General features: G+C 43.2%; 1 protein-coding gene across 1 annotated transcript; it reads left to right on the top strand.

Annotated features, from left to right (window-relative positions):
• The first annotated feature begins 58,073 nt into the window (after window positions 1–58,073).
• Window positions 58,074–60,181, top strand: LOC140721078 (probable G-protein coupled receptor 139). The gene is made up of 2 exons (XM_073035948.1): window positions 58,074–58,143; window positions 59,274–60,181. The coding sequence occupies exons 1-2, from the start codon at window positions 58,074–58,076 to the stop codon at window positions 60,179–60,181; spliced, it is 978 nt and encodes a 325-aa protein (XP_072892049.1).
• The last annotated feature ends 83,998 nt before the right edge of the window (window positions 60,182–144,179 follow it).

Below are 144,179 nucleotides of genomic sequence, written 5' to 3'. Positions count from 1 at the left end.
AACTGTTTCTACTGACAGAAGAAGGGGCGAAGGCGGGTCCTGGCACCATAAAACCAATGTTTCAGATAGATGGAGCTCGTCAGCCTGAGAAGGCTGTCCATCTAAGAGAGGGAAAACTCTGAGTTCAAACCTCCACTGCCTTGCGGCCATACCCACTCAAGCGTTTGATTTTCTGTTCAAACGCGTTCGTGTTTCCACACCTGGCAGTGATGCAGCCAGTCAATCTGCTCTCTACCACAGATCGATAGAAGTTAGTCATAGTTTTGGATGTCATGCCAAACCATTGCAAGCTCCTAGGGAAGTAGTGGGGCTTCGTGCTTACTTCGTAATTTTATTTACGTGCTGGGCCCAGGATGGGTCTTCTGAAATGACAGCACTGAGGATGTTAAAGCTGCGGACCCGCTCCACCTTTAAATCTCCGATGAACACTGGCTCGTGAACCTTCGGTTTTCTCCTCCTAAATTCGTTGAACTTGCTGAGTAACTGCTGTGGTTAATGACTGAAGATGTCCATGTCCATTTACTCAATGCAATCCCGAATTTGTTGCTCCGTCTCTGCCGTCCAGCTGACTGTTGCCAACCACTTCACTCTCTGTACCTAGGCGGAAGAAACACAGCCATGTAGACGGATTGATAAAGTAGTTGGGAATTGTGCAGCAGGCACCCTACATGGTGGGAGAAGTGATCGTGTTCTTTTTTTAATCTCAAGTAGTATGTTGATCATAGCTAGGCAGAGACTTTTTAAAAATAACCTGACTGAAGTCATCCGGAACGAAGTGACAGACTAGAGTGCGCCTTTTTATTCTTATTGATTACACCAGTTATTTCATCCACAGTTAGCAAGATGTCCGCCTGAGGTGAGATGTGGAACGCAGTCAGGATGATGTTGCAAAACTCCCACGGAAGGTAGAATGATTGGGAAATCACTGCCTAATGTTCCAGATTAGGGAGCAGAAATAGTTGAAGATATCCGCGTAGAAGCATCGAGAAGGGCAAGGAAGTTAAGGGCTGTATAAAAGCCAAAGAAAGGGCATATAAGTGTCACAGCTACGGGTTCGGCAGCTCAGTAGATACGGAAATTGCGCTTGTGAATATGCATGTGAGAGCTAATTATTATTTCATTGTGATAGTATTTAACTCCATTCATTCCGTCGTAGTATTTGTCGAGACCTAGACACAGCAACGCTTCGCTGCCTGCTTACTGTCGAGTCAGCTGACTCTGAAGACTAGCTGTATTCGCTTTTATTCTTAGTTGCTCTTTTCAGCCGCAGTGTAGGCTTCGTTTTCCATTTGAGAGGTTTAGTTAACGGCCCTGTTTGGCCTAACATTTATTGTTTTCTTTTCCCTTAAACATTGCTCGCATTAAAGTCTGTGAAATATCGACCGCATCACTGTCTCTCACTCCGCACTTGGGCCATGTCCACAACACCTGACAGCAAGTCTCGACCACACGAAGATGGACCCAGCAGAGAGAGGGCAGCTGACGTTGGCCATGAGATTCATTGGCCATAGTGATTCGTCGAGGCAACAACGTTCCGTTGGAATTCCTATATATAAAGTTTGAACAGTGACGTTTTGAAACTGATGGCTTGAGGAGACGGTGCCTTCTATTCCGAGAGTCCCAAGTCTACGTACCGAGCTTCTCTAGTCTACACTGAGTTTCTCCGGTATCCATTCCAAGCTTTTCAAGTCACAAGTACCCAGGTTCCCAGCTTTGTGTTCCTGCGACTCAGATCTGCATAACAAATGAACGCTTCAAGCAAGGTTATCAATTGATTCAACAAATCGTTGTTCATGTCAATAGTCTAACTTCTGGAAGAGCCCTACTTCAAAAGCTGATCGCTGGCTTGCGTGTACAAATACACAAGTACAGTAACAAGAGTATTTTTGCCTCTTGATGACAGTCATTGTACAGACTGGGAAAATTGAACTTTCATGTAGCAAATTAAACGGATCTACAGAAAACCAGCTAGCTTAGCGATAAAAGAAACCTGTCTATGCGGTCTTAATCTGTAAAATTGAAAGTATATTCGAATTGGCTCTAAAAAATTGTGAAAGATAAAAACACTGAACAAGATTTGTAAAGGTTCCTTCTCTAGGTTTTAAGTTTTATGGTTTCAAGGTTTCCCATGGACTGTTCTCTATGTTTCCAGGGTTTTATTTTTCCAATTGTTTGTAAGGCTTGTTCAACATGTTTTGGGGTTTTCAATGGCCACCCTATCTCGAGGACTCCGCCCGAGATTTCTTAATCTCAGTCTGTTGGAGTTCTCAGGTCTCTAAGTTTCTCTGGATACCTGAGTCTCCCTGACTCTCGAGTTCTCCATGCATCCCCCTCAAGTTCCCTAGGTCTCTCGAATCATCCCTGGATCTCGAGTTTTCAGGTCTTCCTGGCCATCATGTGCCAACTAAATGGAGGGGAGTCCTCCAGAGCATCAGTGATAGCTGGGCTCTGAGGTTTTTAGTGCACCTGAATTGGTTAATTGTTGTTTAATCGTTTAAGAGTTCCTTGTGTTCTTGAGAGATTCGCTCTATGCAATGCAGATTCCTGATGCTTTCTGTTTAAGTTTATATTGAAAGGCTTAGGAATTCAGTATAATTTTTATTGTTGAAGCAGATGACCGATTAACTCCAATCAGAGCGTCCTCATTTTGAGAATGATTCGTCTCACAGTGTCACTTGGTCGAACTACCTCTGTATAAACCATGTCAGTCTTTGGGTCTGATATTGGCAGTGTACACCATGGCACCTATCTACCAGCATCATTTAAGGACATCTTGGACAAGTCCTTCATCTGGGATTTCTAGTGGACACAGGGCCCGTGGCGCCTCAGGGTCTGCACCTAGAGAGCGGGTCTTTTCCCTTTAAAACTGTTCGCATTAAAGTCTGTGAACTATCGGCTCGTGTCAGTGTCTCTTACTCCGCACTTGGGCCCTGTCCGGAGCACCTGGCAATAAGTTAGCAAAAGTAGTGGGAAGTTGGATGATGGTAAGCTTTTAAAATCCAACAAAAGGCAATTAAAAATCTATAAGAAGGGAGAAGATGAAATAGAAAAACATAGAAACATAGAAAACCTACAGCTCAATACATGCCCTTCAGCCCACAATGCAGAATATGTACTTAGAAATTACTTAATGTTACACATAGCACTCTTTTTTTCCAAGCTCCTTGTACGTATCTAGGAGTCTCTTAAAAGACCCTTTCGTATCCACCTCCACCACCGTCGTTAGCAACCCATTCCGCGCTCTCACCATTCTCTGCGTAAAAAAAAACACTTACCCCTGACATCTCCCCTGTACCTACTTCCAAGCAGCTTAAAACTGTACCCTCTCGTGTTAGCCATTTCAGTCCTGGGAAAAAAGCTTCTGACTATCCAGACGATAGTCTCTCATCAATTTATACACCTCTATCATCCTCCGCCGCTCCAAGGAGAAAGGGCCGAGTTTTCTCAACCTATCGTCGTAAGGCATGCTCTCTAATCCAGAAAACATCCTTGTAGATCTGCTCTGCAACCTTTCTATAGTTTCCACATCCTTTCTGTAGTGAGGTGACCAGAAATGAGCACAGTATTCCAAGTGGGGTCTGATAAGGGTCCTATATAGCTGTAACATTACCTCTCGGCTCTTAAACTAAATCCCACAGTTGATGGAGGCCAATGCACCATATGCCTTCTTAACTACGGAGTCAACCTGCGCAGCAGCTTTGATGTCCAATGGACTCGGACCCCAAGATCCCTCTGATCCTCAATACTGCCAAGAGTCCTACCATTAATATTATACTCTACCATCATATTTGACCCACTAAAATGAACAACCTCATACCTATCTGAGTTGAACTCCATTTGCCACTACTCAGCCCAGTTCTGCATCCTATCAATGTCCCGCTGTAAACTCTGATAACCTTCCATACTATCCACAACATCCCAACCTTTGTGTCATCATCCAATTTACTAACCCATCCCTCCAGCAGGTCCATCCAGGTCATTTATAAAAATCGCGAAGAGAACGGGTCCTAGAACAGATCCCTGAAGCACACCACTCGTCACCGACTCCATACAGATTATGGCCCGTCTATAACCAGTCTTTGCCTTCTGTAAAAAAGCCAATCCTGGTTCCACAAAGCAAGCACCCCTAGATTCCATGCCTCCTTACTTTCTCAGTAAGCCTTACATGGGTAACTTATCAAATGCCTTCCTGAAATCCATATACACTACATCTACTGCACTACCGATATCAATGTGTTTAGTCAGATCCTCAATAAATCCAGTCAGGCTCGTAAGGCACAAACTGTCTTGACAAAGCCATGCTGTGTATTTCTAATCATATTATGCCTCACCAAATGTTCATAAATCCTGCCTCTCAGGATCTTTTCCATGAACTTACCAAGCACTGAAGTAAGACTCAATGGTACGTATTTTCCTGGGCTATCTCTACTCTCTTTCCTGAATCAGGGAAGAACATCTGCAACCCTCCAATCCTCCGGAACCCCTCCCGTCCCCATTGATAATACGAAGATAATTACTAGAGGCTCAACAATCTCTTCCTCCCCTCCCGCAATAGCCTGGGATACATCTCATCTGGTCCCGGAGACTTACCCAACTTACCCAACAAGCTTTCCAAAAATCTCCAGCACATTCTCTTTCTTAATGTCTGCTTGCTCAAGGTCTTCAATCGGCTGTAAGTCATCCCTGCAATCACCAAGATCCTATTCCGTAGTGAATACTGACGTAAAGTATTCATTAAGTTCCTCGGGTCCGTACACACTTTTCAAGGGTCGCACTTGATTGGTTCTGTTCTCTCACATCTTATCCTCTTGCTCTTCACATCCTTGCAGAATGCTTTGGGATTTTCCTTAACCCAGCTCGCCAACACCTTCCCAGGCCCCTTCTGGCTGTCTAATTTCATTATTAAGCTCCTTCCTGCTACCCTTATAATCTTCTAGATCTCTATCATTTTGAACCTTTCATAAGTTTTTCTTTTCTTATTGACGAGATTTTCAACAGCCTTTGTACACCTTTGTACCCTACCATTCTTTCCCAGTCTCATTGGAACGTACCTATGTAGAACGCCACGCAAAAATCCCCTGAAAATTTGCCACATTTCTGCCGTACATTTCCCTGAGAACATTGGTTTCCAATTTAAGCCTCCATTTCCCTGCCTGATAGCCTCATAATTCCCCTTACTCCAGTTAAACGCTTTTCTAACTTGTCTGTTCCTATCTCTCTCCAATGCTATTGTAAAGGAGATAGAATTATGATCGCTATCTCCAAAATGCTCTCCCTCTGAGAGATCTGACACCTGACCAGGATCATTTCCCAATACCAGATCAAGTACAGCCTCTCCCCATGTTGGCTTCTCTGCATATTGTGTCAGGAAACCTTCCTGAGCACAGCTATCAAACCGCAATCTATCTAAACCTTTGGCTCTAGGGAGATGCCAGTCAATATTTCGGAAATTAAAATCTCCCACCACGACAAACCTGTTATTATTGCACCTTTCCAGAATCTGTCTCCTTATCTGCTCATCGATGTCCCTGTTACTATTGCGTGGTCTATCAAAGAAAATAACCAGTTCAGTTATTGACTCCTTCCCGTTTCTATCTTCCACCCACAGAGACTCAGTCGACAATTCCTCCATGACTTTCTCCTTTTCTGCAGCCGTGACTATATCTCTGATCAGCAATGCCAAGCCCCCACTTCTTCTGACTCACTGCCTGTCCTTTCTGTAACATCTATAGCCTGGCACTCAAAGTAACCGGTCCTGAATCTGAACCATCCAAGTCTCTGGAATGGCCACAACATCGTAGCTCCATGTACTAATCAGCAGCCTAAGCTAATCTGCTTTGTTTATGATGCCTCTTGCATTAAAATAGACACATCTCAAACCATCTATCTGAGCGCATCCCTTCTCTATCACCTGCTTTTCCTCTCTCTCGCACTGCTTCCAAGCTTTATCTATTTGTGTGCCAACAACCCCTTCTTCCGTCCCTTCAGTAGGGTTCCCACCTCCCCAGCAATTCTAGTTTAAACTCTCCCAATAAGCATCCCTACCGGTATATTGGTCCTCCTCGGATTCAAATGCAACCTGTCCTTTTTGTACTGGTCAGACCTGCCTCAAAAGAGGTCCCAATGATCCAGAAATATGAATCCCTACCATCAGCTCCAATCCCTCAGCCACACATTTATCCTCCACCTCACTCTATTCCTATACTCACTGTCGCGTGGCACAGGCAAAAATCTCTAGATTTCTATCTTTGAGGTCTTGCTTCTCAACTTACTTCTGAACTCCATGTAGTATGTTTTCAGGACCTCTTCCATTTTCCTACGCATGTCGTTGGTACCAATCTGTACCACGACGTCTGGCTGTTCGCCTTCCCACTTCAGGATATCGTGAACAGGATCAGAAACATCCTGGACCCTGGCACCTGGGAGGCGGAATACCATCCGCTTTTCTTTTCTGCGTCCAGAGAATCGCCTGTCTGACCTCCTAACTATAGAGTCCCCTATTACTGCTGCCTTCTTCCTTTCCCTACCCTCTTGAGCCACAGGGCCAGACTCTGCCCCAGAGGCTCTGCCATTGTTGCTTCCTCCAGGTAGGTTCCCCCCCCCCCGCCCCCCCAACGGTACAAAACAAGAATACTTATTGTTAATGGAGACAGCCACAGTAATACTCTCCAGCATCTGCTTCTTGCTATTCCGTCTCCTGACTGTCTCCTACTTAACAGTCTCCGGAGGCCCCAGTGTTACTATTTGCCTATGGCTCCTCTCTATAACCTCCTCAGTTTCCCGGTCCAGACGAAGGTCATTGAGCTGCAGCTCCAGTTTTTTAACCCGGATCCTAAGGAGCTGCAACTCGACGCACCTGGCGCAAATGTGGCCTTCCAGAAAGCTGGGAGTCTCCCCTATTTCCCACATCTGACATGCAGTACAGAACACCGGTCTCACAGGCATACTTCCTGTTTCTATTCTGCACAGATAACCTATCTGGTCTTGACCGGTTATCACCTGTTGAACCAAAGCCCTCCCACTCTGTCTCCATCTATTCTGTTGCGCACTCCTCCTTTGCCCAATCTGTAAAGCTGTCTCCATTTAAACTTCGGGCCGGTCCAACGCACTGACTTCCACGCGCTTGTGCATTCGTCCCTCGATCAAAATATCAGAGCAAACTAGCCAACAGTATAAGGCAGGATACTAAATTTTTTTCCAGTTATGTGAAGAGTAAAAGGCAGGTGAGATACATACAGGGCCACTGGAAAATGATGCTGGTGAGGTAGCATTGGGAAGCAAACAAATGGCAGCTGAACTTAAATCATACTTTGCATCAGTCTTCATTGTGGAAGACACTAGCAGTGTGCCAGAGTTCTGTGACTGTCAGGTAGGAAGAGTGACTACCGTTGCTATTACAAAGGAAAACCTGGTAGGCAAACTCAAAGGTCTTAAGTCATCTGGACCAGATGGAGTACATCCCAGTGTATTGAGAGAGGTTGCATGAGAGATAGCGAATGCTTTGGTCATGGACTTCCAAGAATCACTTGATTCTGCCATGGTCCCGGAGGAATAGAAGGTTTCAAGTGTCACTCCACTTTTTAAGAAGGGAGGAAGGCAAAAGAAAGGAAATTATAGGCCAGTTATCCTAACCCCAGTGGCTGGGAAAGTGTTAGTGTCTATTATTAACGATGAGGTTTCGGGGTAATGATAAAATAATGACAAAGTAAGTCCCGAAGTCAACATGTTTTCTGTGAAAGGAAATCTTCACCAGACAAATCTGTTAGAGGTCTTTGAGGAAGAAACAAGCAGGATAGAAAATGGAGACGCTGCAGATGTCATTTACTTGGATTTTCTGAAGGCATTTGATAAGGTGCCGCACATGAGGTGGCTTAACAAGATAAAATCCTATTGTGCTACAGGAAAGCTATTGACTTAGATAGCGGAATGGCTGACTAGTAGGAGGAATCGAGTGGGAACAAAGGGGGTCATTTCTGGTTGGCTGTCAGTGACTAGTGGCGTTCCTCAAGGGTCAGTATTGGGACCGCTATTTTTCACTTTTTTTGTCAATGATTTGGATAATCGAATTGATGGCTTTGTGGCAAAGTTTCAAGATGATACGACGATAGGTGGAGGTGTAGTTAGTGCTGATGAAGCAATGAGTTTGCAGCAGGACTTGGACAAATTGGAAGAATGGGCAAAAGAGTGGCAGATAGAATACAGTACTGGGAAATGCACGATGATGCATTTTGGCAAAAGGATCAAGAGTGCAATCTATTATCTAAATGGGGCGAAGCTTCAATATCAGAGTTGCAGAGAGACACATCGTGCAAGACTCCCGAAAGGGTAAATCACTGGTTGAGCCCGTGGTAAAGAAGGCTAATGCAATGTTGGCATTAATTTCAAGGGGTAAAGATAATAAAAACAAGGAGATAATGCTGAGACTTTAGACACACTAGTCAGGGCGCACTTGGAATATTGTCAACAGTTTTGGACCCCGTATCTCAGAAAGGCTGTGTTGTCATTGGAAAAACTCCAGAGAAGGTTCACGAGGATGATTTTGGGAATGGGGTTAACATATGGGGAGCGTTTGGTAGTTTTGGGCCTGTTCTCACTGGAATTTTGTAGAATGTAGCGGAATCCCATTGAAACCTACCGAATGTTAAAAGAACTAGATAGGGCGGGTGGAAAGGAATTTTGCTATGGTGGGGGTATACAGAACTAGAGAATCCAGCCTGAAGGTCGAGCTTTTGGACAAGAGGTAAGGAGGAATATTTTTAGCCAGATATTAGTGAATGTGTGGAATATTTTACTACAGACTGCGTTAGAGGCCAGTTCCTTTGGTATATTGAAGGCAGAAGGGGAGATGTCGCATTTTATAGGAAGCAGATCGCAGTCATTCATGGTGATTGAATGCAGGAATGGACTTTTCGAGTTAAAAAAAGTCTGAAGACTACCGTTCAAAGAGTTTGGCACACCCCGCTCTAAGATCAGAGAAGGGTGTCGCCTCTTGAAGCGAATAACATTCTCATGGTCCGGTCCATGATATCCACTTTCCGGTTCATGGACTGGTCCAAGTTCCTTATTCCAGGGTTTCCGGTTTTCCTCAGTTTCTGTTGAATCTGCTGATTCTCGTTTGTGCTGGCTTCATAAAGAGCTTCAGGATTCTGGCGGCTGGATTGATCCTGTCCGAAACCCCTGTCTTTATCACTTCCCTTCACCTTCCTGCCTGGAGCCTTGCCTCGCCTCGCCTCGCCTCGCCTCTGCCTGGAGCCTGGTCTCGCCTCGCCTTGCCTCTGCCTGGAGACTTGCCTCTACCTAGAGCCTTGCCTCGCCTTGCCCTGTTTGGAACTGTCTGTCTGTGTCCACGCCTTCGCTTGGTAGGTCCGGCCGTTTTGCCGCTACCTAGCCTTGGGAACTGTCTCGTCATGTTCAGCGTTCTGTGTTATGAGACCCGGCCCTACGTCCTGTACCCAAGGAGGGGTCCTGGCTCGGTGTTCCACGTTCCTGTTTCTCCCTTGACCAAGGCTCTGGGTTCTCGTCATGTCCATGTGCCTCGCCCAGCACAGGAGTACCTTGCCCAGCCCGGTGCTGGGATTCCCTCGTCCTGTGCTGAGGTTCCCTTGTCCCGTCCAGGAGTCTCATGTCCAGCCCCGTGCCTCTCCTCATCCTGCAGCCACGTCTTGTCCTCGCCGGATTCTCGAGTCCGAGCCCGAGTCAAGACCCAGGTTCTGCGTCCTTGTTCAGTCTCTTGCTCGGAGTCGAAGCCCAGGCTCCTAGTCCTCAGTTCCATGTCCTGGTTCCCTAATCTTGTCAAGTCCTAGCCCAGGCCCGGCATCCTTGTCTTGTCTAGGGCCTGTGTCATATCCAGTGTCTTTTGTTCCCCACTTTCCTTGCTTCCTTTTCACTCCTAGTCCAGTTCGTGGTAGTTCAGTGTCTGTGTCTTGATTTTGAGTCCACTCCCAGCGCTCCCTTATGAGAAACATATAGCAGGGTGCAGTTCATTTACTGCGGCGCAACATTTAACAATATCACCTCCTTAAAAATAATCACTAAGACCTAGGCCTTGACATCCCTGTGTATTCTCTCTTGCAGACCCTGGATTGGCAACAACATTTCCTCCCCAATCACCACCAACACAGGGCGCAGCGCGTCTGTGTGCTTACCCCCTGCTCTCATCGCTTTACACTTATGACCGTGTGGCGAAGTACAGTTCCAACACCATATCTGTTTGCTTTAAGCAGTATTGTTGCTGGTAGAATCAAAGATTTGGTAGAATCGGCATATAGTGGAGAGATAGAACATCTGGTTGAGTCATGTAACAATAACAATCACTCACTCATCGTCTGCAAAGCCAAAGAACTGATCATTGAATAGAGGTGGAAGAAATGGGGAATCCCTGTGACGGTGCTCATTAAGGAGTCGGAGGTGAAGAGTGTCAGTAATGTTAAAGGCTTTGACGTTGTCATATTAGAGCATCTGTCCAGGGACCAGCACATAATAACCATTTCACAGAAAGCACGGACAGCAGAGCCTTTACTCTCATACATATTTTTTCAGATTTGGCATGGAATATTTGACAGACTTCTAGATGCACAGTGGAGACTATTCCAACCAAGTTGCATCATGGACTGATATGGAAATACGAGTGCCTCAAAACGGAAAAGCTTACAGAAACTGATGGATTTAGCCCAATGAATCACATTAAACAGCTATTCGACCCACTAAGCAAAGAGTGTTGCTACTAGCACGCAGTATCCATCATTAAGTATTTCCCGGCATCCAGATCAATATATCTTCTCGCTGCTACAATCAGGAACGAGCGACAGGAGACTTAGATCTCATGCCACCAGGTTCAGAAATAGTTATTACCCTTTAGCCATCTGACTTCTCAACCAACATGGTCTTCCTCACTCACCACAACACTGGAGTGTTCGTTGATCGCAGTCCATGGACTCACTTTCAAGCTATCTACAACTCATGTTGTCAGGATTATTCAGTCACTATTTACTTGTTTCTGTTTGTATTTGCACAATTTGTCAGTATTTCCTTGTGTGTTTAATGTTTCATTGATTCTCCTGTATTTGTTCGTTCCATTGTGACTTTCTGCAAGAAAATGTATCTCAGGGCAGTTCATGGTGACCATAAATTTAATTAAATTTGAACTATGAAAAATAACGGCTGTGTTATATTTGGCCACCAGCTTCGGCTGACCTCTGTGCTAGATACATGGTACAATGAGAAACCGAGTTAGACTTTTAATCCCGTTCTTCAGCTTCTGCCGGAATTTACTTTGAATCATTGCGTAGATAGATGCATCGGCATCCGTACTGACGCGTATGAGCAACACCCCCACCGAACTCTGTACAACAGAGGTGCTTGTGAGATCCTTGCTCTCATAATTAATTGCGACTCGAGCACAGAGATAAGTCAGCGTTGCCGTCGTTCATAGGAGTATGGAAGTTCCGCAAACGGTGAAAAGGAACACCATCGATTTGGGCCGACTCTCCGAATCGCTGTCCTTGCCATCCTGTCCCTTCACTCTCCGCTGGACACATTCCTGGCTGTCAGCCCGTTCAGGACAAGAATTGTAGCGAAGGGGAGTAAGGACAGACATTACCTGCTGCATATCCAGGTGAAAGCCACCCATCAGTTGGAGGTGAACTATATGGCTTTGGGCGACACTGCTAGCTCACGTTAACTATGGTGTAGCAAGGTTCGTACATGAAGTGAAAGGGGATGCCCGTTAAGCAGCTCTGTGCACAAAAGAGCACCACCACCATGCTGATTGTCCAGTCCGTGCAATATCTGTGCCTCAGTTTCGGACAGCAAATACTGATAACACGATCTAAGGTGAAGGAAAGTGTTAACCAGACGGAATAGTCCCGGAGCCACAAGTGTGTATATGAAGGGCACACTGCACTGACGGAGAAGAAGAAATTAGTTTTGTAGTAAATTTAGATTTCTCGGAGCAACAGGTGAACAATAAACACGAGCAGGTCGGAGATCGCCATCTTCATCACTCAACACGTGCTTCCACTGGACAGACCGCACTTTCTCCGTTAAAGGATCACTGCTGTCGCCACGTTTGCTGAAAGAAATACAAAATACACAGCACAATGACCACTTAAGCAGCCGCTAACTGTTGCAGAGTGGATAAGGCTACCTTTCCAATGACAGCATCATTGGAAACTAATAACTGCAAACAACCTGTCGAATTATTTTTTAAAAGAAAAAATCAGCATGCATCAGGACGCATCGGTGAAAAAAGACTTAAGGGTTAGGATTAGTAAATTCGCGCCGGAAGCATGACACGACTTGCAGACTGCTATCCTGCACGCCTGCACGGTGACATAGTGTGTGTGTGTGTGTGTGTGTGTGTGTGTGTGTGTGTGTGTGTGTGTGTGTGTGTGTGTGTGTGTGTGTGTGTGTGTGTGTGTGTGTGTGTGTGAGAGAGAGAGAGAGAGAGAGAGAGAGAGAGAGGGAGAGAGAGAGGGAGAGAGAGAGAGAGAGAGAGAGAGAGAGAGAGAGAGAGAGAGAGAGAGAGAGAGAGAGAGAGAGAGAGAGAGAGAGAGAGAGAGCGTGAAAATGACTTTACTCTGAGAATATAGAACAACTGACAACATTGAGACAGATCAGCAAACATTGGAAGATTCGGCAAGAGATCCCAGACGTGGCCAGAATCGGATAGTAGATCTTCTTCACGTAACAAATTGGAACCCGCCCCATTCTGAAAATATCAGAGTATTGGGTGTAAACCCTGGAGTTGAACACGCATTACGGATCAGACACTCAATAATACTCGCACCAATCCTCCAGTGGTTTTGGAAGTGGCAGAGTAATGAAATTAGTCATAGATCTTTAGCAAACACACACTCATCGCTCTTAAGTACTGAATACAAGGAACATGTGTATTTGAGTGTGTGCGTGTATGTGGGAGGGGTAGTGTTATTACTGATCGTTTCTTGATTCAAGACACAACGAGATCTGCTTTTTCGTGCAGCAAGATAGGCTTCATTCAGGTGACGGTGGCCTTTGTTAATGTTGGAGGATTTTAACACTGGGAACTGCGAAATATAAGCCCTTTTAAAATAATATTACCTTCGGAAGCGGGAATGCGATACATCACATTTGTTCACTCACATCATAGTTCTAAGGTGAATGATCGAGATTTAAACTCAAGGGAAAGAAAGCCAATGTCAGCTGAGTAATTCCATGCCAGTCCTGGATATCACTTCACAGTCTGAAGACAACGGAAATATCACCAACTATTGCCATTAAAACTTTATTATTAGATCACTACATTTGTGTCCAATAAACGTTAATGCATATACTTTAAAGAAGGGAAACTATTGGACAATTACAAAGAAAAATAAATAACGAATGCATGGAAATACTTTGTGGGACATTTCCTTTATGGGGACTGGAACCATCAATCATTAACTCTGATTACGTTCTTCCTGTGGTAGAAGATATAGATGGCACCAGTGGGTTTGGCGGAACTGAGAGACTTGTTCCAGTTCATCAGCGGAACAGTTTATATATCTAGTACTTATGCCTGTTTCTCCCCCTTTCAAGGTAGCTGGGCTGTTGGCGGAATCCATGATCTACAGCTGCGTTCAAACTGCATTCTTCACGGGCGGTGGGTTCTCGCTCTTGGGTAATTACCGAGCGTCCTGCAATCCCGGATCTCCAGGAGCAGGTTGGAAGTCGTACGCCTTCGGGGTGCGCTCTGTGGAAGACCCGATACCTCGCTGATGTCGCTGACTGAAGCGTCGCAGAAGATTGAAGCCTCGAGGCAGCTGGTGCAGCTGTCCGAGACCATTTTACTCAGTAGGTCCAGATCTCACCGTCGGCCACGATAGTCTTCATTGCTCATCGCTACAGCCCCAATCTTGGAGTCATCCGCAACTTTGCTGATCCAGATATTCCTATTATCATGCAGATCGTTGATATAAATAACAAACAACATTGGACCCAGCGGCCGATCCCTGCGGCACCCAACTAGTCACAGGCCTCTAGTTAGAGAGGCAATAATCTACTATCACTCTTTGGCTTCTCCAGCAAAGCCAATGTCTAATTTATTTTACTTTCCCTTCTTGAGTACCGAGCAAATGCAACTTCTTGACGAACCTCCCAAGTGGGTTCTTGTCAAAAGCCTAGCAGACATCATCAACTGCCTTGCCTAAATTAACTTTCCTGGCAAGGTCCTCAAAACAAAAAAAACCTCCATAGGTTTGGTTAGACACGACCTATCACGTACAATGTGATGCTGACTATCTTCAATCAGTCCATCCCTATCTAAATCCTGATATATCCGGTGTCTTAGAATTCCTTCCAATAACTTTCCCAGGCTCACCTGCCTATAATTTCCTTGTTTATTTTTAGGAATAACATTGGCTATCCTCTAATTCTTCGCCACCTCACCCATGATAATGATTATTGAATTTTCTTTGCTACGGCCCTGGAAATATCTGCACCTGCCTTCCGCGGGGTCCAAGGGAACACCTTGTCAGGACCAAGGGATGTATCCACCCTAATATACCTCGAGACAGAAAACATTTCCTCCTCTGTAATCCATATGCTGTTCATGAAGTTGATGCCGGGTTGTCTTCCTCTTATAGACTCTCTGCCCCTCTCCCGAGTATCCCTTGGAACTCTCCTTTACCTAATGCCTTGTTTTAGCCCTCCTAAATTATTTCTAAAGTGTTCTCTTGGATTTCATACAACTCATAAGCACCTCATTTGTTCCTACATGCCCATTACTGCAGTATGTCTCATTTACTTTTTCCTTAACCAGGCCTAGTTATCTCTTGAAAACGAAGTTTCTCCAAACTGGTTATTTTTTTCTTTTATTCTGACAGAGACATACAAGCTTTGTGCTCTAAAGATTAATTTAATTGAACGCCTCACACTTACCACGTAGAAATTTGCTGGAAAACTGCCTGTCCCAATCCACACTTGCCAGATCCTTTCTGATACTATTAAAACAGGCCTCCCTCCAATATAAAATCTCAACTTGCGGAGCAAACCCATATTTATACGAAGATACTTTGGAATTAAAGTCATTGCGAAGACAAAAACTACCTGCTCTCTCTTGCCCGGTTTCCTTCCCCAATACAAGATCAAGTATCACACTCTCTCTCCTTGGGACTTCTATTAACTGATTAAGAAAACTTTACTGAATAGATCTGAGCAACTCTAACCCATCTAGTCCTTTTACAGCATGCTAGCCCAGTCAAAATGTGGAAAGTTATAATCATGTACTATATTAACCCTATGTTCCTTGCAACAGTCTGCGATATCTGTACAAATTTCCTCCTCTAAATCCATCGGGCAGTTGAGAGGTCTGTCATATAGCCCCGTTACCGCGGTCATGACTTTTAGGACCGGCTCAACGATCTGCTCCCAAAGTATGCTGAATCAATTTATTTTCGTGTATTTAGATGACATTCTGCCATATTCTCACTCTCTAGAGTAAACCGGTCCAGCACTTCCAGTGGGTTTTCAGACGGTTCCTCGAGAATAACCTTTAAGCTAAGCTAGGGAAGCAAGTTTCCCAAAGAGCAACTGCCATTTTGGGCTCTACCAATATCCAGTCCAGTGCTCAAATGGACCCATGTAGAGGGCAAACCCTCTCGGATTGGCCCCAACATCAACGGTCAAACAAGTGCGGCACTTCATTCTGTTTGCGAACTTTTATCGTCACCACCAGAAACTTCGGTTCCACGCAGCCCCCCATAAATGCACTCACCAAGAATATCTTTGCAGAGCCCTTTTGGACAAGTGAAGCAGACTAATCTTTCGCAGAACTAAAGCGAAGTTATACGTAGTTCAGGTATCGGATTGTAGATCGATTGAAGCCTTCGAGCCTGGGTATACCAAACTCAGAGAGAGAGGCGCATGTCTGGTGCGGAGTTGCTGCACTGAGATGCTGTTTTGCTAGTGAGTGGCGAGCAGATGGTCGACCATTTCCTGCTGCTTCTGAATTGTATACTCGTGCATCTGAACGACTTTTTTTTCAGGTGAGTATATACTGCTGAATGAACTGATGGCTTACTCAAATTCTCAGGCAATGTAAGGAGGCAGAGCAGCGGAGATAATTCAGCAGTGATAGATATTTTTAACTGAAGAACAAAATAACAAGCCACGAGGGACCACAAACCAAGAGATCAAAGAAACTAAATGCTGCACAGGAACTGTGGATGAATAGGGAGACTGGATAAAAACTGGGGTTAAGTAGCTGCAGATGATGTGGTTGAATCGAGAGCCAGTTGAACACGATTAACTGGGTGGAGATTGCAAGGTACTTGCATATGTAGGCTGGAAGACGTCAGCGGGAGGAAGCCTGAAACAAGGATCTCACATCTTTTTTCTCTTTCTAAAGCTCATCTGAAGACGGCAACTGAGAAGAGTTTGGCTTTGCTGTGAATTTCTGTCATTTCCGAAGATCACGTTGAGTCACACACAAATGGACACAGCCGTTCGACCAATTTGTTATTTCGAGTAGTATATTATTCAAGTAGTCTGGTGAGTTTCAGCGTGTGGGAAACTCGTACATTCGGCATACATTAGAAAAAAATCTCAACACAGTGCATGATACTTAACATACCAGTCCATTTCCGAGCCGACTTTCGATGTAACACTAACTCATTCATGGAACAAATCCTTCTGCTCCTGATCTTCTTAAAATATTTGTGTATCTAGCTCCGCTCACCTCTCCCTTCTCGGCCCTCCTGTAATTTTTCAAAATCTAACTGAGTATACAGAATACCCCGGACGGAGATATATCCATTGACCAGACAACCCCAGTAGGCGGACCGCGGGCCAGGTTGGGACCGCGAGAACCAAATGTCTGGACAGCGCCGACCCATTGGCACTTACGTGAACGCACTTCTCATAACAGGCAAATAAAGTGCGCGCTGCTCTAATTTGTTTCAACCTCATCCCACACTGTACACTTGACCTACGCCCCCGTAGAGACCCCGACCTTCGCTGGCTGAGTAAATGCCATGTGTTGGAGAGGGTGTGCGACCTGCACGATGAGCTTGTGTCATTTCTATCCAGCCTGCAGAGCCAAAAAGCCCAAAGATTTATGAGGTTTTTAAGTGACAACAAGGTGATGGCACATGTCCTTTTTTTGTGTGACATCATATCTCATCTAAATCAACTTAATTTGCAATTACAAGGCAGCAACCACACTGTTGCGGACATGTACGAGGCGATTGAAGCTTTCCGGTCAAAGCTGAACCTTTTGGAGAGACATTCACGGGAGAAAGCTGCACTTACCACGTCTGCGGGAGCAGTGCGAGACGAACGAAATGTGGGAGGATCCAGTGATGAGTGATTTCGTGACGAGCCTGGCAGAAAACTTCCGGGAACGATCTGAAAGCTCCCCTAAGCTCTCAGGTGACATCCTCCTCTTTCTGATACAGCCGTTCTCTGTTTCCGCTGACGGTGAGGGGATTGCAGAGGCCTAAAGGCTGGTGCCTTCCATAGATGAGGCAACTCTTCAGATGGAGGTCTTGGAAATGGGAACATCTGATTTGCTCAAAGCACAACACAAGGACATTGGGGTGAGTGACTTTTGGATCAACGTGGTTCCCCAAGCTCAATTCAAAACACGAGAGCTATAGCAATGCTCCTACTCACACTGTTCCGCTCCACGTACATATGTGAGTCATCGTTTTCTTCAATGAACTCTATCAAGAACCAGGACAGAAACAGACTCTGCAATGCACATCTTGGCCAGAGCCTCAGGATTGCCACAAAGAAAAACAGGCCTGTCATCAGAAGGATTACCTCATCCCGTCTCTGCCACTTCTCTCACTGATTGGTCAATGAATCATTATTTTGTCCATTTATCAATCTTATTGTGGTATAATAATATTACAACAATACTGATAATTTAATTTATAGCTACACTTCTTACTTCAAATGCTGCATAGCTTAATTAAAAAGAACAAATAGATTAAACGAGAGAACAGAAACAGTGGAAACGGCAGTACTACTAAAACACTTCGTGTGGAAGAGAAGTGTTCTTTGTGTGGAACTGGCGAAGAGTACCATGGTGTGTGTGTGTGTGTGTGTGTGTGTGTGTGTGTGTGTGTGTGTGTGTGTGTGTGTGTGTGTGTGTGTGTGTGTGTGTGTGTGTGTGTGTGTGTGTGTGTGTGTGTGTGTGTGTGTGTGTGTGTGTGTGTGTGTGTATTTTAAGTCCCAGATGAGGAGTTCTCAATGTTACAGCTGACAGTTTTAAAAGCTAGAGTCATAACTAAATGGTTGGTTTTGGACTTACTTTGTTTCAAGAGTGCATTTTTTCTTGCATGAACCACAGCACAAGCTTTGAGAATCCCAGAGCTAAATTATTACTACTACTACTACTACTACTACTACTACTACTACTATTACTACTACTACTACTACTACTACTACTACTACTACTACTACTACTACTACTACTATTACTACTACTACTACTACTACTACTACTACTACTACTACTACTACTACTACTACTACTAATAATAATGGTAATCGCAGCAACAACAACTTCTGCCCATAAAACAACTTACTGCCGTAATGAAAAAAAAAACCTGGACGTTTTGGCCCTTGGCTTGCCATGCTTGATATAATTTGGCCCTTGTGGAAAACTAATTGGGGCACCCTGCCATAGACCTTGACATTGTACAATGGCGTGTGCTTTCGTTTTAACACCCCTCCTCTTTTCAGAAAATACACCAGAAAAACGAAGGGAAGCTTGGAGAGGCATGTCTGTGGTATGTACTGTACATTGATGAAGGTAATAGATAGTGTGGATATACTTTCTCATTGGTTAATACAACTACAGGACACATACTAGGATTAGAGTTATCAGATCTACTTAGGATTTAACGGTGAGGTTTTGCATCCAGAGATTGCTACATAGGTACAGCTCCAGAATACGGTGGAAGCAGTTGTTAACAGCTTTTAAGAAGGGTCCATACTTGATCTTAAACAAACTCCACAAATAACGTAAGTTATCTTAAATGCCTGCCATTGGTAATATTCGTACAATCACCATATAGCACGTTTCCATACTCTATGACCATCATGTTTAACAATTTACTCTACCCATCCAATCTATGTATAATCCCACCCTACCACAAACGACTCCTTTTTAACAGCTCCAGTATTCATCTGGGTGCTCTCTAGCACCCAGATACTTTCGTTCAACTACTAGTTAGGACTAACTGGTCCTTCATAAAGCTCTCTGCCATGAAGATACCATATAGTGCTCACAAGAGCCATCCACTGTTCATGTAGTACACGAACTCCCCAATTCCAGTCCGAACTAACAGACAATTTTGACAAAACGCAGATGGTCAGGCAGCGCCGCTGGAGATGAAAATGTATTTTATTTCGAAAAAGCTTCTCTGAACAGGTAAGAAAATGAGTTAGATGCAAGTTGCAGAGAGGAAAGAAGTGGCTACGATAATCAGAGTCTCTAACAGATGGCACTGTGCTCGGCAATGTGATTGCTTACGAGCTATCTGGTTGTTAGATTCATCGGGTAGCTGAAGACTGGGTTAAAATGCCTGTGTAAAAAAAATGTGAGTCATACGTATTTTTACGACCTAAACGCAAAAAGGGAGTGTTGGAAATGCCCAACAATTCAATCATTTTCTGCAGAGACAGAAAAAGGCAGCTCTAAATACAGACAGATTAACCTGCAGAAACATTTCGCAGAACACTTCCAAACGGAGTGATAAATTAAGTTATATGAAATGAAGGGGAAATTATGGGAGGCACAGCAGACATCACTGTCCAGCATTTTAAACTGTACAGGTATGTTCTGTTAAGTTGTCCTTAATCTATATTTGCTTTACTTTGTCTAGAGGAGACCACAGTGAAAATAACCACTGCAGTGATGCAGATTGGAAAAGACACACGTGAGTAGTTGATTCATCTGAGGACTGTCTGGGTCCCTGCTGGTGAGATCGTTCAGCTATGTGTTCTATTTTGCCTGCTATATGGCAAAATGCGAAGGAAAGAAAATTATATTTGGAGGCGATGACTGCATTGCAAAGAAGATGTTGGATACGATTATTACAAATGATGTCTCAAGGAACTTGAAGGCACATATTAAATAGGCTGTAGTCTTCTAAACAGAAAAGCTAGCCTGAGAAAAAAAGAATACTTTGAAGAAATCACAAACAGTGTAAACAAAGGAGAATCGTTGATATTGCGTTCTTGGATTTTCAGAAGGCCCTTGAGGAGGAGCCGCTAATATGGCTGTGTAACAAGATACGGCCCGTGGTATTACAGGAAATATTCCAGCATGAAAACGCAGTGACTGATTGGCAGGAGGCAAAGCGTGGGAATAAAGCGTGCCTTTTCTGGTTGACTGCCGGTGACTGGTGGTGTTCCACAAGGTTCTGTGTCAGGGACGATTATTTTTCAGTTATATGACAATTAATTTGCTGATAGTATTGATGGCTGTATTGCAAGGTCTGCAGACGATATGAAGACAGGTGGAGGGGCAAATAGATAGGCGGAAGTTGAGAGGCTATAGAAGTACTTAGACAGCTTAAGAGAATGGGAAAGGAAATGTCAGATGGAATGCAGTCTCCGGATTTGTATGGTCATGCACTCTGGTAGAAGAAATGAAAGTGCATACTATTTTCTAAACGGGTACAAACTAAAAAAAAAAGAAAAAAAAACGGAGGCGCTAAAGGACTTGGGAATCCTCGTGCAGGAGGTTACTTTGAAGCCTCTGTCTGTGGTGAGGTAAGTATATCGAAGTTTGAATTCATTTCAAGAGGACTTGAATTGAAAAGCAAGGATGGTATGGTGAGTCTTTATAAAGCACTGGAGTGGCCTCATTTGGAGTACTGGGCTACTTATCTTGGAAGGGATATACTAAAACTGAAGGGATTTCAAAGGAGGTTCAGGAGAAAGGTTTCTAGGATTGAACGGATGGGAGAGTCTGGCACCAGAGGGGACAGCCTCAGAATCGAGGGGCGTTCTTTTGGAACGGAGATGTCGAGGAATTTCTTCAGCCAGAGAATGGTAAATCTCCTCACTCAGCTGAGGATGTCATCTTCATGTATAGTTAAGGCAGAGGCAGATCAATTCCTGATTGGTCAGGGCATGATGGGATATTGGAAGAAGGAAAGAGATTGTGGCCAAGAGGAAAATTGGATCAGCCATAATGAAATAGCGAAGTGGACTCGATGGGCCAAGCTGCCTAATTTTGCTCCCACATCTTATATTGTATGGTCTTATAGATATTGCGAACAAAAGGGCCGATCACGAAATCACAAAGAAATAAGTTTCTTTGAAAAGTCGATAGTGAAGGAACAGGGAGTTGTGTCTAGTGGTCCGGTGCAAATAGCAGATTTTATGAAGTACAATCCATTGGATATGTAGGCCGAAGTTGGCATCCTAGGGTTCCCTTATCTTGATATGAATGGGGTTGGAAAGGAATCGTGTAAGAAACATGGTTAACATCTTGTCGACTATGATAAAAAGGACGTCATGTACCAGGGTGATTCAGGAGACGTTTTGCTGTGCCTGTGGTTCATGCGCAATGTCGTTGGTGAGCAACTAATGTCCAACGACAAGCCATCAAGTGTCTGATTTAACGGTAGTTTATTAATAATGAGTTACTGATTTCCATTCTGTGTTTATTGTTAAAGTTTGTAGCACTGCAGTAACTTGAAGCCCGGAAATGTAAATACATTAAAGTAAAGGCTGTGGTACATTTATAATTTAGACAATTTATGGGTTAACACATAATTATCTGCAGGATTTTTCACAGTTTGATTAACATAGATTTCAAAATTATATTAGCAAAATTTCAAAATCATATCAACATAATTTTAAAATCATATGCATTGTCGATGGTCAGCAACCAATGCTTAAGGACAAGCCATCAGTTGTCTGATTTAACGGAACTTTATTAATAATATGAGTTACCGATTCCCATTCTGTGTTTTTTGTTAGTTTGTAACACTGCAGTAACTTAAAGCCCGAAAAAGTAAATACGTTAAAGTAAAGGTTCTGCTACATTTATAATTTGGACAATTTATGGGTTAACACATAATTATTTACAGGGTATGTCACAATTTAATTGATATAGATTTCAAAATTATATTAGAAACATTCCAAAATTATGTTAACATTATTTTAAAATCATATTAACATTATATTAAGGAAAATCCGAGCTGCATGGCAATAAAGGCAATTTGCGTGAAAACATCTCAGTTAATGCATGGCCGCACTCCCGCGCAGCTGAGAGGGAAAAATGCCTCTTAGTTGACTAATTTCCCAGGAACTAGGGTAGAAATACTGCTTTTTCCCTGATCTTGGGGTGGGTGGGCGGTCTCCGGAGCTCATTTCAGAAACTTCCTCTCATTGCCCTATATCATCTGCCCTGCCGATTGTATTTGAGTAATTGAATTAAATAGTGTATGTCGCTATAGATTCCGTGCAAAAGGGAATCTCAATATCCATCCCACATAAAGATCGAACGTCGACCAGTACAGCAGAATGCCAACACTTCAAAACCCCGCCATGCGGTAGTTTTGAACTACACCAGGTTTCCATCCACTAAGCCTGCCAATTTCCTTTAATTAATGTGCCTAACTAATATTCCTTTATATATATATATATAGATAGATAGATAGATAGATACTTTATTCATCCCCATGGGGAAATTCAACATTTTTCCAATGTCCCATACACTTATTGTATCAAAACTAATTACATACAATACTTAACTCAGTATAGATATGATAAATATGATATGATAAATATGATCTATCTCCTCTACCATCACCGTCCGGCAGTGCGTTCTACAGGCTGAAGAAAATCCAACGGCTGATATCCCCCTAAATGTTCCACCAACCTCCTTAAAGACATGCCCTCTTGTATTAGCTATTGCCGCCATTAGAAAAGTCGCTGGTTGTCTAATCTATGCATCCTATCAGCTTATACATCTCCATTAAGTCGCCTCTTAATTTTTTTCCTCCAAAAAGTAAAGCCATAGCTTGAGCAACTTTCCACAAAAGACATGCTCAGGTAGGGCCTGGTAAAATTCGCCTGAACCCTCTCAAAATCTTCTGCATTATCCCTATAATGAGGCGACCAGAACAGAACAAAACAGTAGAAATGTCTAACAGGATTTTTATGCACCTACATCATGGCTCTTAAACTCAATCCCCTGATTAAAGAAATCCTTCATATGTACTCTATCAAATTTGAGGCACCTATGAGGAATCTATATCTGTAGATTCCAATATCCCTCCGTGCCACAACACTGCTAAGAATCCTGTTATTAACCCTGTATCTTAATTTCAAGCTCTGCCTTCAAAAGTGCTGACTTCGTACTTTTCTAGATTTTCTAGATTTCTAGATTGAACTGCATCTGCACTTTCTCAGCCGGGCTCTGCTTCCTTGCAATGTTCCATTGTAACAATCGAAAATATTCTACATTATCAACAATAACACCAACCTTCGAGATATCTGTAAATTTACTAATTCTGAATTCACGCAGAACACTTTCCTTAAATGCATATCAGTGGCAGGAGATGAAGAAGTTTGGAAGCAGGCGAATTTGGTCCATCAAATTGTGCAGCATGAAAAGCACCAGAACAACTGGTAATGTCCTTACACAGCATTTTGCTTGTCGTGCTAAGTGGCGTGCATTTTTATTGCCACCGAGGCCTAGTGATACCTTTACTTTTATCACCTTTAACTAATACACCAAGAAATAATATTGTCGTGATATTTCAAATACCAGCGATATTATTGTAAACAGAACGAACATTTTAAATGTTTGAGAGATATTTGTCAAAAACACTTATTTGTTTGAACGTGTTGGAACTGTTGCATCTAAAATCACCCCCGAGTCCCGGGTCTCCTTATTTTCAACAGGGCTCTCATTCCCGGCGATCCTTTGCTTCACTGGGCTTGTATTTTTAGCTCTCCCTTTAATTAATATGATAAATTATCGCTCTGCTTTTCCTATGTGTGTCTGTTTTCCTCATCTTCTAAGGTTTTGGGACTTTTCTTCCTGCGCTGCTTGCAGTATCTAATGTAGTCTATTACAATGTCGGGGAACATCTTCCCACCTGATATATCGATGTCTCTGGTACTGACACAAAATTGTAGAATTTCAGAATACTGTACCGGCTTTCTACGGTTCTGTGCAAGTTCCCTGTTCTGCTCTAGTCACTGAGGTGAAAACGTAACCGTTTCCATTCTCCACAGACGACGACATAGAATATATAATAATCCACTTTGGACAACAATCTGTGTGCGGACCAGAATGTTAATTTTCTTTAATCGCATGTACTAGCACATGCGATTAATTCCATTCTCTTCCTATTATGTCAGGTTGTGTAAGTGCTTCATCCATTTGCCCCAATAGCGTATTTAGTCGCCTACCACGACAGGTGTAATAATCTCTGCTTGAACTTCAATTTAGGCATCTGCAGCGTTTCGACTCCCTTAGTGATTTATCCCACGATTCAGGCATTATATATCTCTCTATAGTCCTGACGAAAGGCCTCGGCCCGAAACGTCGACAGCGCTTCTCCCTACAGATGCTGCATGGCCTGCTGTGTTCCACCAGCATTTTGTGTGTGTTGTTTATATATCTGTCTTGTTTTATTTCTTCACTTTCAATACGCCTGCATCTGAGCTTAACAGGACTTTGGCGCTCTCTCTTCGTGGGCACCACACAACTTGTGTCATTCAGTTTCCCTCGATCTCCACATTTTCACAGGAGATTAGATTGTTCTGCCTTCTCTGTAATTGAAAACGTACTATTTCCACTTTCTATTCCAAGTTTAAATCTCATCGTTCCCCAGAATCCCCCTTTGTTGTGTTATATTTCTGGCTTTCCTTCGCTTTTGCTTAAATATGGCAGATTTTCTATATTTTTGTTGCTTTTTTGAGTAAATATAGCCGGGAAATAGGTGTAGCAAGGCGACTAACAGTTCTTTCCCAGCTGAACGGCTGCGAGATGTCATTATGATCACCATAAGTATTGCTTAGTTTACTCCACTGTTCAATGCTAATAATTCCCCTTGACATCGAGACATTTGAGGAAATCATTGCAAAATGTCTTATTTTACTTTATGTTGATACATATGTGATAAAATTATTATATTTCAGTTTTCTCTGTGTTAAAATCCTTGAAATTCAGCCTAGTCGGCCACTATGTCAGTGAAACCACTCCCTTGCTCTGTGAAGCCTATATAACTACACCTCAGATTCAGATACAGCAAGAAAGCCACAGCCTCCGATATTTTTGCCATGAGTATTCCATGGAGAAATAAGTGTAACGATTTCACTTTGCAGAACTAAACATTGTTTGTTAAAGACACCGTGACTAATGTTGTTTCATCATTACGCGAACACACTGGAGGATACGCACAGGAATGAATGGGATCCTAGCCGAGCTGCTTGTTCCACGCCGAACTCCACTCGGACCTACAGTTTGCTGTCAACACTGCGACGTGTTCCAGTGTTAATGAAATTACTTATCCGATTCTGGCGGTATTATGCATTCCCTTAATTTTTGATCCGTTCTAAACATTCATTGCAATTTTAAAGTCTACCTCTTTAGCTCAACAGCAATGTGAATTGCAATCATTAATGCAAGGACATTTAAAATCCATTACAGGAACGTGACCATACTCCTGGGCTCCTTGATCCTGAGACATGAAATCATACAAAAAGGCTGCCTTTCCTCTGACTGTTTCCAGAATGTTTTTTATAGGGAAAAGAAACATGTTAATGTTAGAGGAAGACAAATTTGAATCAAAATTTCACAAGCATATATCCAATTATGAAATCCTGATATAGTCCGTCGAACTGAACCCTACTTTGTTTACAGAACTTGTCCGCAAGTGGGACGGAGGAGCTGAGCGCTTTGCTTTCAATTTAAACATTATTTTTCGAAATACCTCTGTGTGTTGTCTTCATCACTGCCAACAGAATATCCAGCCCTAATATCGTCTTCGTCCTTCTGTTTAAATATTAATTTCGCTGCATCTTTCTGTTTCCTCCAGTGAACGTGCTGACGGCTGCGATACTCTACCGCGGAAAGTGTCCCCTGTCCAGAGGATTAACGTGTTTCATGGAAGCATTGGCCATCTCAGACATACTCGTATCATATTTCATGTGTTATTGCAAAAAAATCTACATTTACTATCACCCTAACTCCTTTCTGTTCAGCAGCACAGTGTGTCCATCTAATATTTACCTGCGCATTGCTACGTTGGATTATTCCGTCTGGTTAACCTAGCCTTTTACCTTTGACCGCTTTGTCAGCATTTCCTGTCCGAAAGCAAGACTGAGCCCGGTGAGGACGGCCGCCGTGGTTGTGTTTCTGCGCGTGCTGAGCTGCTTTAAATATATTGCTTTTCACTTCATGTGCAAACCACACTACGTTGTGGAAAATGTGAACTACGGGTGTCAACCTATCTCCGTTATTTCACCTTCATTTGGTGGATGGTTTTAGAAACGTAGAAACCTACAGCACAATACAGGCCCTTCCGCCTAGAAAGCTGTGCCGAACATGTCCTTACCTTAGAACTACCTTGGCTTCTATTTTCTAAGCTCCATGAATCTCTCAAAAGACCCTAGCATTCTGCATCCTATCAATGTCCCGCTGTAAACTCTGATAACCTTCCATACTATCCACAACACCTCCAACCTTTGTGTCATCAGCAAATTTACTAACACAATCTTTCGCTTCCTCATAAAGGTCATTTATAAAAATCACGAAGAGTAGGGGTCCCAGAACAGATCCCTAAGGCACACCACTGGTCACCGACCTCCTTGCAGAATATGACCCGTCTATAACCACTTTTTGTCTTCTGTGGGCAAGCCAGTTCTGAATCCACAAAACAATGTCCTCTTGGATCTTATACCTCCTTACTTTATCAGTAAGCCTTGCATGAGGTTCCTTATTAAATACCATGTTGACATCCATATACACTACATCTACGGCTCTACCTTCATCAATGTGTTTAGTTACATCCTCAAAAAAATCAATCAGGCTCGTAAGGCACGACCTGACTTTGGCAAAGCCATGCTGACTATTCCCATTCATAGTCTGCCTCTCGAAATGTTCATAAATCCTTACTCTCAAGATCTTCTCCATTAACTTACCAACCACTGAAGTAAGACTCACTGGACTATAATTTCCTGGGCTATCTCTACCCCATTTCTGGAATAAGGGAACAACATCTGCAACCCTCCAATCCTCTGGAACCTCTCCCGTCCTCATTGATGATGCAAAAATCAGCGCCAGAGGCTCAGCAATCTCCCCCTCGCTTCCCACAGTAGCCTGGGCTACATCCCGTCCGGTCTTGGTGACTTATCCAACTTGATGCTTTCCAAAAGCTCCAACACATCCTCTTCCTTAATATCTACATGTTCAAGTTTTTTCTCCGCTGCAAATCGTCCTTACAATCACCATAATCATTTTCCGTAGTGAATACTGAAGCAAAGTATTTATTAAGTACCTCTACTCTCTCCTTCGGTTCCGTACACACTTTTCCACTGTCGCGCTTGATTGGCCCTATTCCCTCACGTCTCATCCTCTTGCTCTTCACATACTGGTAGAATGCACTGGGGGTTTCCTTGATCCTGTCCGCCAAGGCCTTCTTATGGCCCCTTCTGGTTCTCCTAATTTCATTCTTAAGCTCCTTCCTGCCAGCATTATAATATTTTGGATCTTTATCATTACCTAGTTTTTGAACCTTTCGTAAGCTCTTCTTTTCTTCTTGACTAGATTTACAGCAGCTTTTGTGCACCATAGTTCCTGTACCACACCATCCTTTCCATGTCTCATTGAAACTTGCCTATGCAGAACGCCACGCAAATATCCCCTGAACGTCTGTTTCCAATTTATGCACCAAGTTCCTGACTGATAGCCTCATATTTCGCCATACTCCAATTATACGTTCTCCTAACTTGTCTGTCCCTGTCTATCTCCAATGCTATGGTAAAGGAGATAGACTTGTGATTACTATCTCCAAAATGGATTCCCACTGAGAGACCTGACACCTGACCAGGTTCATTTCCCAATACCAGATCAAGTAGAGCCTCTCCTCTTGAAGGCCCATCTACATATTGTGTCAAGAAACCTTCTTGAACACACCTAACAAACTCCATCCCATCTAAACCCCTCATTGTAGGGAAATGCCAATCAATATTAAGGAAGTTAAAATCTCCCTCCAGAACAACCATGTTATTGTTCTACCTTTGCAGAATCTGTCTCTGTATCTTCTCCACGATGTCCCTGTTACTATTTAGTGGTCTATTAAAAATACCCAGTAGAGTTATTGCCCCCTTCCTATTCCTAACTTCCACCCACAGAGACTCCGTAGACAACCCCTCCCTGTCTTCCTCTTTTTCTGCAGCCGTGACACTATCTCTGATCACCTCTTTCCCCCCCTCCCTGTCCTTTCTGAAACATCTAAAGCCTCACACTTTAAGTAGCCATCCCGCCCCTGCACCATCCAAGTCTCTGTAATGGCCGCAACATCTTAGCTCCAGTTGCCGATCCAAGTGTTTTCTCCTGGATTTGTAGTTCCTCTGACTCCTTAAGGATTTGTAGTACCTCTGTCTCCTTAATTGCATCCGTTCTGATCGTAATCCTGAACGGGCTGACCGTCAGGATCACCGTAGCGTCTGATAGGATCCAACGGCGCTGAAGGGACATGGTGGAAAGAATAGTGAGGTGGAGTCGGCGCAAGTCCATCGTCTTGTTCTTCACTGTGTTCGGAACTTACATACTGATGTGCACAACGGAAACTATGACCTTTATCTGGAGTCAAGTCACAGTTAATTTTTTGGACGAAGATTTCATCAGCTCCTCTTTCATCGCCAATGAGGTTGGGGTCTTAATGATGCTCTTCAGCTCCTGCGCCAACACGTGGATCGATGGAATGACACAAGAAAGTTCAGGCAGGAGGTGAAAAACACGTGTAATAGTTTAACTCCAATTGTTGTTGATCTGATTCCATTGACGCAGCAGCGGACCTGGAGCTGGAGGACGAATAATGTGTTGTCGATCACGTAATTGCTTCACAATTTGGTGCCAGTCTATGCTTTTCGCCCTAGCACAGTCAAAGCATTGAACATGATGCTTCATAGAAACAGAGTTTACACATTTTGGACAGTGCTACATCTTCCTACATAATGTTCAAAATCTTACAGAATTATTTCGTTATCAGTGTTTTATATGTTCCAAAAAAAAAAAAAGAAAAAATGTGCCGGGCTTCTTTATTTTCTCAAACTCATCAATTTTATTACTTCAACCAAATTCACCGATTATAATCACTATACCCCTCTTCAAGATCCCCGCAAATATTTACTCCAATATCCTTCCCACTAATTAGATGTCAAAATAACAATCCTTGCTGGGATCACACATGCGTCCTTTTCTGACTAAATAGATTCATTCTATTGCTATCTCAGGCCGCCCTCTTAGTGCAGCACTATTACCTTGCCTTGCATTTCTTGAACACATTTTTACAAAGTAACGTCTCGATGCAGTTGTTTTCTGTGGTAAGACTGGTTTCAATTGTTGATGTATTATGGTAAACACAGTCTCATAAATTGTGTCCGCAAAAGGGCAGCCTCGTTAATGGTATGGCTTGCATTTCCATACTGCTGTACGACTCTAATTCAGACCTCCCTATGAATTCCATTGCTCAAATAACGCATATTACTAGAACTCTGCTTGTCTTTCAAAGTCTTTATTTCAGCTTTTCTCTTCTTATGTTATATTGCATTATTACACCATAAGCCTATAAAATTTAGGAGCAGGAATAGGCCATTTGGCCCATCGAGTCTGCTTAGTCATTTCACCATTGCTGATTCATTTTTTTTTCTTTCAACCCCAACCTGCTGCCTTCTCCTTGCATCCCTTCACGCCCTGACGAATCAAGAATCTACGAACCTCTGCCTTAAATATACGTAAAGAACTGGCTCCACAGCCGGCTGTGGTACAGAACTCTAGAGATTCGCCACATTCTGGCTGAAGAAATTCCTAAACTTCTCTGTTCTACAAGGACGTCTCCCTGTTCCGATGCTGTGCCCTCTCGTCTGAGACTCTCTCACGATAGGAAACATTAGTTCCACATCCACACTATCAAGGCCTTTCAACATTCGATATATTTCAATGAGGTCATCGTTCATTCTTCTGAATCCTAGTAAATACAGTCCCAGCACCACCAATCGCTTTTCATATGACGAACCATTTTATTGAGGAATCATTTTAGTGAATCTTCTCTGAACCGTCTCCAGTGTCTGCACATCCTTTCTGGGATAAAGAGCGGAAAATGCTCACAATACTTCAAGTGAGACCTCACCAGTGCATTATAAAGCCTGAACTTACATCTTTACTTTCTTACTCTAGTCTTCTTGAATGTATTCCAACATCGCATTTGCCTTCCTCACCCCCAACTCAATCTGTAAATTCACCTTTAGGGAATCTTTAGCAAGCACTCCCAGATTTCTTTGCATTCCAGAGATTTGAATGCTTTCCCCACTTATAAAACAAGCTACCCTTTAATTTTTTTTTTACCAAACTTTATTTTTTTCTAGCACTTTATTCCATCCGCCACTTCTTTGCCCATTCTTCTAAACTGTCGATGTCCTTCTGTAGCCTCTCTACCTCCTCACAGCTACCAGCCCCTCAACCTATCTTCATATCCTCTACAATCTTTGGAACAAAGCCATCAAATCCATAATCAAAATCTTTGACACATAGCGAAAAAATAATCTGTCCCAACGTAGAATTATGTGGAAGACCACTAGCCACGAACAGCGAATCAGAAGAGGACTACGTTATTGCCACTCTTTACCACCGTGCATTCGGCCACTTATTTATGCATGCTAGTATCTTTTCTGTAATGCCATTTCCTTTTATCATGTTAAGCACCTTCAAATGTGGCACCTCGTCAAAGGCCTTCTGCAAATACAAGTACACAATATCTGCCGATTCAGTTTTGTTTATCCTCCTTGTTATTACTTTAAGAATTCCAACAGGTTTGTTCGGCAAAGATTTCCATTGAGAAAAACATGCTGACTACGGCCAATTTTATCATGTGCCTCTAGGTACCCCGAAACCACATCCTTCAACCTTAGCAATCAACTCCAGCATCTTCCAAACAACTGAGTTCAGACGAACAGGTCTATAATTTCCTTTCTTCTGCCTTTCTCCCTACTTGGTGTGTGGAGTGACATTTGCAATTTTGCACTCTTCCAGAACCATTTCAGAATCTAGTGATTCTTGAAAAATTATTACTAATGCCTCCACCATCTTTTCAGCCACCACTTTCAGAACCATGGGATGTGAACCATCTGGTTCAGGTGACTTATCTACCTTCAAACCTTTTAATTCCGAAGAACCTTCTGCCCAGTAATGACAACTTCACAATCCTCTTGCCAGTGATACCCTCATACTTGCACAATTCTGTTAGTATCTTCCACAGTGAACACTAATGCAAAATATGTATTCAGTTCATCCACTATTTCTTTGTCCCTATTACTACCTCTCTAGTATCATTTTCCAGTGGTCCAATATCCACTTTCGCCTCTCTTTTCCACTGAAGAAACTTTTGGTATCGTCTGTAATATTATTGTCTGGCTTACTTTCGTAATCCACCTCTTCTTTCTTAATAACTTTTCTATGTGCCTTTTGTTAATTCGTAAAAGCTTCCCAATCATCAAAAATCCCATGCACCTTTGCAGTATTATATGCCCCTACTTATTAGTTTTTATGCTGGCTTTGACTCTCTTTAGTAACAGTGGTGTAATCTTGCATTTAGAATATTTCTTAATCTTTATAATACTCCAAATAAGTTCCAGAAATTTCAGCCATTGCTGCTCTGCGTTCATTTGCAATCAGATTTGGTCAGCTCCACGTTCATGTCTCTGCAATTCCCTAAACTCCGCTGTGGACCGGATACACCTTCCTCAAATTTCAGGGTGAATTCGATCATATGTTCACTCGACCTGAGGGTTCCTTTAGCATAACCTTTCTAATCTATGCTGGTTTATTTGAACAACACCCAATCCAGAATCACTGATCCCCTGGTGGGCTCAACCAGGAGCTGCTCGAAAAGCCAGCAAAGGTTCAAAGGTCCAATTTAATGTCAGAGAAATGTATACAATATACATCCTGAAATGCTTTTTATTCGCAAGCATTCGTGAAAACAGAGAAATGCCCCAAAGAATGGTCGACAAATATATGTAAGAGCCCCAAAGCCGCTACCACAACCACCCCCCCCCCCACCAGCTCCGCTCTCTACGGCGCGTAGCGGCAGCGAGCTACAATTCGCCCTCCCACCACCTGCAGAAAATGCAAGCAGGCATTCTAGAAATACCCCCTGTTTGTGATCTGCAACCTGAATTTACCTGCGTATTGAAGGTAAATTAAAGGTGTATATGATGAGATGCATTGATCGTGGGGACAGTCTGAAGCATTTTTCCAGGGCTGAAATGACTATCACGAGAGGGCACAGTTTTAAGGTTTTGGAGTTAGGTAAAAGGAGATGTCAGGGGTACGTTTTTTTTTACGCAGAGAATGGTACGTGCGTGGAATTGGCTGCCGGCGATGGTGGTAGAGGCGGAAACGATAGGCTCTTTCAAGAGATTCCTGTACATGGAGATCAAAAAACATAGAGGGCTATGTCTAACCCTACGTAACCTCTAAGGTAAGGACATGTTCGGCACAGCTTTGTGGGCAGAAGGGCCCGTATTTTTCTATGCTTCTATGTTTCTACCTTAGGCTACTTCGGTTAGACCATCTATCTTCAGCATGTGAACCTTACTATAAGCACACTAGAGTAAATTTGCAGAGGCTGTACGGGAACAATCTGAAACAAATCATTCGAGACTATTTTATCTGACTAGCCATATGTGGTGAACTACATATACCTGTCTGGACTGCTCCTGTGGCTCCTCCCACAGACCCCTGCTGACTGCTCATGTGGCTCCTCCCACAGACCCCTGTATAAAGGCGATTGAGGCCTGTGCCCGGCCTCATTCTCCAGGATGTAGTGTTGTTCATTCTTCCAGTCAATGAAAGCCGATATCTCGCTTCTTACATCTCAGAGTGAGTTATTGATGGTGCATCACCATACCTGCTATCTTTGCCTTCCAGCAAACTTATTAAGCAATTCAGTCATACTTTTGTCCACGGAACGTATATATATATCACAAACAGCAGTGGTCCCCAACACTGCGTCTTATGGGGCATCCAATGAGAATAAAGCTCTTCCACCATTAACTGCTATCTTTTATGGAAAAGTAGATCTTGAATAGAATCTGTGAAGTTTTCATTGATCTCATATATGCACGATTCTGAATCTGCCTTGTGTTAGGGACTCCACAAATCGCCACTGACTTGGCCTGATTAATTATTTTCGTCAGCTTTTCAAAGAACTCAAGCGGAGGTTTCTGCTAAGGCTTCCATTACACATTGCCATGCTGGTGATCACTAACAAATATATGATTTCTTTCGCAATGCGAACTGATACTATCTGTTAGCATCTTCTTCAATAGTTTACATACCACTGATGCAAATGGGACAGAAAATATTTTTGTTTGTTATTTCGAACTGCCCGTTGAAATACATCTACAGCCCTTTCCCTTTACTTCTCTCGCCCATTCTGTGCGAGACACCATTATCATGATATCTTAATAATTGCCCATTTTTTTTATCTCGAGGACACCTGTTACGCACCCATGCTGTTTGACTCAAAATTGTAAGTGAAATTCTATCTTATTGTAATCACTTATGCCTCCGGAGTCGTTACCTGTAAATTTTTTTTTTGAACGGTAATTCTATCTCATTGGATATGACTAAATCGACTAAATCCAAAAGAATCAGTCTGTAATAGACTTTCTCAGACATAGAATATAGAACGTAGAATATTACAGCACAGTACAGGACATTCGGCCCACAATGTTGTGCCGACCCTTAAACCCTGCCTCCCATATACTGCAACCCCCCCACCTTAAATTCCTCCATATACCTGTCTAGACACATTTGTTTATTGGTCTGAACATTGGATTACCCAGCATTTTGCTTTCCTGGCCATGGTCACTCTGCAACCACTTCTCCAATAGCTCTTAGGTGAAACTAATTTCTTGTTGCTTGTGCGTCACTGGCTCAGAAGGCAAGTGCGTGGAGGGGGAGGGAGCCTGGTGGTGGAGAAGTAAGAACTACGTGAGGGTTTCAGGTTGTGTATCATTGAGACCTTCTCTGAGTGAAGTATGTCCCATACAAAATGGATAGCTTACTCTTGAACTCTAGAGCGACCAATGCTCATGCCGACATATTTCGTAGAAATATGTTTAAACTTGTTTGGCATGGAGATGAGAAGAAGAATGTTAAATCAGATGAAGGATATACAGTGCACAGGGCAAAATTCAGTCCGTTGAAAGCTGATTAACTTTGGGCACGGAATTAAGCCCATTATAGAGACTTGACTGTCACAAGGGCAGGAATGGCTGCTGGATGTTCCGAGATTTCCATATGTGAATATTGACATGGAAGGAGATAACAGATGTAGGGAAGGGACTTTGCTAATCACGCTCAGTATATCAGAGGGGGAAAGGGAGTGATCGTAAACTGAGTCTGTGTTGGTAGAAGTCAAAAATAGAAAGGGAACAGCCACTGTATTGGCAGTAATCTGTCGACCTCCAATTGTACCGAAGCGATTAAGTATACAAATTCATAATGGTGCATAAATGGCAATGTTGTTGCTATGGGTGGCTGGAACTTCCCTAATTTTGATTGTCACCTCCCTAGTGTGAAAGATTTCGGGTTTAGATGCAGCAATGTTTGTTATATATGTGCAGGAAGGGCTTCTGATACAGCATGCAGACAGGTCAACCAGTGGAAAGGTCATTCTGGATCTAGTACTGCGTAATCAAAACTGATCAGGTGAGAGACCTCTCAGTGTGCGAGCTTTTCGTCGATAGTGACCAGAACGTCCTGACCTTTAACATCGCCATCGATACGGATAACAACAATGAGTGTGCCAGACTATTTAACTGGGGAAGAAATAATGCCAATGGCGTTAGGCAGGAACTTAGGAACGTAAACAAGTTACCTATGTTCTCAGAGAAATGCTAAGTGGAAACTTGGAGGTTGTTTAGGTAGCAGTTGCACGGGATCTTGGATAGATTTCCCCACTGAGGTGTGATGTGAAGGATCCAACAATTACAAGAGATGTGGAACATCGAAACAAGTGGACGAAAGAATCATAATTTTTAAGAAGCAAAGGTTAGACAGGGCTTTAGTAAGTTACAATGTAGCCAAGAAGTATTTTAAGACTGGGCAAGTGGTCCAGAACGATTCATGAAAAGGCCATGGCAAGTAAAATGAAAAAAGGACCAAAAGGTTTATCCACAGATTAAAAAGAAGAGGACGGCTAGACTGAGAACAGGACCTATCAGGGACGGAAGCGCACACATGAGCTTGGAGTGGGAGGAGATTGAGAAGCTTCTTAATAAGTACATTGCTTTAGTGTTCAACGGTGAGATGGACCTTGACGAATGTGAGATAAGTGTAGAACGCGTAGATGTGTTGGAACATTTCGAGGATAAGAAAAGAGTCATGCCGGATATGGCGACACTTACAGTCCTATACACCCATAGAATTGTAGAATACTAAACCACAAACCATGCTCTTTGGTCTATCTAATCCATCCCGAACCGATAATCCGCCTACTCCAAGCGACCATCGTCTTCCATACTCGTCAGCAAACGTTCAGATATGGCCATAGTTGAGAGACAGTAACACCGAAACGGATCAACAGTTCATGGACTTTAAGGAGAACTGTTGCATGAGTTAAAGGAAAAGAAAAACAATAAAATCTAGGCCAACAGGGTCGTAAACGAAACCTCTAAAACTGAAAGTTTAATATCAAGACTGCAGCTGTAAGAAATAACTAAATACTAAACGGATGAGACTCATTTACAAAATCTGGTAAAAACTTAGTCCTCTTTCACCGCACAAGGGCAAGGGTAAACAGGGAGCGTAAACTTTGCTGTGCTTTAGGTCAAGTCTCTTCGAGATTAGAACGAAAAGAAGTGAGTTAAATACCACTATAATAAAAATGTACTTATTGGAACTTGAATACTCTCTAGTGAGCTTTCCTAATATGTTCGGCAGCACGCCTGCGTTGGTTGACTATGCAGAAGAGTCCATAATTATGACATCCACCCATCCATAGACCTATCCAAATGTTCCTTAAATGTGGATATCGAACACACATCCTTGACTTGTTCAGGCAATTCCTTCCACTAACTCACCAACCTCTGAGTGAAGAAGTTCAGCTTCATGTTCCCTTAAACATTTCATCATTTACCTTTAACCCATGGCCTATAGGGTTCATGGCCGGACGGGACATACCCAGGTTTCAAATGGAAGAGAGGGAGGAAATTTCTGCACAATTGATGATAATTTGATGGGAGTAAAATAGGAGTTTTGGAAGATGGCAAATGTTGTTGGGAATTATGGATGAGTGAGCCTTATATCGATGGTGAGCAATATAATGGGGAGGATTTTTTGGACACCATTTATGGACATTTGTAGAACAGTCTTATTGGGTAGTCAACATAGCTATGAGAAAGGGCAGAACATGCCTTGTGACATTTTTTAAGACAACGGAAATACACATTGAAGAAGGTTGAACAGTGGATGTGGTGTGCGAGTTTTGGTAAGGCATTTGAAGTGACTTCCCATAGAAGGCTCATTCAAAATGTCCCAACAAGTCATTTCATGGATCCCTTGAAAGGTGGATTCGTAATTGGCTTGCTCAGAGACGGCAAAGGGAATAATAGAGAAGACCACAAGATAAAGGAGCAGAATTATGCCATTTTGCCTATCGCGTCTCCTCCGCCATTTTATCATGGTTCATTTAATTTTTCCTCTCAGCCCCGCTCTCCTGCATTCCCCCCGTATCCTTTCATATCCCGAACAGTCAAGAACATATCAAACTCTGCCTTAAGCATAACTAAAGACTTGGCCTCCACTGCTGTCTGTGGCAAGGAAATGCGCCCTGGCTAAAGAAATTCCTCCTCATCTCCGTTTTAAAAGGACACTCATCTGTTCTGCGATTATGTCTTCTGGTCATATATTCTCTCCCCACCTGTACTATCAAGGCTTTTCACCATTCGATAGGTTCCAATGAGGTCATCCCTGATTCTTGAGATTGAACACATTTTGCTTGAAAGTCCGTGGCTAGTGGTGTTCCGCAGGGATCTGCTTCGAGACTCCGGATCTTTGTGATTTTTCTGTATAATTAACACAGTTGAACAAGTGGAAGGTAAAGCTAGGAAGTCTTCAGTTTTCGCTGGTGATGGCAGTCTGTGGATAGTGTAGAAGGCTGTGGTAGCTAACAACGTAACATAGACAAAAGCTGAGCTTGGCTAAAATGTCGCATCTGGAATTCTAACTAGGAAAGTGTGAAGTGATCAGGACTGGTAAGTCGATGTTGAAGGCTGAACTCATAGTTAATGACAGAATTCATTGCAGTACAGAGGAATAGTGGGATCTTTGTGTCAGTAGAAATTTCAACTTTGCCGTTGATTGGGAGTTTAATAAGGCGTATTGTGTAAGCCGTATTAATAAGGAGTAGCATGAACAATTGTGATCGCCTCATTGCAGGAAGAATTTGGAAGCTTTAGAGAACGTGTAGTGAAATTTACCAGGATGCCGCCTGGATTAGGGAACATGACTTATGAGGACAGGTTGAGCGAGCAAGACTGGAGCAAAAGAAGACGAGAAGCAACTTGATAGAAGTGTATAACATTAGTAGAGACGTTTGTAGATTGGAAAAGCAGTGCATTTTCGTCAGGGCGACAAGGGATAGTACCGGAGAACATACCTTTAAAGTTTGTTCCGTACATTCTATGGGAGACACAGTAGGTTTCTTTAGATTGACAAAACGTCTTGGGCTAAATGACACGAACTCTATTTTACTATTGTGCTTTAAGTTCTATGTTCTATGACATACTACCCGGCGTTGCTACTTCGTCTCATTCTCGTAAGTTTTACGAATATTCCTCGCTGTCCGTATGCTGTTTGCATTCTGTATCCTTGCTGGTCTTTCTAAGACGAAACCACACACATCGAAAACCAGCAACCGTGGGTATGGATTACTGCTCATTCTGTATTTTTATTAGTGCTCTCCCACCCACCACCGCTGCCTTCTCTCTCAAGCTCTTGCTGTTTGCCTTTCTCTGCCATCTCCATGGCCATCCCTGTTCGTTTTTCGCTTTGACTGTGTCTCTCTTGCCCCCCACCCCGTCTCTGTCTCACAGAATCCCGCCCTCCCCCGTCCATAGAAACTCTGTTTCTCGCTCGCGTGTGGCCGATCTCCCCAGCCTCTCAGGTTTGTGTCTCATTCTATCTGTGTCAGTTGCAAGCCCCCTGCCTCCTTTTGCATCATTTGTCATAGCTTGCCATCCACCGAGATATTTTTCTATTACACAACTCTATTTTATTCCCTCTCTTTGTATCGATAGTCTTCACCGAATACACACAATATGTCTGTCTGCAAAGTTCTCTCTTCTCTCAAGCTTTTGACCTCTCAGTTAAAGAACACCAAAGTGAAATACTATATCCGTTTGCTTTCACCATATATGATACATGGACAGACAAGTATTTTCAACAATAACATTTCATTTCGGAAATCTCACACATGAACTTTTACTTCAGTTTTCAATTGGAGTCTCCGTGCAACAGGTACCCAGGCACAACCATAAAAATGCTGATGACAATGCCATTGCGAAATAAAAACAGATATGCTGGAAATACTCGGTCACGTGGATAAAGATGCACCTTCAGTATTCAGATGGATGACCTTTCAGGAGAAATCCGTTATGTTTCTGGAAAAGCTTCGGAGAAGACTCCGGACAATGTTATTGATGAGCTTCCGATAGTAAATAGTATCTTGTAATCCATGTTGCGACAGGCCATATCCCTATTCTTTCATTCCACGCGACAATGAACGCGTTGTTTTTGTTAAAACCTAGGGTGACCTACAGTAGCTCGACTTCATAAAGGCATCACTTTCCATTCTCCCTATTTACATATACATTTAGCTGTTGTTTTGTGCTTCCGTCAAAAACGTGCTGACGGCTACGATCTTGTAGCGGGGAAACTAAGGTCCTTCCAGAGGAATCACGTGTCACATTATGACGGTGACGATCTCCGACCTATTCAGGATCATCCTTCACGCGTTGACCCGAGAAATCCACAATTAGTATACCTCAAACTCCTTTCGATACCTCAGCAAGTTTTGTCTTTCCGACGAGAATTTCCGGATTGTCCCCCTGGACTGAAGATTTATCTTTCACTTCGACCGGATTGTCAACATTTACTGTACGAAACTGAGACTGAGGCACTGCATGAATAGGACAGCTGCCGTGGTTATTGTGTCTTTCTGCACTCTGAGCTACTTAAAGCACGTGAAGTCGGCGTGCCAGCCCAACACCGCTTATCCCAAATTGATTTTTCTCTTTAGGTGTGTAGCATCTTGCACTCCTTCCTCCCTTTCTTTCTAACTTTGGTCCTAAATGTGTTGACCGTCAGCACCGTCGTAGTAGATGAACTCTGGATCATACGGGAGTCTGAAGGGGTGATAGATAGGACATATAGAGAGGTAGTTACACCCAAGGTGCAGGACACAGGAAACTGGATGACAGTACGAAAGCCGAAAAGGTTAAGGGGTTAAGGAGCCAGTGCCGTGTACCCCTGTGGCCATCCCCATCAACAACAGGTGTACTGTACCACTTTGGATAGGATCAGGAGGGATGACAACTGAGGAAATTCACAATGGTCGGGTCTCTGGCCATGAATCTTCATCTATGACTGAGAAGGGAAGGGTAAAGAAGTGTCACGCTGTGATCATAGGGGATTTGCTAGTTACGGGAACGGACAGGAGGTTTTGTGGGCGAGAGCGAGACTCCTAGGTGGTATGTTGCCTCTGGGCTGCCGGGGTCCTCAAAATGTCGGATCGAGTCCTTAGCTTTCTTATGTGGGAGCTGAACAGACTGAGGTTTACAAACAGAAGCAATGTGTAGTGATAGGGCAACATTGCAGTCAACAGAACGAATTGCAACGTAAACGTCAGGCAAAATAGAACAGGATGATTACAGGACTGAAGGTGTTCTATCTGAATGCATGCAATATACGGAAAAAGGTAGATGAACCTACAGAAAATATACAGGTACTGGAAATCCAAGCAGCACATCAAAACGCTGGAGGATTTCAGCAAGCCAGGCAGCATCTATGGAAAAGAGTACAGTCGACGTTTCGGGACGAGACCCTTCATCAGGGCTAGTGAAGATTCCCGATGAAGGGTCTCGGCCCGACGCGTCGTCGATAGATGGTGCCTGGCCTGTTGAGTTCCTCAATTATTATGTCTGGAGATGTACTTGACACCCAGTTGCAGATTAGCAGGTATGATGCTGTCGGCATTACTGAATCAAGGCGATGAGACAGTGGTCATTCGGCGATCACATTGGAGAGGGTCAATAACGTTATTCAAACAAAGCACGACAGCGCCTTTACTCTCAGAAATTTGCGCAGATTAGGCATGCCATCTAAGACGTTGATAAACTTATACAGATACACAGTAGAGAGCATCCTAACTGGTTTCATCATTCTCTAAAATAGAAACAGCAGTGCCCAAAGCGGAAATGTTTACAGCAATTAGCGATGTAGCAATCACGACCATTGACCAAAGAGACTTGGCACAAGCAGGCAGTGTCCATGATCAAGGACCCCCAGCATCCAGGCCAATCTATCTTCTCGCTGCTACTATCAGAAATATTGCAAAGGAGTCTTTGATATCATTTCACCACGTACAGGAATAGTTATTATTCTTCGCACAGGCGCGTGAACCAGCATGAACATTCTTACCACAACACAATAATTGAACACAACCTATTGACTCACTTTCAAGATCTCTACAACTTACGTTCTCGAGATCATTCATATACTATTTATTTATTGTTACTTGTTTCTTTATGGATTTGCAGAGTTTGTCACTCTCTCTTCGTTTGCAGTTTCTCATTGATTTCAATGTATTTTTTGGATTCATTGTGACTGCAGGCAGGAAAATGTTTCTCAGGGCGTAACATAACATATACGTACTTCGATAATAAATCTACTTTACGTTGAACAAGGATAAATAATGTCTGTTTTCTATTCGTTCTCCAGCTTTAGGTTGACTGCCGTGTCCGAGATATGGATTTAATGAGAACCCGAGTTAGACTTTTAATCCCGTTCTTCAGTTGCTGTCTGAATTTACTTTGGGTCATTGCGTAGATCCATGTGTTGGCGCCTGCGCTGACACGATTGAGCAACAACCCCACCTCATTGGCTACAGCAGAGGGGCTTCTGAGATCCTTGCCCTGAAAATTAACTGTTACTCGAGTACAGAGGTTAGTTACCGATGCCGTCGTCCAGAGTAATATGGAAGTGCCGCAAACGGTGAAGAGTAAAACCATGGACTTGCGCCGACTCTCCGTTTCGCTGTCTTTTCCCTCCTGTCCCTTTAGACGCCGGCGGACCCTGCCGGTTGCAATAACGTGCCTGACCGTTAACCCGTTCAGGAGAAGAATGGCACCGAAGGGGAGTAAGGATAGAGAGATGCTGCACATCCATGTGAAAGCCACCCACCAGCTGGAGGTGAAGTACACGGCTTTGGGCTGACATCCCCAATTCACGTTATCCATGATGTAGCTAGGCTCGTACATGAAGTGAAAGGGAATATACTTTAAGCAACTTAGCACGCACAACAACACAATCACCACAGTGGCCGTCCTCTCCGTGCAATATCTGTGCCTTAGTTTCGGACAACAAATGCTTACAAAACGGTCAAATGTGAACGACACAGTTAGCCAGACGGAATAGTCCAGGCTGAAAAGCCGCATGTGTATATATGAAGGGCACACTGCGCTGCGGGAGAGGAGGGAATTAGGTGTATAATAAATGTAGATTGCTCGAAGTAACACGTGGATAATGAGCACGAACAGGTCGGAGATCGCCATCGCCATCATGTAACGGGTGATTCCTCTGGAAAGACCGCACTTTCCCCTGTACAGAATCACAGCCGTCACCACGTTTGCTGGAAGAAACAGAAAGAAAGTGAACAGCATAATGACAACTTAAGCGACCGCGAAATATGACAGTAAGGAGGGAGGTTACATTTAGGTTGACAGCCTCATTGGGTACAGATTACTGCAGGCATTCTGTCGAACTGTCTTTAAGGAAGGTAACATCATTCATGATCAGGTAGCATTAAAAAGGACTTCAGGGTTAAGATTAGTAAGTTCTGAGCATCTTATGTTGGCGCAATAAGCCTAACCACCCTTGCGGACTGCATTTTGCATGTACTTACGCTGCGTTGGTCGTTGACTCAAACGACTCATGTTACAAACAAATCTAATGAAGCTTATTAAAAGGGCAATGATATTGATCGGCGAGGATAATAACACAGAAGGCTGCATTGTGAGTTATTCGTTGGCAGAGAGAGAGAGTGAGAGCGAGAGAGAGAGAGAGAGAGAGAGAGAGAGAGAGAGAGAGAGAGAGAGAGAGAGAGAGAGAGAGAGAGAGAGAGAGAGAGAGAGAGAGAGAGAGAGAGAGAGAGAGAGAGAGAGAGAGAGAGAGAGAGAGAGAGGTGAAGATAAATAGATATACAGATTTTGAGAGAAAATCATGTAGAAGAGGAGAGACCAAGAGAACCTGGCGCTGTCCTTAAACTCAGGATACAGAGCCCTCCATAACATTGACATAGATCAGCAAAGCATTGAAAGGTGCACCAAAACTTAAACTTACCCGGCATACCAAACGCCGCCAGTATCGGATAGCAAATCTCCTTCACGTATAGAATTGGAGCCCTTCCCATTGTAGAAGAATCGCAGTGTTCGCAGCAAAGCGGGGACAAATGAGCAAGTAGCGTTGCTCAGATTCTCATTAATACTCGCACTAATCCTCCAGTGAATTTGTGGACTGAGAGAAATTATTCACACCTTCTTTAACAAACATATTGTTTTAGTACAAGTGATGAAATTTCACTTAGGACTCGTGCATACCGCATGCACATAGAACGTGAAGCAATGTATTATTAATCACCTGATCCTCGATACAACGTATTTCTAAATCTATGGTGAATGTTCAAAATTCGTAGTCAGGGTGATGGAGTCTGAAGCTAATCTGATGGGTGTTAGGTTGACAATTCTCATGACAGCCGTAGGTCTCTGTCTAAGGTACAAAGTAATACTTTGTCCAGTAGCCATTTAAACTCTGTCATTTAGCTTTGCTTCAGTTACACGCTAATATGTTTGGCTAAACGTAAAAAAAGAAAACAGGAGGGAAGCAAAGAATAGCTGAAAATACTCAGCAGGTCTTTGTCTCAATGGAAAAAGGAACAGTTAACATTTCAAATTGATTATATTTTATCAGAATTAAGAGAGATTAGGGGCTTGATGCCAGTTGTTGTTTTAAGGCCTGAGCTCAGTCAACTGGCAACAAGTTGAGTTGAAACCGAGGGGATATTTGGGCCGAGTGATCCATCTGGTAAAGCAAAGAAGCAGGACGCCGGAAATCAGAGCACATAAAGAAGATGCTGGGCAGATACAGCATCCGAGGAGACAGAAAAGAGTTATCTTTTCAGTGGAACGGTTTTTTTTTAAATTAAGAAAACAACATGTAATAGCGATTAAATAAGACCATTAATTATTGTCACTTAAGGGTGACTGCTGTTCATTAAAATATTGTGTTCCTTCGGGGTCTGTAAGCATTCAAGGAATCAGAATAACTCGAAGTCAACGAGAAAATTTGAAAAAAAAAAATTCTTGAACCCCTCTTATCCCACTTGCTTAGCCAACAACTCACTGCTATGAAAACTGAGTTCTCCATCCATACCACTTGCCTTCTTTTCTGTCTCCCATCAATGCACAAATGGTTTCTCTCCTTTTGTTCGCCAGTTCCATGCATTACAACTCGTTAGATAGACACACCATCAGCTATTAGCTAATCTGTCCAATACTCTTACATCTCGTCTCCTCGGTCTTCCTCCTAAAGAAACGCAATGACCGATATTGTACTCCCCGGTTTAGAAATACAGAAACATAGAAAACAGGTCAATACAGGCCCTTCGGCCCACAAAACCGTGCCGAACATGTACCTACTTTATATTTTACCTAGGGTTACCCATAGCCCTATTGTTTGTTCAGAAGCTTGCGTTATTCTCCATAGAATGGGCCCATCAACACAACCTGTGAACTTATTGACCATTTCTTTCCCTAATACTATTCATCTTGATAGTATTAGGGACAACATCCCAGACGTGCTCTGCTTTATAAAGATAGTTGAGGTATAAATTGTAACAATCACTCCTTTTCAAATTATCCAGCATCACCTTTATACTTGATACATTCAGAGTTTCTACTTAATTACACACAGCAAACTGCAATATAATAGATGGAACTATAAAGACACACCAATGCTGGAATCGCGAACGAGGTTAGCATATACCAGTGGAGTGTCTCAGTGGTTGGAGCTGCATATACGGAGGCAAAGTGGTAGTCGACGCTGAAACGCTGCATCAGGACTGAATGTGGAAGGAAGCTAGTCATTGTACGTGAGCTCAAGGTTTATAATTGATAAGTGGAGCCATGTGAGGGGTGGATGATGGATGGAACCAAGTGACGGCGGGATGAGCCCGTTTCGGATAGCGACGTGGGTGATGGGGATCCGAAACCATACGAGAGAGAATAATGAGTGCACATCATAAGTGGGAAGTGACGAAGGAGAAAACAGAATAAAAAAAGGATAGAAAACCCTTGTGAACTTGTGGGACTGTTGAGAAACACAGGGCAGGTGGCTTTTTGGAAAAGGAATCTCTGCGCTTAATCGCTCACTTTCTGAAAGTCACTGTTAAGATAAGTGTCACATGTATAAGTATATGCATGCATAGGTGTAATATAAACTGTATAATGCCTTGAAAATTTATCCAATCTCCTTTGAACACATAAATGAAAACTCCGATCAGTAATTTTGATAAATTTAACTGTATACAATTAGTTGTGAATAACATGATGCTTTTATTCATTGTAGAACTCCATAACAGGGGGAACTTTAAAGCATGAACAACAAAACAATTCAAAACTTGTAGTGTCAGCAGTTCAAAAGTATGTATCCTCCTTTACTCAGTACTTAGTTGGACCACCCGTCGCAGCTATTACAGCCAGATATCTTCTTGGACAAGTCTCTATTGATTTCGCAAATACGATGGAGCAAGAAATGCCAATTTCCCCTTGGAAAATTGATTATGCTGTGACTAATTTGCTTGGGGTGCGGCGGTGAACAGCAAACCTGATCTCTTTCCAGAGATGTTCGATCGGTTTAAGGTCAGGACTCTGACTGGGCTACTCAAGGACATAAATTTTATTCATATGAAGAGACTCCTTGGTTGCTTTGACAGTGCGCTTTGGGTTGCTGTCCAGGTGAAAGAAGAACCAACTGTCTAGTTCAAGCTTTCTAACAAAGGCTAGCAGGTTTTTATTCAGTACCTCTCTGTATTTTGCAGAATTTATCTTCCCATCAATGCGAGCAAGATTTTCAGTCCTTGCTGCTGAATAGCATTTCCATATCATAGGTGTTTCGAGATGGAGCAGGGAGAGGAGAGTGAGTGAGAGAGAGAGGGTGAGTGAGAGGGAGAGAGAGAGAGTGAGAGAGAGAGAGCGCGAGCGAGAATGAGAGAGAGAAGAGAGAGGGTCAGAGAGTGAAAGATAGAGCAGAGAGAGGAGAGTGAGTAAGTGAGAGAAAGAGAAAGAGAGAGAGAGAAAGCATTTATTCAGGTGATCTTCCAATTTTCTACGTCAACATATTAGGTGAGATGGTAAGTTAGCATATGTTATTGCACTGGAGGAAAGTTACTGAGTTATTACGAAGGGGATGAATAAATTTTCAGCCTCACAGAAAATGAGAAAGCAAAATGAGAAAATAGTTGTGCGGCTGAATACTTTTTCGAGGCACTGTAATTGCAGTAGCAGTAAGGGCAAAAAACAGTAGGTAAGTACCACTCAGAGAAAAACAAAATACATTAAGTGTAAATTATATTGAATGCAAGAAGTTCCGTAGGAAAGGCAGGTAAGTTCAGAACATGGATAAACATTTAGAATTACGGTATTTTACCCTGGCGGAAAGCAGGTAGGGAAAATAAGTGATTATGGAGGGTAAGAATTGGAAGATAGCACCCAAGAAAGCTGTCAGGAAGGCTAAAATAATGCATGACGTTGTCCTAGCAGACTGGGTGTAGGAGAATCGAAGATGATCTACAGATATGTTACGAGCAAAATGGGCTAAATTGGCCGTCTGTAAGTTAAGAATTTTCCAGCTGTGGAACCAAACAAAGTGGGGAAGGTCTTAAATAACTGATTTTGCATCTGTACGTACTCAACAGATGGACACAGAATATAGTGAAGTGCGCAAAAAAGGCAGCAACTTCATGGACCCTATACAGATTACAGAGGACAAGGCGGTGTCTGTTGTCGCACACTGTTAGACTGGAGAAATCCGCAGGGCCTGACAAGGTCCTTTTGGGAGGCAGCTGCAGAGATTTCAGAGGCTAAGGAAAGATATTTAAATCATCTTTAGCGACAAGTGAGGTACCATAAGACCATAAGAGAAAGAAGCAGAAGTCGGCCATTCGGCTCATCGAGTCTGCTCCGCCATTTCATCATGAGCTGATCCAATTTCCTCTTTAGTTCAATCCCCCCGCATTCTTACCATAACCTTTGATGCCCTGACTACTCAGATACCTATCAATCTCTGCCTTAAATACACCCAATGACTTGGCCTCCACTGCTGCCCGTGGTAACAAATACCATAGATTCACCACCCTCTGTCTAAAAAAAAAAATCGCATCTCTGTACTGAATGGGCGCCCTGCAATCCTCAAGTTATGTCCTCTCGTACTAGACTTCCCCACCATGGGAAACAACTTTGCCACATCCACTCTGTCCATGCCTTTCAGCAATCGAAATGTTTCTATGAGGTCCCCCCTCATTCTTCTGAACTCCAAGGACTACAGTCCAAGAGCGGTCAAACGCTCCTCATATGGTAACCCTCTCATTCCCGGAATCATTCTAGTGAATCTTCTCTGAACCCTCTCCAATGTCAACACATTCTTTCTTAAATAAGGAGGTCAAAACTGCACACAGTATTCCAAGTGAGGTCTTACCAGTGCCTTATAGAGCCTCAACATCACATGCCTGCTCCTACACTCTATTCCTCTAGAAATGGATGCCAACATTGCATTCGCCTTCTTCATCACCGACTCAACCTGGAGGTTAACCTTAAGGGTATCCTTCACGAGGACTTCCAAATCCCGTTGCGTCTCAGAACTTTGAATTCTCTCTCCATTTAAATAATAGTCTGCCCGTTTATTTGATGATTGGAGTACCAGATGATTGGAGTATAGCCAATGTTGTTCCATTGTTTAAGAAAGGCTATAAAAATATATCAGTACATTGCAGGCAGGCGAGGCTGGCATCAGAACTGGGAAAATTATTGGATGGTATACCAAGGGTAAGATATATGAGGGTTTGGATAGACATGGACTGATTAAGGGTAGGCGGCATGGCTTCAAGGGTGGCAAGACGTGTCTAACCAATTTTGTAGAATTTTGTTCAGGAAGTTACCGAGAAAGCTGATGAAGGCAAGGTAGTTGATGCTGACTACATGGACTTTTGCAAGGTATTTGGCCAGGCCTCGCATGTGAAGTTGGTCAAAAATGGTCAGTCGATCTGAAATAGTAAATTGTATTGGACGTTGTCTTTCTGGAAGAAGCCAAAGGATGGAGGTAGATGTTTGTCTCTCTGACTGGAAGCCCGTGATTTGTGGAGTGCCGCAGGGATCTGTGCTGGGCCCGTTGCTGTTTGACATCTATATCAATCATCTGGATGATAAAACGGTTAACTGTATCTGCAATTCTGTCGATAACGCGATCATTGGGGTATAGTAGACAGCGAGGAATGCTATCATGGCTTGCAGTGGGATCTGGACAAGCTGGAGAAATAGGCTGAAAGAATGGAAGATGGAATTTACTGTAGACAAGAACGAGGTGTTGATTTTCGAGAGGTCTTACACAGTGAACGGCGGGGCACCGAAGAGCGCCGTCGAATAAAGGGATATGGGAGCTCATTGAAAGTGAAGTGACAGACACAGAGGGTCGGAAGTAAAGCTTTTGGCATATTGACCTTTATAAATCAAAATGTTATGTAGATGAGATAGGATATTAAATTTTAATAGGATTATAACATTTGAGATTAGAGTCCATTCTCACCATAAAGAGTCTTTCAAAGCACTTCATTGTGGTTGATGGAAATGCTACGAGAAGGTAGTTTCTGAAGGACATCGCTATGCTATTATTGGGCATTAGTATAACAGCTATATTTTGAATCAGGTGGAAACTTCAAAGTTCAAATTAAGTATATTAGCAGCACCGGAACCAGAGACACTAGGCAGCAGTACAACAACCGGCGGTCAGGCAGAAGTATCGAAACCAGGGGTAGTCTGTAGCTGCACCACCACTGTGCATTGGACGGCCCGACAGCACAGGCCTCTCGCAGCGGAGCATGGTTTGGAGAATTCGTCGGATGATGAGTTGCTCAGCCACATAGACTCGGAGGATAGTTGAGTAGCCGAGGCTCGGTTTCGTGCTTTGCAGGACGTTCTGGGATCTGGGGCATAAGCAGCGGGAACAAGATATCCACTGATGAAAAATCACACCCACCACCCCTTGCAGTCCTCAGACAAATCCATGTATTCAGTATCCAGATTGGGCGGTACTCGGGTCAGAGTCTGTTCTCCATGTTAGAGGCGGCTTAAACTAAAACCTAGCTGTAGGTATAAAACGCAATAACATTTCGCTTTAGAAATGGAGAGATGTCTCCGGAACAGAGTGATACCGCTGCTGCATGTTGATCGCCAGGGCATGGCTGGAGCTAGAGCTGGACATACCGGAAGCGAACCGTTAGTAGTGCACTGCGGACAGGCACCGGGAAACCCGAATAATTTATTCCGGCAACATTCAAAGTAGCCCAAAAACGCCATAGGTTGCAACAGCTGCAAGTGGTGCTCTGGGGAGCAGTCTACTTTCAACTGAAACCACTGTCAACAGTTTGCAGCACAATATCCTTCCATGCAAGTAAAGACACAGCGAATAGTACATGATCAACGTATAGTGATAGTAAAATCCCGGTGGACATGTTTAACCAAAGCAAACATAAAGTTGGGATAGAGCTGGAACGAAACCAACCTGAATATCCCGACAATACTACGCAAGAGAACAATGAAGATGCAGCACACCAAAGCTTTGACGTGAATACAATTATTTCAACTGCTTCGTAATCGGATGGTAACAACACCAAGACTTTTCCAGAGCTTCCGCAGAATGCTGATGACAAAGCTGAGTTATAGACAAAATTATCCTAATATTTTAACACCACACTAACAGAATATATGGGCATTGACCCAGCCAATAAAGCCCACGTACCAAAGCAAAATATGTCATCAAAAAACTGCAAAAATTGCTAATACTCTCAGCAATATTACATTCACACAACATTTGGGAACATTTGAAATATCTAAAGAAATACACGCCGTGGCATACTGTGCAGCATTAACAGCAGTGCAGTGCAATGACTCCGATATCGAGGGTTTCATCAACAGAAACTGATTAATGAAATGAGAACACCGATCTGGCAGAAGAGATAAAAAAAAAAGAAGTGAAACCTTAAGAGCAGAATTAGCCAGCCTAATCGCGTATAAAAAGGATAACCAGAACAAAAATATTAAGGGAACAGCTCAGAAATATAAGGCCTGTTCAATATAGGACCAGACTAACAATAACACTGTAGACTTTATACAATTCATATAAAACAAAAACATACAACGTCAGACAAAAGAGATACATGAAATGCACCATACGAAGAAAACGGAACTTTTGGTCTAACATCTCGTCAAACTGGGTGACGAACAATGAAGAAGCAAGCTTCATTAGGGCGAAAAAAGAATGTGCACACGCGATTGAAGAAATGCAAATACCGGAAGGTTTAGTGGATATGCTAAAAGAAATTATAAAAATACTTACAACCTAAAAAGTACTGGAAGAGATAACATTTATAATTATTAGCATAAAAAATTACTTGCTTTCATCCATACCTACATATCCATATCAACATTTTTTCCCAACAATCTTGAAAAAGCGTCTGAATTTCTTTAGCAGTTTGAATGGGGCACGACTGCGCAAGCGCGTGAAGGTCGGCCAGTGAGAAGAGCTGGAAGAGTTTAAAAAGATGACAGCTTTACAGAGCGGGCGCGCAGGAACGGGCGTCGGAGTAGTGGGAGACACAGTAGGAAGGCTTTGGCTCAATGAGGCTTCGGCGATAACGGGTCGAGGCGAGGTAGGTCATCTGTTCAGAGTACAGACAGAAAGAATGTGTGTGAAACCGGTTTTCTGTGCTCGGTTTCAGATGTGGGAGATCCTGAAGATTCCCAGTATCCCGGACGGCTACATCTGTGCCAAGTGCGTCGAGCTGCATCTGGTTAGGGACCGCGTTTTGGAAATGGAGATGAAAATTGATGACCTTTGCCTGGTTAGGGAGAGTGAGGAGGTGACAGAGAGGAGCTATAGGCACGTAGTTACTTCGGGGCCTAGGGAGACAGATAATGCGTAACAGTCAGGAGAGGGAAGGGCAAGAGGCAGATGATAAAGATTACCATAGTGGCTGTCCCCTTTACCAATAAATACTCCTGTTTGAGTACTGTTGGGGGAGACGGCCTACCTAGGGAAAGCAACAGCGGTCTCGACTGTGGCTCAGAAGGGAGGGTATGGAAGAGGATGGAAGCAGTGATAAGGGACTCAATAGTTATGTGGTCAGACAGGCGAATGCAGGAAAGAAACACGGATGGTAGTTTGTCTCCCAAGTGCCAGGATCCTGGATATTTCTGATTCGCGTTCACGATATCTTGAAGTGGGAAAGAGAGTGCCCAGAGCTCCTGGTACATATTGGTACTAACGACGTAGCTAGGGAAAGGGAGGAGGTCCTCAAAGCAGACTACAGGAAGTTAGGAAGGAAGTAGAGAAGTAGGACCTGAAAGGTAGTAATCTCGGGTTTAATTCCTGTGCCACGTGCCAGTGAGTACTGGAATAGAATGAGGTGGCGGTTAAATGCATGGATGAGGGATTGGAGCAGCGGGCAAGGATTCACATTTCTCGATCATTGGGACCTCTTCTGGAGCAGGTGTGACCTGTACAAAAAGGACGGGTTGCACTTGAATCTGAGGGGAACCAATATCCTGGCGAGGAGGTTTGCAAGGCTATTGGGGGGAGGGAACCGAACTGAAGTGAAGAGGAAAGGGAGGTGGGCTCACAAATAGAGAAAGCTTGGAGACAGTGCCAAAGGGAGGATTGGCAGGTGATAGAGAAGGGACGCACTTAGACCGATGGTTTGAGTTGTGTCTATTTTAACGCAAGGTGTATTATGAATAAAGTGGATGAGCTTAGAGCGTGGATTAGCACTTGATGTTGCGGCCATTACAGAGAATTGGATGGTGTAGGGGCAGCAATGGCTACTTCAAGTGCCAGGCTTTAGATGTTTCAGAAAGGACAGGGAGGGGTCAACAGAGGTGGGGGCGTGGCAGTGTTGATCAGAGATAGTGTCACGGCTCCAAAAAAGGAGGAAGTCATGGAGCAGTTGTCTACGGAGTCTCTGTGGGTGGAGGTTAGGTATAGGAAGGGGTCAATATCTCTACTGGGTGTTTTCTATATACCACTAAATAGTAACAGTGATATCGAGGAGCAGATAGGAAGACAGATTCTGGAAAGGAGTAATAATAGCAGGGTTGTTGTGGTGCGAGATTTTAATTTCCCAAATATTGATTGGAATTTCCCCAGAGTGAGGGGTTTAGAAGGAGTTGAGTTTGTTAGGTGTGTTCAGGAATTTTTCTTGACACAATGTGTAGATATGCCTACAAGAAGAGAGGCTGTACGTGATCCGGTTTTGGGAAATGAACCTGGTCAGGTATCAGATCTCTCAGTGGGAGAGTATTTTGGAGATAGTGATCACAATTCTATTTCTTTTACCGTAGCATTGGGGAGGGATAGGAACAGACAAGTTAGGGAAACATTTAATTGGACTAAGGGGAATATAATGCTATCAGGCAGGAACTTGGAAGCAAAAATTGGAAACAAATGTTCTCAGGGAAACGAAAGGAGAAAATGTGCCAAGTGTTCAGGGGATATTTGCGTGGGGTTCTGCGTAGATACGTTACAATAAGACAGGGAAAGGATGGTAGTGTATAGGAACCGTGGTGTATAAAGGCTGTTGTAAATCTGTTCAAAAAGAAAAGAAGAGCTTACGAAAGGTTCAAAAAGCTAGGTAATGATAGATATCTAAGAAATTATAAGGCTAGCAGGACTGACCTTAAGAATGAAATTAGAAGCGCCAGAAGGGGCCATGAGAAGGCCTTGGCTGACAGCATTAAGCAAAACCTCAAGGCATTCTACAAATATGTGAAGAGCAAGAGGATAAGATGTGAGAGAATAGGATCAATCAAGTGTGACAGTGGAAACGTGTCTATGGAACCGGAGAGGATGGCAGAGATACTCATTGTATGCTTTGCTTCGGTATTTACCACGGAAAAAGAACATGGCAATTTTAGGGGTGGCTTCCAGCGGACTGAAAGGCTTGAGCATGTAGACATCAAGGAAGAGGTTGTGCTGGAGCTTTTGGAATGCGTCAAGTTGGATAAGTCACTGGGACCAGACGGGATGTACCCTAGGCTGCTCTTGGAAGGGAGGGTGGAAATTGCTGAGTTTCTGGCGATGTTCTTTTCATCATCAATGACAATGGGAGAGGTTCCGAAGGATTGGAGGGTTGTGGAGGTTGTTCCCTTTTTCAAGAAAGGGAGTAGGGATAGCCCAGAAAATTATAGACCCGTGAGTCTTACTTCAGTGGTTGGTAAGCTAATGGAGAAGATCCTGAGAGGCAGGATTTATGAACATTTGGAGAGCCAGAAGATGATTAGAAATAGTCAACATGGCTTTTTCAAAGGCAGTTCGTGCCTTGAGAGCCTCATTGAATTTTTTGAGGATGTGACTAAAGGTAGAGTCGTAGATGTAGTGTATATGGACTTTAGCAAGTCATTTGATAAGGTACCCCATGAAAGGCTTATTGAGAAAGTAATGAGGCAGATGATCCACGGGGACATTTCTTTCTGTATTCAGATCTGGCTTGCTCACAAAAGGCAAGGCGTGGTTGTAGACGGGTCATCTTCTGCATGGAAGTTGGTGCCCAGTGGTGTGCCTCTGCCAGATTCAAGCCAGATAGATGTGAGGTGTTAATTTTGGTAGGCCAAATATGATGGCAGAATATAGTATTAATGGTAAGACTCTTGGTAGTGTGGAGGGTCAGAGGGATCTTGGGGTCCGAGCCCATAGTACACTCAAAACTACTACGCATGTTGACTATGTGGTTAAGAAGGCTTACGATGCATTGGCCTTCATCAATCGTGGGATTGAGTTTAACAGCAGAGAGGTAATGTTGCAGTTATATAGAACCCTACAGCACTTGGAGTACTGTGGTCGATTTTTGTCGCCTCACTACAGGAAGGACGCGGAAAGCATAAAAAAGGTGCAGAGGAGATTTACAAGGAATTGCCTGGTTTGGGGACCATTCCTGAGGAGAAAAGTTGGAGTGTACTTGGGCTTTTCTTCTTGGAGTAACAGGGGATGGGACGTGACCTGATAGAGGTGTACAAGGTAATGAGAGGCATTGATCATGTGGATAGTACAGGCTTTTTTCCAAGGCTGAAATAGCTAGCACGAGAGGGCATATTTTTAAGGTGCTTGGAAGTAGGTACAGAGGAGATGTCAGGCATAAATTTTTACGCAGAGTGGTGAGTGTGTGGAATGGGCTGCCGGTTGCGATGGTGGAGGCGGGAACGATAGGGTCTTTTAAGAGACTCCTGGACGGATATATGGAGCTTAGTAAAATTTGGGCAATGGGTAGGCTTAGGTAGTTCTAATATACGGACATGTTCGGCAGAGCTTTGTGGGTCGAAGGGCCTGCATTGTGCTGTAGGTTTTCTATGTTTCTAAACAGTAACATATATCTTTTCTCTAAAGGGGAAATCACTAAAGATACATCAAAATATCGTCCTAGCACTTGTATACAAACTATATATAAAATTGTGATATCTCGCAACTAACCACCACTCACTTAGATAAACGCAATACACTTAAGCAAGAGCAGAAAGGATGCCATAAGGTTTTCGAGGGATGTAAGAATCAATTGATAATATACTCCCTATTTCAAATGAAACCTGGTGGAAAAACAGAAAACTGTCATGTTGCTATATTGACTATCAAAGCACGTTTGCTTCTGTCATGCACTCAGAAGTTCGTAAAGATATAGACTAAACTTCCCAATATTTGTGATATCTTTGCAATGTCTGAATTATTGGCGTATTGTAGTAACCCTATTACCAACCAAAAAAGAACAACCACTGTTACCAAAATAAACCGAGGCATTTTCCAAAGCGAGACTTCAAGTCCACTATAGTTCTGCTCAGGTTTAAACCCGCTCAATAATTTAATGAGTTGAACGAAAAGTACGTGTCAAATTCGAAACAAAGAAAGGAGCAATACCTTAACACATTTTTTAAAAAGGATGTTTTGAAATTGTATGCTCCTTGTTCAGTTAAGCTGAAGCGATTACTTCAAATAGTAAAACTATTCGACGGATATAAACATAAACTCTGGACTGGGTAAATGCAGAACATTAAATACATAGACAAGAGCAATAGAGACAATAGAATACAAACCACAGCAGCAAGATTCTATACAACCAAAGGATGAATATGGAACATTTAAGTATCTGGGCATTCAACAAGGAAATAAAATAGATAATCGCATGATAGAGGAAAAACCTTTGACAGGATTTACCTACATACGGAACTCAACAGTGATAACATAATAAAGACATTAAACACTATCGCTATATCTATATTACAGTATACCTTTGGCATAATAGCTTGGTCCAAAACTGATCTGGAAAATTTGCAAAGAAAAATAAAAACTGATATGACACATTTCAGAAAACAGTATGTACTTTGTAGAGCGCTTAGATGAGCACTACCTCTGACAGAAGCGTGAAGATGAATACAACACATTAAAAATCCACGCGTCAGTCAGATAAAACTTGAAGGGTATGCTTTCACCAATTAAAGACATGAATCAACTATCTAGGCAAGCGTGTACTGTACACTTCTGATAAAAAGTGTTCAGCACCAAGCTTAAATGACAGTACAACCCAGAAAATGACGATATTATGATCATTGAAGAAAACAATAACATTGGAAGAGCATGATCCTCCATGGAAGACATTTCCACAATCTGAACAGACTAGGAACCGTCGAATGTCTGGCTCAGAGTTAGAGACCTCTTCCCAGAAACAGAAGCGTTCCTTGTAGCAATACAGGACCATGTCGATAACAAGTATCAAAAATGCATTATAAAAGACCAACAAATTCAAGATGATGAATGTAGAAAATGCTGGTAAAAGCAGAAAAAATTCAAGACATTACAGGACCCTGTTTAACATAATCAGATTACTTACACAGCTACAATCTAGTGGCAAACATCATTAATCAAAAGTTCGCATTAAAGTAAAAACTCATAAATGAAATCACACCTTACTATAAATACAAGCCTGATGCAGTTGTGGCGTCAAAATACCACGAATTATATTACGGACGATTCGTTGTTACATATAGGACTATCAAGGCTTAAGAACAGTCTACATATATTAATATAGGATAAACAAGCAAGAGAAGCTGATTTAATAGATGCAGGCATTCCAAACACACATTATTTACAGAAATTTATTTACATAAATCAATAAGTGAAAACCCCCCAGAAATAACCCGAATTAAAAGACCTTGGAACATGAACAAACCATACATTCTCCCGATACTAATATCTACAGCTGGTATCATCCTAAAGGCACTACTCAATAGCATTAAATAATTAGAACTACACAGTAATATCTATGTAAATCGTCAGAAGGACACAATACTAAGCACCACGAGAATAGTCCGAAAGTTCCTACCAATTGAATAAGCGTGCTTGGCTACGCATATACCTCAGGTTTTAACAGCTTGGGCTGAGAAAAAATATTTAATAACAAGACAAAGAAGAAGAGGAGGAAGAAGAATAACTGAGAACTGACAAGGTCTCTGCTACTGACATAAAACTGAAGCATCTAAGAGTACCATCTTTCTCGTGTTCTGTGCAAGTTACCATTTCTGCTGTAGTCACTGAGGTGAAAACGTAACCGTTTCCATTTCCTATGGACGTCGACATAGAATACAGAATAATTCCTTTTGAAAAATAGTATGTGTGCAGACCACAATGTCAATTGTCTTTAATCACATTTACTAGCACACGATCTACAAATTAATTCTCTTCTCGTTATTGTGCTTGCTTGAACACCTCTATGTAAATATTACATACACTTGCCCCGTTAGCGTGTTTAGGCGCCTAACACGCTATTTGTAAAATACATCTGCTTGAAATTCATATTTACGCATCTGCAGTGTTTCAACTCCTTTAGTGATTCTGGCTTTTTACAGTATATCTTCCTCCGTGGATTGTCACCTTGTCGCGGTGGAGAAACTTGTGTGGTCCTGAGATCCCGAGAGCGATGCCGTCTGGAGCTATGTTCCTGGTAGGGTCAGCCATGGCAGTAAGGTCGAGGGTGAGGTCCCTGACAAAGAACAATCCCTGACAAAGAATAATCCAATCAAGGCTTCAACGGTGGAACATGGGTCGAAGTTACTTCGAACTCAACGGCTGTGAAGCTGGATGAAGGCTGCAGCAAATCCATCAGCTCCAATCGTCGTGGTTTCCATACCATTAGAATCAGTTGGTTGATTTGTTAAGTATTATATGCTTCTTGGAGTGCAGCATCAGGTACACGTTAAACAAATACACGCACAGGCGTCTTCAGAACGGAGACCATCATCCTCGACCTCGAGGGATAGCCACGACGATACAGTACGTATATCACTCTTGTTGTTTTTCATCAATCTAAATGCGCCAGCATCTGAGCTGAACAGCCCCTTGGAAATCTTTGGACGCTGGTCCCGCACAACTTGTATCATTCAGTTTTTCTCGATCTCCACAGGAGCTTAGATTGTTCCACTTTCTCTGTAATTGCAAATGCACTATTTCCACTTTCTATTCAGTCGAATGCAGTGTTATCAAGTTGAAATCTCATCGTTCCCAGAGTTGCCGCCTGTTCTGCCGATATTTCTGACTTTTCTTCGCTGTTGCTGAAATATTACAGAGTTTCTAACTCTGAGTTTTTAATGCCCTTTCGAACAAATATACGTGTGGAGCAGGTGTATCAAGGCCACTACACTGGAGTTATTGCCCAGCTGACGGGGAGATGTCACCGAAAGGTGACATGGAATTGATCAATCTCGCGCCCATCATAAGAACTGCTCAGTTCACTCCATTGTGTTCGATGTTAAGAATTCACCTTTAACACTGAAGCACCAAATGAGCAAATCATTGTGAAATGTCACATTCCCTTTTCTACTGCTATAAATTTAATAAAAAGGATGATATTTCAGTTTTCCCTGCGTTAAAATTAATCAAATTAAACCTAGTTGGTCACTATGTCAGTGAAACCACTCCCTGGCATAGTGAAGCTCATATCACTGCAGCTCGGATTCAGATACAATCACGAAATAAAGACATATTTTTGCCGTGAGTATTCCATGGAGAAATAGTTGTAACCACTTCACTTTGCAGAACTAAAAATTGTTTATAAAAACATCGTGACTAATATGATTGCAACACTTCGTGAACCCACTGGAGGATAGGCACGGGTATTAATAAGATCTGGGTTGGGCTGCTTACTGCACTCCGAACTCCACTCCAACCGCCAGTTTATTGTCAACACTGCGGCTTTTCAAGCATGGGGCGTGCTCCAATTCTGTATGTCAACGAAGTCACTTATCCGATTCTGGCGGCGTTTGGTATCCCCGGTAAGTCTTAATTGGACTAATTCCTTTTTGATCGGTTCCAACAGCTCTTTGCGGTGATGGTTTCTTTCTTTCTCGTTTAACAATGTGAATTGCAATTAATAATGCAAGGATATTCAAAATTCATTACAGGAACGTGACCATACAGAAATTGTCGGGCAGGAAACAGACTAGAATGCAATTTACATAGATGCCCGAAGCTTGGATAACTAGAGGTGGTTTGTAACAGCATTGAAAAAGAGGAATGAGTATTGGTAATGGTGAAATGAGCAACGAATATTGAAGTAATTAAATTGGTTCGAGGCTGACGATGCTATATTGGAAGAATGGGGATCTCACATCAGCAGCGCAGGGTGTCTTGATGAAGATAGCAAGAGTTAAAGATGAAAATGGTTGTTTTCAATAACAGAGAGCAAACTACGATGTATCCGGCATATTTGGTGTTGCAGGGGTGGGCAGGGGATGTGCAGGAAGGAGCATTCAACCAAGTGAGACTGAAGAATGCAAGAATGGTAGGGCCAACTGAAGGAGTTTGAGGAAACATTACTTTGATCTGATATGATCACTGGACACTTAAAACATTGCGTGATTGCTTTTAAATTGAGCTAATATGACAAATTCGTCGCTAATCCTCTAATTGTGAGAAATAGAACATATTCGAAACCTCGGGCATGTGGTATATATGTGAGGAAAATTGTTTCAGGACTACGGTCGTTATGAAATCTTTGAAATTCATCATGAGCTTTGTTGAAAATTATTAATCTTGAAACATGAAAGCATTGCACGGATGTTGCCTCACATTATGGGAGTTTCCAGAATTTACCGTTCACGTTTTTGTAGGAAAAATAAATATCCTTGAAGTTACAGGAAGATCAATTTGAATTAAAAGTTGACGAAGTATATTTCAATTATGAAATCCTTATATAATCCGTCGAACTGAGCACGACTCTGTTAATACAACTCATCGGCCAGTGTGATAGAAGGGCTGAGCTCTTGGAATTCCATTTAAACATTATCTGTCTATATGCCTTTGTGGTTTCTCTCCATCACTGCCAACGGACTATGCAGCCTTAATGTTACATTAGTACTTCTGTTTAAATATTAATTTCGCTGTGTCTTTCTGTTTTCACCAGTTAATCTGCTGACGGCTGCGATTTTCTACCGGGGAAAGTGCGGTCTGTCCAGAGGAATGACGCGTTACATGATGGCGATGACGATCTCCGACCTGTTCGTTCTTATATTCCACGTGTTACTGCAAAAGATCTACATTTACTATCACCCTCATTCCTTCCTGACCCTCAGCACAGTGTGTCCATCTAATGTTTACCTGCGAATCGTTACGTTGGATTATTCCGTCTGGTTAACAGTGTCTTTTACCTTTGACCGCTTTGTCAGCATTTCTTGCCCGAAACTGAGACTCAGGTATTGTACGGACAGGACGGCCGCCGTGATTGTTGTGTCCTTGTGCGTGCTGAGCTGCTTAAAATATATTCCTTTTCACTTTATGTACGAACCACACTATGTCGTGGAAAAAGTGAACTACGGATGTCAGCCTATCTTCGATTATTTTACTTTCATTTGGTGGGTGGTTTTCTCCTGGATTTGTAGCACCTCTGTCTCCTTAATTCCATTTGTTCTGATCGTAGTCCTGAACGGGCTGACGATCAGGAACATTATAGCGTCTACTAGGGTCCGACGACGCCTGAAGGGGCATGATGGAAATGACTGTGAGATGGAGAGTCGGCGCAAGTCCATCATCTTGCTCTTCACCGTGTCCGGTACTTACATACTGATGTGGACTACGGAAACTATCACCTTCATCTGCACTCGAGTCACAGTTAATTTCTTGGACGAAAATCTCACAAGCCCCTCTTTTATCGCCAATGAGGTAGGGGTCTTACTGATGCTCTTCAGCTCCTGCGTCAACACGTGGATCTATGGAATGACCCAGAGGAAGTTCAGGCAGGAGGTGAAGAACACGCTTCATTGTTTAACTCTGTCTGTTGTTGATCCGATGCCACTGACGCAGCAGCGGACCTAGAGCCGGAGGACGAATATGACGTTGTCGTTCACATAACTGCTTCACAATTTGGAGCCAGGTTGTGCTTTTCGCCCTTGCAAATCGATGCATTGAACAGGATTCTTCGTAGAAACAGATTTTACACGTTTTGGACAATGCTAGTTCTTCCTATATGATTTTAAAAAACAAAACGTAAAGAATTATTTCGTTATGGGTGTGTTATATGTTCCAACAAATTAAGAGAAATGTGCCAGGCATCTTTATTTTCTCAAACCCGTCTATGTTCTTACTTCAACCACCAAAGGAACAAAAATAATGTCTGACTCTGTATGTAATAACGTCTTATATGTTACCGTTATTGATTTAAGATAATTGCTTGATTGTCCTGTGTTCCGTACCGATAATTATGTTCACTCAACCAGTGCCCTGAATCGTTTTCTTTTACATTAAAGATCATGATCCTGTTCTTTTCTTACTAAGCATTTTGTCTGCAATCATCTATTTCTGTGGTAACGTAATTTTAACTGTCTCGGAGTGTTCAAGTATAGTTTTGCCTGGCCGCAACTGATCTGATCGTGATGAATCTGACATCTGCAATCGGCTAATCGTCGATACATTCGACTGAATTACCCTAATCTGCAATGTGAATATTCCATGTCTCAATTTCTTATTTCTTTATCCCACCTTGCAATAACATCAGCCATTTTTTGACAAAAGTCATTCACCCCTGTTTCTAGGTGCTCCCATCCACATTCCGTCTTCTTGGCCTGTTTCCTAGAAAACAACGTCATAATCTTGCCTTAGACGTTGAACAGAGAAAAGATGATCAAAAAAGTTTTCCTGAACATATTACAGACACTCACCGTCATTTTATCGGATGTTACTGCCGTCATATGGCATGTTTGTGTAATTAATTTCACCGATTATAATCACCATACCACTTTTCAGAAACCCCGCAAATACTTACTCCAATATCCTTCCCACTAACAATCCTTGCTAGGATCACCCATGCATTGTTTTCTGACAATGAGATTAATGCGTTCCATGACCACATCTTTACAAAGTAACTTTTCGAATGCAGTTCTTTTCTGTTTTAATACTGGTTTCATTTGTTATTGCATTACAGTAGAGTCAGTTTGATTAATTGTGTTCGCAAAACCACAGCTTCGTTGATGGTACGAATTGTTTTTTCCATACTGCAATACGACTTTAATTCAACCCTTTGTTTACTTTCTCTTGCTCACTTATGCATGTTACTGGAGCTCTGTTTGTCTTTCAGAATTCGTTTTTCAGTTTTTCTCCTTTTATGTTATGTTACAATATTAAGCCATAAGACCACAAAATGTAGGAGGAGAAATATGTAATTTGGCCCATCGAATCCTCTCTGCCATTTCATCCTTGCTGGTCTATTTTTTCCCCTCTCAACCCTTATTTCCTACCTTCTACCTGTATCCCTTCATGTCCACGAATCAAGAGTCTGTGAACCTCTGCCTTAAATATTTGTAAAGAACTGGCCTCCACAGCCGACTGTAGAAAAGAATTCCAGCGATACCCCACGTTTTGACTGAAGAAATTCCGAATATTCTGTGTTCTACAAGAACACGCTTCTATTCTGAGGCAGTCCCCTCTACTCTTAGACTCTCCCACCATAGGAAACATCTCCGCATTCACGTTATCAGGACCTTTCAAAATACATTATAGGTCACCTCTCATTCTTCTCAATTCTGGTGAATACACACCCAGAACCCACAATTGCTCGTCACGACAAGCCATTTAATCCTGGAATTATTTTCGTGAATCGCCTTTGAACTATTTTCAGTGTCTGCATATCCTTTCTAAGAAAACTACTCACAATACTCCAAGGGAGGCCTCACTAGTTATTTATAAAGTCTGAACAGTACATCCTTACTTTCATATTCTAGTCCTCTGAAATGAATACTGATATCGTATTTGTCTTCGTCACCTGCGACTCAATCTGCAAATTGACCGTTGGAAAATCCTACACAAGCACTCCCAGGATTCTTTGCATTGCAGAGTTTTGAAGTGCATGACCATACACTTCCCGACAGTGTATTCCATATACCACTCTTTGCCCACTCTCCTATTATATCGATGTCCTTCTGTAGACTCTCTACTTCCTCAGAGCCAGCTGCCCCTTCACCCATTATCACATCTTTTGCAAAATTTGTAATAAATTCATCATTTTCACAATCAAAATATTTGACATAAAACATAAAAAGCATCGGTCCCAACCTTGTGGAACACCACCAGCCACCGATAGCAAATCAGAAAAGGACCCCTTCTATTGCCACTCTTTCCACCCTGCCATTGGGCCTCTGCTTTATGCATGCTAGTATTCTTTTCTTGCCTTTTAACATCTTAAGCACCCCATAGGTGGCATTTGCCAAAGGCCTTCTGAGAATCTAAGTACACAATACCTGTCCATTCTTCTTTGTTTATCCAGCTTGTTATTCTTCAAGAACTCCAACAAGTTTGTTGGGCAAAGATTTTCCTTGCGAAAACCAAGCTGACTACGACCAATTTTATCAAGTGCCTGTAGGTACACCAAAACCACATCCTTAACAATCAACTCTAACATTTTCCAAACCACGGAGGTCCAGGAACTGGTCTATAATTTCGTTTCTTCCGTTCTCTCCTTTCCTGGAGTGTGGAGTGACATTTTTAATTTTCCACTATTCCCGGAAAAATTCCAGAATCTAGTGATTCTAATCTCTCCAGAATCTCTTCAGCCACCACTTCCACGATTATAGGATGTACTCTATCAGGGGTCAAATGACTTATCTACCTTCAGACCTTTCAATTTCCGAGGACGCTGCTCCCTCGTGATCGCAATTTCACACCCCTCTTACCGACGACAGTCTCGGAATTCCACCGTTTTGCTAGTGTCTTCCGCTGTGAAGACTGATGCAAAATATGTATTCATTTAATCCGTTATTTCTTTGTCCCCATTGCTACCTCTCTGGTATCATTTTCCATTGGTCCGTTATCCACCCTTGCCTCTCTTTTCTACCGTATGCACCTGAAGAAACGTTTGGTAACCTGTGTAGTATTACTGTCTTGCTTACTTTCGTATTCCATCTTTTGCTTCTTAATAACTTCTTAGGTGCCTTTTGTTGGTTTTCAAATGCTTCCCTATCATCTAAAATCCCATGAACTTTTGCAGTATTATATACCCCTCCCTTTGGCTTTTATGTTGGCTTTGACTTCTCTTTTTAGTAACGGTTATGTCATCTTGCATTTAGAATATTTCTTAATCTTTGCGATGCATATATTTCCTACCTTCCGAATTGCTTCGAGTTATCCCTGCCAGCGTCCATTTGCAATGAATTTTGGTCATCTCCTCTCTCGTGCCTCTGTAACTCCCTTACAGAGAACCTAATACATTCTTCACAACGTTTATGGTGAATACGATAATATGATCATTTGTCCTGACGGTTCTTTTACAATACACTCTCGAATCTTTTTCTGATTTATTGATCAATACCCTATCCAGAATCTTGAATCCCTGGTGGGCTCAACAACTAGCTGCTCTAAAAACCATCGGTAGGCAATCTAGAAATTCCCCTTTTTGGTATCCAACAACAACCTGAATTTACCAGCATATTGAAGGTATTGTCATCAACCTTCGGCTACTTCGGCTTGACCCTCCATCTTCAGTACGTGAACCATATTTTAAGCACACTGGAGTCAATTTGGAGAGGCTGAACAGCAACAATCTGAAACAAATTATACGGCACTATATCATCTCACTATCCATACCTCCAATCTTTGCCTTCCTGCAAAATTACTAATCAACCCAATTACATTTCCGTCCACACAACGTATATCTATTACAAACAACAGAGGTCTGCAATACTGATACTTTCGGAGCACCCGGTCAAAATAACGCTCTCTCACCATCATCTGCTGTCTTCTATGGAAACGCAGACTTTAAGTCGAATCTGTGCAGTTTTCATTGATCTCATAAATGCAAGTTTCTGAATCTGCCTTGTATGAGGGACTTCGCTAATCGCCATATATACAACATCCACTGCTTAGCCTCATAAATTATTTTCGTCAGCATTTCAGAGAAGACTTCGGTTACACATTGTCATGCTGATGATCTCTGAACAAATATGTTTTCTTACTAGATGCATCTTCTTCAATAATTTCCTCACTACTGAGGCAAATCTGGGACAGAAAATATTTTATGCTGGACATTTCGATCTTCCAGTTGAAATATCCGCAAAGGTTCACCTTCAGTCCTTTCCCATTGCTTCTTTCGCCCGTTCTGCACGAGGCACTTTTATCGCCCTATCTGAATAATTGCCCCTTTGTATCTGTTAGGCATCCATGCTGTTCGATTTCAAATTGTATCTGAAATTCTTCGGTATTGTAACCACTAATGCTTCCGGGGACGTTATCCGTAGAATTTTTTAACAGTACATCTACCTCATGCCATATAATTGAAAGCAAATGAATCAGTTTTTAAGTAGCTTATGTAACAGATTTTGTCAGACACATTTGCTTATGGGCATTCTGCTTTCCTGGCCCTTGACACTCTGCAGCCACTTCTATAATAGCTCTTAGGTGAAACGAATTTCTTGTTGCTTGGGCTCAGAAGGGTAGTGGTTAGCGGGATAGGGAGCGGGGTGGTGGAAAAGCGTGGCAGGGCTTCTGATTTGCGTATCATTGAGCCCTCTTCTGGATAACGCGCTTCCTATACAAATGGATAGCGTACTCCTGAACTCTACAGCGACCAGTGCCCTTGCAGGCTAGTTTCCTTGAAACGATAGGGAGGGCTTAAACATGGTTGGCAGGGAGACGGGAGGAAGAGTGCTGAATCAGATGACGTTGAAGTTGGTGCAAAGATAGAGACAATGTGCAGAGTGACTGTGAGGAGGGATAGGCAATGGATAGTGCATAACATTAATTAGTTAGATAGGTTGAAATATGTTTAATGGGAGCGGCATTAAGAACAAGGTTGATGTATAGGAAGGATGTGGAAGCATTGGAAAGGGTACAGGGGAGAATTACCAGGATGCTGCCTGCTTTCGAGAGTATGGATAATGATCAGAGATTAAGGGAGCTAGGGCTTTACTCTTTGGAGAGAAGGAGGATGAGAGGAGACATGATAGAGGTGTACAAGATATTAAGAGGAATAGATGGAGTGGATAGCCAGTGCCTTTTCTCCAGGGCACCACTACTCAGTACAAGAGGACATGACTTTAAGGTAAGGGGAGGGAGGTTCAAGGGGGATATTAGAGGAGGGTTTTTTACTCAGTGGTTGGTGCGTGGAATGCACTGGTTGAGTCAGTGGTGGAGGCAGATACACTAGTGAAGTTTAAGAGACTACTGGACAGGTATATGGAGGAATTAAAGGTTGGGGGTTATATGGGAGGCAGGGTTTGAGGGTCGGCACAACATTGTGGGCCGAAGGGCCTTTAATATGCTGTACTATTCTATGTTCTATGTTCTACATAGAGCATGAATTATTGCTCGAAATTGTGATATTATTTTCATTATCGACTTGCGAAAGCTGTGCATTAGCTGCTTGATATTCCAGAGTTTAGTTGTTTCTTAAGGGATTGATGAGTGGATTGAAAGATGAGGAGTTAGGCCTTGCTAACAAGGGATACAAAAGGAGATGTGGACAATGCGGAAGTCTTGGAGTGGTAATCTACTGAGTTAGAGTGGATAGAAATCCGAAACAGGAAGGCTGTAGTTTATCTACCGGGAGTATTTTATGGGTCTGTCCAGTAGTAACCGGGCAGGAATGGCTGCTAGAGGTTCCGAGAATTATGTATGTGAATACTGACATGGTGGGAAGTAAGAGATTGCTAATTACGCCCATTGTAACAGACGCGGAAACGGAGTGATCATAAACTGAGTCAGTGTTGGTAGACGTCAGAAATAGAAAGGGAGCAGCAACTCCACTGGAAGTATTCTGCCAACCTCTAATGGTACCGAAGCGAATAAGAATACAGATTCGTAAAGGAGGTTAAATAGCACGGTTAATGACTATCGCCTGTTAGCACACACATCTACAGTGATGAAATGCTATAAGAGGTTGGTCATGACTAGACGGAACTCCTGCCTCGGGAAGGACATGAAACTATTGCAATTTGCCTATCATCACAATAGGTCAACGGCAGATGCAATCTCACTGGCTCTTCACACAGTCTTAAACCACCTGGACAGCACAAACACCCACGTCAGAATGCTGTTCATCAACTGTAGCTCAGCATTTAATACCATCATTCCCACAACCCTGTTTGAGAAGTTACGGAACCTGGGCCTGTATACGTCCCTCTGCAATTGGATCCTCGACTTCCTAACTGGAAGACCACTATCTGTGCCGATTGGTGATAACATTGCTTCCTCGCTGACGATCAACATTGGTGTACATCAGCAGTGTGTGCTTAGCCCATTGTTCTACTCTCTCTATATCCATGACTGTGTGGCTAGGCATAGCTCAAATGCCATCTATAAATTTGCTGATGATTCAACCATTGTTGGTAGGATCTCAGCTGGAGACGAGAGGGCCTACTGGAGTGAGAGATGCAACTGGTGGAGTGGTGTCGCGTCAACAACATTGCCCTCAACGTCAATAAGACGAAAGAGCTGATTGTCGACTTCATGAACGGTAAGGCAGAGTAACCCACACCAATTCACATAGAGGGATCCGAAGTGGAGAGAGTGAGCAGTTTCAAGTTCCTGGCTGTCAAGATCTCCGAGGATCTAACCTGGTCCCAACATATCAATGCAGTTATAAAGAAGGCAAGGCAGTGACTATACTTCATTAAGAGTTTGAAGTGATTTGGTATGTTAACAACTACACTCAGAAACGTCTATAGATATACTGTAGATAGCATTCTGACAGGCCGCATCACTGTCTGGTATGGGGGTAGGGGGGCGAGGGGTGGGGGATACTGCAAAGAGGGTGCAGAGGATTGCAAATTTAGTCGGCTCCATCTTGGGTACTAGCCTACAAATTACTCAGGATATCTTCAAGGAGTAGTGTCTCAGAGAGGCAGTGTCAATTATTAAGGACCTCCAGCATCCTGGGCATGCCCTGTTCTCACTGCTACCATCAGGTAGGAGGTACAAAGGCCTGAAGGCACACACTGAGTGATTCAGGAACATCGGTTTCCTAAACGGACATTCAACTACTTCATTTTAAAAAATATATATTATTTCTGTGCACAATTTTTAATCTATTCTATTTAATACTGTAATTAATTAACTTATTTATCTAATAATTAATTAATTAATATTATATTGTTTCTTCTTCTTCTGTATTATATTAAGCTGCTGCTAATTTAACAGATTTTACGACACATGCCGGTGATAATAAACTTAATTCTGATTATTGTCACGGGTGTCTTGAGCTTCCCTAATTTTGATTGTCAGCTCCTTAGTCTAAAATGTTTAGGGTTTAGATGGAACAAAGTTTCTTATATGTGTCCAAGAAGGGCTCCTGTCACAGCATGTGGACAGGTCAACCAGTGGAAATGTCATTCTGGATCGAGTACTGTGTAATGAATCCTAATCAGGTGAGATACTTCTCGGTGAGCGAACATTTCGGCGATAGTGACCACAACGTCCCGTCCTTTAGCATCGCCATGAATAATGATAAAAGCAAAGGGTCTGCCAGAATATTTAACCTGGAGAGAGATGACGGCAATGGCTTAGGGAACGTAAACTGATTGCATATGTTTTCAGGACACTGCAATGCGGAAACTTGGAGGTTCTTTAGGTAGCAGTTTCATGGGATTTTGGATAGGTTTCTCCATTGAAACAGAGATGTGAAGGATCCATGGATAGAAAGAGGTTTGGAACATCTAAGCAAGTGGAAGAAGGAAGCATAATGTTTGCGAAGCAACGGTTAGTCAAGGCTTTAGTGTTATTTACATTGTAACCAGGAAGTATCTTAAGATTGGACAGGAGGTCCAGAACGATTCATGTGAAGGCCTTGTCAAGTAAGACTACAGTTAAATCCAATGATTTTTGCAGGCGAAAACAAGAGGAATACTAGACTGAGGATAGGCCCGATCAGGGAGCGAAGTGCAAACATGTGCATGGGATGGGAGGAGATTGGGAAGATCCTTGATATTTACTTTGCTTCAGTGTTCAACAGTGAGGTGGATCTTGTTGAATGTGATGTCAGCGTAGAACAGGCAGAACAGGAGGAATTCCGGCCCGGGAGGCTATGTCCTTATCCAACAGATTTCCCTCGGCACCGGAGTCCATCATGGCGAATAGAGACAGGGACTGTTGGTGATACTTCACAGTAGTTTGGATCTGCATCCGGGTTTGGGGGACAGAAGGGAATGTCTGCTGGCTCACCAGTGGGAATTAGTGGGAACTTAGACGGAAAGCTTTTAAAAACACCAGGAGGGGACTAAGAAGTCTTTAAGAAGGAAAAGGTGGAAAATAATAGTAAGCTAGCCAATAATACTAAAGAGTATATTAAAAGCTTCTTCAGATACATAAACTGTAAAAGGGAGGCGACAGTGGATATTCGACAGCTGGGAAACGATGTTGGAGAAGTAATAATGGGGGACAAGGAAATGGCGGACGAACATAAAAAGTATTTGCGTCATTCTTCACTGTGGAAGACATTAGCAGTATGATGGAGGTGCCAGGTGTCAGGAGACATGAACTGTGTGAAGCTACCTTAACTAGAGAGAAGGCTCTTGGGAAACTGAAAGACTGAAGGTAGATAAGTCAAGACAAGATGGCGTACATCTCCTAGTTCTGAACTAGGTGGCTGAAGAGATTGCAGAGATATTATTAGTGGTCTTTAACGAATACCTGGATACTGGAATGGGTCCGCAAGACTGGAAAATTACAAACGACATGCCACACTTCAAGAAGGGAGAGAAGTAGAAGGAAGGAAACTATAAGCCAGTTAAGCTGACCTCAGTGGTCGAGAAGATGCTATCGGTTATTAAGAATGAGCTCTCAGGGGACATGGAGGCGCATGATAAAATAGGTCATAGTATGGTTTCCTCACGAGAAAACCTTGCCAGACAGATTTGTTGGAAATCTATAAAGAAATAATAGGCAGTATAGGCATAGGAGAATCAGTTGATAGAAACATAGAAAACCTACAGCACAACACAGGCCCTTCGGCCCACAAGGTTGTGCAGAACATATCCCTACCCTACCTATAGTCCTCTGTTTTTCTAAGCTCCACGTACCTGCACAAAACATATCCGCCTCCACCACTTTTGCCGGCAGCCAATTCCGCGCACTCTCTGCATAAAAAAATCTTAACCGTGACATCTCCTATTTATCTGCTCCCCAGAACCTTAAACCTGTGTCCCCTTGTGGCAACCGTTTCAGCCCTGGGAAAAAGCCTCTGACTATCCACACGATCAACGCTTCTCAACATCTTATAAACCTCTATCAGGTCACCTGCCATCCTCTGTCGCTCCAAGAAGAAAAGGCCGAGTTCCCTCAACCTATCCCCATAAGACATGCTCCCCAATCCACGCAATACCCTTGTAAATCTCCTCTGCACCCTTTCTATGGCTTCCACATCCTTCTTGTAGTGAGGCATCCAAAACTGAACACAATTGAGGTCACACCATTTGGCTCTCAGCTCGTTATTCCAATTCCACGAATTGATGAAGGCCAATACACCGTACGCCTTCTTAAGCATGCAGTCAACCTGCAGAGCTGCTTTGAGAGTCCTATGGACTCGGACCCTAAGATCCCTCTGATCCTCCACACTACCAAAAGTCTTACCATTAATGCTATATTCTGCCATCATATTTGACCTACCAAAATGAACCATTTCACACCCATCTGGGTTGAACTCTATCTGTCACTTCTCAGCCCAGTTTTGCATTCTATCAATGTCCCGCTGTAACCTCTAACAGCCCTCCACAGTATCCACAACTCCACCAACCTTGGTGTGATCAGCAATCTTACTAACCCATCCTTCCACGTCCTTATCCAGGTCATTTATAAAAATCACGAAGAGTAAGGGTCCCAGAACAGATCCGTGAGGCACTCCACTGATGACCGACCTCCATGCAGAATATGACCCGTCTACAACTACTCTTTGCCATCTGTGGCAAGTCAGTTCTGGATCCACAAAGCAATGTCCCCTTGGATCCCATGCACCCTTACTTTCTCAATAAGCTTTGCATGGGGTACCTTAGCAAATGCCTTGCCAAAATCCATATACACTACATCTACCGCTTTTCCTTCATCAATACGTTTAGTCGCATCCTCGAAAAAATGTCGTATGTTTGGAATTATAACCATATAACCATATAACAATCACAGAACGGAAACAGGCCATTCCGGCCCTCCTAGTCCGTGCCGGACTCTTAATCTCACCTAGTCCCACCTACCCGCACTCAGCACATAACCCTCCACTCCTTTCCTGTCCATATACCTATCCAATTTTACCTTAAATGACACAACTGAACTGGCCTCTACTACTTCTACAGGAAGCTCATTCCACACAGCTATCAGTCTCTGAGTAAAGAAATACCCCCTCGTGTTTCCCTTAAACTTTTGCCCCCTAACTCTCAAATCATGTCCTCTTGTTTGAATCTCCCCTACTCTCAATGGAAACAGCCTATTCACGTCAACTCTATCTATCTCTCTCAAAATTTTAAATACCTCGATCAAATCCCCCCTCAACCTTCTACGCTCCAATGAATGGAGACCTAACTTGTTCAACCTTTCTCTGTAACTTAAGTGCTGAAACTCAGGTAACATCCTAGTAAATCGTCTCTGCACTCTCTCTAATTTATTGATATCTTTCCTATAATTCAGTGACCAGAACTGAACACAATATTCCAAATTTGGCCTTACCAATGCCTTGTACAATTTTGACATTACATCCCAACTTCTGTACTCAATGCTCTGATTTATAAAGGCCAGCGTTCCAAAAGACTTCGTCACCACCCTATCTACATGAGACTCCACTTTCAGGGAACTATGCACTGTTATTCCTAGATCTCTCTGTTCTACTGCATTCCTCAATGCCCTACCATTTACCCTGTATGTTCTATTTGGATTATTCCTGCCAAAATGTAGAACCTCACACTTCTCAGCATTAAACTCCATCTGCCAACGTTCAGCCCATTCTTCTAACCGGCATTAATCTCCCTGCAAGCTTTGAAAACCCACCTCATTATCCACAACACCTCCTACCTTAGTATCATCAGCATACTTACTAATCCAATTTACCACCCAATCATCCAGATCATTTATGTATATTACAAACAACATTGGGCCCAATACAGATCCCTGAGGCACCCCGCTAGTCACCGGCCTCCATCCCGATAAACAATTATCCACCACTACTCTCTGGCATCTCCCATCTAGCCACTGTTGAATCCATTTTATTCCTCCAGCATTAATACCTAACGACTGAACCTTCTTAACTAACCTTCCATGTGGAAATTTGTCAAAGGCCTTGCTGAAGTCCATATAGACTACATCCACTGCCTTACCCTAGTCAACATTCCTCGTAACTACTTCAAAAAATTCAATAAGGTTTGCCAAACATGACCTTCCACGCACAAATCCATGCTGGCTACTGCTAATCAGATCCTGTCTATCCAGATAATTATAAATTCTATCTCTAAGAATACTTTCCATTAATTTACCCACCACTGATGTCAAACTGACAGGTCTATAATTGCCAGGCTTACTTCTAGAACCCTTTTTAAACAATGAAACCACATGAGCAATACGCCAATCCTCCGGCACAATCCCCGTTTCTAATGACATCTGAAAGATCTCCGTCAGAGCTCCTGCTATCTCTACACAAACTTCCCTCAAGGTCCTGGGGAATATCCTGTCAGGACCCGGAGATTTATCCACTTTTAAGTTTCTTAAAAGCGCCAGTGCTTCCACCTCTTTAATTGTCATAGGTTCCATAACTTCCTTACTTGTTTCCCACACCTTACACCATTCAATATCCTTCTCCTTAGTGAATACCGAAGAGAAGAAATCGTTCGAAATCTCTCCCATCTCCCTCGGCTCAACACATAGCTGACCACCCTGATTCTCTAAGGGACCAATTTTATCCCTCACTATCCTCTTGCTTTTAATATAACTGTAGAAGCCTTTCGGATTTAATTCCACCTTATTTGCCAAACCAAACTCGTAACTTCTTTTAGCTTTTCTAATCTCTTTCTTAAGATTCCTTTTACATTCTTTATATTCCTTGAGCAATTCCTTTATTCCATGCTGCCTATATCTATTGTAGACATCCCTCTTTTTTCGAACCAAGTTTCTAATATCCCTTGAAAACCATGGCGCTTTCAAACCTTTAACCTTTCCTTTCAACCTAACAGGAACATAAAGATTCTGTACCCTCATAATTTCACCCTTAAATGACCTCCATTTCTCTATTACATCCTTCCCATAAAACAACTTGACCCAATCCACTCTCGCTAAATCCCTGCGCATCTCCTCAAAGTTAGGCTTTCTCCAATCAAAAATCTCAACTCTAGGTCCAGTCCTGTCCTTCTCCATAATTACATTGAAGCTAATGCAAATTATATTATATTGAAGCTAATGCAAATTGCGGAAGGTATTTGGAAAGTTGGCACACAGGAGGCAGATTAACATGCAACGAACACGTGGTAGTACAGGAAGGATTCTAGCATGACAAAGCCGTGGAAAGCTGATTTGCAGAGGACAAAGGGTGGGATTAAAGGGAGCATTTTCTGTTGGCCGCCTTTGACTAGTGGTGTTCCACAGGGGTCTTAGTTGGGACCGATTTATTTTATGTTATATGTCAAAGATTTGGATGATAGTATTCATGGGTGTGTTGAAAGTTTGACGATGATATGAAGACAGGTGAAGGAGCAGTTTGTTTGGAAGGAGTAGAGTGGCTACAGGAGGAGCGAGCGGCATTAGAAGAATGGGCAAAGAAATGATAGACTGAATACAGTATGGTCATGTAATTTGGTATAAGAAATAAAGAGGTTAACTATTTTATAAATGTACACTACATACGAAAAATTGAGGTGCAAATTAAATTCTGAGTCCTCGTGCAGGATTTCCTAAAGGTTAATTTGCAGGTTGAATCTTTGGTGAGGAAGGCAAATGAAATGTTAGCGGTCATTTCAAGAGAAGGAGAATATAAAAGCAACTATGCAATAGTGAAACTATAAAACATTAGTGAGGCCTCAACTCGAGAATTATGAGCAGCTTTTGTCTGCTGATCTTAAAAAGGATACGCTGAAACCGGGGAGGGTTCAAAGGGGTTCACTAAGATGATTCCAAGATTGAATGGCTTATGATATGAAGAATATTTGATGGCTGTAGACCTGTATTCACTAGAATTTTGAATGAGGGTTGCCCTTATAAAAACCTATCAAAGGATTGAAGGTCTGGATAGAATGGATGCAGAGAGTATGTTCTCTATTGTAGGAGAGTCCACAACTAGAGGACGCAGCCTCAGAATAGACGGGAGTCCTTTTAGAACCGAGATGAGGAATTTCTGTAGACAGAGTAGAAAATGCGTTGAATCCTTTGCCACAGGCAGCTGTGAAGGTAAAGTCTGCATGTATCAATAAGACAGAGGTTGATAGAATCTTCATTAATCTGGTTATGCAAGGATATTGGGAGAAGGCAGAAGACGGGGCAGCGAGGAAAATTGGGTCAGCTATGGTGAAATGGCGGAGCAAACTCGATGGGGAAAATAGTTTAATTCTGCTCCTATATCCGTGTGACCTTATGGTCTAACGTTTAAAGCATCCGTGATGGCCGCAGCTGAGATCTGAGAAGGGCATGGCTTGGAGTGGAGAATAGCGTAAAACAGAATGAAGTATATTCACGAGGGTCAGCATTTAATATTATAATCCCTTTAAAGCTAAGCAATAAACTTTAAGACCTAAGAACCGATAGCCCCATTGTCGCTGTATCCACGATTCCCTCACGTGCGGACCATAGGCAGCCCGGATTTGCCGCAACTTTTCCTCCTCAATCACCACCCGTACAGATGCACCATATTGCTATGCGCTTTGCAGCCTGCTCTTCGCGATTCACACTCATGATGGTGAGGCGAAGTATGGTACCAACGCCATAGGTTTTTGCTGACTGCGCCTCTGTTGTTTGCAGAATCATAAGTGGCCACGAGTTGGCATATTGCAGGGAGACGGTTCATTTAGTTGACTGGTAACAAAAACAAGAAGCTGTCATTCGAAGTCTGTAAAATCAAAGAGCTGATTATTGAATACAGGAGGAAGAAACTGCGAATGCATAATACAGTGCTCATTCGGCGATCCGAGTTGGGGAGAGTCAATAACTTTAAATTACAGAGCGTTATCATATCAGAGCTTCTATCCAGGGACCAGTAGGGAGAAGCTATTTCAAAGAAAGCATGGTAGAGCCTTTACTCTCTCTTGTGTAGATTGGGCATGTTATCTTAAACTTCTACAGATGCACAGTGGAAAACATCCTAACTGGTTGCATCATTCTCTAATATGGAAATACCAGTGCCAAAACGGAACGTTTGCAACAATTGCTGGAAGCAGCAATCATGACCATTGACCAAAGAATCTTGTCACAAGCAAGAAGTGTCCATGGTCAAGGACCCCCAGAATCGGGACCCATCATTTTCTTGCTGCTACCATCAGAAAGAGTGCAAATGAGCCTCAGATACCATACCACGAACAGTTACTATCCTTTAGCACATACTCGTTAACTCACCACATTGGAGTGATCACCACATTGGAGCAACCCATGAACTCAATTTCAAAGTCCCTACACCCCATGTTCTGGAGATCATTCACTCTTTATTTATTTATTATCATCATTACTTGTTTCTTCTTGGATTTGCAGAATTTGTCAGTCTTTCGTTATGTTCAATTTCCATTGATTCCATTGTATTTTTAATCCATTGTGACTGCCTGCAGGAAAATGTTTCTCAGGGCAGTTTATGGTGACATACGTACTATGATAATGGATTTATTTGACACTGAGCAACGATAAATAGCGTGTGTTCTATTCGTTCTCCAGCTTTAGGATGACTGCTTTACTCGATTGAGTGGCATAACGAGAACACGTGTTAGACTTTTAATCCCGTTTTTCAGCTCCTGCCTGAACTTACTTTGAGTCATTGCGTAGATACAGGTATTGGCGCCTGCGCTGAAACGCATGAGTAATAACCCCACCTCATTGGCTACAGCAGAGGGGCTTGTGAGATCCTTGCCCTGAAAGTTAATTGTGACTCTAGTACAGATGTTAGTTACCGATGCCGTCGTCCAGAGTAGTATGGACGTGCCGCAAACTGTGAAGAGTAAAACCATTGACTTGCGCCGACTCTCCGTCTCGTTGTCTTTGCCATCCTGTCCCTTTAGGCGCCGGCGGACCCTGCCGGTTGCTATGATGTGCCTGACCGTCAGCCCGTTCAGGAGAAGAATGATAGTGAAGGGGAATAAGGATAGAGAGATGCTGCACATCCAGGTGAAAGCCAGCCACCAGTTAGATGTGAAGTACACTGCTTTTGGCCGACAACCCCAGTTCACGTTATCCGTGGTGTAGCTAGGCTTGTACATGAAGTGAATGGGAATATACTTGAAGGAACTTAGCAAGCACAACAACACAATCACTACGGTGGCCGTCCTTTCCGTGCAATATCTGTGCCTCAGTTTCGGACAGCAAATGCTGACAAAACGGTCAAAGGTAAAGGACACGGTTAGCCAGACGGAATAATCTATGCTGAGGAGCCGCAAGTGTATATATGAAGGGCACACTGCGCTGCGGGAGAGGAAAGAGTTAGGTGTATAGTAAAGGTAGATTGCTCGAAGGAACACGTGGATAATGAGCACGAACAGGTCGGAGATCGCCATCGACATCATGTACCGGGTGATTCCTCTGGAGAGGCCGCACTTCCCCCGGTACAGAATCACAGACGTCACCACGTTCGCTGAAAGAAGAAAGAACATAAACAACTATGACCACTTAAACAGCCGCCAAGATGATATTAAGGAAGGTTGCGTTCAGTTTGACAGCCTCATTGGAGACAATTGTGAGAAATTCATTGCCTAATATAGAGTCACATAGCACAGAAACAGATCCTTTAATCCTCCGAGTCCACGGCGAAGGCTAGGTTCCCACAGACAAATCCAACAACCATCCATTCTCATATCCTAATCAGATTCCCTTTAACCACACCGCTCCTATCTGTTTTCGCACATCTTACCAATCAAGTGAACTCCATGGAGAACTATAATCAGGAAATTAACCCATTGATAGATGGAGACATTCCATCTTTTAGCATGGCTCCTACTTGAAATTAAAATCTCCTAAGCAGAGTGGAAAGCTGAAGGCATTTCTTTTCCCACGGATGGTGCCTAGCGACCAACTTCAGATCTATCGCAGGGCTGTGCTTCTGGCCATTTGCCAGAGGTATTTCCAGATATTTTCCTTATTTATTTGCTTTTAAAGGTTTTGATGTCTCAATTTGTGAGTGTTGCCCTAACAGCTTTGGAATAGAGAATTTAAAAAAAAGTGTAGAGACTCACATACGTGGGTAATGTTGGCCACCCTCACGAATCCGATCAAATAACGGGACACGGTGGACGTCGAGTAGAGCTGCCAAGATTCATGGTCTGGACCATGGTGCCAGACTTCGCGGGCTGGGGAGTGGATGGGGAGCGCGCGTGGTTGTCTTTAAATTGAGAATACAGAGCCCTCCATAATATTGAGACGGAGCAGAGAGGTTGAAAATTGCAGCAAAACTTACCCGGGATGCCAAATGACACCAGTATGGGATAGCAAATCTCCTTCACGTATAGAATTGGAGCCCTTCCCATTCTAGAAGAATTGCAGTGTTCGCAGCAAACGGGGGACACAAAGAACAAGTTGCAAAGCTCATGGAATGACTTATACCTGCGCCAATCCTCTAGTGAGTTTGGGGAGTTAGTGAAATTATTCACAGCCTTTTGAACAAACATATTTGTTTTCGCAGAGGCGATGAAATTTCACTAATGACTCGTGAACATAGAACGGGAAGCAAAGCATCATAAATGACCTGGATCAACATATTTCAAATTGTATGGTTAATGATCAAAACTCGTACTCATGGTGATAGATTATGAGGCCAATCTGGTACGTGTCAGGTTGACCAGTACGCAAAACGCTTAGATCTCAATCCAATGTATAAAGTAATACTCCGCCCAGTAATCATTTCAACTTTCTGATTAGGAATTTAGCTTTGTTTCAGATAATTTGGAAAAGAAAACAAATAATAGCTGTTATGGTACGTCTCCGGCAACAATGAATGTAGAATTGAGACAGGTTTTTATATAAACAAATAAACTTTTGTTTAACAGTGCTCAAAAAAAGTAAACAAACAACTAACTTAACCGGAAGTTAGCTGCTATGCAGCAACTCGAACAGTTCGTAAAGCGATAAATGCGAACACAGTTCTTAAAGTGGTAAACGAGAAAGTCCAAATGTTTTATACAATCAATTAGGAGAGACTTTCCTGAAGTGATGAATTCCTCGACGACGTGATGTTACTGCTGATCCCAGCCGAAATATGCCTTGCCCGAAAGACTCACGATGGAGAAAATAAAACGGCTTAATGGAACTGACCTTTTCCTTGTCGAATAATTACTGCACAATCCTTTCTGCTCTTATAAGGCAGGGGTTATCTCAAATGCAGGTTACTATTTCCTTGGACAAAAATCCAATAAGGTCGATCCTTATAGTAAACCGCCAAACTTTACTCGATCCTTCGGGTTCCTGCACTTCAGTAAAATCTTCACTCTCCAATATTTAGACTTTAAAATTTAACCAAAGACACATCAAACGTAACTGGCAGTCCAGTTTTATAACTGTTGGAACAGGCCATCACATGACCTCACACTGGCGGGAAAATTATATCATGTGACTTCACACTGGCGGGAAATTACATCACCCCACCATCACAAGACTATTACATCATACTCACCAGATACTCAATTACATCATGGTGATAAGACAGTCACAAGATACCCATAGGGTATGTAACACCTCCCTCCAAAATAAAATTGGTCTCTCATCTGCAAAATTTTAACAATTAACTAATTACATAAAAATAAAAATGTATAAAATCTACGACATATACAATATACATAGTAATACCATACAGCACTTTACAAATTAATATACAGTAGGAGTGTTACAGATGTTAAAATACAACTCCATTAAAAATTACATTGTACATTCAACATCTGGATAGACGGTCAGCAATCACATTATCGTTGCCTTTAATATGAGTTATCAAAATATTATACTGCTGTATCATCAGACTTTGTTGCTAAATTGGAGCTTGTATCATTTCCTTAACCATTTACCTTTACCAAGGCCGGGCCTACAACATAACCAAGGTAAGTCACAGTGGAATGACCAAATTCACTTTTAGCTAAATTAATAATTAAGTTAGCTTTTGAAAACCTTTCAAATAGTTTGTCCACCACAGTAATATGAGCTTCCCAAGTATCATTTCCTGTAACTAAATCATCAATATAGGCATCTGTATCTTTTAAACCCACGAATCACAGTGTTAATCATCCACTGCAAAGTACCTGGTGCATTCTTCATTCCAAAAGGAAGAACATTATATTCATATAACGCAGATGAGGTTACAACTGCAGAAATCTCTCTACTTCTGTCCGTCAATGGAACACACCAATGTCCTTTTAACAAATTAATCTTTGATAGAAAATTTGATTTTCCGACTTCATCCACACAATCATCCACTCTAGGGATTGGTTACGCATCTGTTTTTGTTACAGCATTCACCTTCCTGCAGTCGGTACAAAATCGAACGCCACCGTCTGACTTAAGCACCATAACACAAGGTAAATTCCAATTCGAATTAGAAGGTCTAATAATATTTTTCTCTAACAAATATTTAACTTCTTTCTCAGCAAGTTCATATTTTTCCATGTTCATCCAATATGGATGTTGCTTTATGGGTCTGGCATCTCCAACATCTACATCATGTGAAGATACTGTGGTTCTTTTAGGAACGTCTGGAAACAAATCCTTAAATTTAAAAACTAATCGCTTCATTTGCTGCTTCTGCTCTGGCTGTCAATGAGCTAATTTCCCAATATTTTCCAAAATTGTCGGGTTTGGTAATCTGGCAGAACTAATATTGTGTTTAGATTGAGTTTCGGATGAATCATCCATTAAGTTTCTAGTGAGATCAAACTCATTATTATTGACCACAACAGTCATATTAGCAGACTGTTTCTCATAATATGGCTTTATCTTATTTATACGACAAAGCTGGGTGGGCCTTCTTCTTCTACAAACGTTTGTATTTGGCGTTTTTATCACATAATCCACATCATTAACTTTAGACATAATTTCATAAGGACCACGAAATCTAGCTTGTAAAGGATTCGTTTACACTTGGAAAAGAACCAACACCTTATCTCCAGGCTTAATTGACCTTGTTCAAGCGTCTTTATCATACCACATTTTCAACTTCTCCTGAGCCGATTTTAAATTTTCCCTGGCTTTCCTACAAGCTTTATGTAATTTATCCTGAAATTTTAAAAGCATAATCCAGCAAATTAGTGTGTACCTCTTTATTAATCCATTGTTCTTTTAATAAGGCCAAAGGTCCTCCACCTCTATGCTCAAGTGCAAGTTCACGTGGACAAAAACCTAATGATTCTTGTACTGACTCCCGTACTGCAAATAGAAATAAGTGTATAACTTCATCCCAATCATTTTCATTTTCTACACAATAAGTCCTAATTATAGCCTTGAGGGTAGAATGCAACCTCACAAGGCTCCTTGCGATACTGGATGATATGCAGACGAGGTAATCTGTTTAGCTCCCAATTTATAAACTATCTGTTGAAACAATCCAGACATAAAATTATTACCTTGATCCGATTGTATTTCCTTAGGCAACCCAAAATAAGTAAAGAATTTAATAAGAGCCTTTATTTTAGTTTTAGCTGTTATATTTCTAAGTAGTATTGCCACTGGAAACCCAGACGCAGTGCACATGATAGTCAATAAATATTGATGGTCACTTTTAGTTTTTGGCAATGGGCATACACAATCTACAATAATTTTAGAAAACGGTTCACCAAATGCAGGAATAGGTTGCAGTGGGGCCACTGGAGTCTCTTGATTAGGTTTACCCACAATTTGGCAAGTATGACACGTTCTGCAAAATGTCGCCACATCTTTTCACAAACCAGCCCAGTAAATAATGTTTAAAAAACTTGTTTACAGTTTTCTTCACACCTTGATGTTCACCCAAGGGCATACTATGAGCTAAAGTTAAATCTCATTCCAATAAACTTTAGGAATAACTACCTGGTGAACAACCTTCCATTCATCACTTGCGGGAATTGTAGGTGATTTCCACTTCCTCATTAATACTCCTTTCTCAAAATAATATCCTACTGGCACCTTATCAATGTCACTATCCAAAAGAGCTTGTTCCTTTAATTTGATAATCTCAGGGTCTTTACTCTGCTCTGCTATCATCTCCTTCCGAGACAGAGACAAATCTTCATGGTCAGACTTACTCCATGAATCTTGATCAAACAATGAAGGTAAGAAAGTTTCTGACACATCCCCAAAATTAGAAAGCCGAGTTGAACAGTCACGGGTAAACGCCTCATCCTGTACATCACGCTTTTTAGCCATAGCTCGAGTTACAACACAGGAGGAATATGTGTTATAATCCATCCTTGGTTCCTCTGACTTTATTGTCAAATGCACTTCAGGAAAAACTTGTCCATAGGCTAAGTCATTCCTAACAATAGAGAAACATCATTCACAGGCAAGCTGGGCTGTGTTCCTAATTTAACAGGTTCTGTAACTAACCCTGACCTTAAATTTACTGTATGCAAATGCACAGACAGACAGACATACTTTAATGATCCCGAGGGAAATTGGGTTTCGTTACAGTCGCACCAACCAAGAATAGTGTAGAAATATAGCAATATAAAACATAAATAATTAAATAATAATAAGTAAATTATTCCCAGTGGAAATAAGTTCAGGACCAGCCTATTGGCTCAGGGTGTCTGACACTCCGAGGGAGGAGTTGTAAAGTTTGGTGGCCACAGGCAGGAATGACTTCCTATGACACTCAGTGTTGCACTTCGGTGGAATGAGTCTTTGGCTGAACGTACTCCTGTGCCTAACCAGTACATCATGGAGTGGATGGGAGACATTGTCCAAGATGGCATGCAACTTGGACAGCATCCTCTTTTCAGACACCGCCGTCATAGAGTCCAGTTCCATCCCCACAACATCCTTACGAATGAGTTTGTTGATTATGTTGGTGTCTGCTACCCTCAGCCTGCTGCCCCAGCACACAACAGCAAACATGATAGCACTGGCCTCCGCAGACTCATAGAACATCCTCAGCATCGTCTGGCAGATGTTAAAGGACCTCAGTCTCCTCAGGAAGTAGAGACGGCTCTGACCCTTCTTGTAGACAGCCTCAGTGTTCTTTGACCAGTCCAGTTTATTGTCAATACGCATCCCCAGGTATTTGTAAACCTCCACCATGTCCACACTGACCCCTTGGATGGAAACAGGGGTCACTACTGCCTTTGCCCTCCTCAGGTCCACCACCAGCTCCTTAGCCTTTTTCACATTAAGCTGCAGATGATTCTGCTCACACCATGCGACAAAGTTTCCCACCGTATCCCTGTACTCCGCCTTATCTCCCTTGCTGATGTATCCAACTATGGCAGAGTCATCGGAAAACTTCTGAAGATGACAAGGCTCTGTGCAGTAGTTGAAGTCCGAGGTGTAGATGGTGAACAGAAAGGGAGACAGGACAGTCTCCTGTGGAGCCTCAGTGCTGCTGACAACTCTGTCCGACATACAGTGTTGCAAGCGCACGTACTGTGGTCTGCCAGTCAGGTAATCAAGAATCCATGACACCAGGGAAGCATCCACCTGCATCACTGTTAGCTTCTCACCCAGCAGAGCAGGGTGGATGGTGTTGAACACACTGGAGAAGTTAAAAAACATGACCCTCACAGTGCTCGCCGGCTTGTACAGGTGGGCGTAGACACGGTTCAGCAGGTAGACGATGGCATCCTCAACTCCTAGTCGGGGGTGGTAGGCAAACTGGAGGGAGTCTAAATGTGACCTAGCCATAGACCGGAGCTGCTCTAGAGCAAGTCTCTCCAGGGTCTTCATGATGTGGGAGGTCAATGCAACCGGTCTGTAGTCATTGGAGTCACAGTGGAGCGGTGTCTTCGATACACGGGCGAGGCAGGACTTCTTCCACAGCACAGGAACCCTCAGGAGACTCAGGCTCAGGTTGAAGACCTGGTGAAGTACTCCACATAGCTGGGGGGCACAGGCTTTTAGCACCCTGGGGCTGACACCATCCGGGCCTGCAGCCTTGCTTGGAGGAGACGTTTCAGCTGTCTTCTCACCTGTTCAGCTTTGAAGTGCACCGTGGTGGTATCAGGTGGGGGAGCGGTGTAGTCATGAGAGCAGGGTGGGGGGCTGTGAGGAGGGGTAGGAGGGGAGAGTGGAGTATGTGTTGGTTGGGGGCCGACAACAGATGAATCATGTGGGGGGTATACTCCCAACACCTTGTATATAGTTTACCTCACCAGTGTCAGACTTATCACTAAACTATAACACACTGTCTAACATTAGTGATTGGGAAGTTCCAGTATCCCTAAAGATTTTTATTGGCACCGGAGTGGACCCCTGTTGCAAGGATACAAATCCTTCAGTTATCAAATGATCATATCCCCTCTTAACTTGGTCAGACTCTGACAAAGCTTCATTTATATTTATCGAACCCTGTGGATTTACAGGTGTTTCAATATGTTGCACACAAGCATCTGGGACGGCTCCCATCTCCTTTTTCAGTCGAAACAGTTAGCTATTAAGTGGCCAGGTTTCTTACAATAATTACAAATGGAACCAAAGTTTCTTTCTTTCCCATGGTTTCCTTTCTCCTTCCCTTTCTCACTGACTTCTGATTTAATTTCTAGTTTACCTTGACGGTCTGTGCTATTTTTCCTTTTAACAGTTCTACCCTGAGGAAATTTACTCTTATGAATTAAAGCATACTCATCAGCTAATTTAGCAGATTCCTGTAATGTAGCAGTGTCCCTCTCATTTAAGTATGGTCTTACTTCAACAGGGGTGCTCCTTTTAAATTCTTCCATTGAAATCAACTCTTTCAATTTATTATACTCCCCATTCACATTTTATAGAGGAAATCCATCTCTCAAAACACTCAGCTTTATCGTAGGCAAATTCCACATACGTTTGTCCCACAGATTTCTGCAAATTTCTGAATCTTTCTCTATAAGCTTCTGGAACCAGTTCATACGTTTTCAGTATATTTTGCTTCGCAATATTATAATCAAGTGTTTGCTCAGCAATTATGCTGTATAAACTTGTTGTGCCTTGCCTTTATTTACACTCTGCAGCATCACTGGCCATTTGTCTTTTGGCCCCTCTGAAATCAGAGCAACAGTTTCGAAATGTTGAAAATATGTATCCACTTCTGTTTCATTAAATGTAGGAGCTAATATAACTTCTCGACTAGCAACGAACTGTTTCCTAGAACCAGAGGACTGATTCTCGGACCTTAATTTCTCCATCGCGAGCTCAAACACTCACTTTCACTCTACTTCAAATTCTCTCTTTTTATTTTCATCTTCTAACTTACATCGTTCCAAGTCCGCTTTACATTGCTCTAAGTTCATTCCTTCGATTTGTAACTGCATCTCTAGATTACTTATTGGAAACATATCTATAACCACTTCATCAAAATCACCCGACTCTGCATGGTGTGACGCGATTTTTCTCTGACTAAAGGCTTTGTTGTAGCCTTCGAAATACCTTTAAGTTCCAACCTGCTAGCACTCTTTATCGCCTTCGCTAATAACTCTGGGTCTGGCGGTGCCAGAAAGTCGTCAATATTCATTGTTGCCGAATACCACCCACAAACCAATCAAACAAAATAATCGGTAATTACCCTTTTCCAAAACCGACTGATAATTAAACAAGCACTTAAACTCAAAAATGGAACATATCCCACGAGCCCCCAATTTTCACGGTATGTCTCCGGCAATGATGAATATAGAATTGAGACAGGTACATATATAAACAAATAAACATTTATTTAGCACTACTCAAAAAAAGTAAACAAACGACTAAGTTAACTGGAAGTTATCCGCTATACGGCAACTCGAACTGTCTTAAAGTAATAAATGCGAACACAGTTCTTAATGTGGGAAATGCGAAAGTCCAAATGGTTTATACAGTCAATTAGGAGAGGCTTTCCTGAAGTAGCGAATTCCTCAACGACATGACGTTACTGCTGATCCCAGCCGAAATATGCCTTGCCCGAAAGACTCACGGTGAAGGAAATAAAAACGGCTTAAGGGAACTGACCTTTTTCTTGGCAAATAACTACTGCACAACCCTTTCTGCTCTTACAAGGCAGGGTTATATCAAATGCAGGTTACTATTTCTTTGAACGAAGATCCAATAAGGTCGATCCTGTAGTAATCCGCCGAACTTTACTCGATTATTTGCGTTCCCGTACTTCGGTAAAATCATCACTCTCCAATACTTAGAAATTAAAATTAAATCAAAGATACATTAAGCATAACTGGCAGTGATTTTCAAAACCGCCAACACGACGTTTATGTACCTTACAGTAGAAATTAAAACTCCACTTTAAAACGAAACTGCGTCATGAAACCAAATACGCAGCATAACGGAGTAACTGACGACTTCAACGACTTCTCGGCAAAAAACTCTTGCGTCACTGCAGGCTTTCCAGAACAGGCCGTCATATGACCTCACATTGGCGGGAAAATAACAACATGTAACCTCACACTGCCTGGAAATTACATCATTCGACCATCACAAGACCATTACATAATGCTCACCAGATACTAAGTCATATCATGGTCATACGCCAGTCACAAGATACCCACGGGGTATGTAACATAGCTAAAAACTAGTCAGCAGGCCTTTGCTTCCATGGAGAGGTAGAAATAGTATTTCATTTTGATTATATTCTGTCAGAATTATGAGAAATTAAGTAGCTGATGGCAAATAGGTTTGGGCTTGACCTTAGAATGTAGCAACCGGCAACAGATGAATTATCGGGGCCGTGAGATTCATCTCATATCCCACTTGCGTAGCCAAAAACTCACTGGTATGAAGACTGAGTTTTCCAATGTCAAGTAACCCACACCGTCTTTCTTTGTTTCTGTCTCTCATCAATGCACAGATGGTCTCTCCCCCTTTGTTCGCTATTTCCTTGCATTACCCCTCGTTACATAGACTCTATATCAACCATTAGCTCATCCACCCATTACTCTCACATGTAATCACCTCTGTCTCTAGACTCAAGCTCTTGGAGACATTGCAAAAGGGAGGATAGGCAGCTGATGGAGAAGGGACGCACTCAGACCGATGGGTTGAGATGTGTGCATTTTAATGCGAGGAGTATTATGAATAAAGTGGATGGGTTTAGAGCGTGGATCAGCACTTGGAGCTATGATGTTGTGGCCATTACAGAGACCTGGATGGTGCAGGGGCAGGAATGGTTAATTCAAGTGTCAGGCTTTAGATGTTTCAGGAAGAATAGGGACGGAGGCAAAAGAGGTGGGGGCGTGGCAGTGTTGATCAGAGATAGTGTCACAGCTGCAGAAAAGGAGGAAGTCATGGAGGGGCTGTCTATGGAGTCTCTGTGGATGGAAGTTAGGAATAGGAAATGGTTTATAACGCCACTGGGTGTTTTTTAAAAAACACCCAATAGTAACAGGGTCATCGAAGAGCAGATAGGGAGAGAGATTCTGGAAAGCAGTGCTGTGGTATTTTGATTGGAATTTCCCTAGAGTGAGTGTTTTAGATGAGGTGGAGTTTAGATGGGGTAGACTCGTACTCAAATAACCCCTGATCCTCAACATTGCCAAGAGTCTTACCATTCATACTATATTCTGCCATCATAATTGATCTACCAAAATGAACCACTTCATACTTACCTGGGTTGAACTCCGTTTGCCACTTCTCAGCCCAGTTTTGCATCTTATCAATGTCTTCCTGTAAGCTCTGACAGCCCTCCACACTATCCACAACACCTCCAACCTTTGTGTCATCAGCAAACTTGCTAACCCATCCCTCCAATTTCTCATCCATGTTCCTTATAAAAATCAGGAGGAGCACGAGTTCCAGAACAGATCCTTGAGGCACACCACTGGTCACCAACCTCCATGTAGAATTTGACCCGTCTACAACCACACTTTGCCTTCTTTGGGCAAGCCAGTTCTGGATCCACAAAGCAATTTTCCCTTGGATCCCATGCTTCATTACTTTCTCAATAGGTCTGGCATGGGGTACCTTATCAAATGCCTTGCTGAAATCCATATACACTACTTCTAACTGCTCTTCCTTCATCAATGTGTTCAGTCAAATCATCAAAAAATTCAATCAGGTTCGTAAGGCACGACCTGCTCTTGACAAAGCCATGCTGACTGTTCCTAATTATATTATACTTCTCTAAATTTCAATAATTCTGCCTCTCAGGATCTTCTCCAACAACTTACCAACCACTGAAGTAAGACTCAGTGGTGTATAATTTCCTGGTCTATCTCTACTCACTTTCTTGAATAAAGGAACAACATCCGCAACCCTGCAATCCTCCGGAACCTCTCCCGTCCCCATTGGCGATTCAAAGATCATCGTCAGAGGTTCAGTCATTTCCTCTCACGCCTCCAACAGTAGACTGGGGTCCATCACATCCGGTCCCGGCGACTTATCCAACTTGATGCTTTCCAAAAGCACCAGCACATCCTCTTTCTTAATATCTAGATGCTCAAGCTTTACAGTTCGCTGCAAGCCATTACTACAATCATCAAAATCCTTTTCCATGTTGAATACTGAAGTAACTTATTCATTAAGTGCCTTCTGTTATTTCCACAGGCTCCGTTCACACTTTCTCACTGTCACACTTGATAGGTCCTATTCTTCCACATCTTATACACTTGATTTGCACATACTAGTAGAATGCTTTGCGGTTTTCTTTAATCCTGCCCGCTAAGACCTTTTCATGTCCCCTTCTGGCTCTCCTAATTTCCATTTTAAGCTCTTTTCTGTTAGTCTTATAATCTTCTAGTTCTCTAACATTGCCTGGATCTCTGAACTTTTTGTAAGCTTTTCTTTTCTTCTTGACTAGATTTATTCCAGCCTTTGAACACCACGGTTCTCACCATGTAACTCACCATAACTTCTCTGTCTCAGTGGAACGTACTTATGCAGAACTCCACACAGATATCTCCTGAACATTCGCCACATTTCTTCCGTACTTTTCCCTGGGAACATCTGTTCCCAATTTAAGCCTCCAGCTTCCTGCCTGATAGCCTCATAATTCCATTGACTCCAATTAAACGCTTTTCTAACCTGTCTGTTCATATCTCTCTCCAATGCTATTGTAAAGAAGATAGAATTATGATTACTTTCTCCAAAGTGCTCTACCACTGAAAAATCTGAAGCCTGACCAGATTCATTTCCCAATACCAGATGAAGTACAGTCTCTGCTCTTGTAGGCTTATCCACATATTGTGTCAAGAAACCTGCCTGAATACACCGAACAAACTCCATCCCACCCAAACCCCTTGCTCTAGGGAGATACCAATCGATATCTGGGAAATTAAAATCTCCCAATACGACAACCCTGTTATTATGACACTTTTCCAGAATCTGTTTCCCTATCTCCTCCTCGATATCCCTGTTACTATTGGGCGGCCTATAAAAAACACCCAGTGAAGTTATTGACCCCTTCGTGTTCTTAGCTTCCACCCACAGAGATTCCGTAGACAATCCCTCCATGACGTGCACTTTTTCTGCAGCTGAGACACTATCTCTGATCAACAGTGCCACACCCCCACCTCTTTTGCCTCCCTGCTTGTGCTTTCTGAAACTTCTAAGACCCAGCACTTGAAGCAACCATTCCTGTCCCTGGGCGAACTATGCAATGGTCACACATCATATCTCTAAGTACTGAACCACTCTCTAAGCTCATCGGCTTTGTTCACAATACTTTCGTTAAAATAGAAACCTATCAAACCGTCTGTCTCAGCGCGTTCCTACCCTATCACCTGCCTATCGTCCCTCACACACTGCCTCCTTATTCTCTATTTGTTAACCAACAGCCTCTTCCCCAGTCTCTTCAGTTCTGTTCCCATCCCCGAACAATTTTAGTTAAAACGCTCCCCGGTAGCCTTAGTAAAAGTCCCCGCCTGGTTCTTAGTCCCCTTGAGATTCAAGTGGAACCCTTCCTTTTTGTACAGGTCACATCTGCTCCAAAAGAGGTCCCTATGATCCGGAAATCTGAATCCCTGTCCCCTGCTCCAATCCCTCAGCCACGCATTTATCCTCCGCCTCATTCTAATCTTACACTCACTGTTGCGTGGCACAGGCTGTAATCCAGATACTGCTGCTTCTCGACTTCCTTCATAACTCCTTGTAGTCTTTCTTCAGGACCTCTACCCTCTTTCTACCTTTGTCATTGGTACAAATATGTACCACGACCTCTGGCTGTTCTTCCTAGCACTGCAAGATATCTTGGACGCGATCTGAAACATCCCGGACCTTGGTACCTGGGAGGCTAACTACCATCTGAGTTTCTTTCCTACGTCCACAGAATCGTCTGTCTGACCCCCCAACTATAGTGTCCCCTATCACTATTGCCTTCCACTTCCTTTCCCTATGCTTATGAGCCACAGGGCCAGACTCTGTGCCAGGGTCACGGCAACTATTGCTTCCCCCGGGTAGGCTGTCCACCCCCACCCCACCCCCAACAGCACTCAAACAGTGATTGTGATTTGAAATGTGATAGGGAGAAAGTAAAGCCTGGTGCAGCCTTATTTTAGTGGAGTAAAGGGAAATACAATGATATGAGAGAGTAGTTGGCCAAAATAAATTAGAAGGAGCTGCTGACAGGAATGACAGCAGAGCCGGAATGGCGTGTAATCCTGGGAAATATCAGGAGGGTGCAGGGTATGTGTATTCCAAAAATGAAGAAACACTCAAACGTGGCTGACAAGTGAAATCAAAGCTGTTGTAAAAGCAAAAGAAAGGGCATATAACAAAGCAAAAAATAAAAGGAAGATAGAGGATTGGGAAGTTTTTAAAACCCTATAGAGAGCAATTAAAATCATTAGAAGGGAAAGATGAATTACGAAAGCAAACTAACAAATAATATCAAAGGTGATAGTAGAAGTATTTCCAAGTATGTTAAAAATAAAAGAGAATTGAGAGTGGATGTAAGACCGCTAGAAAATGAGGCAGGAGAAATTATAATGGAGGATGAGGAGATGGCTGATGAAATGAATAAGTATTTTGGATCAGTCTTCACTGTGGAAGATACTAGTAATATGCCTGATGCTGTAGTGTGCGAAGGAAGAGAAGTGGGTGCTATTACTGTTACAAGACGGAAGGTTCCCAAAAAGCTGAAAAAACTATGAGGTCACCGGGACCAGATGGACTGTACCTTAGGGTTCTGAAGGAGGCAGCGACAGAGATTGTGGTGGCATTAGAAATGATCTTTCCAAAATGTTTGGTCACTTTAGCATGGTGCCAGAGGACTGGCACCACTACTTGGCCTTATCTCATACAATAACGAGGTGGCCTACAGGGAATAAGTCATCTCTCTGACACAGTGGTGTCAAGAAAACAGTCCTCTCCAGCAATGTCGGATTACTGGAGGAATGGAGGGGCCTAATCCCTGTTGACGTCAATGGATCTAGGATTGAGAGCGTGAACATCACCGACGACCTCACGTGGTTTGTACATACCAGCTGTTTGGGGAAAAAGGCAAAACAGCGTCTCTTTCAAATCAGACAGTTGAGGAAGTTTGGTATGGCCCTCCAAATCGTCAGAAACTTCTAGAGGGGCACAATTGAGTGCAACCTAACTCACTGCAATACTCCTTTTTTTCTCTCTCCTTCTGCCCATCACTCTGCCTATTCTCCATCTCCCTCTGGTGATCCCCTCCCTCTTTCTTTCTCCCAAGGCCTCACATCCCATGATCCTTTCCCTTCTCCAGCTCTGTATCCCTTTTGCCAATCACCTTTCCGGCTCTCACCTTCACCCTACCACCTCTGGCACTACAATGTAGTGTACAATGTGATGAAGCACTACAATGTGTTTCGACGGCGTCTCTCTGACAAGATAAAAGATGAATTAGCGGCCAGGGATGACGCGAACAGCCTAGACTCTTTGGTCTCTCTAGCCACCAGAGTAGATATTCGACTTCGAGAACGTCTGAGAGAAAAGACCGGTTACCCCGCTCCTCGGGTCATCCTACTGCCCACCTTACCATCTTCGGCCAGCCTCTCTTCCCCGTCTGCTCCTAGGGTAGCCCCCACTCCAACTGTTCTGGTGAATCAGACGACACTCCCTTCTGTTCCCCAAACCCGGATGCAGATCCAAGCTACTGTAACCTACAACCAACAGTCCTTGTCCTTGTCTACCTTGATAGAATCCGGAGCTGAGGGGAATCTGTTGGATGAAGACATAGCTGCCAAGGCCTGAATTACTCGGGAGCTGTTGTCTACCCCTCTGGAAGCCTGGGCACTGGACGGAAGACTTCTGGCTCGAGTCACTCACCGTACTCCACCACTGTCTCTGATCCTCTCCGGGAATCATCGGGAGCAGGTACAATTTAACCTAATCTCCTCTCCTCAAGCCCCTATAGTACTTGGATATCCCTGCTTACGCCGCCATAATCCTTGCATTGATTGGTCTACCGGGAGGATAGCCAGCTGGAGCCCGTTTTGCCACGTCACCTATCTGCAATCGGCCCTATCCCCTATGGAGGATACAGCGACCTCGCCTGTCTTTGAAACCCTCGGCTTTGTCAGATTTCCCACAGAATACCACGATCTGGGACAGGTATTCAGGAGGCGGGGTCCAGAGTGGATGGGATGAGTCAAATTACAGTGACCGGGCGCCAGCCATTGTACTCTTGGAACCTGATAGGCAGGAAACAGTGAAGTTAAATTCTTTGAAGAAGCAAGGTAGAGCAAGCCTGTAGCGTGATGAATTGGCAGGGCGTTTGGATGGATATGAGGTTTTGTTGGGCAATACAGATCAGGAAATGCTCGGTGTTTCCTATTAACCAAAATGTTCATTCCACCCAGGCCCGCTTAATAACGAGTAGCTCTCTGTCCCCTACTTCATACCAGAGCCGTGTATGACTGAATTTGATCGGACGGAGGGGTTCAGATAGCAGTGAATGGGACGATAATAAATTTGCGCTCCTGAAAGGCGTTTTCCGTGGCAGATCTGGTTTTCCATGATATAAGTAACGTTCAGGGTGGTGTGTCGATCGGCGGTTATATTGTAGTTTCTGATAAAACGTCACTGGAAGTTGCAGAAGCCAAGGAAGCACTGTCAGAGTTGCAGAGCCAGGAGAACGCTATTAGCAGAGATTGGGAGGTGCTTGCAAATTCAAGCTGGGAGATGCCGGCGGGAGGAACCCTGAAACAAAGATGTTACATCTCTTTCTTCTCTCCAAAACTCTCCTGAAGACGGCAACTGAGAAAATGCTGGTTTTGCTGTGAATTGTTTATTTTCAAAACTTTTATGATGATGATGATGATGATGATGATGATGATGATGATGATGATGATGATGATGATGATGATGATGATGATGATGATTATTATTATTAAAAATACACAGGTACTTCGAAGTAATAACAGATACAATGCCTCAAAAATTATCTTAAAGATTGAAGACTTTTGTGAATAAAAAAACCCCTACTAAGCAAAGAAAAGTGAGAAAAAAAAGAACCCATTGAGGGCACAACCCCGGAGCCATGCGTCATATAGAAAGCTTCTAAAAATAAACATCAAACCGCCAACAAGAAGAAAAAAATATCAGAACTAAATTTACATTTAGATCGTGGAGGAAATCTATCAGTTAACTGAAATAATAGTAACGAGCAAATGAACCCCAGCTCTGCTCAAAATCAAATAAAGGTTCAAAGGTTCGACTTCTAATTTTCTGCAAAATGAAACACAGCATCACTTGAGAGAACCATTGTGACAAAGTAGGAGCAGATATATCCTTCCATTTCAACAAAATGGCCTTCCTAGCAATAAATGTAACAAACGCAATAACACCTAATAAATTGACTGTGCTTTTTGGAATAATTCCTCAAAATATTCATGGTATTTCTCTGTTTGCTGTGAATTGTTGTTAGTTCCGAATTTCAAGGATATAATCACTCGACCATGCAATCTTTTATTGAGAGGCTTTCGGTTGTGTGTTTCAGACAGTATGCAAAACCGACACATCCGGCATGAATTAGAAAATAATTGTTAACATGGTGCATAAAACATAACATACCTGCCCATTTGCGAGGCAACTTTCCGTGTCATACTACCCTATACTCGGATCAAATATGTCTGTTCCTCATCTTGAAAAAAACTATCTGTATATTTAACTCTATTCACTTTCCCCTACTCTAGTAATTCCCAAAACCTTACTGTGTATACAGAATACTACGTACAGGAGTAATATCTGACATTTTCTAAACAACGGAAATACACATTGAAGAAGGCTGAGCAGTGGATCTGCTTTGTGGGTTTTCGTAAGACATTTGAAATGGCTTCCCATAGAAGGCACATTCAAAATGTTCTGAAATATGGGATTCATGGATATTTGGGAACTCGGATTTTTAATTGGTTTGCTAATAAATGGCAAAGGGAATAGTGGAAGTAACGCTTTATAAGGTTTTGCTGCTAATGTAATGGCTCTTTGTAATGATTCACTGCTAATGTAATGGTTTCTCCGTACCAGTAGTGTTTGGGACATGACTAGAGATAACGGGGCTTTGTCATGTGCGTCATATAATGAGAGACAGGTTGTTTCTTTCTTGTGCGCCTTAAAGAGGTTTTTCGAGTTCTTTTGTCACTAAAAGATGACGAGAGTAGACGCAAGTGGAGAAAGTTGGTATACCACAGAACAGAAGAGAGTGGTCTTGGAGCGAAGGTCCAGGAGTCGCCGACGCTCGGAGGAGGTCGAAAGGGAATGAACGGACGGACAACCGTGTGCTCTAACGTGCACATTCGACCGTTACATTAAAATGTATGTTTTTTTTCTTTTTAGTTTCTTTACTAACACAGATTAAGAATTCTAAAGCTCAACCGTTTAATTGCATATGGTGGACTGTCTGACATTTTGCGGTACGGATTTTAATGGGGCAACACATCACACAGCATCCACAGAAACGATATTTCACAGTTTCGATAGGCCGGAGGTTATCTTGCCCGTAGACAAACGCATGCTGACCGAAACTGAAGGTTACACAGATAAGGCAATAAGACCACTAGATATAGGAGCAGAATTAGGCCATTTGGTCCATCGCGTCAGCTCCGCATTTTATCATGGCTGTTCTAATGTTCCCTTCAGCTCCACTCTCCTGCATTCTCCCCTTATCCTTTCGTACCCTGAACAGTGAGGACACTATCAACGTCTGCCTTAAACATACTTAAAGACTTGGCTTCTGTTGCTGCCTGTGGCAGAGAACTCTACAGATTCACTACTCTTTGGCTAAAGAAATTCCTTCCAATTTTCGTTCTAAAGAGACACCCCTCTGTTCTGGTATTGAGTCCTCTGGTATTAGGCTATCTCACCATAACACCCTTCCCACCTCTACTATCAAGGCATTTAACCATTCGCTAGGTTTCAATGAGATCATCCCTCGTTCTTAAGATTGCACAGATTTTACCTGAAAGTTCGTGAGTAGTGGTGTTCCGCAGGGATCTGCTCTGAGACCCCTGATATTTGTGCTTTTTCTGTATAAATGACGCAGATGAAGAACTGGAAGATAAGGCTATTAAGGTGACACGGATTTTGGTAGTGTGTGGCCAGTGCCGAAGGTTGTGGTAGGGAACAAGGCAGACATCAGCAGAGCTGGACTAAAACGTCGGATCTGGAGTTCAATCCAGAAAAGTGTGAAGTCATAGGGGCTGTAAAGTCGAATTGGAAGACAGAACTCATAGTTAATGCCAGAATCCATTGCAGTGCGGAGGAACAGTGGGATCTTTGTGTCCATTGACATTTCAACTTTGCCGTACATGTTGATTTGGTGTTTAATAAAGCGTATTAGATGCTGGTCGAAACCAGGCACGGATTAGTGTGCTCAATTCTGATCGTCTCATTACAGGAAAGATGTGGCGCTTTAGAGAACGTGCAGAAGAAATTTACCAGGATGCCGCCTGGATCAGGAAACATGTCTTATGAGGAAATGTTGAACGAGCAAGGCCGGAGAAAAAGATGAGAGGCGACTTGATAGAAGTGTCTAACATTATGACAGGCGTTGAAAGATTGGAAAGACAGTGCATTTTCGACAGGGCGACATTAGTGAGTACTAGACAACATACCTTTAAGGTGGTCTTAGTGCATTCTAAGGGCGATGTGATGGAGTAGGTCTATTTAAATCGACAAAGGATCGTGGGGAGAATGACCCGAACTCTGTTGTACTATTCTGCTTTATGTTCTGTGTTCTATGACATATTTCCAAGCATTGGTACTTTGTCTTATTATCGTACTGTTTAACGAATATTCCTTTGCTGTCCGTATGCTGTTTGCTTTCTGAAACCTTTCAGGTCTTTCTAAGAGGTCTCCCACATATTCAAAACCAGCAGCCAATGGTATAGATTCCTGCTCATCCTTTCTTTGTTATTATTGTTCCCCACACTACATCGCTTTCTTCTTTCTCTAGCTCTCGCTCTTTTCCTTTCTTTACCTTCATCCGTCCATCTCCCCGGCCATGTCTCTTTATTTTTCATTTTGTCTGTGTCTCCCTTTTCTCTGTCTCTCCCCAAGACCCCGTCCCATATTGTTTCTCACTCGCGCGTGCCCGATCTCCCCAAACTCTCACGTTTGTCTCCCTTTCTGTCTGTCAGTTGCAAGCCGCCTCCCCTCCCACCGCTGCATCAATTGCCATAGGTTGCCATCCACCGACCTATTTCTCTATTAGACAACTCCACTTAATGGTCCCTCTCATTGTATCTGTAGTTTCTCCCCGAATACACACAATACCGCTGTCTTCATAATTCTCTCTTCTCTCTAGCTTTCTGACCTCTCCATGAAAAGACACGGATCTGAAACACGATATCCATTTCCTCTCTGCACACCTGATACATGGAAAGTCAAGTTTGCTCACCAATACCTTTAACTTTCAGATTTCTCGCACTTGAACTTTAACTTCAGTTTTCAGTTGAAGTCTCTGCAACAGGTACCCAAGTATTACCATATGAATGCTGCAGAGAATGCCATTGTGAAATAAACGGATATGCTGGAAACACTCACTCACGAACCAGTGTGGATTTCAGAAGGCGTTTAATATAGTGCGCCACATGAGGCTGCTGAACGAGATAAAATCTTATGGCCTTACACGAAAGATAATGGCATGGGTAGCGGAATGGCTAACATGCAGGAGACAGCGAATGCGAATAAAAGGAACCTTTTCGAGTTCCTCAGGGGTCAGTATTGGGTCGGCTGCATTTCAAATTATTTGTCACTGATTTAGATAATGGAATTGATGGGTTTGCAGCAAGGTTTGTCGGATGATTCGATGACAGGTGGAGGCAAGTAATGCGACTGCAGCAGGAATTAGATATTTGGAAGATTGGATGTACAAGAGGCAGATGGATTATAGTTTTGGGAAATGTATGGTCATGGATTTTGGTAAAAGGAATAAAAGTGCAGTCTATTATCTAAACGGGGAGAAGGTGCAAACATCAGAGGTGAATTTCAGCAAGGGATTTGATAAGGTACCCCATGCAAGGCTTATTGAGAAATAAGGAGGCCTGGGATCCAAAGGGACATTGCTTTGTGTATCCAGAACTGACTTGCCCGCAGAAGGCGAAGAGAGGTTGTGGACGGGTCATGTTCTGCATGGAGGTCGGTGACGAGTGGTGTGCCTCAGGGATCTGATCTGGCACCCCTACTCTTCACGAATTTTCAAAATGACCTGGATGAGGAAATTGAGGGATGGGTTAGCAAACGCTGATGACACAAACGTTGGGGCTGTTATGGATATTGTGGAGGGCTGTCAAAGGTTGCAGCGGGACATTGATTGTATGCAAAACTGGGCTGAGAAGCGGCAAATTGAGTTTAACTCAGCTAAGTGTAAAGTGGTTCATTTTCGTAGGTCAAATATGATGGCAGAATATAGTATTAATGGTAAGACTCTTGACAGTGTGGGGAATCAGAGCGATCTTGGGGTCAGAGTCCATAGGACACTCAAAGCTGTTGCGCAGCCTCACTCTGTGGTTTAGAAGGCAGATGGTCTATTGGACTTCATCGAACGTGGGATTGTGTTTTGGAGCCGAGAGGCAATTTTGCAGCTATATAGGTCCCTTGGCAGACCCCACTTGTTCAGTTCTGGTTGCCGTACTACATTAAGGATGTGGAAAACATAGAAAGGGTTCAGAGGAGATGTTGCCTGTATTGGGGAGTATGCCAATATGAGAATAGGTCTTCAAGCGACAGAGGATGAATGGTGACTTGTTAGGTGTATAAGATACCGAGAGGCATCGATCGTGTGGATATTCAGAGGCTTTTTCCAGGGCTGAAATGTTGTGGAGGACACGGAGCTCGGAAAAAACAACACAACGGACAGCAGAAACCAGCGAGTTGTTGGTTATGTCTCCGCTCTCGCTGTGAAAAGGAGACAACTTGTTCTCCCTTTTTCGGGTGGGGGGGAGAGAGAGAGAGAGAGAGAGAGAGAGAGAGAGAGAGAGAGAGAGAGAGAGAGAGAGAGAGAGAGAGAGAGAGAGAGAGAGAGAGAGAGAGAGAGAGAGAGAGAGATCCTGTGGCATGTTGAATAGAGGGTCAACTAGTAGTCTTTCGAATACTGCAATTCTCTGTATTTGCTATTGCCTTGCTCGCGCTTGAGTGCTTGGTGATGGGGTGCCGATGTGTTTTTGTAGGTGGGAGGGATGGGGATTGTTGCATGCTGCCTTTTACGCGCGAGAGGGAGGGGTTTTGGGTTTCTAATTGGCATTCTTTCTTTGGCGGAGCTCCTCTGTTTTCCTGGATGGATCCGAAGAGAAAGCATTTCAGGAGGTATATCGTATACATTTCCCTGATGTTAAATGCACATTTGAAGCCTTTGAAGCAATATTGTCAATGAGGCCTCACCGGTGCCTTTTCAAGCATCAACATTACCTCCTCTCCAGAAATCAACGCTGACTTTGTATTTGACTTACTCACTACCGACTAAACTTTAGGGCATCATGGATGCGACTTCAAATTCACTTTACACCTCGGATTATCGAAATTTCTCACCAATTAGAAAATAATCTACGCTTTCATTTCTTCTACCAAAGTACATGATCATACACTTCTCGACACTGTATTCCATCTGCTACTTCTTTGGCCATTCCCCTAATCCATCTACCTACTTTTGCAGCCTCTCTGCTTCGTCTACACTATCTGCTTCTCCACTGAGCTTCATAACTTCCGCAAGCCTGGCCACAAAAAAAAACCCGTCAATTCCGTCATTCAAATAATTAACATATAGCGGAATAAGAAGCGATCAACACAGAACCCAGTATAATACCGCAAATAACCGGCAGCCAGCCACAGAAGATTCGTTCTATTCCCACTTTTTGCCTCCTGCCAGGCATGCTAGTATATATTTTTTCATACTCTAGGCTTTCAACTTATTATGCAACCTCAAGTATGGCACTCTGTTATGAGTCTTCGGAAAATCTCGGTCCATAACTTCCACTGATTCTTTTTTGTCTATCCTGCTTGCTAGTTGTTGAAGGAAGTCCCTTGTAAGCCCATCGCCCCCCTTTGGTGCTACTCCCCCTTTCATCTTTCTTCCATGGACTTCTGTCGCTTTCACCAATCAACTACCTAGCTCTTTGCTTCACCCCAACCCTCCCGTCTCCAAGTTTCACCTACCGTCTGGCATTAATCTTTGCCTTTCCTGCACCTTTCAAATCTAGTCCTCAACATTTTTTTTTCTCCAGTCCTACCGAAGCGCTTTCGGCCGTTACTTTGTCTGTACTTTGTTCGTAGATGCATCTTGGCCCGCTGAGTTCCTCCAGCGTTTTGCGTGTGTAGTTCACCGTGGTATTCTGACAAATTTTTCCCTGACGGAAACAATGCTGACTTCGGCCAAATACGCCGAAACCACATCGTTAACACTGTACTTCAACGTCTTTCTGAAACAGTGAAATCAGGCTAACTACCTATAATTTACTTTATTCTGTTTCTCTCCATTCTCAAAGAGCGGGGTGCCATTTGCAATTTTCCAGTCCTACAGATTCATGCCTGAATCGGTTGATTGTTCAAAGATCATTAATAATGCCCCCACAATCTCTTCATTCACCTCTTTCAGCACCCTAGACTGCAGATAATCGGATCCATGTGATTTATCTACCTTCAGTCGTTTCGGTTTCCCTACCCTTGCATTTTAGAACTTCTACCATACTGCTAGCGTCTTCCACAGTGAAGAGTGATGGAAAATATGTATTCAGTTCATCCTCCATTTCTTTGTCCACCATTACCTTCTCTGTAGCATCATTTTCAGGCCGCTGGATACATTTAGTAGGGAAACATCGGACTTTACCTTCATCCTCTGGATGTTGAGGGTGAAATCTATCATATTGTAATTATTTTCTCCTAAGGGTTCTTTACTTTAAGCACCCAAATCACCTCCGGGCCCAGAGCACGCAATCCAGAATAGTTGATGTCTTAGAGGGCTTAACTATGAGCTGCTGCACAACGCGATCGGCATTTTAGAATTCTGCCCCTTGTCGTCCAGGACCGTCGAATCACCCTGCGTATTGAAATCGCCCATGACTTTTGGCATGCACTTCTATTTCCCATTGTAATTTGTGGACCACTCACCACGCTACTTTTCGGTCTCGGTGTACCTCCCATCAAGTTCTTTTCAATCGTGTAGTTTCAATAGACAATAGACAATAGGTGCAGAAGTAGACCATTCGGCCCTTCGAGCCTGCACGGCCATTTTGAGATCATGGCTGATCATCTACTATCAATACCCGGTTCCTGCCTTGTCACCATATCCCTTGATTCCCTTATACATAGGATACCTATCTAGCTCCTTCTTGAAAGCATCCAGAGAATTGGCCTCCACTGTCTTCCGAGGCAGTGTATTCCAGACCCCCACAACTCTCTGGGAGAAAAAGTTTTTCCCTAACTCTGTCCTAAATGACCTACCCCTTATTCACAAACCATGCCCTCTGGTACTGGACTCTCCCAGCATCTGGAACATATTTCCTGCCTCTATCTTGTCCAATCCCTTAATAATATTATATGTTTCAATCAGATCCCCTCTCAATCTCCTTAATTCCAGCGAGTACAAGCCCAGTCTCTCTAACCTCTCTGCGTAAGACAGTCCAGACATCCCAGGAATTAACTTCGTGAATCTACGCTGCACTTACTCTACAGCCAGGATGTCCTTCCTTAACCCTGGAGACCAAAACTGTACACAATACTCCAGGTGTGGTCTCACCAGGGCCCTGTGGACATGCAAGAGGATTTCCTTGCTCTTGTACTCAATTCTCTTTATAATAAAGGCCAACATTCCATTAGCCTTCTTCACTGCCTGCTGCACTTGCTCATTCACCGTCAGTGACTGATGGACAAGGACTCCTAGATCTCTTTGTATTTCTCCCTTACCGAACTTTACACCATTTAGATAATAATCTGCCTTCCTGTTCTTACTCCCAAAGTGGATAACCTCACACTTATTCACATTAAACGTCATCTGCCAAGTATCTGCCCACTCACCCAGCCTATCCAAGTCACCCTGAATTCTCCTAACATCCTCGTCACATGTCACACTGCCACCCAGCTTAGTATCATCAGCAAACTTGCTGATGTTATTCTCAATGCCTTCATCTAAATCGTTGATGTAAATCGTAAACTGCTGTGGTCCCAATAACGAGCCCTGTGGCACCCCACTAGTCACCACCTGCCATTCCGATAAGCATCCATTCACCGCTACCCTTTGCTTTCTATCTGACAACCAGTTTTCTATCCATGTCAATGTCTTCCCCCCAATGCCCTGAGCTTTGATTTTACCCACCAATCTCCTACGTGGACCTTATCAAATGCCTTCTGAAAATCAAGGTACACTACATCCACTGGATCTCCCTTGTCTAACTTCCTGGTTACATCCTCGAAAAACTCCAATAGATTAGTCAAGCATAATTTACCCTTGGTAAATCCATGCTGGCTCGGCCCAATCCTATCACTGCTATCTAGATATGCCAGAATTTCATCTTTAATAATGGACTCTAGCATCTTCCCCACTACTGATGTTAGGCTGACCGGTCGATAGTTCTCTGTTTTCTCCCTCCCTCCTTTCTTAAAAAGTGGGATAACATTAGCCATTCTCCAATCCTCAGGAACTGATCCTGAATCTAAGGAACATTGGAAAATGGTTACCAATGCATCCGCAATTTCCAGGGCCACCTCCTTTAGTACCCTAGGATGCAGACCATCTGGACCTGAGGATTTGACAGCCTTCAGTCCCATCAGTCTACTCATCACCGTTTCCTTCCTAATGTCAATCTGTTTCATTTCCTCTGTTACCCTATGTCCTTGGCCAATCCATAAATCTTGGAGATTGCTTGTGTCTTCCTTAGTGAAGACAGATCTAAAGTCCTTATTAAATTCTTCTGCCATTTCTCTGTTTCCCATAACAATTTCACCCAAATCATTCTTCAAGGGCCCAACATTGTTCTTATCTATCTTCTTTCTCTTCACATACCTAAAAAGGCTTTTGCTATCCTCCTTTGTATTCCTGGCTTGCTTGCGTTCGTACCTCAATTTTTCTCCCCGTATTGCTTTTTTTAGTTAAGTTCTGTTGTTCCTTAAAAATTTCCCTATCATCTGTCCTCCTACTCACCTTAGATCTGTCATACTTCCTTTTTTTCAATGCTATGCAATCTCTGACTTCCTTTGTCAACCACTGTGGCCCCTTTCCCCCCTTTGAATCCTTCCTTCTCCGGGGGATGAACTGAGTTTGCACCTTGTGCATTATTCCCAAGAATACCTGCCATTGCTGTTCCACAGTCTTTTCTGTGTGGATATCCGTCCAGTTACCTTTGGCCAGCTCCTTCCTCATGGCTCCATAGACTCCTTTGTTCAACTGCAACACTGACACCTCCGAGCTGCCATTATTCTTCTCAAATTGCAGATAAAAACTTATCATATTATGATCACTACCTCCTAATGGCTCCTTTACTTCAAGATTGCTTATCAAATCCTATTCATTATATAACACTAAATCCAGAATAGCCTTGTCCGTGGTCGGCTCTCGTACAAGCTGTTCCAAGAATGCATCCCATAGGCACTCTACAAACTCCCTATCCTGGGGTCCAGCACCAACCTGATTCTCCCAGTTCACCTGCATGTTGAAATCCCCCATAACTGCTGCGACATTACCTTTGCCACATGCCAATGTTAACTCCCTATTCAACTTGCACCCAATATCCATGCTACTGTTTGGTGGCCTGTAGATAACACCCATTAGGGCCCTACATGGCTCTACCCTCATCAATTCTACATCCTCCAACACTCTGTCACCTAAGGATTTGATTTTTTTCCCAGCAGAGCCACCCAAACACCCCTCCCCTCTTAATTGCATATCGTTTGGGTAAAATGTTTGTCATTGGGTGTAAAGCGCCTAGCGATAAATCTTCTTTCAGCCATGTCCACAAAGTCACAGATGCCAATCTGTAACTTCTCTACAAATTAATCTGGCTTATTTCGGATGCAGCGTGCATTCAAGTATAACACCTTCAATCTGGTAATCATAACCCTTTTCGATTTTCTCCCCTTTTTCATCACAACTCATGCAGTTAAATTTCCTCAGCCTCTGCTTGCTAGCAGTCTCACTATACACTACCTCTGTTTGTAAACCAATGACCCCATCCTCGGCTCTATCATTCTGGTTACCCTCCCTGTGTCATATTAGTTTAAAACTTTCAGCTCTAAAGCTTTCTAACAAGCTTCCTGAAATATCTCTTCAAGATCTCCTCATCATTCCTACCACTGTTATTTGTGTCAATACGCACCAAGACTTCTGGTTGCTCACCATCATTCTTTAGAATGTCGTGGATTCAAAGGAGTTCACAATGGTAATTTCAACATTGAATCACTTGTCATATAAAGATCGTTTGATGGCTCTAGACCTGCATTCATTAGAATTCAGAACGAAGGTTGCCCTTATCCAAACATAGCAAATGATTAAAGGTCTGGATAGAATGGATGCGGAGAATATATTGCCTATGTGGGAGAATCTACAACCAGAGGACACAGCTTCAGAATAGACGGGTGTCCTTTTAAAAACTGGATGAGGAGGAATTTCTTTCGACAGAGTAGTGAATGTGTGGAATTCTTTTCCACAAGCAGCTGTGGAGGCCAAATATGTATATATATTTAAGACAGAGGTTGATAGTTTCTTGACTAGTCAGGTTATGAAGGGATATGGGGAGAAGGCAGAAGGCTGGGCAGCCAGTAAAATTGAATCAACTATGTTGAAATGGCGGAGCAGCTTCGTTGGGGGAAATGGTTTAATTCTGCTCCTATATCTTATGGTCTAACAATCAAATAATCCGGGGTGGCCGGGGCTGAGATCTGAAAAGGACAGTGCTTGGAGATGAGAATAGCATAAACCAGAATGAAGTTTATTGAGATTCGGCATTTATCATTTAAAGCCAAACAGTAAGTTTAAGACCTAAGAACAGATAGCCCCAGTGTAACTGGGTCCTTCATTCCCTCACGTGCTGACATTAGGCAGCCTAGATTTCCAAAAACATTTCCTCCCCAAACACCACCTGTACAGATACACCACACTGCCGTATGCTTTGCTCCCTGCTTTTCTCGATTCACAATCTTGATTGTGAGGCGATGTATAGTTCCAGCGCCATAGGCTTTTGCTTACTGTGCTACTGATGTTTGTAGAATCGTAAGTGGCTAGGAATTGACATATTGCAGGGAGATGGTTCATTTAGTCGAGTGGTTCCACAACAACAACATCTCATTCGACGTCAGCAAAGCCAATTAGCTGATATTTGAATAAAGGACGCATGTGACAGTGCTCATTCGGCGATCCGAGTCGGAGAGCGTCAATAACTTTAAATTCCTGAGCGTTATTATATTAGAGCTTCTTTCCAGAGACTAGCAGGGAAAAGGCATTTCAAAGAAATCATGGCATCTTAAACGTTGACCAACTTCTACAGATGCACAGTGGATAGTATCCTAACTGGTTGCATCATTTTCTAATGTGGAAACACCAATTCCGAAATCACAACGTTTGCAACACGCAGCAATCACGACCATTGACTAAAGAATTTTTCCACAAGCAAGCAGTGTCAATGGTCTAGGACCCAGCATCTAGGCCAATCTATTTTCGTGCTGCTACCATCAGAAAGAATGCATTAAGCCTTAGATACCATACCACGGCGAACAGGAACAGATGTTATCCTCCACCACAGGCTCGTTAACCAGCATGTATATTCTTACTTACCACAACGCAAGAGTAATCATTGTACACAACCTATGGACTCACTTTCAAGATCTCTTTCAGCTCATATTCTCGGGGTCATGCATTATTTATTTATTATCATTATTACTTGTTTGTTTTTGGATATGGAGTCTTTCTTTTTGTTCATTTTGCCATTGATTCCGTTGTATTTTATTGATACATTGTGACTGCCTGCAGGAAAATGTTTCTTAGGGTAGTTACATGCCCGTGGGTATTTTGCGACTGTCTTATGACCATGATGTAACTGAGTATCTGGTGAGCATGATGTAATGGTCTTGTGATGGTGGGTGACGTAATTTCCCGCCAGTGTGAGGTCATATGAAGTAATTTTCCCGCCAGTGAGAGGTCATGTGATGGCTTGTTCGAACAGTTATAAAACGGGAAAACCTCGCTGTGACGCAGGTTAGTTCATTGTTTAATTCGTCAGTTACTCTGCTATGCTGCGTATTCGTCTCATGACGCAGTTTTGTTTTAAAGTGGAGTTTTACTTTCTACTGAAAGTTGTACCGGCAATTTTTAGAATCACTTAAGAATTTATTGCTTTAAGAACTGTCCCAGTTGCCGTATAGCAGTTAACTTCTGGTTGAGTTAGTCGTTTGTTTACTTTTCATTTGTTGTTAAGCTGAGTTTAAATAAATGTTTCTTTGTTTCTAAAAAATAAACCTGTCTCAATTCTATATTCATGGTTGCTGTATCTTAACATTATGGTTTCATATATTCTTTGATAATAAATTTATTTGACGTTGAGCTACGATAAATAGTGCCTCTGATAAATAGTGAGCTACGATAAATCTCCAGTTTTAGGTTTACTGGCGTACCAGATTGAGTAGCTTAACGAGAACACGAGTTAGACTTTTAATCCCGTTTTTCAGCTCCTGCCTGAACTTGCTTTGCGTCATTGCGTAGATGCAAGTATTACTGCCTGCGCTGACACGCATGAGTAATAACCCCACCTCATTGGCTACAGCAGAGGGGCTAGTGAGATCCTTGCCCTGAAAATTAATTGTGACTCGAGTACAGATGTTAGTTACCAAAGCTGTCGTCCAGAGTAGTATGGACGTGCCGCAAACTGTGAAGAGTAAAACCATTGACTTGTGTCGACTCTCCGTTTCGCTGTCCTTGCCATTCTGTTTCTTCAGGCGCCGGCGGATCCTGCCGGTTGCTATGATGTGCCTGACCGTCAGCCCGTTCAGGAGAAGAATGGTAGCGAAGGGGAGTAAGGATAAAGAGATGCTGCACATCCAACTGAAAGCAAGCCACCAGTTAGATGTGAAGTACACGGCTTTGGGCCGACACCCCCAGTTCACGTTATCCATGGTGTAGTTAGGCTCGTACATGAAGTGAAAGGGAATATACTTTAAGCAGCTTAGCACGCACAAGAACACAATAACCACGGTGGCCGTCCTCTCCGTGCAATATCTGTGCCTCAGTTTCGGACAGCAAATGCTGACAAAGCGGTCAATCGTGAAAGACACGGTTAGCCAGACAGAAAAATCTAGGCTTAGGAGACGCAAGTGTATATATGAAGGGCACACAGCACTGCGGGAGAGGAAAGAATTAGGTGTATAGTAAATGAAGATTGCTCGAAGCAACACGTGGATAATGAGCACGAACAGGTCGGAGATAGCCATCAAAATCATGTAACACGTGATTCCTTTGGAAAGACCGCACTTTGCCCGGTACAGGATGGCAGCCGTTACCACGTTCGCTGAAAGAAGAAGAAAGAACGTAAACGACTATAACCACTTAAACAGCCGCCAAGTATGACAGTGAAGAAGGAGGCTGCCTCCTGCTCAGCTTGACAACCTTATTGGAGCTGTATTTAAATAAATTAGCAGCGTCCATTATCACGCAGCGTTAAATAAACATCTAAGGATTAGTAAATTGTGAACATCTTATGTTGGCGCAAGAAGCCTGAGCACTTGCGGACTGCACGTTGTATGTACATGCACAGCATTTGTCGTTGATTCAATCGACTCATTACACTGTATGTTTTGATTCACATGTGACATACATAATTAATTAAGCTAATTAATTAATGCATTGTGAGAAAGTGATTGGAAAAAAAAGCATAGACATGCAGCACAGAAACAGATCCTTAAATCCTCTGAATCCACGGCGAAAACTAGGCTCCCATAGACGAATCCAGCACCTATCCATTCGCACATTCTAAACCGATTCCCATCTACTGTGCTGCTCCGGCCCTCTTATCAGATTACAGCAATCACCTGCACTCCATGGATATTTTAAAGCAGGCAATGAACGATAGCCGGAAGCATTCGGGACTTTAGCAACGCCGTAAATTGAAATTGAAATCTCCTGAGCAGAGCGGAAAAACTTGGAGGTATTTCTTTTCCCACGAAACTTGCAGCTTAAAATATATCGCCTAACTGCGCTTCTGGCCATCTGTCTCAGTGTTTCCTGACATTATGCTTAGTTACTTGCATTGGAAGGTATTGAAGTCTCAACCTGTAATTGTCACCCAAATAGCTCTCCGAATAGAGATTTAAAAAAAAGAGTGTAGAGACCCACATACATGGGCTATTTGGCCACCCGCACGAACCACATCAAATAAAGGAAAACGGTGTCAGTTCATTGACAGGAGCCTCCAATATCAATGGTCTGGACCTTAAACCACCGATATGGTGCCAGACTACAAGTAATTCGTGGAATGGGGAGTGGATGGGAGCGGGCGCGTGGTTGCCTTTAAACTGAGAATACAGAGCCCTCCATAACATTGAAATAGAGCAGCAACAGATTGAAAGGGGCAGCAAAACGTACCCGGAATGCCAAAAGACGCCAGTATCGGATAACCAATCTCCTTCACGTACAGAATCGGAGCCCTTCCCATTCTAGAAGAATCGCAGTGTTCGCAGCAAATCGGGGACACAATGAAAAGTAGCAAATCTCATAGAATTATTAATACCCGTGCCAATCCTCTAGTGAGTTCGGGGAGTTAGTAAAATTATTCACAGCCTTTTGAACAAACATATGGTATTTGCTTTCGCAGAAGCGATGAAATTTCACTAATGACTCGTGAGCATAGAGCAGGAAGCAAAGTATCATAAATGACCTGGTCCTCAATTCAACATATTTCAAATTGTATGGTTAACCATCAAAATTCGTACTCATGGTGATAGAGTATGAAGCCGATCTGGTGCTTGTCAATTTGACGGTTTCCATAACCCTTAGATCTCAGTCGAAGGTACAAAGTAATACTCCGTCCAGTAGCGATTTAAACTTTGTCATTAGGAATTTTGCCTCGTTTCAGATAAACTCTAATATATTTAGTGAAAACAAATCGCTAGCTCGAGAGGGCATAGTTTTAAGTGGTTGGAAGTAAGTACAGGGGAGATGTTAGGGGTAATTTGTTTAATGCAGAGAGTGGTGAATGTGGGGAATGGGCTCCTGGCGGCAGTGGTGGAGGCGGAATCGATAGGGTCTTTTAAGAGACTCCTGGATGGACACATGGAGCTTAGGAAAATAGAGGACCATGGATAAGCCTACGTAGTACTAAGGTAAGAACGTGTCCGGCATAGGTTTGTGGGCCGAAGGGCCTGTATTGTGCTGTAGAGATCTATGTTTCTATGAAATTTGGAAAGGAAAGCAAAAAAGGTAAAATATACTCTTTAGGGCTTTGCTTCTTTGGAGAGGTAGAACCAATATTTTACATTGATTATATTCTATTAGAATTATGAGAAATGAAGTAGATGATGCCATATACCTATGGGCTTGAAATTAAAACGTGGCAACTGGAAAGAGGACGAGTGAAAACTGAGGTGCTGTCGGGGCCGTGAGGAAAAGAAGCAAGACGCTGAAAATCGGAAACACGTTAACAGTATGCTGGGAATGCTCAGCACAGAGGGGAAAGAAAAGAGTTAGCTATTCAGTGGAACGGTTTTATATCAAGAAAACAATATGAAATAGTGATTTTAAATTATGGTCATGGGGACACTAATATTGCCACTCAACGTTGGATTGCTGTTCGTTAACGTATAGTGTTTCCTTGGGGCTCTGCAAGCAATCCAGGAATCAGAATGACCGAATGTGCAGGAGAAAATTCCTTAACCCCTCATGTCCTACTTGCATAGCCAACAAATCACTGGTATGCGACTGAGCTTTCCAATGTCAAGGAACCCATACCCCATTTGTCTTCAACTCTGTCTCCCATCAATGCACAGATGTTCTCTCCACTTTTCCCACCATTTGCATGTATTACCCCTCGTTACATAGACTCTCTAGCAACCATTAGCTCATCCCCTCAATACTCTCATATCTATACCTCGGTCTGCCTCTCTGGTCTTTATAATCAAACTGTCGCTTTCCTCACAACTCTTGGTAGGATCCTTTGCAGCCGGTAGTGGACATCTGAAACAATGCAAGCTACGGATGCAGTCTGGAGCTCTGCTGGTCAGTCAGACTCCGTGCAACATCCGTGTTCACCTTTCAGCCTGCTACTGATACCGCGAGTATATCGAATTCAGTATACAGATGGGTAATTTTGAAAATACACAGTAGCTATATTAGAATATATAAACATAAGAGCTTCTCTCATTTAGCCCGTCTTTTGCATCAACTTCTAAATCATTCATTTGTCCATAAGTGTCAGTATTCTCTGAAGTTCCATTTTACGGTAGAGTAACAGTTGAAATGAATAATTTCAGTTTGTCTCAGCTGGATGTGAATTCTCTTCCTAGGCTTATAAGCGATTCAAATAGCCAGTTCTCTTCCTGGCAGCAAATATCGAGTTCCTGTACCTAACGATCACATGGCGAAGAAATGATAGATGTCTAGAAACCGTGCTCATGCTCTACCAGTAATTCTCAACCTCAATCCACCTCTTCTACATTCTCAGTAAAGTCTGTCTGCAGACATCTTCTGATATTTTCTTCTGCGGATTGTTCAGGACCTTTTGCCATTCTGTCCAGAATGGGTCCGTCCACACAACCTGTGAATCTTTGACCATTTGCTTCCCTAAGATACCACTATTCATTGTGATTGTCTTTGGGACACATTGTGACTGTATTTTGGACATGTGCTCAGTTTTATAAAGAATTTGCAGTAGAAATTGTTCCAATCACACCTTTTCAAGGTCTCCTGCAGTAGCTTTAAACGATATATTCAGAGTTTCTACTAACTTGCACACAGCAAACTGCAATATATTAGAGGAAGCTACAAAGACACACCAATGCTGGAATCCTGAGCGAAATTAGCATATACTAGTGGAGTGTCTCAGTGGGTGAAGCAGCATACACGGAGGCAAAGTAGTAATCGACCCTGAGACGCTGCATCTGAATTAAAATGTGGAAGGAATTTAGTCGTTATACTTGAGCTCGTGGCTTAGGTGATAAGTGGAACCATGTGAAATGGGAGATGATGGATGGAACCAAGTGATGGCGGGATGAGCACGATTAGGATAGCCACGTGGGTGATGGTCAGATGAAACTATATGAGAGAGAATAATGAGTGCACGTAAGTAGGGGGAAACTACAAAAGAAAAAAGTAGATTAAGTGATGGAGCAGGATTTGCCCATCGTTCCCTGGAAAATCGCTCAAATTGTGACTGGTTTGTTGAGAAACGGAGGTGGACAGCAAACGTGAGGTCTTTCCAGAGATGTTCGATCGGGATAAGATCTGAACTGTGACTGTGCCACTCACGACATCAGATGTCTTCATATGAAGACAATCCATGGTTGCTGTAGCAGTGCGCTTTGGGTCGCAGTCCTGTTGAAAGAAGAACCGCCTGTGCAATTTAAGATTTCTGACAGAGGCGGCAGGTTTTTATTAAGCACCTATTTTTAACAGAATTCATCTTCCCATCAATGCTGACAAGATTTCCAGTCCGTGCTGCTGAATGGCATTTACATAGCATAGGGGTTTCGAACCTGAGGTCCACTTTCCCTCGTTAATGGTAAGAATCCATGGCATTAAAAAGGTTGGGAACCCCTGCCATAACATGATGCTACGTCCACTATACTTTCCAGTAGTAGTTGCGCAGTATCAGGTTTACATTACACATACCCCTTAGATCTGAGGCTACTTTAGTCTCATCCGACCACAAAAATTTCTACCCATCTTTAGGGTATTTTCATAGTGACGGTTTGCAAAGTCTTTACGGACGAGACATACATTTTTTTTAGGCTGACCTTCTTCCTGGCCACTCTTCCCTTTTTGTGCACGGCCTTAGAGGTCGTGGAGCCATGAACGTCATCTCCGGTCATAGCCACTGTCGTCTGCAGCTCACTCTTACAAGTGCCATTGTCCTCAGCTGACAAGGTTTAGAGAGGTGGACTTACCTAAGCAGTACGGCTGTGGTTTCTTAACTTTTCCACTTTTTCACGAATCACTGAACTCTGAGGTATGCTCAATATATTTGAGGAGGTCTTGTATTTCCCCAGAGTTGTGCGTTTCTGACTTGTTCTGATCGCACCTCTGTCTTCACTGTCATTTGGTTTGTTGAAATGTACCATTCAATTGGACCTTACAATAAGAGAGAGAGGCGATAGAGAGAGAGAGAGAGAGAGAGAGAGAGAGAGAGAGAGAGAGAGAGAGAGAGAGAGAGAGAGAGAGAGAGAGAGAGAGAGAGAGAGAGAGAGAGAGAGAGAGAGAGAGAGAAGGGCGGGAGAGAGGGAGAGGGAAAGTGACAGGGAGAGGTAGGAAAAATAAAGGACTTATGGAGTGAATGAAATGCAAGATAGCACTTCAGAGAGAAATCAGGTGTGCTAGCAGACAAAGTGAAGGAAAATCCCAAGGACTCCCACAGATACGTTAAGAGCAAAAGGACTGCAATTGACCCAATTGGCCGTCTTGAAGATAAGAAGGGTAATCCAAGCGTGGAACCAAAAAACGATGGGTGAGATCTTAAATTATTTATTTTTGTACATGTACGTACTCAGGAGATGGACACAGAATCTACTTAAGTGCGGCAAAGAGGCATTAACTTCATGAGCCCTATACAGATTACAGAGGAGGAGGAGGAGGATGAGGAGTAGGTTAGGGTGGATAAATTCCGAGGGCCCTAGGAGCCTTCGGAAGGTGGTGTGGAAATTTCTGTGGCCCTAGCAGAAATATTTAAATCATCCTTGGCGACAGATGATATACCAGAGGATTGGAGTTTAGCCAATGATATTCTGCTGTTTAGATAGATAGATAGATAGATAGATAGATACTTTATTCATCCCCATGGGGAAATTCAACATTTTTTCCAATGTCCCATTCAGAAAATTAGCGGGGAAGCCTGACATTAGAAGTAGGAAAACCATTGGATGGTATACTGAGGATCCAGATATAAGAGTGTTTGGATAGACATGGACTCATTAAGGATAGTCAGCCTGGCTTCAAGCATGTCAAGTCGTGTCTAAACAATTTTGTAGAGTTTCGTGGAAAAGTTACCGGAAAAGTTTATGAAGTTAATGCAGCGGATACTGTCTTGTAGACAATAGACAATAGACAGTAGGTGCAGAAGTAGACCATTCGGCCCTTCGAGCCTGCACCGCCATTTTGAGATCATGGCTGATCATCTACTATCAATACCCGGTTCCTGCCTTGTCCCCATATCCCTTCATTCCCCTATCCATAAGATACCTATCTAGCTCCTTCTTGAAAGCATGCAGAGAATTGGCCTCCACTACCTTCCGAGGCAGTGCATTCCAGACCCCCACAACTCTCTGGGAGAAGAAGTTTTTCCTTAACTCTGTCCTAAATGACCAACCCCTTATTCTCAAACCATGCCCTCTGGTACTGGACTATCCCAGCATCTGGAACATATTTCCTGCCTCTATCTTGTCCAATCCCTTAATAATCTTATATGTTGCAATCAGATCCCTTCTCAATTTCCTTAATTCCAGCGTGTACAAGCCCAGTCTCTCTATCCTCTCTGCGTAAGACAGTCCAGACATCCCAGGAATTAACCTCGTGAATCTACGCTGCACTTCCTCTACAGCCAGGATGTCCTTCCTTATCCCTGGAGACCAAAACTGTACACAATACTCCAGGTGTGGTCTCACCAGGGCTCTGTACAAATGCAAGAGGATTTCCTTGCTCTTGTACTCAATTCCCTTTGTAATAAAGGCCGAAATTCCATTAGCCTTCTTCACTGCCTGCTGCACTTGCTCATTCACCTTCAGTGACTGATGAACAAGGACTCCTAGATCTCTTTGTATTTCTCCCTTACCTAACTCTACACTGTTCAGATAATAATCTGCCTTCCTGTTCTTACTCCCAAAGTGGATAACCTCACACTTATTCACATTAAACGTCATCTGCCAAGTATCTGCCCACTCACCCAGCCTATCCAAGTCACCTTGAATTCTCCTAACATCCTCGTCACATGTCACACTGCCACCCAGCTTAGTATCATCAGCAAACTTGCTGATGTTATTCTGAATGCCTTCATCTAAATCGTTGACATAAATTGTAAACAGCTGTGGTCCCAATACCGAGCCCTGTGGCACCCCACTAATCACCACCTGCCATTCCGAGAAACACCCATTCACCGCTACACTTTGCTTTCTATCTGCCAACCAGTTTTCTATCCATGTCAATGTCTTCCCCCCGATACCCTGAGCTTTGATTTTACCCACCAATCTACTATGTGGGACTTTATCAAATGCCTTCTGAAAATCGAGGTACACTACATCCACTGGATCTGCCCCCTCTAACTTCCTGGTTACATCCTCGAAAAACTCCAACAGATTAGTCAAGCATGATTTACCCTTGGTAAATCCATGCTGGGTCGGCCCAATCCTATCACTGCTATCTAGATATGCCACTATTTCATCCTTAATAATGGACTCTAGCATCTTCCCCACCACCGATGTCAGGTTGACAGTTCGATAGTTCTCTGTTTTCTCCCTCCATCGTTTCTTAAAAAGTGGGATAACATTAGCCATTCTCCAATCCTCAGGAACTGATCCTGAATCTAAGGAACATTGGAAAATGATTACCAACGTATCCGCAATTTCCAGGGCCGCCTCCTTTAGTACCCTAGGATGCAGACTTTATAAAGTCTTCATGGACTTTATCAAGGAATTTGACAAGGTCTCCAATCAGAAGCTGTTTAAAACGGTTCAGTCGATCTGCATTCAAGACGACACAGTAAATTGTAATAGACACTGTCATTGTGGGAGAAGCCAAACAGTGGAGGTAGGTGTTCTCCTCTGTAACTGGAGGCCCGTGACTATTGGAGTGCCTCATGAATCTATGCTGGGTCCGTTTTTGTTTGTCATCTACATCAACGATGTGGACAATAAAAAGGTTAACTGGATCAACAATTGTGCGGATAACACTAATATTAGGTGTATAGTGGATAGGAAGGAATGCTATCACGGCTTGCAGCGGGATCTGCACAAGCTGGAAAAATGGGCTGAAAAAAAAAAGGAAGATGGGATTTAATGCAGACAATTGCGAGGTGTTGATTTTCGGCAGGACCAACCAGGGTAGGTCTTACATAGCGAATGGCGGGGCACTGAAGAGCGTTGTTGAATAAGGGGATGTGGGAATTCATTGAAAGTGGCGTGGCTGGTAGGCAGGGTCGTAAGTAAAGCTTTTGGTGCAGTGGTCTTTATAAATCAAAGTATTATATACAGAAGATGGGATGTTAAATAAGACGATCGTGATGTCTAATTTGATGTATTGTGTGCCGTTTTGTTCACGTACCTACAGGAAAGATGTGAACAATTTTTACAGAATTCAGAAAAAAATTACAAAGGCGCTACCGGGTCCGGAGGACGTCAGTAATAAGTAAAGATTTAATAGGTTTGGATTTTATTCCTTGGAATATAGAACATTGAGGGGAGATTTGACAGAGAAAATTATGAGGGGTATAGATAGGGTAAATGCAAGCAGGCTTTTTCCATTGAGGTTGGCTAGGAAAACTACTAGAGGTTATGAGATAAAGGTAAAAGGTGGAAAGTTTAAGGGAACATGAGTGGAAACTTCTTCACTCAGGGTGTTGAGAGTGTGGAAAGTGCTAGTTGCGCAAGTAAAAGCATCCAAGCCTGATTTCAAAGTTTAGGAAAAATTTGGATCGGTACATGAATGGTCGTAGTATGGAGGACTATGGTGCCGGTGCAGGTCAATGGCAGTAGACAGATTGAATGGGTCGACACCGATTTGATTGTGCCGTGCTTACTTCTGTGCTGTTGTTTTCTATTGCTGTATGGCTCTAAACACATTTTTTAATTAAGAGGAACTTAATCAGAATCAAACAAACAGAATCGATTTTAGTCCAAAGTGTGTGAAGCAGGATTCATGTTGCCGAACTGTAGATACTGGATTTTTGTGGTTTGGTTAAAGAACAGAATGTTTGAAGCTGCTTCAGATCGCTTTGGCCTAAAACTTCAGTCTTCTGTACCTGCTGCACCGTAAAGGATGCTAAAAAGAACGCATGGCCTCGATAGAGGAGACCATGAATAATAGACGTTGTCTTCTTGTGACAGCGCCTCCTTCAGATACTACCGATCGAGTGTCAAATGTTCTGTGATGCATAGGGCAAAGTCCATTGATCTCTGCAGTTTCTCATGTTTATGCCCATTCAAGTTGCCATGGCAGGCCATGATTCAACCACTCTGGATACCTTCAACACTATTTTGTTAGTTAATGATAGTGTTCTGTGAAATGCCTAACCGCCTCAACGTCATAAGAAATAATGACATTGGCACCCTTTCATTATGATTGCATCCAATGTATGTGATCATCTCAGAACTTATAAAACGATATGTGAATTTCCAGGAAATTAGTTCTTTTGTTGACTGTGATTGAGTGAGATGTTGTTATTGCGGCATCACTCAACCACTTACCCTATCTCGTAAAGCTGTCACATCTAACTCCGGCAAACGGAATCATCGCCACCTGTGATTGGTCCAAAAACGGGAGTGTCTTCGGACAATTTAAGCCGTTGTTGTACTTAACCATGTAGTTTTCCGTGCCTGTAGAATAGAACATAGGTTTAAGCACTTAGTGTTGAAATGCCCCTGGTGAATGATCGGGGAGGAGAAATTGTGTTTCTATTCTTCACTGACTGAAGTCTGTTGATCAGAACGTCGAGAATCCAATTGGAGCGGCAGGTAAAGAGGTAGAGGTCTTGAAGATTGATGATGAGTTTGCTTGCGAAGATTGTGTTCAACACCAAATTGCTCTTGATTGCCTGCAACATTCAGCATTGTATTTCCCTATCCAGGTATTCCAGAGCAGAGTAGGAGGCAACAGAATTGCATCTACTGGTGATTTATGAGGTTCGTAGTGGATGCAGGTAATCTCTGAGATGAGAGTTGAATCCCACCATAACTAGTCTTTCAAAGCAATTTGTTATAATTGATGGAAATGCTACGGGATGGTCATTTTTGAAGCATAACGCTATACTATTATTGGGCATCAGTACAATAGTTAAATTACCAACACCGGAGTCAGAGACCAGTAGCAGCACCTCCGTGGATGGGACGAGACCACAGCAGCGGCCACCGGAAATTCGTCGGACGGTGAGCCCCTCAGTTTCATAGGCTGGGAGGACAGATGAGTTGCCGGGGCTCGGTTTTGTGCTCGGCAGGATGGTCTGGGATCTGGGGCACAAGCTGCAGGAAGAAGTCATCCACTGGTGAAACATCAATCGTGGCAACCCCCCCTCTCCACTGCCTGAATCAAATCGAGGCACGACTGTACCCACAGTAGGCGGTACTCTGCTTAGCATTCTCCATGTTTGGGGCGTCAGAAATTAAAGCCTGGGTCGAAGTACAAAGTCAAAACCACATCGCTTTAGAAATGAAGAGCTGTCTACAGACCAAAAAATGATACTGCCGCTGCTTGGGAATTACCAGAGCATACCTTAGATGTGTCATATTATCGGAAATGAATACTTATGCAATCAATTATTCTGTAATTGATATTCACAATTAATTTCTAACATTTTGTCACAATCTGTAATCACTTTGACATGGAGGAGTTCTTTTTTCTGGTGGTCAGTGTAGAAGAAAACCAAATTAAACCTTCTAGGAATCAATATTGTAACTCGATAAAACATGAAAACTTCCAAGAGAGTAAATCTATACACTACTAAAACTCTCACGCTCTGTCCGTCTGTCTGTCTGTTTGTGATCTCCAATTAGCGCAGACGGTGCATTACAGCGGCACTTTTATTTCGGCAAAATCGACTTAAAATGCGCTAACTTACAGAATGCAGGCAAAGTTCGGGGTTATATATTCGTATAAAATTGCTCATTCGCAAAAATCAACAGGGTGGCTTTCACCCGAAAGCCGATCCGCCATCATGGAAATAGGTACGCGACACCACGACGTATGCGCACGGTCAGCCTCAGTAGCGCCTCACGATGCTGACAGAGCCGATTGCACCTTTGAGTGATCGGGCAGTTTTTGCAGTGAATAGCGACGACGAAATCATACAGTATTTCACTGTATATTGGGCCCTCTGAAGCTGCCGGATCGATACTTGGATTTCCAATTCACGTTCGCCTTCACGTGCCCCTTCCCCAACAGCATCAAGCATTTTTTCGAGATAATTCTGATATGTCGACCTAACGTCTCTGGCACCAAGACTGGACGCTCAGCTGAAAAAGGAAGAAGGGAAAAGAGGAGAGCAGTAGTTAAAGGGGATTCGATAGTCAGGCGGACAGATAAGAGTTCTATGGGAGAGATCGAGAATCCCGGATGGTCTGTTGCCTCCTTTGGTGCCAGGGTCTGCGATATCTCGGATCGAGTTCTCGGTATTCTCAGGAGAGAGGGTGAGCAGCCAGATGTCGTGGTCCACGTGGAGACCAATAACATATCACTCACCGCTGAACATCGACGGGACCTCGGTAGAGATCGTTAAGATAACCAGATTTCTTGGTGTTCACCTGGCGGAGAATCTCACCTGGTCCCTCAACACCAGCTCCATAGCAAAGAAAGCTGAGCAAAGTCTCTACTTTCTGCGAAGGCTGAGGTAAGTCCATCTTCCACACCCCATCCTCATCACATTCTACAAGGGTTGTATCGAGAGCATCCTGAGCAGCGCCATCACTGCCTGGTTCGGAAATTGCACCATCTCGGATCGCAAGACCCTGCAGCGGATAGTGAGGTCAGCTGAGAAGATCATCGGGGTCTCTCTTCCCGCTATCACGGATATTTACACTACATGCTGCATCCGCAAAGGAAGCAGCATTATGAAGGACACCATGCACCCCTCATACTACCTCTTCTCCCTCCTGCCGTCTGGTAAAAGGCTCCGAAGCATTCAGGCTCTCACGACCAGACTAAGTAACAGTTTCTTCCCTCAAACTGTCAGACTCTTCAATACCGACAGTCTGGACTGACACGTTGCCCTATTGTCCTGCGTATTATTTATTGTAATGCCTGCACTGTTTTTGTGCACTTTACGCAGTCCCATGTAAGTCTGTAGTCTAGTGTAGCTTTCTCTGTGTTGTTTTTTTACGTAGTTCAGTCTAGTTTTTGTACTGTGTCATGTAACACCATGGTCCTGAAAAAAAGTTGTCTCATTTTTACTATGTACTGTAACAGGAGTTATGGTCGAAGTGACAATAAAAGTGACTTGACTTTACTTGACCTGAGATAGGAGTAGGGATGAGGTCTTGATGAAGGAATATAGGGAGTTAGGAAAGAAGTTTAAAAGCAGGACCTCAAGGGTGGTAATCTCGGGATTGCTGCCTGTGCCACGAGACAGAGAGAGTAGAAACAGCAAGTTATGGCAGATTAATGCATGGTTGAAGAGTTCGTGCAGGGGGCAGGGGTTCAGATTTCTGGATCATTGGGATCTCTTCTGGGAAAGGTCTGACCTGTACAAAAAGGATGGGCTGCACCTGAACTGGAAGGGACCAATATCCTGGTGGGCAGGTTTGCTAGAGCTTTTGGGGAGGGTTAAAACCAGTTTGACAGGGGGGGGGGGGTGGGAATCAGAAAATGAGTGCAGAGATTAGGGTAGAAGGACAAGGGCATGATGCTATGTGTTCTGAGTTGGTGAGGAAGGACAGGCAGGGGACAAAACATAAATATTGCCAGTTAGAGGGTTGAAATATGTCTATTTCAACGCTAGGAGTATTAGAAATAAAGGGGATGAACTTAGAGCATGGATCAGTATGTGGAACTACGATGTTGTGGCCGTTACTGAAACTTGGTTGTAGGACAGGCAGGATTGGCTGATGCAGGTATCGGAGTTTAGGTGTTTTAAAAGGAATAGGATGGGAGGAAGAAAAGGTGGCGGGGGTGTAGCATTACTGGTCAGGGACAGTATCACGGATATAGAAATGGAGATCGCTGCAGAGGGAGTGTCCACTGAGTCGGTGTGGGTGGAAGTCAGAAATAGGAAGGGATAAATCACTGTGCTGGAAGTAGTCTATAGGCCCCCAAATAGCCCCCTGGACACCGAGCAGATAAACAGGCAGATTTTAGAATGCTGCAGTTAACACATGGTTGTAGTTATGAGTGATTTCAACTTCCCTCATATTGACTGGCTCCTCCTGACTGAAAGGGGGATAGATGGGGCTGAATTTGTCAGGTGTGTTCAAGAAGGATTCCCGACGCAGAATGTGGACCGGCCGACGAGAGGAGAGATCATACTGTATCTAGTTCTGGTTAATGAACCTGGTCAGGTGGCAGACCTGCTGGTGGGGGAGCATTTTGGTGAGAGTGACCACAACTCCTTTAGCTTCAGCATAGCTATGGAAAAGGATAAAAACAGACAAAATGGGAAAGTGCTTAACTGGGGAGGGCTAACTATGAAGGGATGAGGCAGGAACTAGCGAGAGTAAATTAGAAAGAAGGAAGCATATGTTAGATATAAGAAGCAGGAAGCAGGAGGGGCTCGTGAAAAATATAGGGCAGCCAGGAGGGAGCTTAAGAAAGGACTTAGGAGAGCTCGAAGGGGGCATGAGAAGGCCTTGGCATGTAGGATTAAGAACCCCAAGGCATTCTATGCGTATGTGATGAACAGAAGGATGACAAGAGTGAAGGATAAAGAAAGCAACATGTGCGTGGAGGTGGAGGATGGTGGGGAGGACCTAAATGAATACTTTGCTTCAATATTCACAAGTAAAAGGGACCTTGATCGGACTGAGGTTGAATTAGAACACTCCTGTGTGCTGGACAATGTGGAGATTAAGGAAGAAGAAGTGTTGGATCTTCTTAAAAACTGATAAAAATTGATAATTCCCCAGGGCCGGACGTAATATACCCCAGCTTGCTGTGGGAAGTGAGAGAAGAGATTGCTGGAGCAGTAGCTATGATCTTTGGCTGCGGGGTGGGGGTTGCTGGAGGATTGGAAAATGGCAAATGTAGTTTCCTTGTTTAAAAAAGGTAATAGGGAGATTCCTGGGATCCATAGCCCGGTGAGTCATACGTCGGTGGTCTGCAAACTATTAGAAATGATTCTTAAGAATAGGATCTACGAACGTTTGGAGAAGTACAGTCAACTCAAGGATAGTCAGCATGGCTTTGTGAAGGGAATGTCGTGCTTCACGAGCCCAACTGAATTTTTTGAAGAGTTGCCAAAGTAATTGATGAGAGTAGGGCGGTAGATGTGGTCTACATGGATTTTAGGAAGGCATCTGATGTGGTCGCCCACGAGAGACTCATCCAGAAAATCATGAGGCATGGGACCAGTGGAACCCTGGCTGTTTGGATAAAAAAATTGGCTTACAGGTAGCATGCAGAGTGTAGTAGTGGAAGGATAGTATTCTGACTGGAGGACGGTGACTAGAGGAGTGCCGCAAGGAGCTGTCATGGGACCCCTGCTCTTCGTGAATTTTATAAGTGACCTGGATGAAGAGGCGAAAGGATGGATGAGTATGTTGGCGGATGACACGAAGATTGGAGGAGTTATGGATGGAGCTGTAGGTTTTCCATGTTACAAGAGGATATAGACAGGATGCAGTTCAATACGGATAAGTGTGAGGTGATGCATTTTGGAAGGACAAACCAGAAGTCTGAGTACAGGGTTAATGGTCGGTTACTTAAGCATGTGGATGCACAGAGGGACCTTGGGGTTCAAATCCATATATCCTTCAAGGTCGCTGCACAGATGAATAGGATAGTTAAGAAGGCCTATGGGATGCTAGGCTTCATTAATAGGGGGATTCATTTCAAGAGTAGGGAAGTCATGTTGCAACTCAACAAATCTCTCGTGAGACCACACTTGGAGTATTGTGTTCAGTTATGGTCACCTCATTATAGGAAGAATGTGGCAGCTATGGAGAGGGTACAGAGGAGATTTAATAGGATGGTGCCTGGATTGGAAAATAAGTCTTATGAGGCAAGGTTAGCAGAGCTGAGACTTTTCTCTTCGGAGCGTAAGAGGATGAGAAAGGATTTGGTAGAGGTCCACAAGATTAGGAGAGGCATAAATAGCGTGGATAGCCAGTACCTGTTTCCCAGGGCACGAATAGCAAATAACAGAGGGCATATGTACAAAGTTAAGGGAGGAGAGTTTAGGGGAGACATCAGGGGCAAGTGTTTTACACAGAGGGTTATGGATTCCTGGAATAACTTGCCAGGGCTGGTGGTGGAGGCTAAAACATTAGGGGTATTTAACAGCCTCTTGAACAGGCGCATGGATGAAAGAAAGAGGGTTACGGGGTAGTGTGGGTTTAGTACTTTTTAAAGAAATATATGGATCGACACAATATCGAGGGCCGAAGGGCCTGAAATGTGCTCTAGTATTCTAGTATCTAGTGTCTAGTGTCAGAGATAGAGGTAGAAAGATCAAGAAAGGGGAGAGATGTGTCGGAATTGGACAAGGTAAATTTGAGGGTAGGGTGAAAGTTAGAGGCAAAGTTAATGAAGTCAACGAGCTCAGTTTGCGTGCAGGAAGCAGCTTAATGCATCGTCCATGTAGCAAAGGAAAAGTGGGGGACGGATACCAGTATAGGCTTGGAACATGGATTGCTCCACAAAACCAACAAAATGGCAAGCATAGCTAGGACCCATACGGGTGCCCATGGCTACACCTTCAGTTTGGAGAAAGTGGGAGGATCCAAACGAAAAATTATTAAATTGGCTTATTAAGACTAATTCCGCTAGAAAGAGGAGAGTGGTGTTAGAGGGGAACTGGTTAGGTCTGGAATCCAAAAAGAAACGGAGAGCTATGAGACCTTCCTGGTGGGGGATGGAGGTATATAGGGACTGGACATCCATGGTGAAAATAAGGCATGGGGGGCCAGGGAAAATCAGAGCGTAAGAAATGTCATGAACATAGGTGGGAAGGGATTGAACTAGGGAGGAATTAAACAGTATCGAGGTACGCAGAAATGAGTTCGGCAGGTTTGTGGATCTTGGGTAGGAGGTAGAAACGGGAAATGCGGGGTGTGGGAAGTATGAGGTCGGTGGCAGCGGATGGGAGATCCCCAGAGCTGATAAGGTTGGTGCTGGTGTGGAAGACAATGGCCTGGTGCTCCTGAGTGGGGTCATGGTTATATGGGTAATGGGCTGAGTGCAGGTAGGTGGGACTAGGTGAGAGTAAACGTTCGGCACGGACTAGAAGGGCCGAGATGGCCTGTTTCCATGCTGTAATTGTTATATTTTATATGGTTATGATGGAGGGGTAAATAAGAGGAGGTATCAGCGAGTTGTCGCTGTGCCTCTGCAACGTAGAGGTCAGTACGCCAGATTACGACAGCGCCGCCATTATTAGCGTGTTTCATAGTAAGGTTAAGATCGGTGCGGAGAGAGTGGAGAGCAGAGTGCTCGGAAGGAATGAGTTTGGAATTGGAGCAAGGTGCGGAGAAGTCGAGACGGTTAGTGTCCTGCCGGCAGTTAGTAATAAAGAGATCCAGAGCAGGCAGAGGACCAGAACGGGGTGTCCATGAAGAGAAGGAGGGTTGAAAACGGGAGAAGGGGTCATCGGTGGGGGTGAGAGAGTCTTGCCAAAGAAGTAAGCTCGGAGATGGCGCCAGCGTCATAGCTTACGCGGAACTCGCTGAGGTGTGGGCGCAGGGGGTCAAAGGTAAGACTGTTACTGAGGACAGAGCGCTCTGTCTCAGAGAGTTGAAAGTGGGACGGGATGGTAAGGACCCGGCATGGATAAGAGCTGTGATCAGAGGGGGGAGGGAGGTTGGTAGTGTCAGTGGAGAGGGGAGCGTTGGGGTGAGAGGAAGATAGAGCCTCTGAGCGGCCACGAGCTGGTGTCTGAGGGAGAAGGGATTACAGAGTGGTGGTGGGGGAATGGGAGACGGGAGTTCGAGTAGCAGCACGGGAAGCCCTGGCCTGAAATTCAAGGCTGGAGTCGCAGCTGGAGGCTGCAAAATCGCTTTGAAGGTGTTTATGGTCGCTGGAACCCGAATTCATCTTGTCCTTACCCATTGATCCAACCGCCTCCGCATCCAACACATAATCCTCCACAACTTCCACCTTACCCTTGTCTCTGTTTTCCACAAGGTTCGCACGCTTCCTGATTCCCTTGTCTAGTCGGCCCTCCCATTAATTCCTTCCTGGTACTTATTGCTGGAAGTGTCTAAAGAACTACACTTGTACATTCACGTCCTGTCTTAATTCCTTACCTTATTTATCTCTGTTTAGTCCTTCCATGTAAGCCAATACTTCATGTGACGATCTGCTGGGGTGGATTATTGCGTCTGTGCTCCCGATGCGGCTTCCTCCACATTGGAGAGACCAGTAGTGAATTGGGGAACCTCTTCTTGGAGCACCTCCGCACTATCTGCGGAAAGTATAACTTCCCGGTGCCAAACATTTAAATTCTGAATCCTATTCCCACTCCGACATGTCAGTCCTTTGTCCCACAAGCCACTTTGGTCCACTCCTCGGCCCCTTTCTCCCATGGTCCACCCTCCTCTCCTATCAAATTCCTTTATATTTTCCACCCACCTGGATTTATCTATTTCATTCTAGCTGGCATTTCACCCTGCACTAACCGTTTTTGTTTTAGCGTATTCCCCATTTCCACCCAGTCCTGAAGAAGAGCTCCGGTCCCAAATGCATTTCTATAAATGCTGTCTGACTTGCTGAGTTCCTCCAGCATCTTGAACGTGTTGCTTCATACATGTTGACTAATCTTGGCAATTTAACCTATACGATTTACAATGAATGTTATTTGTTTAGAAACACTGAATCATAATTCTGTACCAACTCCTTCAGAGCAGCATTCTGGCGTGTTCATATATCTCCATCACTCAGTCGTAATATCCATTGAGGGTAGATTATGTATGGGACTGTGGTGTTATTGATAGGAAAAGAAGAATTACTTGACGGTGATTAAAAGACTTTGAGAGTGTATGGGGTACTTGATTACCTAAGGAAGAAAAAAGCTACCTGATAAATAAACAGTGCCCATTGCAAATGCAAATTACTACGATTTGTTCATAAACATCCTGCTGCGGTAATATATACCCACTAATGTGGGAACCCAAGAAACATGACCCAAGGGCGCGATGTGGTGTGCAGGTGGGGATGGGTGGAGGAGGTATATTACAGTATTTTCAGATTGGGATTCACAGCTGACTAATTTCACGTCTCCTAGACGTGAATTAGAGTGACTAGAAATCTCGCTTTCTCTCTGTAGAGAGGAGGTAGTGTTGGTAAATTACAGTGCAGTCGCCACTTTATCCAGCTTTCTTTAAATTCTAAGCGCTGATACACCGGTTTTTGCACCGTTTCTAAAGCTTTTTTGAAGGGAATCTCTGACTGGAGTAAATGGGCACTAAATGCTGGTGTATTTAGTTCAAAAACCAACCTGTCCATTTTGCCTTCTTGCTACTACTTCCAATCCAGGTTACATTCTGACGAACCCCTCCTGTGTCCTCTCCATAGCATGGTGGCTAGTAAAGCAAACAGTGCTCTGTGGCTTAATAGTGCATTCTATGGTCCAATCACGCATTCGCAGCAAGTATATTTTACTGTCCCAAAGATAAAGGCAAGTATCCGTTATGCCTTTCTTCGCCGTTCAGCTGACTCTGTTGCTTCCTTCATGGATATGTGAAAGAAAGGTCGTTGTTCGTCAGATAGCCTAGCATCCTACATTTCATTGTGTATCTATAGCGTAGCTTCGTTGGTGCATCTAATGTGCACATATTTGGTGTAAATTCCCCGTGTCAGTTCCCTTTCTGTCTTAACAAATTATCAATGTTGCTCTTTACAGAAGAATATCCTCCCATCAACAACGCTAACAACACAAATAATTGGTGTCATTTTCCAACATACAAATATTGCCATATTCATTCCACTTTTGTTTCTTATTAGATATGACAAAGGTCTCAGCACTAATTTCAAAATCAAATAGATTTATTGCAAAAAGAACTATCGAGCAGCATCCTCTGTCTTCTGTCTAGGAAGCAATTGGGATCCAATTTCTACGTAGCACTGAATGGTCTCTCACCTTTTGGTCCACTCTCCCATATGGGATTCTTACGGAAAAAACATGGAGATTACATCAGCCTTACGCATCCACTAACGCATTTCTATCCGAGAACAGGAGACAGTCGGCTGAAAGGGGAGCGTTATTTAAAGCTGCCAGTCTAAAAATGCAATGACATCCGTTACATCTATACACCTACCACGTTCTTGATTCTAGCATTGCATGGACTATCACATTCATTTTAAATAATCATATGCTTTAAGCAGTATTTCAGAATGATTACGTCGTAAGAAAAATACTAAATAACTAAAATGTATTGTTCAGTAGCTGTATTATTCATATTAAACAAGTTAGGCCAATGAATAAAGTAGAGACAATATCCACTGACAAATAAGCGCGCCTCTGTGCCCAATCTCCAGAACATTCGCCAGTCCTGGTCAGATTAGATGCAGAGAGAGTTTCAGTGAGAAGACTGGTGCTCCAGTTTCTGAGGAATGCAGGCAGCAGTCCATCGGAGAGGCTAAATGATACCTGGACAGTAGCTCACTACGGTAGATCGTGGAGAAGAAAACAGGCTGGGTATACACGTTTCCTGACTTCGGGTTACAATGTTAATGCAGCAGAATCATTCTTTAATAGGGGCTAGGAAAACTCGCAGAGTAACTGTCTCAGGTATTGCGAGAAGATAAGAGTTTAGCAGGGTATCAAGTTATGGTTTTGAGGGGTAAATCTATGATATCTCCACTGCAATATATCCACGGTGGCAGGAGTAGAGGCCAGAGACTGATGAAGTTTGGGTGAAATTAACGTAGTGAACTGCTGCAGTATATCAGACGCTAGTTCTAGGCACATTCCCGAACTAGTTTCATGGGTTTGATAATACATGGCATTAGACTTTTAATTCCGCTCTTCAACTCCTGTCTGAACTTGCTTTGGGTCATCGCGTAGATGCACGTATTGGCACATGAGCTGATTCGAATGAGCAAGACCCCAACCTCATTGGCGACGGCTGAGGGGCTTGTGAGATCGTTACCCACAAAATTGATTGTAACTCGAGTACAGATGAAAGTCACAGCTCCTGTTGTCCAGAGGATTATGGCAGTCCCGGAAACGGTGAAGAGTAAGACAATGGACTTGCGCCGATTCTCCGTTTCAATGTCCTTACAGCCTCCTCCCTTGATGCGCCGTCGGACCCTGCTGGCCGCTATGATGTTCCTGACGGTCAGTCCGTTCAGGAGCAGGATCAGAGCGAAAGGAAGTAAAGAGAGAGATGTGTTACACATCCAGGAAAATGCCACCCACCAGACGGATGTAAAGTAGGCGGCTCTAGTATGGCAACCCCGTTCACATTATTTATCCTAAAGAGCGGCTTGTAGAGGAAGTGAAAGGGTATGTACTTTAAGCAGCTCAGCGCGCATAAGGACACAATAACCATGGCGGCCGTCCTGTCCGTGCAATATCGGAGTCTTAGTTTCGGACAGCAAATGCTGACAAAACGGTCAAAGGTGAAAGACACAGTTAACCAGACGGAATAGTCCAGGGCGACAATCCGTAGATATACAAAGGTCGGGCACACTATGCTGAGGGACAGGAAGGAGTTAGGGGAATAGTAAATGTAGATCCCTCGGAGCAGCACGTGAAAGAAGATCACGAACAAGTCGGAGATCGCCATAGCCACCATGTAACGGGTGATTCCTCGGGAGAGACCGCACTTTCCGCGGTGTAGTATCGCAGCCGTCAGCACGTTGGCTGGTGGAAAACACAAAGCACAGTGTCATGCTTAACAATACAGTAAAAGGTGAGGTTTGAGCCGTGTTATTGGTAGTACCGGCTGAGGGAGTGTGCAGACGCGGCTTTTAATAGGAGAATTAAGCTCCTATTGATTCAGCTCCCTCTATCGAGAGAGAGAGAGAGAGAGAGAGAGAGAGAGAGAGAGAGAGAGAGAGAGAGAGAGAGAGAGAGAGAGAGAGGAGAGAGGAGAGAGAGAGAGAGAGAGAGAGAGAGAGAGAGAGAGAGAGAGAGAGAGAGAGAGAGAGAGATGAGAGAGAGAGGAGAGAGAGAGAGAGAGAGAGAGAGAACATCGCAATACATTAAGCAAACATACAAGCTTACCCGGAATTCAAACGCCGCCAGGAATTTGGATAAGATATTTCCTTCATGTACAAAATGGTGCTCGTCCCATTCTAGAAGGACCACAGTGGTATCTTCAAATCTTCAGACGCACTGGCACAATGGAATAACAAGTTCGGCTGAAGCCTCATTAATACCGGAGTCAATCCTCCAGTGGCTTCGGGGAAGTGACATACTTATTTTCGCAGAAGTGAAGAAATTTCACTTATCACTTGGTGGAAGAATACTCCATGCAAAGTGAATAGGAAGCCATAGGGTATATGTTGATGCTACGCTCGATAATCATACAACATTATAGGCTTCTTTCTCGGAAGACAGTTGCTTTATTTACAGGACGGTCATCTGGTTGACGATGATTTATTTTAACAAAGGGAAATCAAAACTAATATCTACTTTTTAAATCACAATTAAAACTAGGAACAGGGAATTGTGCGCATCACAAATGTTTTGGTCAAATTCACATTTCTAAAACGGTGATGAATGATACAACTGGAATTCGTGGAAACAGAGTATGAACCCTCACTAGTGGGTGTAAGACTGACTAATTCCATGGCCCTTCCTCATGTTAGATCATAATTGGATCTAGAGTGTAATCCTTCTCCCAACACTGTCATTACAATATTTTATTTGCTCTCTTGCTTTGCTTGAGAAAGTCATTAATGCATTTAGCTCAAGGAAAGAACAATTTTGGAAATAGAACAATTTTGGAAATACAAAGAATCGTTGGAAAATATTCGTCAGGGCTTTCCTTCTATGGAGAGAGGAACTTTCTCATAGCTTTCTTATGAACTTTCGATCAGAATCAAGAAAACACAGTTAACCAAAAATCAGATGATTTCGTGTGAACTTAAAAGAAAGCGGCTGAGAAATAATGGGAGTGAAAGCCTGTTTTGGCAGTGCGCTCACCTGGTAGGCAGCGTTCATTATTACGGATCTCCTGCACCCAGGACATGCCCCACCAGTGGTAACAGTGAGATGGCACGCACCCAGCGCTTCAGAACGGCTGCTTTCCTCTGCCATCCGATTCCTAAATGGACATTAAAGCCTTGGACTTTTCGGGGTTGACGTTTCGGGTTGAATCCCTTCGGCGGGACTGGGGAGATTTAGAATTCTTCAGTGTTTCATCCCTGGAAGAGACTTCGCAGAGTAGTAATCAAATCGTAAATCAAATCTGCAAATGTTGGGAATCCGAGCAACCCACACATAAAATTAAATGTTGGAATAACTCGTATCCACCGACGAGAAGGTCGACTGAAAAATTCAACCAAAGGTCGGCAATAAATTTCAGTGATGGGGCGCCACTTTAGCATATATATTGGCGTGTGACGCTATTACAGCTCAGGACGTCAGATTCGGAGTTCAGTTTGGATGCTATCTGTAAGAAGTTTCTAAGGCCTCCCATTGTAACACACTGTACGGATTCACAACTATTGTAATGGCTTCTCTGTAATGATCCACTGCTAAGGTAATGGTGTCTCTGTTGTAGCAATGTTTGGGTTAAGACTAGAGATAATGGGGCATGTTAGCCAATGAGCGGGATGTTGTCCTTTCTTGTGTGTCTGGAGCGGGGAATTTGCGGTCTTTGCCGGAGAGAGATGAGGAGAGAAGACGCGAATGGAGAGAGTTGGCAGACCGCCAGACAGAGTGGGCTTGGAGCGAGGGTACGATGGTTAGCGACGGTCGGAGGAGGTCGATGTGGATGAACGTGCTTAATGAATGAGCTCCAACGTGGAACATTAGGTTGTTCAATGAGAAGGGGCCATTTCTTTTTTATTTGTTTCTTTATTAACCATATAGTCAAATTAAGAATTATAAAGCTCAACTGTCAATCACATATTGTGTACATTTTGTAACTTCGTGGTACTGATTTGTAACAGGGAACACATCGCACAGCATCCACCCAAACGAGATTTCTTAAGTTTGGCCGGACCGGGGCTATCATCCCCTATATTAAGCCGCTAGTCGAACCGAGGGTTACACCCATGGACATGCGAGTTTTCTCCGGGTGCTCCTGTTTCCTCTCACATTCTAAAGAAGTATTGGTTTCGTAGATGAATTGAACATAGTAAAATGTCCTGTGATTAGGATGCTGTGAGATGCATGTTCGTCTGTTAGTTCTCGTTAGATCGGAAGGGCATGTTCCGTGCCGAATATCTATATAAATAAATACAAGTAACACATTAGGTTCCGTGGATAACAATGTGAAATATGCAAGTAAGACCTTAGGCATTATAATGCATTCCTCCTGGAGTCCAAATATTATTACTGCAGATGTCCGTGGCCAATGGTCGGGTTCACTTCTTGTCCATTTTGATGTTCTCACTGCCGTTGAAAGGCGTTTGCACGGTCATTACTAATATGTTCGCTCCAACAAGTGAGCACCCAGTCTGAATGTTGTTTTTTATTGGTGGGGGCGTGAATGTGGCATCTGAGGTCCAGGAAATAAGAACATGATTAAATCATTGAAGGTCACTTCATTTTTTAATCTAACAGACTCTCTTCTTCTCGTGTTTTATACCTCCACAGAAACTCACATCATTTCCCATGTCACATTCTGCGACCTTTTTTTTCTCCCGTTGTCTTTTTCACCTTCCCTCCATCTTCCGATCCTCTCCTTGCATTTTCTACGGAAAATTCTGCAAAAAACCTAATCCAATTACCCTGAAAAGCTGAGAAATTTTGCAATTATCGTCTTTTGTGACTCGACGATAGTTTTTTCTAGCTTATGCACTTCAATTCATCATCTCATCAATTCCAGCTATGAACAAGATGTTTTAGTTTGCCTAGGTCAGGCTTTACTTAATTGACGGCTACGATTACCTACTCCTCCTCGTCTCAGGTCTGGATAGATGTTAGTATCTTAAATAGCCAAATTCTATGTCAACGTGGGAGGCTATGGCCAAACTAGCTACTGTTAAAGTCCCTGGCTCCACAAATGAGGCCAAGCATCCAATATGCCGTTTTGACATCTTCATTACGCATGCTGCTATGTTCAAACATCAGAATATCCTGGCGGTTATCTGTTATTATGTATTAATGAGCACTTTATTAGGTGCAGTAGGCACCTACGTTAGGTACAGTAGTATGACAAGTTTTCTCTGACCTCCCTCATAACTAAGACTTGGTCGGCAGATCTACCGGCTCACTGGATTTTCTTTTTGTTTTTCATACAAGTCGGTACACTCAAGAGACCATTGAGAGTAAGAGTCCCAGGAGATAAGCAGTTTCTGAGAGAAACTACGCCATCTGCCACTGACAATAACTCCACAGTCAAAGTCACTGAAAACACTCGAAGCTAATGACCATATTTACACTTTTTTACATTAAGTTGCTGCTCATGATTGACTGATTAGATGTGTGCATTAATTTCGTGTGGTAATTTCCGGATATTACCTGTGTCACGCGCCAGTGAGAGTAGAAACAGGTTGATTTGGAAGTTAAATACGTGGCTGAGAAGCTGGTTCCGAGGCCCAGTGCTTCAAGTTCTTGGATAATTGGGATCTCTTCTGGGGGAGCTACGACCTGCGCAAAACTGACAGGTTACACTGAATCCGAGGGGTGCAATATCCTCGCAGGCAGGTTTGTTAGAGTTGTTGTGGAGGGTTTAAACTAGCTTGGCAGGGGGTGGGAACTGGAGGGATGGGACTCAGGATTGGACGGATGATAAAGGCAAGTAAAGATATCGTGAGTCAGATTGGCATGGAGGGCAGGCAAGTGATGAGACTTAGTTGCAGCCACAGACCGAATACCAAATCATTAGGAATGCAGAATCAGTAAGGATAGCAAATAAGGTACTCAAGGCGTTGTATTTCAAAGCGTGTAGTATAAGAAATAAGGTAGATGATCTTGTTGCAGTATTACAGATTGCCAGGTATGATGCTGTGGCCCATCACTGAATCGTGGCTGAAGGATGTTTGCAGTTACTAGCTGAATGTCCAAAGTTACAGGTTTATATCGGAGGGATAGGATAGTACGAAGAGGGGGTGGTGTGGCTCTACTGGTAAAGAATGGTATCAAATCTGAAGAAAGATGTGATATAGGAGCAGAATATGCTGAATCCTTCTGAATTGAGTTAAGAAGCTGCAAGGATAAAAGGACGTTGATGGCAGTTATATACAGTACTCCTAACAGTTGATGGTAGGTTTCAATGGGAAATGGAAGGCCAATGCTCCGTATGCCTTCTGAACCACAGATTCAACCTGCTTAGCAGTTTTGAGTGTCCTAGGGACTCGGAGCACAAGATCCCTCTGATTCTCCACACTGTCAGGAGTCTTGGCATTAATGCTATATTCTGCCCTCATGTTTGACTTACCAAAATGAACAACTTAACACCCATTTGGGTTGAACTCTATCTGTCACTTCTCAGCCCAGTTATGCATCGTATCGTTGTCCCGCTTGTAACCTCTGACAGCCCCTTCACTGTCCACAACACCCCCAACCTTTGTGTCATCAGCATACTTACTATCCCTTCCTTCACATCCTTACCCAGGTCATCTATAAAAGTCACGAAGAGTAAGGGTCCCGGAACTGATCCCTGTGGCACACCACTGGTCATCGGCCTCCATGCAGAATATGACCCTTCTACAACCACTCTTTTCCCATGCAAGACATTTCTGGATCCACAAAGCAATGTCCCCTTGGATCACATGCCTCCTTACTTTCTCAATAAGCCTTGCATGGGGTAGGTTATCAAATGTCTTGCCAAAATCCATATACACTACATCTACGGCTCTACTTTCATCAATGTGTTAGTCACATCTTCCATGAAATTCAAACAGGCTCGTAAGGCACAACCTGCCCTTAACAAAGCCATGCTGACTATTCTAAATCATATTATGCCTCCCCGAATGTTCATAAATCCTGCCTCTCAGAATCTTCATTAGAAGGGAAAGATGGAAATATGAAATCAAACCAGCAAATAATACCAAAGTGGATAACATATTTTTGAAAATGTGTAAAAAGAAAAGATAATTGAGAGTGGCTATAGGACCTTTGGAAAATGAGGCAGGATAAATAATATGAGTGACGAGGAGATGTCTGTTGAGCTAAATGTGTATTTTGCGTCATTCCTCTTTGAGGAAGACACTAGCAGAATCCATGATGTCGTAGTGTGTGAAGGAAGAGAAATGGGGTGCAATCACTCTTACAAAAGAGAAGCTGCTCAAAAAGCTGAAAAACTTCATGGTACATACGTCACCCGGACCAGTGGAACTGTACCCTATGGTTCTGAGAGATGTAGCATTAGAGCTTGTGGTGGCATTAGATATGATTATCAAAAATCGTTGGACTCTAGCATGGTACCAGAGGGTTAGAACATTTCAAATGTTACTCCAGATTTTAAGAAAGGAGAAAGGCAGCAGAAAGGAAATTGTAAACCAGTTAGCCTTACCTCGTGGTTGAGAAGATGTTAGAGTCAATTGTTAAGGATGAGGTGATGGTGTACTTGACGACACTGGAAAATATAGTACAAAGTCAGCATCGTTTCCTTCAAGAAATGTACTGACTGAAGAACCTGTTGGAATTTTTGAGGAGATTACAAGTAGGACAGATAAAGGGAATGTAGTAGATGTTGTATATTTGGGCTTTCAATGTTGACCAGGTGCCAACGCGAGGCTGCTTACCAAGGTAAGAGCCATTGGATTAGCAGGAAAGTTACTAACATACTTAGAGCATTGGCTGATTGGTAGTAGGCAGTAAGTAGGCAGCCTTTCTGATTGGCTGCCAGTGATTAGTGGAGTTCCACATGGTTCGGTGTTGGGACCACTCCTATCTATGTTGCATTAAATAATTTAGATGATGGAATAGATAGTTCTGTTGCCAAGTTTGTAGATGATACGACGATTGGTGGAGGGGCAGGTAGTGTTGTGGAAACAGGTAGGCTGCAGAAGGACTTAGACAGATTAGGAGAAGGAGCAATAAAGTGGCAAATGAAATACAATGTTGGAAAATACATGGTCATGCACTTTGGTAGTAGAAATAAATGTGCGGACTATTCTATAAACAGGGAGAAAATCCAGGAATCTGAGATTAAGAGGGATTTGGGAATCCTGGTGCAGAACATCCTGATGGCTAACTTACTGATTCAGTCGGTGGTGAGGAAGGTAAGTGCCATGTTAGAATTCATTTCAAAGATCTAGAATAGAAGAACAGGGATGTGATGCTGAGGGTTTATGAGTCACTGGTGAGGCCTCCCCTTGAGTATTGTGAACTATTTTGGGTCCTTCATCTTAGTAAAGATGTGCTGGCATTGGAAAGGGCCCAGAGGAGGTTCACAGGGATGATTCCATGAACGAATGGGATATCATACTATCATACGAAGATATTTTGATGGTTCTGGGGTCTGTACTCGCTGGAATTCAGATGGATGGGGGGTGAGGGGTCTCATTGAAACTTTCTAATGTTGAAAGGCCTAAAGAGAGTATGATGTACAAAGGATTTGCAAAGGATCCTAAACAAAGAAGAATCTCATAGTGGCAGAGTTTAGGACAAGAGGGCACAGCCTCAGGAAAGGGGGTACGCCCCTTTCAAACAGAGGTTTGGAGAAATTTCGTTAGCCATAGGCTGGTGAATTTGTTGATATGTTGCCCCTCATGCAGCTGTGGAGGCCAGGTCGTAGTATATATTTAAAGCAGAGATTTATATGTTCTTGATTGGACATGACATCAATGGCTACGGGCAGAGGCCTGGAACTGGGGTTGAGGAGGGGATTAAAAAAAAGTATCAGCCATGATTGAGTGGCGGAGAAGACTCGATAAGGCGGATGGTTCTAATATCTTATGATCGTATTAAGTAGTAGATGTATACAGTATCTGTACCTAGCAAACGGAGCAATCAGTATGTGTCGTGGCATCGTTAGTCGCCCACCCCAATACAGATGATTTCACATATTTCAGCACAGTTCCTCTTGTTTCGTTGTTTGGTTCCCGTTCAACTTACCAACTGATCAATATTGCTTTATACACAAAAACAATCTCACCGCTATCACTAACTTTACGACCACCGACAGTTAGTGTAATTTGCGAATTTAATAAACAAGTTCCCCACGTTAACATTCAGATTGTTATGGAAGTAACGTGTAAGCTCTATCCCTCGCTTTCAGATATCCAATCACGAAAATAACCCTCCAACACCATCTTCTCCCTCGTGTCAACCAACCAATTTTTGGATCCAAAATACTCCAAATCTCTGATTCCATGGGCTTTCTCAAATTTTTGGACAAATTTCCAGGTCGTGTGACCTTTAAAGGTCAAATCAAAGACTACAAATGTGATGTCATTACCACAGCCTTCTTTGACCCATTGCTGCTCTGCTGCGTGAGAACCTGACAGTGATGCAGGTGGATGCTTCGCTGGTGTCATGGATTATTGATTACCTGACTGGCAGACCACAGTACGTGCACTTGCAACACTGTGTGTCTGACAGAGTGGTCAGCAGAACTGGGGCTCCACAGGGTACTGTCCTGTCTCCCTTTCTCTTCACCATCTACACCTCGGACTTCAACTACTGCACGGAGTCTTCCCATCTTCAGAAATTTTCTGATGACTCTGTCATAGTTGGATGCATCAGCAAGGGAGATAAGGCTGAGTACAGGGCTACGGTGGGAAACTTTGTCACATTGTGTGAGCAGAATCATCTGCAGCTTAATGTGAAAAAGGCTAAGGAGCTGGTGGTGGACCTGAGGAGGGCTAAGGGACCGGTGACCCCTGTTTCCATCGAGGGGTCAGTGTGGACATGGTGGAGGATTACAAACACCTGGGGATACGAATTACGAATAAATTGGACTGGTCAAAGAACACTGAGGCTGTCTACAAGAATGGTCAGAGCCGTCTCTATTTCCTAAGGAGACTGAGGTCCTTTAACATCTGCTGGACGATGCTGAGGATGTTCTACGTGTCTGTGGTGGCAAGTGTTAACATGTTTGCTGTTGTGTGCTGGGGCAGCAGGCTGAGGTAGCAGACATCAACAGAATCAACAAACTCATTCGTAAGGCCAGTGATGTTGTGGGGGTGGAACTGGAATCTCTGACGGTGGTGCCAGAAAGAGGATGCTGTCCAAGTTGCATGACATCTTGGACAATGACTCCCATCCACTCCATAATGTACTGGCTTGGCACAGGAGAACATTCAGCCAGAGACTCATTCCACCAAGGTGCAACACTGAGCGTCATAGGAAGTCATTCCTGCCTGTGACCATCAAAACTTTACAACTACTCCCTCGGATTGTCAGACACCCTGAGCCAATAGGCTGGTACTCGACTTATTTCCACTTGGCATAATTTACTATCATTATTTAATTAATTATGGTTTTATATTGCTATATTCTACACTATTCTTGATTGGTGAGACTGTAACGAAACCCAATTTCCCTCGGGATCAATAAAGTAGGTCTGTCTTTCTGTCTGTATAGCGGAGCTGCGGAGGCGGAAAGGGAGGTTTGGTTTGTGCCACCAGTTCAATCTGCCGTCGAGGACATGGACTTCCTACATTACAAATTCTCTGAAAAACTGCAACTGGAGACACTTTAAACAGCACATTCATGAAAGAACGAGACGGAGTTAAATGTATTATTTTGGCATTCAACAAAATAAATATCAAAATATTTAATCGTAATTATGATTCAATGTATTAATGGGAGGACTGGAGAATTGTTTTGAAAGGGACGAGAATTGAAAATGATATTTTACTGGCGCGGAAGGAGAGTGCAGTTCTGCAATGATCATATTAAATGGCGGGAAAATGCTCGAATGACCAGGTAGCCCTCTCCTGTTCTCCGATTCTATTACTCTTATGTTGTTGACTACGAGACAATTAATTAAATAAGAAATGTATTTCTAACAAAGTTGGTAGGCGGTTCAGATTCAGTGTTGTAAACTATAAAGTTTGATTTTTATAGTTTAGAACTTAATTGCAAAGATTACTCGATGCCAATAGTGCTTATTTTAGGATAGTGCCGTAGGTAATGTGCAGCATAGAAACGTGGGACAGAGAGAGAGGTATCGATGTGCATTCTGTTAGACCAATAAAGTGAATTGGGGAGAACAAGGCACAATGGACTATTCTCCATACTGACGGAGCAATCGAATATAAGGGAAACAAGAGTACACTGCATTAGAAACTGGACTAACTCGCAAAGTTCGTATCATATGTGACAGCAAGATCACAATCAGCGGGTGAATGGAATTCCGGGGTAAAATCTACGAAGATTGAAGTCCGTGGAGGGCCGGAAAGGAAGGACAAAGAAGGGTACGGCTTCGTGTGGAGAATAGAGGAAATGTCTTTATTTTCAGTATAGAGATCTAGGCCGACTGAGGCACGAGATTTATAGATTTAATGATAAACCGAGATAGACTTTTTATTCCATTCTTCAATTCCTCTCTGAACTTGCTTTGGGTCATTGCATAAATGCAGGTGTTAGCTCCTGCGCTGACCCCGTATGAGCAAAATCCCCACTTCATTAGCGACAGCAGAAGGGCTTGTGAGATCCTGGCCAACAAAATTGAGTGTCACTCGAGTACAGATGAAAGTCACAGTTGCTGTCGTCCAAAGGAGTATGGAAGTGCCGGACACTGTGAACAGTAAGACGATGGACTTTCGGCGGCTCTCTGACTCGCTGTCCTTGCCATCCTGCCCTTTTAAACGCCGGCGGACCCTTCCGGCCACTACAATATTCCGAACCGTCAGCCCGTCAGGACCCACTATTATACCGAAAGGAAGCAAGGATAGAGAGATGCTACACATCCAGGTGAAGACTACTGACCAGATCGAGTTAAAATAAGTAGGTTTGGGCCTACAACCCCAGTTCACTTTATCCGTGGTGTAACGAGGCTCGTACATGAAGTGTGAAGGGATATACTTTAAACAGCTCAACGCGCACAAGGACACAATCACCACGGTGGCCGTCTTATCCGTGCAATATCTGAGTCTCAGCTTCGGACAGCAAATGCTGACAAAACGGTCAAAGGTGAAGGACACAGTTAACCAGACAGAATAGTCCAGGGTGAGGAGCCGCAAGTGAATATACGAAGGACAAACTGCGCTGAGAGAGAGGAAGGAGTTAGGGCAATGATAAATATAGATTTCTCGGAGCAACACATGGATAATTAACACCAGTAGGTCGGAGATCGCCATCGCCATCATGTAACGTGTGATGCCTTTGGAGAGTCCGCACTTTCCCCGATACAGGATAGCAGCCCGTCACGACGTTAGCTGGGAGAAGCACAGACAGCAAATAAATACAATTTTAACAGCCAATAAGTGTGAATGAAGAAGGAGGGAAAGTTTAGAATGACAGCCTCATTGGAGATCAATCACTGCAGCAATCAAAGGAATTAGTTTGTGTAAGAGGTCACTAGCACTCGTTAACAGGTTGCATACAATAGTGCAAGGCATGACCGATGAGGGAAGTAACATAATGGACTGAAGTCTGAAGAGTTCATTACTAGGAATAGAGCCATGCAACCAGAAATAGATACTTTGATACTCTTATTCCGCGCCCACCACTAAATTCCCCAAGGTGATCTAACACCGATTTCACCATATTTCTATTAATATTCCCACCCCACGACGGCACGCTCACTCCCCGGATCCTGCCACGTTAACCAGGAGGCTTTCTGAATAATAGAATATTCCAAAATCACATGAACATTTGTTGAACAGGATTGAAATATTGGAGGCGTTTCACTGTCTGTAGACGGTGCCTGACCGGTTGGGTGTTTTCAGCAGTTTAGAAACATAGAAAACCTACAGCACAATACGGGCCCTTCGCCACCACAAAGTTGTTCCGAACATATCCCTCCTTAGAAATTACTAGGCTTACCGATAGCCCTCTATTTCTCTAAGCTCCATGTACCTTTTCAAAAGTCTGTAAGGAGACCCTATCGTATCCGTTGTTACCAGCAGCCCATTTCAGGCACTCACCACTCTCTGAGCAAAAAACCTACAACTGACAGGCAACATCCTTGTAAATCTCCTCTGCACTCTTTCTATGGCTTCTACACCATTCCTGTAGTGAGGCGAACAGAACTGAGCACAGTACTCCAAGTGAGCTCTGACCAGGGTCCTATATAGCTGCAACATTACCACTCAGCTCCAAAATTCAATTCCACGATTGATGAAGGCCAATATACCGTACGCCTTCTTAACTACAGAATCAACCTGCACAGCTGTGCTGAACGTCCTACGGACTCCATACCCAACATCCCTCTGATCCTCCACACTGCCAAGAGTCTTACCAATAATACTATATTTTGCCATCATATTTGACCTACCAAAATGAACCACATCACACTTATCTGGGTTGAACGCCATCTGGAACTTCTCAGAACAGTTTTGCATCCTATCAATGTCCGGCTGTAACCTCTGACAGACGTCCACACTATCCATAACACCTCAACCTTTGTGTCATTAACAAACTTACTAACCCATCCATATACTTCCTCATCCGTGTCATTTATTAAAGAGTAAAGGTCCCAGAACAGATCCCCAAGCCATCCCGCTGGTGACAGACCTCCAAGCAGTATATAACCGTCTACAACCACTCTTTGCTTTCTGTGTGGAAGCCAGTTCAGGATCCACAATGCAATGTCCCCTTGGATACCATGGCACCTTACTTTCTCAATAGGCATTGCATGGGGTACCTTATCAAATGACTTGCTGAAATCCATATCCACTACATCCACTGCTCTCACTTCATCAGCATGTTTAGTCACATCCGCAGAAATTCAATCAGGCTCGAAAGGCACGACCTGCCCTTGACAAAGCCATGCTGACTATTCCTATTCATCTTATACCTCTCTAAATATTCATAAGTCCTGCCTCTCAGGATCTTCTCCATCAACTTATCAAACACTGAGGTAAGACTCATTGGTCTATAATTTCCTGGGCTATCTCTACTCCATTTCTTGGATAAAGGAACAACAACCGCAACCCTCCAATCCTCGGGAAGCTTTCTCGTCCCTGTAGCCTGGGGTACATCTCATTCGGTGCCAGCGTCTTATCCAACTTGAAGCTTTCCAAAAGGTCGAGCACATCCTCTTTCTTAATATCTACATGCTCAAGCTTTTCAATCTGCTGCAAGTCATTCCTACAATCACCAAGATCCGTTTCCATAGTGAATACTGAAGTAAAGTATTCATCAAGTACCTCTGCTCTTTCCTCCGGTTACATGCACACTTCCCCTCTGTCACACTTGATACGTCCTATTCTTTCACGGCTAATCCTCTTCCTCTTCATATACTTGTGGAATGCTTTGGGGTTTTCCTTAATCCTGCCCGCCAAGGACTTCTGGCTGTCCTAATTCCCTTCTTAACCACCTTCCTATTAGCATTATAATCGAGATCTTGAACATTACCTAGCTCTCTGAACCTTTTGTAAGCTTTTCTTTTCTTCTAGACTAGATTTATTACAGCCTTTGTACACCACGGTTCCTGTGCCCTACCATCGTTTCCCTGTCTCACTGGGACGTACTTATCTCCAAAATACTCTCCCACTGAGAGATCTGACACCAGACCAGGTTCAATTCCCAAAACCAAATCAAGTACAGCCTCCGCTCTTGTAGGCTTATCTACATATTGTGTCAAGAAAATTTTCTGAACGTACCTAAAAAAATCACCCCATCTAAACCCCTTGCTCTAGGGAGATGCCAATCGATATTTAGGAAAATAAAATCTTCCATCAGGACAACTCTGTTATTGTTACACCTTTGCAGGATCTGTTTCCCTATGTGCTCCTCGATATCCCTGTTACTATTCTGAGGCATATAAAACACCCAGAAAAGTTATTGACACAAGGTACACTGCAGATGCTGTGGTCAAATCAACTTGTACAAACAAGCTGGATGAACTCAGCAGGTCGGGCAGCATCGGTTGAAATGAGCAATCAATATTTCGGGCCGAGATCCTTCGTCAGGACTCAGGGTCTGTGTCCTGACGAAGGGTCTCGGCCCGAAACGTTGACTGCTCATTTCAAAGTTATTGACCCCGTCCTGTTTCTAATCTCCACCCATAGAGACTCCATAGACAATCCCTCCATGGCATCCACCCATTCTGCAGCTGTGAGACTATCTATGATTAACAGTGCCAAGCCTCACCTCTTTTGGCTCCCTCCCTGTCCTTTCTGAAACATCTAAAACCCGGAACCTGAATTCCTGTCCCTGAGCCATCCCAGCCTCTGTAATGCCAAGTACTGATTCTCACTCTAAGCTCTTACGCTTTGTTCACAACACTCCTTGCGTTAAAATGGACACATCTCAAATCTTTAGGAGATCTAGGCCTCATATGGAGCCAGTGATCATTAATGGAGAATGTGTGGAGCAGGTTAAGACCTACAAGTACCTGGGAGTACAGTTAGACGAGAAGCTAGACTGGACTGCCAACACAGATGCCTTGTGCAGGAAGGCACAGAGTCGACTGTACTTCCTAAGAAGGTTGGCGTCATTCAATGTCTGTAGTGAGATGCTGAAGATGTTCTATAGGTCAGTTGTGGAGAGCGCCCTCTTCTTTGTGGTGGCGTGTTGGGGAGGAAGCATTAAGAAGAGGGACGCCTTACGTCTTAATAAGCTGGTAAGGAAGGCGGGCTCTGTCGTGGGCAAAGTACTGGAGGGTTTAACATCGGTAGCTGAGCGAAGGGCGCTGAGTAGGCTACGGTCAATTATGGATAACTCTGAACATCCTCTACATAGCACCATCCAGAGACAGAGAAGCAGTTTCAGCGACAGGTTACTATCGATGCAATGCTCCTCAGACAGGACGAAGAGGTCAATACTCCCCAATGCCATTAGGCTTTACAATTCTACCGCCAGGACTTAAGAACTTTTTAAAAGCTATTATTAATGCTTTTTGAGATAGTGATTTAGATGCATATCATATTTTTTACTGAGTTAAGTATTGTATGTAATTAGTTTTGCTACAACAAGTGTATGGGACATTGGAAAAAAAGTTGAATTTCCCCATGGGGATGAATAAAGTATCTATCTATCTATCTATCTATCTTCGGGCTGAGCGCGTCCCTCCTCTATCACCTGCCTAGCCTCCCTCTCGCACAGTCTACATGCTTTCTCTATTTGTGAGCCAACCTTTTCCCCAGTGTCTTCAGTTCGGTTCCCACCCTCCAGCAATTATAGTTTAAACTCTCCCTAGCAGCCTTAGCAAACCTCCCCGCCAGGATATTGTTCCCGCTGGGATTCAAGTCCAACTCGTCCTCTTTGTACAGGTCAAACCTGCCCCAAAAGAAGTCCCAATGATCCAGAAATCTGAATCCCTACTCCTTGTTCCAATCACTCAGCCACGCATTTATCCTCCACCTCATTCTATTCCTATTCTCACAATCGCATGGCACAGGCAGCAATCCAGAGAATACTACCTTTGGGGTCCTGCTTCTCAACTTCCTTCCTAACTCCCTGTAGTCTTTCAGGACCTCTTCCCTTTTCCTACCTATGTTATTGGTATCAATATTTACCACGACTGCTAGTTGTTCTCCCTCCACTGAAGGATATCTTAGACACGATCTGAAACATCCCGGACTGTGGCACCTGGAAGGCAAACTAACATCAGAGTTTATTTCCTGCGTTCACAGAATCGCCTGTCTGACCCCTTAATTATAGAGTCCTCTATCACTACTGCCTTCTTATTCCTTTCCCTACCCTTCTGAGCCACAGGGCCAGACTCTGTGCCAGTTGCACGGCCGCTGTTGATTCCCCCAGGTAGTCCGACCCCCCAACAGTAGTCAAACAGGAATACTTATTGTCAAGGGGTACAGCCACAGGGTATTCTCTAGTACCTGAGTCTTCCTACTCCCTTTCCTGACTGTAACACACATGTCTGCCTCCCGTTGCCCCGGTGTGACCACCTGTCTAAAACTCATCTCTAGCAGCTCCTCGCTCTCCCTGACCAAGCGAAGGTCATCGAGCTGCATCTCCATTTCCGTAACTCGGTCCCTGAGGAGCTGCAGTTTGACACACCGTCTGTAGATGTGGCTATCCGGGAGGTTGGGAGACTCCAGGACCTCCCATATCTGATACCGAGCACAGAAAACTGGCCGCACACACATACTTACTCCTTTTGCGCAAATAACATAGGTAAACCTACCTCGCCTCGTCCCGTTACCGCCTAAGCCTGTTGAGTCAAAGCCCTATCACTCTGCCGCCTCTCACTCCGCTGCACTCTGACGCCGCTGTCCGCTGGATACGGCGGTCTTCTTCTTAAACCGTCCGTGCTCTACCGGCTGACGTTACGCACATGCGCAGTCTTGCCTCTCTTTTACCCCGTTTAGTAAAAACTGCCTTTGCTCTCGAAATCAACCGTTAATTCGCAGCCTTCTTGCTCCAAATCAAAAAGTCTTTTTGACGAAACAGTAAATTGCCTGCTTCATCAGTGGTCTGTTTCTTGCCACTGAAATTTCCCATATTCGCATTGCACCTGACGAAAGAAAGTCTGCAAGTTAAGGTTTGAAAATAAAAATCTACACAGGAAGGAAACACTGATATTAAAGCTGCTCATGCTGGAAATGCTCATCTGGTCAGACTGAAACTGTGGAGATAGAATCAAGATTTCTCATTTCATGTTAATGATCTATCTTTGAATCTTTTAGAATCAGAACCGAAGTTTGATTCAATTTAAATAGCAGAAAAAACGTGTTGGATGTACCGATGTTATGCTTGACAGGGCGGAAACCAAAAAAGCCCAAATGAAAGACAGGTAGAGATGCCAGCTTAGAAATGGCGTTGAAGTTGTGTTAACACCACTGAGCTCCCTAGCGGGCGTGTATATAAAACGTCTTAATCATTCTTCACATTTGCTAGGAGATAAACAGGCAACGGATAGAGTAGGCTCTATTAGCTTCGAATAAAATGTCTTCATCTCTTTTAGCCTTCTTTCAATGCTCTCTTGGTTGTCACCATATAGCAGGGGCAAGTTTGCGTGCCGTGTAACATTAGTTCTCCCTGATTTTACAGTCCCTTTGCTCCCTCCATCCACCCAGATTACAAAACATGTTACAGTCCCTCTCCTTTTTGCTCTCTTAATCAACACCCCCAGTTTTACAGCCCCGATATCGCAACTGCCTCTTTTTTCTGTGCTCTTCAATGTAATTACTCCGATGTCCTACCTCTGAGAAGACTGAAAAGTGAGGTAGGGAGAGGGAGAGGGAGAGGGAGAGAGAGAGAGAGAGAGAGAGAGAGAGGGAGAGAGAGAGAGAGAGAGAGAGAGAGAGAGAGAGAGAGAGAGAGAGAGAGAGAGAGAGAGAGAGAGAGAGAGAGAGAGAGAGAGAGAGAGAGAGAGAGAGAGAGAGAGAGAGAGAGAGAGAGAGAGAGAGAGAGAGAGAGACTAATTTTAAGCTAATAATTAAGAGCTTGAACAACATTGAGACAGCAGCTAATCTTACCCGGGATGCCAAACGTCGCTAGAATTGGGTAGCAAATCTCCTTCACGTATAGAATTGGAGCCCTTCCCATTTTAGAAGTTTCGTAGTGATGGCTGCAAATCCAGGGACGCTATGAGCAAGTAGCACGGCTGAGATTCTCATTAATACCCCCACACGAATCCTCCCGCGAATTCGGGGCGTGAAATAACATTAACATTATTCACAGCTGCTTTAACAAACATATTTGTCTTCGCAGAAGTGACTAAATTTCGCTTTTGACTCGTGAATACCGCATGCACAGAGGACAGGCGCGTTAACATGATCAATGACCCGTTCCTCTATTCCACATATTTCGTACTCAGTGGTGAATGATCAAAATTCGTACTCAGAGTAATTGAGTATGAAGCCAACATGGTGGGAATATCAGATAAAGCGTTTCCACCGCATCCATGGAACTCAGTCCAAGGTACAAACTATTGATCCACACAATACTGTCATTTATACTTACTCACGTGATATTTACCTTTTATTCTGATAAGTACTAACATATTGAGCTAAAAGAAATTAAGGAAAATATGAAGGGAAAACAAAACATAGCTGCAAATACTCAGCAGGTCTTTGTTTCTGTGGAGAGAGGAGAAAACAGCATTTCATCTTTACTATATGTTATCAGAAATAAGATAAATTCAATCGCTGATGCCAGGGTTTTCTTAGCTTTAGCTCAGAAAGAGGCAATTGGGAACAGCTGGAGTGAAAACAGAGCTGTTGTTGGGGTCTTGAGATCCATCTGGTAAAGCAAAAAAAAAAAGCAGAAACGCTGGAAATCGGAAGCAGAAAAAGAGGATGGTGGAAAGACCCAGCATCAGGTGAGAAAGAAAAAAATTAGCCTTTCGGCCTTTCGGTTAAACGGTTTTATCTCAAATAAACAAAATGTAAGTGTGATATTCTCCACTTTAATGCGAGGGCCGGGGGATGTTAATATTGCCTCAAAGATTTATCTATAAGACCATAAGAGCATAAGATTTAGGAGAAGAAGTAGGCCATTCGGCTCATCGAGTCTGCTCCGCCGTTCAATCATGTGCTGATCCAATTCTTCTAGTCATCCCCACTCCTCTGCCTTCTTCCCATACCCTTTGATGCCACCTGGATAATCAAGAACCTATCTATCTCTGCCTTAAATACACCCAATGACTTGGCCTCTACAGCCGCTCGTGGCAACAAATTTCATAGATTTACCACCCTCTGACTAAAGTAATCTGTGCGCATCTCAGTTCTAAAATGACCTCCTTCAGTCCTGAGGTCGTGCCCCCTCGTCCTAGAATCACCTACCATGGGAAATAACTTTGCCACATCTAATCTATTCAGGCCTTTTAACATTTGGAATGTTTCTATGAGATCCCCACCCCCATTCTCTTGAACTCCAGGAAATACAGCCCAAGAGCTGCCAAACAGTCCTCATAAGGTAACCCTTCCATTCCTCGAATCATTCTAGTGAATCTTCTCTGAACCCTCTCCAACGTCAGTATATCTTTTCCAAAATAAGGCCAAAACTGCCACAATACCCCAAGTATGGTCTTGCACTAGGACTCCCTTTTCACGTTGCATTTTGAATTCTCTCCCCGTCTAAATATTAGTCTGCCCGTTTAT

The sequence above is a fragment of the Hemitrygon akajei genome, chromosome 2 (genome assembly GCF_048418815.1).
Source record: "Hemitrygon akajei chromosome 2, sHemAka1.3, whole genome shotgun sequence".
Classification (NCBI taxonomy): domain Eukaryota; kingdom Metazoa; phylum Chordata; class Chondrichthyes; order Myliobatiformes; family Dasyatidae; genus Hemitrygon; species Hemitrygon akajei.
The sequence above is the reverse complement of the archived record's forward strand: the minus strand, read 5'-3'. Positions and strand labels throughout refer to the sequence as shown.

Bases quoted from the DNA above. Each gene is read 5' to 3' on its own strand.
- LOC140721078 (XM_073035948.1), top strand. From the start codon at position 58,074: ATGGGGCGTGCTCCAATTCTGTATGTCAACGAAGTCACTTATCCGATT. The intron at 58,144-59,273 runs GTAAGTCTTAAT...TGTTTTCACCAG, and splicing joins GGCGGCGTTTGGTATCCCCG to TTAATCTGCTGACGGCTGCG.